Source organism: Sebastes umbrosus, chromosome 1 (assembly GCF_015220745.1).
Source record: "Sebastes umbrosus isolate fSebUmb1 chromosome 1, fSebUmb1.pri, whole genome shotgun sequence".
Classification (NCBI taxonomy): Eukaryota; Metazoa; Chordata; class Actinopteri; order Perciformes; family Sebastidae; genus Sebastes; species Sebastes umbrosus.
In genome coordinates this window covers 4,743,243-4,887,421 of record NC_051269.1, presented here as the reverse complement: position 1 = coordinate 4,887,421, position 144,179 = coordinate 4,743,243, and the positions used below count along the sequence as shown (strand labels likewise).

At 41.0% G+C, this 144,179-nt stretch overlaps 4 protein-coding genes across 9 annotated transcripts; 2 read left to right on the top strand and 2 right to left on the bottom strand.

Moving 5' to 3' along the window:
* The first annotated feature begins 33,716 nt into the window (after window positions 1-33,716).
* Window positions 33,717-103,224, top strand: plekha6 (pleckstrin homology domain containing, family A member 6). The gene is given in 30 exon segments (XM_037763973.1): window positions 33,717-33,863; window positions 42,516-42,599; window positions 44,967-45,081; window positions 45,280-45,396; window positions 47,817-47,889; window positions 58,271-58,371; window positions 73,476-73,663; window positions 75,672-76,253; window positions 77,578-78,064; window positions 79,692-79,778; window positions 81,329-81,382; window positions 81,640-81,720; window positions 83,419-83,490; window positions 85,038-85,122; window positions 86,262-86,407; window positions 86,547-86,642; window positions 88,848-88,959; window positions 89,072-89,182; window positions 89,185-89,210; window positions 91,244-91,279; window positions 91,281-91,412; window positions 94,129-94,204; window positions 94,451-94,554; window positions 95,602-95,760; window positions 96,398-96,564; window positions 97,535-97,660; window positions 97,945-98,093; window positions 99,230-99,264; window positions 99,266-99,341; window positions 100,614-103,224. Coding segments are annotated over 29 exon segments (3,699 nt in total). The 5' UTR covers window positions 33,717-33,831; the 3' UTR covers window positions 99,332-99,341; window positions 100,614-103,224.
* Window positions 103,225-107,938: 4,714 nt separating this feature from the next.
* On the top strand, window positions 107,939-112,971 carry golt1a (golgi transport 1A). Its single transcript, XM_037786216.1, is given in 6 exon segments — window positions 107,939-107,963; window positions 109,047-109,073; window positions 109,076-109,137; window positions 110,808-110,986; window positions 112,033-112,096; window positions 112,229-112,971. Coding segments are annotated over 6 exon segments (387 nt in total). The 3' UTR covers window positions 112,259-112,971.
* Window positions 112,847-129,104, bottom strand: LOC119497768. 6 transcript variants are annotated; one of them, XM_037786184.1, is made up of 7 exons: window positions 128,911-129,104; window positions 125,248-125,529; window positions 121,717-122,649; window positions 120,510-120,774; window positions 118,389-118,532; window positions 115,888-115,925; window positions 112,847-114,727 (listed from the first exon to the last, which is right to left on the bottom strand). In XM_037786184.1, exons 3-7 carry the CDS (start codon window positions 121,738-121,740, stop codon window positions 114,377-114,379), a joined length of 822 nt encoding a protein of 273 aa, XP_037642112.1. In that variant the 5' UTR covers window positions 121,741-122,649; window positions 125,248-125,529; window positions 128,911-129,104; the 3' UTR covers window positions 112,847-114,376. The 6 variants fall into 6 exon arrangements, 4 of the variants coding, with proteins under 4 accessions (XP_037642112.1, XP_037642120.1, XP_037642136.1 ...); XM_037786192.1 differs by having other exon boundaries at window positions 118,395-118,532; XR_005208981.1 differs by having other exon boundaries at window positions 120,510-122,649.
* Window positions 129,105-134,885: 5,781 nt separating this feature from the next.
* On the bottom strand, window positions 134,886-141,297 carry kiss1 (KiSS-1 metastasis suppressor). The gene is made up of 3 exons (XM_037778986.1): window positions 141,139-141,297; window positions 136,599-136,724; window positions 134,886-135,255 (listed from the first exon to the last, which is right to left on the bottom strand). Exons 2-3 carry the CDS (start codon window positions 136,690-136,692, stop codon window positions 135,020-135,022), a joined length of 330 nt encoding a protein of 109 aa, XP_037634914.1. The 5' UTR covers window positions 136,693-136,724; window positions 141,139-141,297; the 3' UTR covers window positions 134,886-135,019.
* Window positions 141,298-144,179: the final 2,882 nt, after the last annotated feature.

Below are 144,179 nucleotides of genomic sequence, written 5' to 3'. Positions count from 1 at the left end.
GATCGCTCTCTATACTGCCCCGATCACAAGTCTGTGACGTTACTGTTAATGCAAACATTTTCTGCTGCTTCACATTAAAAGTGAAGAAGTACATTTATCAATGGTTTTCCCAATTATGTTGTGGTGACAAACGTTGCTGGCTGGCTTATTGTCACAACCAGACTCCTGTCTGTGGTTAGATTGAGGCAACAAAAGCACTTTGGTTAAGGAAAGATTGATACGGCATGATACGTAAAGATACATGGTGTCTCTGTATTAAAGGAGCAATATGTAAAACCGATAAGTTGCGTTTAAAATGGGTACTGCTATCCAAATTCAAGATATTGGAGAGAGTTGTCTCCCCTATGCCCCAGAAACGAAGGTCACGCAGGTTGCCAGGTTGAGGACGCTGAACCTACACGAGCATAAGACGAGCTCAACATTAGCTTAGTCGTGTGCTAACTTACAAACGTTGTTGGGCGGATTACTTAGAAAATGTAATGTTAGGTAAAAGAGAACTTTGTTTGTTGTTCGGCGAGCAAGGATTAACGTTATCTGTAGGCTGGCTAGCTAACGTTAGCTGCGGCGTTTCACTAAAATATCTAGTGATCTACCGACCGAAAGAGCTGAGGAAAGGTAGTTCGTATAATGCTCAGAGACTTCAGCCGTTTAGGGGAGAGGACCACAAACAAACCGTCTACCGTACGGCACACACACAGAGGGATGAGGAGAGGAAGACGCTGTACGCAGACGAGGCGTGTGTGGGCCGTCCACGCAAGATATGAAACAGCTCTTGTGGACTCATCGTGACACATTTTGTTGGAAAAAAACCTGTTTGGGGGGGAGCCTCTGAGTGTGTGACAGAGGAAATGTGCAGCTTATGACATGAGTACATGACCACCGCGGGGCGTCTCTGTCACTGGCGGCGATCTCTGACCATTGTGGTCACACCAGTGACGGTGACCAGCGGAGCGCTGAGAGCGTACTGCCAGTTGAGCGATACAAAATGCCTCAGAGCATTGCTTCATTGTGTTCCATCATATTTTGAATTGTGTTCTGGATGTTATGTTTTCCTTTAGATAAACAAAAACATTTCCACCATAAATTGGTACATTAAAAAATCACCAGAATGAAAGGAAATTAAGTGTTCTAGCGCCGACACTTGAGAAAACAGCTGTGGCCTGTCGTGTTGTTAATGTTGAACTAATAAATACTTGATCTTTCTTTATATAGGCTAATCTTTAGAATCCAGTTTGTTTGCTTGCTGCCATGTCTGCAGCACACTGTTTCATGTCTGGCAACCTGGGGCGGTGGGTGGGATCACACAGGCCGAAACAAAAACAGATTTCAAATTTCAAAGGAGAACATAGTGGCTGTAGCATTATTGTCGGAGAAACCAATATTTCAACTTGGCATGTTTCCTTAATCTCTGATGACATATCATGGTCATTTTATGATTTAAAACAGTAAATATATTACATGTTGGTCCTTTAAAGGGACTATTTTTAACTTTCAGAATTTCTTGTTAACAGCGACACCTGTGGCCATTAAATCAACGAAAGTCAACGTCGGGCTCGCGCTTGCTCGCTCTACACAGACATGAACGAGCTCGCTCAAAACAGTGAGGCGACACACGTCAGCTAAAACCACAATATCACTCTATATTTCAGCTGCTTGGCAGTAATGTTAGCTGACCAGACAAAGGTCTCTCCATGAACATGATTTAGATCTGATCCTAGTGTTGGCTCTTCCTGCCTCATCCTCCTGCGTCAGCAGGGAGACGCCGGCAACCGGCGTCTCTCCTCCTCCGCTGCCTGCTTGCATTCACTTACACAGCGCGCACCAACAGAGGTTTTCCGTGTCTTGTGAACTGACGGGGCTCCGCAGAGAGAAACGTGAACCGTGACACTGGCACCTGGTGTCTCCCTGCGGGCGCAGGAGGGAGGCAATAATGTTTCTCGCTCCAGAGCCCCGTCACTTCACAAGACACGGAAAACCTCTGTTGGTCTGGAGGAGCTGCAGCATTTATTTCTGCACAAACATCCACTCTACATTCACTAGATATTCTCAGAGCTAAACTAACTCTTCTGCAGTGTGTAGTGAGCGAGCTGTCTGAGTGAAGGCAGGCAGAGGAGGAGAGACACGGACACACGCGAGTGCGCATATGCGAGTGCACATATGCGAGCGCACATATGTCCCGACCCGGTACATTTATACGCTTAAAAAGTTACAAACAGTCCCTTTAAAGGGACTGCTTGTAAGAATCAGAAATGCTTGTTAACAGCGACACCTGTGGCCGTTAAGTCAACGAAAGTCAGCGTCGAGCTCACGCTTGTGCTCGCTCTACATAGACATGAACGAGCATCGGTTAAAACAGTGAGGCGACACACGTCAACTAAAACCACAATATCACTCTATATTTCAGCTGACCAGACGAAGGTCTCTCCATGAATCACTGCTGATTCTAGTGTTGGCTTTTCCTGCCTCAGCCTCCAGAAGCAGGCACTCGGTCGTAGACGATAACGTTACTTGCTGCGGAGCCCGTCACTTCACAAGACACGGGAAACCTCTGTTGGTCTGGAGGAGCTGCAGCAGTTATTTCTGCACAAACATCCACTGTACATTCACTAGATATTCTCAGAGCTATGAAGTTTTCTGCAGTGTGTAGTGTGCGCACGCATGCACGTGAGGTGGAGCGAGCTGAGTGAAGGCAAGCAGGCAGGGAGAGGAGCAGAGTACAGAAGAGACTGCGGCCCTGGAGACCAAAGCTACGGTCTCCCCCGCGTCTTACCGCGCCAAACACTGTTTAACAGACGGGCTTCACTAGATAGAACTTTGCGGTTTTGGTGCTTCCGTGTAGTTTGTGTTGGAGTCTGAGTCTGAACAGCGTAGCCACACGTGAGTGCGCATATGCGAGGCGCATGGGACACCGACCCGGGTGATTTATACGTGTAAGAAGTTACAAACAGTCCCTTTAAATTGGAGCACGATCTTCGCCTATTTTAAAGGTCCCCTATTATGCTCATTTTCAGGTTCATACTTGTATTTTGTGTTTCTATTAGAACATGTTTACATGCTGCAATGTAAAAAAAAAATGTATTTTCCTCATACTGTCGGCTTGAATATGCCTGTATTTACCCTCTGTCTTAAACACTCCGTTTTAGCGCATTTTGACGGAATTGCGACGGAATTGCAACAGAATTGCGTTGCTAGGCAACAGCTTGGATCAATGTGTACTTCCTGTCAGCTGATGACAGTCACATACACTGCAACCAGGAAATAAACTGGGACGCATTAAGAATGTTTACGTTTAAAACTGTGTAAAGGGTCTAAATATTGTGCATTCGTGACATCACAAATGGACAGAAATCTTGACAGCTTGTTTCAAATGCAGAGTTTCTGAATACGGGCTGTGTGTATTTCCCTGTTGATTGAGCGTTTCGATACTTTCACAGTATTTATATCCGTAGAACTGAAGCCTGCTTCATAAAAAAAAACATGAAAATCTCACTTTTTATAATATGAGACCTTTAAGCAAGTGCTGCCAGTGTCTAAACGCTGCCTAATTCAACAAATCAACATTTTACGACTTACCGCATACGTTAATCAACAACATTTCCTCATTAGTTATAAGAAACGTCCACTTGGCATTACGTTTCCCCTCAGAACATATTTCCTGTTGCAAATACATTTCTAGGAGACGCCATAAGATGTAAGCAAAACAAACTGTCTGAAACTAGCTTTAGTATTCCAGCAGTGCATATCAAGCAAAACATGCCATCTTTATCTACTCTCTTTATTCTTTCTCTGCTGTAACTGTGAGAACCATTGTCTATTTAAATAGTATGGTCTTCCTACTACTCTCCTATTTTTTGTATGTTTTCAACAAACTGAACTGAGACAGTGTCAGCGTTATGCTGCAGGTTCTGGCTAAAGAAAACAATCAGAGATTCAGCAACTAAGACAAACAAGGGTTTAGGCAAGGCTGCCCTGTGTGTGTGTGTGCGTGTGTGTGTGTGTGTGTGTGTGTGCGCGCGCGCGTGCGTGCATGTGTGTATGTGTGTACAGCATGTGCCTGTTTGTTTGTGTGTCAGAGAACAAGTCAGCAACAACACAGTGAAGACAGTGTCCGCATTGGAGCAGATATGCAGTCAACTCGCTTATGCCTGTTTGCAGCTGCTCAACAAATCTGCAGTGTCATTAGGTCCCCCCCCCCCCACCCCTAGTGGTTACATAACCCTTGGTGCTGCTTCATCCTTCAGTCTGCTTAAGAATGCAGATGTTCCTCTCTCATCAGCTGGGAGAGGTCTAATCCACTGCAACAGCTATTAGTCCATCCCTGTTGTACACCGGGACATCTGCCAGAAAACAAGCCTCACAGCGATTACGCTGCTCAATCCCCGTAGCTGGATGGAAGAGGATGTTGATGCAGACAGAATTTTTTAAGTCTTTCTAAATATATTGTTTGTCTTTTTAAATTCTCGAGTAGTTCAGGCTTATTTTACCATACTGTCTCTAATATAAGTCTGTTTTAAATAATGGCCTGAGTCTCTCTGCAAGGACCATTATCTCAGAATTGATGGTAACTGATGGCAAAACTACAACAATTAAAACCCAAGTAGTTATAAACTGGTTTCTTTTCTTTGTGTTAAAGTGGCAATCTTGAAGATTTTCATTGAAATAAATGTCTGTTAAGTTACTACGGCTGAAGGAGGTAACAGAAAGGTGATTGAGCATTGAAGTGAAGTAGAAGCAACTGGAATTCATTGGTGAGGCTTTACACAATCTACGGTGATTGAATTGTCAAAGTAGCCACAGTTATGGTTAACAATGGAAACATGTAGGAATTTCCCAACAGAATTAGACTTTATTGACTGATTTTAAATCAACATCCTCTACTACTATCCAAACAAAGAAACGGTAAACAAATAAGAATAGATGAATTGATTCCATCTATTTATCTAGTTTTTCATGTCTCCATCACAGGAAGACCCTGCAGGGAGATGAGCTGCAGACTTATTTTGACAATACAAACTGACTCACAGTCACACGGTCCTCTGGACTGTTATACTCAGGCAAGGTCAAAGGTCATCTAATTTTAAATCGCAGAGCACGTACTCTGCAGCCACAGGCTTTATTTGCTGGAGATTTAATGAAAAGCGTCTAGTGTGTCCTGAGCTGACAGCTGACAGTTTGCATGCTCTTACTCCAAGTGGTCACTCAATTTATCTGGTTTTAACTTTGATGACAATATTTTTTTATCAATGTTCTAATAATATCACTTAAGCCACAAGCACTCATTTTCACACCACATAAATTAGAAGCAAATTTGATTTAATAAAATGTGAATGAGTGAATTTGATCAATTTCTTTGTAAAACATTATTATGAAAAATCTGTATTTTTTTATGCCTCTCAAATGATCCTAACTGATCATGTGTGATTGTTGTTGTTCTCTGTTGAAGTATTTATACTTTATATGATGAACACGCATTGATTCATCATACCGAAAGGGCTGAGTGGAAGCTTCTGGAGGTTTGCAGCCGGGGACTGCCGGGAGAGGCGTTGCGTAATATACAGTATGTCATGATACGATTGTGAGATGCCACTCAAAAGTACTGTGTGTAGCTCTGTGTGTCAGAGAGGTCAGACTGTTCCATAAGTCAGCGTCGGCGATATGGATAAAACCTTATATTGCCGTCACCATCTTGGTTTTTGGTCGTCGCCATGTTTTTTTTTTTTTGTAACCAGAAATGACACAAGAGAGTGGAGCTAAGTAAAACCAACATGTTACCTTTGATGAAGTGATAACACACTGTGAAAGCGTTAAAGTTGTGCCCTAGACCGGACAACGTTGTGGTGGCGTCCTTTCAATCACAGTGGTTGTACTGGGCAACTTCCAGGTGTGAATGTGTAACTGTGTGAATGTAATCAGGGCGTTCCTGAAAAAAGGAGAGCATTGACAACTGACAACTGAGAGCAATGCTCTCACTGACAACTTTTTCATAATTTTCCCGATTCAGTCGAAGCAGTACTCAGACTGCAGAACACAGAGAGGTGTTGAGAGCTGGTTGTTACTGGGTTAAACATATAAAACTTGTTCTGAGGGTGATCTAGCTAGAGAAGAGTTGATGGAACTGTGTGTGTGTGCAAGTGGAATTGTTGGCCTGGTGCGGCGCCAAAAAAAGGTCAGGAGGTCACCAAAATTATTGGCAATATTCATATTAAATTGAATGGCTACCTGGCCAGTAGTTGTCAAGATATCTTCCTCCGGATCAAAGAAGTGAACGGACGGATGACCTAACAAACACCAACACCAACATCTTTAGGCTCTGCTTCAGGACAACTAATGAAGACAAAACATGTCAAAATCATGCACAAAAACAAAAGAAGAAATCTCTTGATACGCAACATCATATTCTAAAGCTCTACTCTACTCTACATATATTTAGAGTGAGTGGTGTGTGCCCTCCAGCCTTCCGTGGACTGGAGAGAGATGAGGGAGCAGCCGGTCTCACAGCAAATTATGATGGAACACATTGATTATAGAGTGGATGTAGATGCAGGAGCTATTTCTGGTACTGCACTGCCATCAACACACGCTCTCTCTCTCTCTCTCCCTCTTTCTCTCTATCACACACACACACACACACACACGCTAACAAGTACACACAGACAGAAGATGATTACTATCATTATTTTGAAGCAACCAAAAAAAACTAAAAAACATATGGGTTGGTAACATACACGACTTTTTATTATGTTGCTGTGTTAAGTGTGTGTGTATAAGTGTGTGTGTGTGTGTGTGTGTGAGAGAGAGAGAGAGAGAGAGAGTATTTCTACTTGCTATGTTCTTTAAATCTGTACAAATCAAATCAATAGTTTTTATATTAAAGCTTAAGTAGACGAGATTGGAGCAAATATGATTAAAAAAAAGTTATTTTTATAAAACGGTCGCTACATTGTGACAGTAGTACATGAAACAGGTAACCTGAAAAAAATCATGTTCCTCTGTGTCCTCCGGTGCTTCTAACGGCATCTGCAAGATTTCACAGACTGGAGGGAAACAAGCAGTAAGAGCTGATCTGAGGTCTGCTGTTCAGCTGCCATCTATGAGAGACGGCTGTCAATCATTCTGAACTCCGACCAAACGATCAAACTAGGCAGCGCTGATCAAATATGAATCAATATTATGTCACGTTAATGCCTATTTCTCTCCTCAAATGTTTTCAGAATCATCTTGTAGAGCACGGTTTAGCTGTAAAATGAGAAAGTTTGTGACGAGGCCGCCATTGTGAAATCTGTTGAAGGAACGTCAAGTTCGGGTCACATGACCGGAGCACAGCCAATAGGAACGGTCTCTCAATGAAATGACCTGTGATTGGTCAAAGTCTCCCATCACGGGCTAGATTTTTTAAAGCTTGAAAACAGAGCCATGAGGAGGAGCAGAAGTCTAGTTTTCTCTCTGAACACTTGAATTACAATATGCTGAAAGGTTATTATGGAATTTTTGCCCAATGATGCCAAAAATATACTGCCTACTGAAGCTTTAACAATGGATAAACTGACTATGTGTAATGTTAAAAGGGGTGGTGTTGCTTGGTCTCTGAAGCTTCCCTGAGAGTCTTAACGTCTCACAGCTCATTGTTTTGGTTTTATAATCCACGGAGTTACAGGTTTAGTTCAGCCTAACACTCTCACCCTCAACCTCGTTTCTAGCAGCAGCAGCTAGCAGCTGTTTTCAGCAAAAAAAAGCTCTGATGAAGCCACTGCCCTCCACCTGCTCAGCAGCAATCAGCACACAGACAGTTAGAGACTATAGCTGTTGAACACAGTAGAGCATTTGTTGGTGAAGACCGAACCAGAGTTTAAGACTGATACTTAATCAGGTGGACACAAACACAACTCTTAATGAATGTTAATATTGCTCTGTGTTTGCATAACACGTTTGAAAGGTAAAAAAATGTCACAATCCATCCTTGTATCATTCTTATACCGTCATCCTTGCACAGTTCATCCTTAATATTCCCAGACATCCGACCATCTTACCATTACCCTCTCTCATGAACAAGCCCCAAAGACACTAGAATTCCTTCCGTTGAGGCTGCGGATCCACGTGAGGTGGTTTGGACATCAGAAGAAGATACTTCCTGAATGCCTCTCTTGTGGAGGTTTAGCGAGCATGTCTAACTGGTAGGAGATCTGGGGTAGACCCAGAACATGGGAAGGCCCTGGGATCCCCAGGAGCTGAAAGATGTGGCTGGGGAGTAGAATATATGGGCCACCTTGCACACATGACCCAGATAATTGGCAATAAACACATGGATGGATGGATGGCAGCTGCCATCAGCCAGTTGTGACTTCGCATTATGTACATTTCGATGCAGATTTAGTTCTTCAAGTAACACAATCAGATTTCGCTGCCTTGAGAAGGGTGTAGTCTCTTAGCGCTTACTAGTCATTGTTTAATTAAATGGAATAAAACATACATATAAACACAATATGGTTGTTTGAGGTTTCCTTTGAGCAGCATTAAACACTTCAGATCTCACTGACTTTGCAAAGCACCTGGTGTTTGGCTCGGCTGAAGTGTGGGTGTGTGTGCACACGTCTGTGTCCGTTGCTGTGAGCTTCTAGAGCTACCTGGATGAAATGATTAGACTCCAATGGTATGTGTGTGGTAGAGGCTTGTGTGGGCATGTGAGCGAGACAAAGTTTGAGTAGTGGAGGATGCGTTGCACAGCCTCTAAACCTCCTTCAACTTACCTCCATCTCCTCTGTTTCTTCATCCAGGGACCACTCCCTACACACCTGTGTTTTGTGACTAATGCTGAGTAACACCAACACCCGTAATCACGGTGACCTGCAGACACTCACTCAGACACAAAGGAGACGGCCAATGTGTGTTTCTTCTGCAGGGGGAAGGACAAAGTCTATGATTTGAGGATGCTATAACATTTAGGTAGCCTGTATATATACATATATTACACTCTTAGAAATAAGGGTTCCAAAAGGGTTCTTCCTGAGAGGCTAAAGTTCTACAAAGTTCACCTTTTTGGAAGAAAGGCTTCTTCAAGGGTTGTTGAAAGCATGGGTCCTCCCCTCCCTGCCCACTCCCCCAAAACAGTGAACCAAGATTGTTGTGGGTTGCCCTGCACCATATCAGCCTTGCTGGACGTGGTGCTAACGGCCCCAAGCTAACCTTTTAAAATAAAACCATTGTCAGGGTGGAGGAGAGATATATGGGTAGTGTAGTCAATTGTTATAAAAAACAGTTTAAAATTCTGAAATTATTGTTCAAGGCTTCTCTGTGGACCCTCGGCTTAGACGGCAAGGATTCACCTTCATTTTACTGTATAATATAACTGGCAGAATTGAAATCCACTGCACCACTGAAAAGGTAAAAAGTAGCTTTAGTAGCAGTAGTACTAGTAGTAGTAAAAACTGTGATCAGGAACCATGAGTGTTGTGGGTTGCGCTGGACCACATCAGCCCAGCCTTTTAAAGGTGTCTGTCAAAGCCTATGGGTGCCGTCTGTGGTTCAGAGCAGGTCGACCACCAACTGAACCAGAAAGCTGTGCCATCAGTGTATGAATGTGTGTGTGAATGCTGACATGTACTGAAAAATGCTTTGAGTGGTCTGAAGACTAGAAAGGAGCTTTATAAATGCAAGTCCATTTACCATTTACCAAGGTTTAAAGTAAAGCCAGGGTTAGGGTGGCGAAGGTTCTGTTGGTTGTCCCCTTAATCTTCACCCCAAAAACTGTGACTGTGACCTCTTGCGTGGGTTCTAGATGAAACCCTTGGAATATTTAGGGTAAGGTTGGGTTGGGTTTTTGTTAGAAGGTGAAAAGGTTCTGAATAGAACCATTACACCATAGAAGGGTTCTCCGTATAGAACCTCTCATAGGAGGTGCTGGGTGGAAACCTTCATAGATGGTTCTAGGTAGAACCCTTTATGTTGGGTTCGAGGTAGAACCCTCCGTAAGGGTTCCAAGTGAAACTTTTATAAAAGGTTCCATCAGGAACCAAAAAAGTTCTCCGATGAGGATAAGCCAAAGAACGCTATATGGTTAGTTAGCACTTTTATTTCTAAGAGTGTAGAGCTTCTGATGACAAACGTTTGGGGTTGGGGTATTAAATATTGGTTGTGGTCCTAAAATACTAAAAATATTAAAAATGAAATTGTAAAAAAAAACTTTTAGTTTAGGTGTAATTGTGTGTAACAACAAGTATGATTTATTTCCACAGCAAACACTCCTTGAGCAGCTAGTTTTGTTTTTTAAACCAGGTTTGAATAAGTTCGATCATAGCCTCTCCGTCTCAGGTTTAACCAGACAGTTTCCTCCCTTGGCACGGATTTTGTCACAGTTTTAGATGAGCTGCAGTTATTGCCTAATAAAAAAAAATTAACCTCAGATCTTTATCAATCTCAAGTATCTGCAAGGTATTTCAGTCACATAAGTGCTTCCAAATGAACTGGAAAAATACTTAGCAGTCATTTTGCTATAGGCTGCTCGAGTGTTAAAATGAACATAAAGCTAATACATGGTTTTGACCTGTGACCGAAGCCTCATAAAAGCCGAATTTTCCCATTTTACTCACACTTCAAATGTTGTAAAACGACGAAAATAATGTAAAACCTTATTCACGCTGGATATGAATACAATATAACAACATCGGGAGGTCTGCACTGCGACAAGCACGGCAAACAGAGAAGTGTGGAGTTTGAGTTTCTTTGTCTTTGTTTTGTGACAGTTTGTCTGTTTTTGCATTCATAGCTATTTGTTCATACTATGTGGTGTTCTGTGGCTATAAACACAACACTCTTCTCTGTAAGTTTCTGAATTCGTCATTGTGAACTGATGTGATTTGTGCCTGATGTCTCAGCCTTAAATAAGTCTGAGCAGTTTGGCTAAGTGTTATGGAAAAGCCTAAAGGATATGGCCGAGTGTATATTCTCCTGCTGTCCACAAATCCCAGAGCCAAACCAACAATGAATGTATCTACTAACAAGTAAAAATATTAAAAACACATCAAAATGTGGATTAATTGAGACGTTTTTCAGCAATGCGTTCTGCGCGCTGGTGCCCCAACACATGCAGCTGGTGCCCTAACGCATGCGGCTGGTGCCTTTCTTTATGCTTTTTTGCCCCTGCCGCTCAGACAGCCTGAGTTCGCCACTGTCTACAACTATAGGATGGATTGACATGACATTTTGTACAGACGTTCATGGTTCCCAGACGATGTATCCTAATCCTAATGACTGGTGATCCCTGCGCTCAGAATTTAGCAATTAGCATGAAGCATCATTGTAGTGCTGCTACTGTAGGAAGCGATTAAGTCTTATTGGACGCCTTCCCCATACTGCACTGTAAGTGTTGAGCGACGGACTAACACATTGTTGGTTTGGCTGCATTTGTTGACAAAGAGAAAATATGGAATAACTCCAGTCTCATGCTTTAAAGCTGAAGTAGGCGAGATTGGAGCAAATATGATTAAATAAAGTTATTTTTATAAAACGGTCGCTATATCGTGACAGTAGTACATGAAACAGGTAACCTGAAAAAAATCATGTGCCTCTGTGTCCTCCGGTGTTCCTAACGGCATCTGCAGGATTTCACAGACCGGAGGAAAACAAGCAGTCACAGCCGATCCGAGGTCTGCTGTCCACCTGCCGTCTATGAGAGCCGGCTGTCAATCACTCGCGAACTCCGACCAAACGGTCAAACTAGGCAGAGCTGATCAAATATGAATCAATGTTATGTTACGTTAATGCCTATTTCTCTCCTCAAATGTTTTCAGAATCATCTTGTACTGCATGGTTTAGCTGTAAAATAAGAAAGTTTGTGACGCCGCCGCTATTGTGAAATCTGGTGAAGGAACTCCAAGTTCCTGTCACGTGACCGGAGCACAGCCAATAGGAACGCTCTCTCAATGAAATTACCTGTGATTGGTCAAAGAGGTGCAGAAGTCTAGTTTTCTCTCAGAACACTTGAATTACAATATGCTGAAAGGTTATTATGGAATTTTTGCCCAATGATGCCACAAATATACTGCCTACTGCCACTTTAATCCAGGTTCAGTTTGTTAGGTTCATTTTTCTTTATAGGAGAGGTAAACATGCACATTCTCAAAATTGTTTGTGGTGCTGGGAGTAGATCCCCTCCAATATGTACTTTTTCAAATACAAAAATGACTTGCTCTCGCACACACTTATCTCTGCTTTATTAGTCAAAGTTTCTGTCATTTTTTTCTTTATAATCATAATTAATAAGCCATGATGCACCCTTTGTTCCAAAGGGTGAGTACGGAAAATATCACCTTTTCTTCGCAACACCTTTATACAGAAAATAGTAATCAGAAGAATATGGCCCATGTTTGAGTGGTATGTATTTTGCAGCCTGAGGTTGCTTCGTCACCAGCACAGCTTCAGGCTTACACTTCAGTGCTGCTGATATTTCGGTGCACCCTGAGGATGTCTGCCATGCGAACTCCATAAAAGTCTCTAAATGAACTGGACTTTTCTCCCCTTCCTCCACTCCACCCTGATGTAACCTGGACTGCATCAGAGCAGAAGGAGAGGAGAGGAGAGGAAAAGGGAGGGAAGCAGAGAGGGAGATGGAGGTAGACAGCAGTGAGGAGGAGGAAGGGAGGGGGGGGTGATTGTTACTGGAGCCTTGGAGGTTTCAAATTTCTCTTTTCTTTCGATTCTCCACTCACATGCAGATTGAATCTCTTCCTTTCTTTTTCTCTCTCTCTCTCTCTCTCTCTTATTTTCTCCAGACCAGTGAGGCTTTCTGCAGATCGGCCCATTCCAGCCAAGCCCCAGCATGTTGTAGGCGGCCGCTACAGACAGGAAGACTGGAGCGGAGGAAGCACAAAGAAGAAGAGAGGAGAAGAAGAAAAGTGAAGGAAGGGATGGTGAAAGAAGGTAAGCACTGCGGCACGTGTTCTTTATTTGAAACATTGGAGGAAGAGAAGGGGAGGGGGGGGGGGGGCAGAAAAGATGGAGGGATCTCCAGTTTCTGCTCTCTTTGTGTTCAGTTTCTGCCGAGGGAGTCCCACTTCAGTGTGTGTGTGTGTGTGTAACCTGCAGCTGAAGCCAGATTTGCTACTGATGTGAAGGACTAAATAAAGCCATGATGTCTGTGGGGTGTGACCATGGGATAGAGAACTGTGTGTGTGTGTGTGTCGCACTCAGAAAGCTCTCCACACGTTTTCATGTAAACAACACGCGTTTGTTTAAACTTACAGTTATGCGGAGAGGAAATACTTTTAGACTCCAGCGGCAAAAATGTATTAACTTCTGAAAAATGTTTAATGCTTGTGAGGTCACACAACCAGATTTGAGTACAACGGCTTGGTGAGGAAGCTCATTGACAACCTAAAACTTCAGGGATTTCAGTTAATCTATGACGCCCCCCAAAGGTCTGAAAGATGGGATTTATATAAGGGGAGTGCAAATATTGTTATAGTTAATTGTGTACTCAAGACATGTTTCTTGTGTTGTTAATTAGCAAGTTAAAGGGACTCTATGTAAGAATCAGAAATGTCTTGTTAACAGCGACACTTGTGGCCGTTAAGTCAACGAAAGTCAGCGTCCTGTTGCTCGTGCTTGTGCTCGCTCTACATAGACATGAACGAGCATCGGTAAAACAGTGAAGGTCTCTCCACGAATCACTGCTGATACTGTGTTGTCCTGCTTCACGCACATGCACGTGAGAGGTGGAGCGAGTGAGAACGAGCTCAGTGTGTGAGTGAAGGCAAGCAGGCAGAGGAGCAGAGCAGCAGGCACTCCGGCCCTGGAGACCAAAGCTACCTGTGTCTTCTGGCAGCGGTCGGGGGGCTGGAGAATGAAGAGTCAACACTGTTTGCAAGACGGGCTTCACTAGATATAACTTTGCGGTTTTGGTGCTTCCGTGTAGTTTGTTTTGGAACAGCGTAGCCACACGGGAGCGCACATGGGACACCAGCCCGATTTATACGTGTAAGAAGTTACAAACAGTCCCTTCAATAATGTGTGTTAGCAAAATATTAATTTGTATGCACATGATAATATGAAAAAAACATATACTAATGTAGGATTATATTTCGAACACTTTTGGAAGCTTCTTTTTAAGAACTAGAGTACTCTTATAACCAAATTAATGTGAATATCTGTTTGTTTTGTTTGTTTTAAAACCAATACTTTTAAATGACCAGTCTTTACTACTACATCCTGACCCTAATTTAGCTTGAATACACCTGTCAAACACACCGTGTGTGTGCGTGTGTGTGTGTGTGTGTGTGATTTTTTGACTTTTTACTTTAATTAAGAAGACAGAAAGCATCAAAGGTTGTATGAAGGTATTGCGTCGTTCTCCACACTCCTTTACTTTTGTGTTCTTTTAGTGTGTCTAGTAGTAGTAGTAGTAGTAGTAGTAGTGTGTGTTTAGTGTGTATTTCCCTTCTTGCATTGCTCAGTATTGTATCTCAGTGGTTCTCAACCTTTTTTGTGTCAAGGACCCCTAAATTGATACACATTAGGTCACAGACCCCCATTTGATAAGATTTTGATTCAGGGAACTCCATCAGAAAAGATGGTGTTTTTTATGATTTAGATCAGATTTCTCTAGTTGTGTCTCTGCTGTGTCGGTGAATCTCTGTTTCTGGGAGTTGACTGTGTAGGTAGAGGAGCAAGGCTTCGGAGGACAGATTTGAGCAGCGTATGGCACCGTGGCTCTGGTCCTCAGCCTCCCTGGTGGGTCTGGCTCTGAGCTGTGTTTCCCTGGCAGCTGGCAGGCTGCAGGCTGGCATCCATATGTTGGACAATCAGAGAGACAGAGACCCACAGGATGACAGAGGACACAACACTATGTTCTTTTTTTTCTCTTTGGAAGATTAGTGCGATACATTGGTCAGCTAACAAATGATCTTGATTATATGCTGAATGTTTTACAGACAGTATTGATACATCATAAATGTGTCACTGCAATTGCGTCGCGACCATGTAACATGCTTTAGATGATTGGGACATGATATATTGAGATATGATTAAGACATGTACTTTGAATGTAAATAATTGATGCTTTCTTGTTAGAGTGACAAGAAAGCATCAATTATAGAGCTTGTATCCCATGGGGAGGACCCCCCCGACCCCGCTACTGAGGAAAACAGATAGCGCAAATCTACTCCAGACTTAAAGGGGACATATCATGCTCATCTTCAGGTTTATACTTGTATTTTGGGTTTCTACTAGAACATGTTTAGATACTTTAATGTTCAAACAACACATTATTTTTCTCATAGTGTCTGTCTGAAAATACCTGTATTCACCCTCTATCAGAACACTCCGTTTTAGTGCCTTTTAACGTAATGGCAACGAAATTGCATTGCTAGGGTACAGCTTGGGTCCATGTTTACTTCCTGTCAGCTGATGTTATTCACATACACTGCAAAAATAAATAAACTGGGACACATTTAGAATTGTTACGTTTAAAACTGTGAAATTGTCTAAATATTGTAGATTTGTGACATCACAAATGTACAGAAATCCTGATGGCTTGTTTCAAACGCACAGTTTCTGAATACGGACCGTGTGTCTTTATCTGTGGATTGAGCATTTTGATACTTTAACAGTATGTATATATCACTTAAATCTGCCTTATACTATAAAAGACATGAAAATCTCACTTTTTACAATATGGGATCTTTAACTAAGTCACTGAAACAAGCACAAATAAACTGAAGAATATGTATGAAATACATGCCTAGGGGACAAACATCCATTTTGTAAACTATTCATTGTCTTAATTAACAGCAGAGGTGTTGGCCTGTTATATTTGTAACATCCAGGTGATTGTGATTGTGATTGTGATAGGTGCAATAAACAAGTTTCCTGCAAGGAAGATGTAAAAAGCTGCTCATTTGGCAAGGTTATCATTTGGTTGGGCCATCCCAACTCGTCACATACTGCCGGTTTGTCAGGACCTCTTGGCGTCACTTTCTAATGTACTGCGTAGCCCAGCGGTCACGGTGCTTAGATTTAGACAACAAAACCACTTAGTTAGGTTTAGGAAAGAAAAAAACATCATGGTTTGGCTTAAAATGACTGTTTGTAAAGTGAAAGTGAAACTTAAAGTTCCGTACACAAACAACAACAAACACAAGGCTTTCATCCAGGAGACCGCTGTTCGTGTCCCGTGTGTTACGTTTCACTTTCACTTTACAATTAGCTGTTTGTTTGTGTGTCGTGTTCACAACGTCAAGTCACATTTGCACTGTAGGAACAAAGTAATTTGAAGCCCAACCATGTTGTCTTTTTCTAAAGACAAGACATTCTGGTTAAAAGATTGCTTAAAAAGGCGCATGATCTAGCTCGATCTCAGTGGCGCTGATTAAACAAACTTAAAGCAATAAAAACTGATTAAGATCAGACTTAAAACTGGGGGCTAAAGCCATGAACAACGCTAAAATAATCTAGATGATCTCAGTAGAAGGACAGGGCAGCTGCCGTCTTTGTGCATGACAGGGAGAGTGTGTAGTGAGGATGTGTCAGCAGTGTGAAGTAAAGTGGCAGCCATATGCAGAAAACATAATTACAGATCACAGCTCCTGTACACACTGTGTAGACGCTCCTCCAAAATGTTAAATAACGTTTCACTCTATTCACTCTTAATTCAATATTTTGCCACACAGCTAGACTCCTAACTGGCATTTTAACAATAAACTTACATAGCTCCTTTCTGGCAAAATTACAATACAAGAGTCAACAATGAACCTGACCTGCAAGTCTTTGGACTGTGGGAGGAAGCCGGAGATCCCGGAGAAAACCCACACTAACAAGGAGGAGAACATGCAAACTCCACACAGAAGGGCCCCAAGCCGGGTTTGAACCTGCGACCCTCTTGCAGTGAGGCGACAGTGCCACCACCGTGCAGCCAACATTAAACATGTTTGGAAGAAATCCCTGCAGCTGAATAGTTGATCCAGTTATATTGCTGTAATGTGTACTCACTTATGATAGTTGTATTAATGAGTTTTGGAGGAAATGATTTTGTTTTAGTGCATATGATAAAGGGAAGCAGAGCAGATGTTGGGAAATGGCCAGGCAAAACACAGCGCACAAAGCTTTAGTGCCCCTCTGTCTGAAAAATGTAATCAAAATGCTTCTGTTATGTACTCTAAAGATATACTGAACAATAGTATATTCAGTACAAGACTATTAGAAAGAAAACTTGGTCCTATGTAAAAAAAAAAAAAAAAAGAAAAGAAAATAATTTTAAGAGCTAAATGATGTTCAACATGAACTTAAGGATGCACTTCAGTTAAAGATTACGGCCATAACATCTTCATACTCCCCAACCTTGAGACCTCAAAAATAGGGAGGATTTCAAAACAAATGCGGGTGGGGGTTTGTGGGTCCTCCACCAGAAACAAAAATTTAGTTTGAAAGACTTTGTTTCCTTCATTCATACTGTTAATTTTAATTTTAATTCTCAGGAAAGAATAAAGAATAATTTGACCCTCTGGTGTGAACTTGTGTGAATCTCTGGCATAAACTAATAGGCTATTCATCAGTTTTCATTCATTCATTCATTTTTGTACTTAGTTCTCTCAATTTCTCTTTCCGTCAATCACTCACTGAAGGTCCTCTCAGACACAACGCGACAACGGCACCACAGCGCTCTGAAACACATTACTTCTGATGGCTTTTCTCTGCATTGAGCAAAGCCCGACTTTGAACAGCACGCTGTGATGTGCACTGAACCCAATGGCGAGCGCAGCTCAATGTTGCGTCGCGAGCAGTTCTCTTCCCCCAGAAAAAAAACATTAGGTTGTAGCTGTATTGTTGTCCGAGTGGAAACAGTAGGGCTTATACACACCGTACAGTACCAGAAACAGGTTGAGATAAAAGAAAGGAAAAAAAGTGAAAAAATTGCCAAATGTGACCCCTGGAGGAAACCGGGAGAGGGTGATGAATAATGGGAGTCTCCAGGGAAAATCGGGATCTTACACATGTGGGCTCCACAATGTATAGTAACATTTAGTAGCCCAACTGATCCCTCATGTGACTACTCTGTTTACATTGTGCATGTATAGGAGTGTGTGTATGTGTGTGCGTATGTTTGAGTCTCGTAGGGAGGGACAAAGAACCGGCATTTCTGGCAAGAGAGAGAGGGAGAGACAGAAAGAAAGAAAGAGGGATGAGAGCGATAGAGTGAGAGTTTGAGCCGGCAGCTGCTCTGTGGGGATTGTAATCCATATGTATGGTCAGTGAGAACTGCCCCGGAGGAAAAGGAGCAGATCCTTCCCGTAAAGACATGATTGTTTCTACCTCTCCCCCTGTTTAAATTCCTCTCATTCTGGCCTCGCTGACCCTGGCCGCTAGTCAACTGTCTGCAGGAGAAGGAACGAGCAGGGTGTATTGGGGAGAGCAGTGGGAAAGGCGAGAGTGAAAAGTGAAAGTGATGGAGGCCAGGGAGATTTCAGATAGAGAGGGAGGGGAGTACAGGAGCTGCAGGGGGAGAATAAATTTGGAGGGAAAAGGAGGGAGGAGGGTGAACAGAGGCAGGTCCGATTGTGTCGATCTGTATTCCTACTGATTTACATGCAAGAATTACACACACAAAAAGTATTCATGGAAATGTTTTCTGATAGGCCAGTTTCATTAGTTTGTTTTTTTAAATGATTCTGCTGAACCATAATTCAAAAACAATATCTGATTTTCATTAGTTAATTTTCAGTGAATTTTTATTTATTATTACTTTTGTCAGTTTCAAGTTATTTCAGTGACCATTGTGGGTTTTTCTCTCTTTAACGGAACGTTACCAACAACTTTGCCTACGTCTGTATGTGAGAAGGTGGATCCAGGAGGATGTTAAGCAGCTTCCAGGTGTCGCCAAACAGATAGAGCCAGAGCAACGCAACCTCCTCTCGACGCCAAAAAGATAGAGCCTTAGCAACACAACACCCTCAACACCAAACAGGTAGAGCCCGAGCAACACAACCTCCTCCCCATGTCAAACGGGTAGAGCCAGAGCAACACGACAACCTCTCCACGCCAAACAGATAGAGCCAGAGTTACACAACCTCCTCTCCACGCCAAAAATATAGAGCCAGGGCAACACAACCTCCTCTCCCCACCAAACAGATAGAGCCAGAGCAACACAACCTCCTCTCCACGCCAAACAGGTAGAGCAAGAGCAACACAACCTCCTCTCCACGCCAAACAGATAGAGCCAGAGCAACACAACCTCCTCTCCACGCCAAACAGGTAGAGCCAGAGCAACATGACCTCCTCTCCACGCTAACCAGATAGAGCCCAAGCAACACAACCTTCTCTTGACGCCAAACAGGTAGAGCCAGAGCAACACGACCTCCTCTCCACACCAAACAGGTAGAGCCCAAGCAACACAACCTCCTCTCCACGCCAAACAGGTAGAGCCCGAACAACACAACCTCCTCTCCACGCCAGATAGGTAGCATATTTGGTGTTTCGTTGGCAAAGCATCAACAGAGGAGAAGGGGATTACACTGCAGGAGTGGTTTGAGTAGTTTCTATGGATGTTTTGACACTGATGGAATCTGTGATTTTGGTCTATTTGAATAAACCTGACTTGACAACACTGAAATGTGTTAGCCTAGAGGGCAGCTCAGAAGTGATGCAGTGCAGTAATGTAAAAAAGTGATGTTGACGATGTGAGGACAGCTTTGTTTGTCTTTGTTTCCTAATACAGATATTCATTATGTGTCTCGACTGTATGGTAGCGTGTGGAGCTTTGGTACAGCGTGTGACGCCAACACTTCTTTTGTTTGTGTGTTGATGTGTGGGAGAGACAGCCAGACAGAGGTGCATGTGTAAGGTGATGTAAATTTTTATCTTTGAGAGCGGAAGAGGTAGGGGGTGGATCGCTGACGCACAACCGTCAACTTGACAATAAAGACATTCTCCCACGGTAAAGTTCCACATAGAAAAACTCTCAGCAGGAATTGAAACCAATATTGTAATAAAAAACAGAATAATAAATGTCACGTCCAAAGTATAATTCTCCGTCCGACTGACTTGTGACTGACTTTTCCCTGTTACCGTATTTCAAAACTTTTTATTTAGACCAAAGTGCATTTTGAAAACACTAAAGAATAATTTTCAGTATCTTTGGCATTCAGTCTAAACGAACCTCAAAGGCCCTCTGCCATGAAGAGATTTCATCAGTCAGGACAGTTCACTGAGCAACGACAATAACAGCAATACTAACAGGCCCTAGCTGAAACACACGCACACACACACACACACACACACACACTCACACAGACACAGACTGTGACAAATTGAATGTAACAGATGAGCTTTATATCAATAATACTGATGAAGGTGTCAAAGAACTTCTGTGATGTTCAACGAGGTGTGTGTGTGTGTGTGTGTGTGTGTTTGTCATTGAGCAAGGCAACATTTAAGGTCCCATATTATAACAAGTGATATTTTCAGGTCTTTTATATTATAAAACAGGTTTCAGTGCCCTATAAATACTGTTAAACCATCAAAACGCTCAATACACGGAGGAATACACACAGCCCGTATTCTAAATGTGTCCCAGGTTATATCCTGTTGCAGTGTATGCAACGCAATTCCGTTGCAATTCCGTTGAAATGTGCTAAAACGGAACGTTTCAGACAGAGGGTAAATACAGGTATATTCAGGCAGACAGTATGAGAAAAATAAAGTTTTTTTTTTTAACATTACAGCATGTTAACATGTTCTAGTAGAAACACAACATACAAGTATGAACCTGAAAATGAGCATGATATGGGACCTTTAAACTGTTCCATTTTTAGATTGAGTTTGGCATGGCAACGCTTACAGAGAAAAGCCTGAGACTGAGGGTGTGAGGACAGGGATGGAGTTATTAGAAGTCTTCTTGGTAAGTAAGGGCTCTTGTGTGTGTGCCTGCTCTGTCCACCAGGGGACAGTATGGCTCAGGGCTTCCTGCCACCTTGTGAAAATAGAGAGTTGGTTGTTGTTGCCAACTGGGCCAGACGTCTGCCGGTCTGTGTTTGGTGCTCTGCTGCTCTGAAGTTATGAAATCAGGCTAGCAGGTGATTTATGAGAGGCATCTGTTGTGGCTGCCAGGGCTGGAGGATATTCGGATAAAAGCATCAGGCTTCAGCGCAACACTCAAACCACCTGAACTAACCCAGTTTGACATGTGACTGGCAGGTGTGGAGGATGATGACTCCCGTTGTGACACCCACGATAACTGCAGCACCTGCAGTGCTCCTCATTCTGACTTTACAGTAGCTGTGTCTATGGCAGAACAATATGTTCTTTGCACCTACAATAACCTTTGTCCAAAGTGATTTATTTATTATTATTATTATTATGAATAATTATTTAGTATTCTGTTGAAGCAGAGGCAGAAGCAGTCCATATGTAAATACAACCAAAAGCACACTATTATACACCATATTATGTTCATCCAAGTCATCCTCACAGTCTCTTCTCAACCCTGTCACCTAGAAATGACCTTAATATACATCTAATTTGTTTTGCCAAATACATTTTAGGGATACAACTAAATATTATAGGTCTCACATCTCATTATCCTGTCTCATGTTTCATGTAACTTTTGACTTTTTCAAATCATAACCATGATTTTCCCTTACCTTAAAACATGTTAATCACGCTTTATAGTTGCATGGATACTGTAGGAAATAAATGGTGTCAGTGAACATTTTTTTCAGATCTGCAGATAAAAGTCAAGAAAGTAACACCGAATACACACCAGGATGCGGAGAAGTGTGGCTTGCCGCAATAATTACATGTTTTCTGCATGTTCACGTGTTTCAGTTGGGAAGTAATTCTTTGTAACATAGGTCAACATGTCACAGGAGTCACAGGATCTGTTTACTGATTAGCTGCGGGTCCTCTCTGGCCGCACTTCGCCGCTAAAAGTTCAACTTTTCCCAACTTTTGCTTGACTGCACATCACAGCAGAATCAAACGACCGCAGCTCGCTGAGCTCGGAGGGACTGCCGCCGCGCTGGTGTGAATTTGGCGTAAAAAAACAAAAAAACTGTAAAACAAAGTTATAGCACTTTTGTCATGAGTATCCATCCATCCATTTTCTTCCGCTTATCCAGGGCTGGGTCACGGGGGCAGCAGGCTTAGCAGGGTATTCCAGACATCCCTCTCCTGGGGGACCCCGAGGCATTGAGATATAGAATCCTGGGGCCTCTTAACAGTTAAACGTGCACCGAAAGGGAGGGGAGGACTCCAGGAGGTGTCCTGATGCCTGAGATGCCCGAACCACCTCAGCTGGCCCCTTTCGACGTGAAGGAGCAGCGGCTCTACATTGAGCTCCCTCCATATGTCTGAGCTCCTCACCCTATCTCTAAGGCTGAGCCCAGCCTACCCAAAGCTCATGACCATAGGTGAGGGTTGGAACGTAGATGGACTGGTAAATCGAGAACTTTGCCTTCCGGCTCAGCTCCCTCTTCACCACAACGGTTCGGTACAGGACCCCGAGATACTTAAACTCCCTCGCTTGGGGCAGTGACTCACTCCCCAACCCGGACGGTGCAGTCCACCGTTTTCCGGCAGAGGACCATGGCCTCAGACTTAGAGGTACTGAATCTCATCCCAACCGCTTCACACTCGGCTGCAATCCGCCCCAGTGCGTGCTGAAGGTCGTGGTCTGATGAAGCCAAGAGAACCACATCGTCTGCATAGAGCAGAGACGCAATTCTGAGGTCCCCAAACCGGACACTGTCCTACCCCCGGCTGCGCCGTGAGATCCTGTCCATGAGAATCACAAACAGGATCGAGGACAAGGGACAACCCTGGCGGAGGCCAACACCTACCGGAAATGTATTTGACTTTGTGCCGAGTATACGGACACAGCTCTGACTTTGGTTCCCGCAGCACCCCCCAGGACATGTGGTAAGCCTTTTCCATGTTCACATGTAGACTGGATGGGCAAACTCCCATGACCCCTCCAACAGCCTCTCCTGGATTTGAGGTTAGCCTTCTTTCCAGCACTATAGAATAAACTTTCCCGGGGAGGCTGAGCAGTGTGACACCCTCCCCCCCCCGATAATTGGAGCACACCAACTCAGACTCAAATACTTGAGTTAATTACAAAATTCCTGAAAAAGCATATCAGGGACATTTTAACTTTGTACATCACTAATAGGGAAGGTCAAACTCAATATCAGTTGTTTGCTAGAAAGGAGTTCAATCTCCTGCATGTTATCAGTCTTTACTGCATACCAACAACTAATTAAGTTGAAGTCAGTTAATCATGTTGCTTTACTTTAAATCTCATGGCCTGAGCTTCTCCATTTGCCTCATTAGAGCAGAGAAACGGGGGATTGTTCCCATGAATGCTGCTAATCTATGCTGATAAGAGACGGGCCAAGATACAAATTATCAGTAGGTAAGTATGTGTGAAATGTGTCCAAATGAACAATAACGGTTTAAGTAAGAGATGGCATCCAATAAATGTGCCAGTAATAATGTCAATAATGCTTTAGAGTGAGAGCCTAGCCCAGCTGATGCACATCCTTTTAGATATTGAACTGGGTTGTATGTTATGAATTCTTATACCATGACATATCAGAAATGTTAATGACATACACAAGTTTACAGAGATTAGAACAAAACTACGGTATATAACGAAAATACAATTACTTGGTATATACAAGTGGTGATTTATTGAACATTTCTGTTGAACAAATTGGATAAATATAAAATAATATTCATTTAAATTACTGAAGCCCTCCAGTGAAGGTAACTAAGTACATTTATTGTATTGTATTGTACCTAAATACAGTTTTGAGGTATATTTGTACTCAATATAAGTATTTCCATTTTTGGCTGCTTTATACTTCTAATCCACTACATTTCAAAGGGAACTGTTGTACTTTTTTACTGCACTATATGTATTTGACAAATATAATCATTTACTTTTCAGATAAAACATTTACATATAAAAATAGGATAACCTTATAAAATAGATTAGTAGATAGATTAAACCAGTGGTTTCCAATAGTTTTGGTTTCCCTGTTTTGGTGTCTAAAAAACAACAACAGTTGTGTCTCCTTGATTCCTTTCCTCGTCACCTCTCCTCACGTTTTAGTCCCTCCTACGGGAGATGTGAGCAGAGGAGGCGAGGAAGAGACGTGAGGAGAGAGGAGTTGAGGCAATAGGCATTTAACAAAATGAAACGTCAATTAAATATGACGTGTGTCACAGCTGTCATCAGCTGTCCATTGTTTTGTTATACCGCTATATTTTATGATCTCTGTCTGATGAACACAACAGTGTTCATGACAACTTATATATTTACTTTTCATTTCATTCACAACACGGCATAACGTGACAAGAATGTTCAGATGTCATATACGTATATATATCTTTTTATTTAACACACACACACACACATGCACACACACCACACACACACACACACACACACACACATCATATGTGACATATATTATATACACACAAAAAAAAACTGAAAACATTTGAGGCTGGCTCCAAAAGCAACTCAATCCCCATAGACCCTCATGTTAAAATGCCCAACTTTACAGCAGAAATAAACATGTCTACAGACTGGTAAATGGGGGTGAATTTTTGTATAACTCACCACCTTAAATTATATTAAAGCTGAAGTAGGTGAGATTGGAGAAAATATGATTAAAAAAAGTTATATTATAAAATGGTCGCTTTATCGTGACAGTACATGAAACAGGTAACCTGAAAAAAATCATGTTCCTCTGTGTTCTCCGGTGTCCTCCGGTGCTCCTAACAGTATCTGCAAGACTTCACAGACTGGAGGAAAACAAGCAGTAAGAGCTGATCCGATCCATCAACGGCTGTCAATCACTCGCGAACTCCGACCAAACGGTCAAACTAGGCAGCGCTGATCAAATATGAATCAATATTATGTTACATTAATGTCTATTTCTCTCCTCAAATGTTTTCAGAATCATCTTGTAGTGCACGGTTTAGCTGTAAAATGAGAAAGTTTGTGACGCCGCCGCCATTGTGAAATCTGGTGAAGGAACGCCAAGTTCTTGTCACGTGACCGGAGCACAGACAATAGGAACGCTCTCTCAATGAAATGACATGTGATTGGTCAAAGTCTCCCGTCACGGGCTAGATGTTTTAAAGCCTGAAAACAGAGCCATGAGGAGGTGCAGAAGTCTAGTTATCTCTCAGAACACTTGAATTACAATATGCTGAAAGGTTATTAAGGTATTTTTGCCCAATGATGCCAAAAATATACTGCCTCTTGCCACTTTAAGGCTTAAAGTTAAGCATAATTGAGGGCGCTTTGAGTGACAGGTGGGTGCCGTACCAGGTCGCAGGCTGTTAGCTGTCTGCTCTGCTGCGTCACCCGGACCCACTTCAGCCCCAACAATGATCCCCCTCTTTGCTTATTTTTGTATCATAGCCTGGAATTAGGACATGTTGTCTCTTCCAAGCAATGGCCGGAGCCACCCACTTTGAGTTTTACAACCGCTCTTCAGAAACCTATGGGGGACGTCACGGAGACTATATGTCCATATCTTATATAGTCTAAGAGACCGGACTGGGCACAGGCGCGTGAGTGCACTCAACCATGACCCAGGGTTACTGGCTTCAGTTTGTCCAGAAACCCTCACAGGTACTGCATTTAGCAAAAATAATGTGCTCAAATCATAACATGGCAAACTTCAGTCACTACAGTGTCAGTGTGCTGATTTGACTATGACTTGCTCCAAACTGCATGTGATTATCATAAAGTGGGCATGTCTGTAAAGGGGAGACTCGTGGGTACCCATAGAACCCATTTTCATTCACACATCTGAAAATGGCCATGAAAGTTTTTTCTTAGACAGAATTTAGTGTAAGTTTGGATCATTATTTAGCCTGCTTTGCGACAATACCAGTATCAGTAAACTGAGACTGCTACAACGTGAAAATTGCAAGTTGCGTTAATGCGTTAAAGAAATTTGTGGCGTTAAAACAAATTTACATTAACAAAGTTGTTATTCACGTTAACTTTGGCAATCCTAGTTACAATGTAACCTACAGTCCTGTCTCGTTGTGTGGCGTTGTCCTGGACGCTCTCTGATCTTATCCAGTAAGGAGGACAAACACCAGCTGCTTCCATGCTGCAGCTAATTTGTATAAAAGCACATTCCCCCCAGTCCCCCGACCCTGAGCTATGTCTTAATCCATCTCCTGCCTCCTCCCAACTGGCTGAGAAGCTGCCTCCTTCACTGCCAGCCCACCCGAGTCTTTATTTCTGTACATTCCAGCAGGATGGATGTCCTGACCTGAACAACACACTTCATCAACAGTATAGCATCAAAGTTTTTTTAAAGGATTTTATAATGGATAAAGAGAACAGATGATACACATCACTACTTGTAGTTCATAAGTAATTCATTTTTATGAAAGGGAGCGATGGGGTTTGATGCTCCATTCTGGCATTTCTGAAATCAGTTGTCAGCTCTATACACTGCTACATTTGTCTTGACAGACACGACTGATCTGAAGAATCAGGGAACAATTCAAAACACTCAGTGAGTAAAACTGAAAAGCAAGGCCGTAGCCATGAACATGTGTCTTTTTTGGATGGTGTAGTCGGTAAAATGACAAACCAGTAAGCTATACTATTTGATCATTTCCCAACAACTTTTTGAAGGTGTTTTGAAGGCAAGTATTTATTTTCTATTTACATGCAAAAAGAAATTGAATGTATCAAAGCAAAGAAAGCAGGCCCATTGGTGGGGAATAGCATGCACTTTTTATTTCATTAATCAAACATAGCTTCTGTGGCGATTTTTTCTTTCAAACAAAACAAAAACAAAACTGCTTGTACTGCCCTTGTAATGCATTCTCTTGTGCAAAGATATAGACAGTTAACTCAAAAGTCCTCCAGTAAACACATAGCTCGACTTTTCTTGTATTTTATTGAAGTCTTGTTTCCGCTTTTGTTTTGTTTTAATTTTATTTATAAAACTGATACATTACAGAGATAAGAGATAGACAGAGATAACCTGTTTTCTGTTTAAAAAACAGAAACGTCAGAAGAGAGCGAGTACTACCTACCCATCTTTTAAGTGGTTACGTCTCTAGTCTGATCTGGAGCTCACAGCTGATGACAAGTGGTCTGTGTACATGGCGTAACAGAAAGTTCATATTTAACAGAGAGTGTCTGATGTTATAAGGCTATAAGTAAATAAAAAGACAAATCTATTTTCTTGTCTTGTCGGTTTCTTATTCTGTCAATATGAAGACACATCAAGGTCGATATTATTCATCATCATAATAAATTATTAGCTCTTCGTTATTATAAAAAATATAAGATGCATTTCTAGAGGGTTCAGTGAACCACCTGAACCAACGCAAACTGTGCCTGTGTACAGAAGGCCTGACAAATTCCCCATATTCTCATTTGAGTTTTAAACACCATCCTCGACCAATTAAAAAAAAAAAAAAATGTTTTATTACAACCTGGGATTTGCTTTTGGCTACCACCACTACTGTATTATTAGTTGTCATAATGATTGCTGAAATCTGGGGAAGCAGACAATCTGCATTGTCGGGTAAAACTATCAGACTGAGACCACTTTCTTAGTAGAACTGTGCTTTTGCTGTTGGGTTTACTGCACTCTGTTAGCATCTACCTAGAGTATGTTCATCTGGTCCGTTATATGACATACTGTATATAACAACAAGACAAGATTAATACCTAGATGTTTATAGATCCTTGACCAAGAGAGAGGCAATTTGGAAATGATGTGTCATACCAATGATTATAATTGGTAAATCATATAAGAATTTAAGTATAAGGTCTCACATGTGGTCTGTGACATCCTAGGATTGCCACGTTGCACCACCTCTCTTGTTGTGGTTCACGTCTGTGATGGACTGACTGTGCTGTGCTGTGCACTGTTCCACTGTAATTGGTTTGCTGTTTGTCGTAGAGACGGACGCACGGTCAGCCGCATGTCTGGCCCACATCTATTGATCAGACTGGTTCATCAGTCTTATCACAATACAGTGGTGTGCCAGTAGGATCAATAAGCTCACTGGCTGAATCAATGTTCATAAATATCAGTCACGCTCTTCCTCGTAGTCATACCTTTGGTCTTGTTTGGTCTGTCTGAAGTTGAGAGGAGGGTTATACTATATATAAGTTGATATAAATATTGATAGTTTTGTTAAAATCCAAGAACGTTTGGTGCTGATGTTCAGTATCTATAAGCATTTAAATGGAACTGTTTGTGTATTCAGGGAACCCAGCTGATGGAATTATTGACCTACAGTATAATGGACGTGCCAACTTAAATTGAACTGCTTTTGGTTTTTGAAGGCCATTCAGTATTTATGGATTGAAGGTCTTGATAGCAATTTTGTGTTGGTTTTTATTGCATTTTACCATAGTCATTAAAAAAATAAATCCTGATAAAATAATGAACTATCGGAAAACAATATTTAATAAGCAAAACAGAGAGCAGACTTTATTATCAGGAAATGTTATGATTATTAATACACATATGAATACATTTACATGCCTGAAACCATAACTCAATCTGATATCAAATAGCTGTCACTTTAGCTTTGTATGATATGAACAAACTGAAATTAATGGCTGCGAGAGTAGCTAATGTAGCCGAGTAGCTACTGTAGCCGAGTAGTTTATGTAGAGAAAGTAGAAGTAGAAAATTACATTTTGTTGAAAATAGCTCTGAAACCTATTTTATGCTCTCTTGGCTGTGTGCACGACAACACCTGATTGTTTGATGATAATTGACCCTTTGCTAAGTCCCGCCCCTTGACTGCAGACTGGCGCAGCATCGGCCAACTCCGACCAGGGTCCGACAACTATATGTCTCCATAGACTCTCATTTAATCGTTTCAGATTTTCTTAATTTTCAGGCTGGTTTTGTGGATTTGAAACTACTCATCGTTAACTGTTGTGTGAAAGTGATACTCGGAGAGGTTGGACGGAGATACAGGTTTCTAAAACGTTACGTACAGTGGCGGCTGGCGACTCAAACAATTAGGGAGGACGGGAGGAAAACCAACCCAGGGTGTCATGTTATGTTAAGTTATTGTCCTCTGTCGAAATTGGATTCGAATTACATTTTTGGAGGGGTAGGGTGTGGCACAATGAACAAGCCATTCGATTTTGGTGGCAATCCGGATCATGACCCTGCTGCTGTACGCCCCAGTCACTACTACTGTGATGCGCAGCGGTCTGACGTGCTGCAATCCCGGTATGGGCGACAGACTGCTACCGGGTCCTTCAGGACTGCTACAACAAGCTAACTGTTGCGTTGGCTAACACAAGGAGATAACTACAGCTCGATAGAGATTCGGACATCATCACTGGACTAACGCAATGTCAATATTGTATTCTGCTGGTTGTTGATTGGTAACAAGCCAAGGCAGGATGACCTTTTATATATATTTTTTATCTTTTTAATCTATTTTCACTGCTGGAACAGTTGGACGTCCTCCAAACGCATATGGCAGATCCTTCTGTTGGCTTCTTTCTGAGATCGTTTTATAGTTTTTCCAGAAATTAGACAATATTTCTTCAGGGAGTGCAGTTAGGGACAGTGTGGGCTCCATGGTCGCCCTGACAGCTTGACGGAGTAGCAGTGGGGGGCGGGGCTTAGCAGAGGGTCAATTGAAGAGACTCATAATGTCTGGCAGAGAGCCGTACATATACTGTATGGCCAGGCTACCTCCCCCTGCTTGAAGCCATGCAAACGCTGCCAGCTCTCAGCTCTGGGTTGTGGCCAGCTCTCTGCTGGCTCTGCACCATACTGAGCATGCCTATTAGACAATGATGCACGTACAAACAGTTGCTCACCACGTTGCAGCATCCACCTCCAACCTCTAACCTGAACAATGGGTTTTGCGAATGACGACACTTAGAAATGTTACATGTTATCTAACTATAGATCAAGGAATCTCCGTCCGTCTGTTTTTTCACATATCTCGAGAACTGTTCAGCCGATCTACTTCACACTTGACGGGTGTATTGCTGGGGATCAACAGGCTTGCGCTGTCAAATTTGGTGCAATTTGGACACGCAACATGTTCAATATTAATAAACTTTGTATAAACAAGTGACCAATGCCCTGTGCAACAGCGCTTTCAGGGCTCTACGGACTGACGGGTGCATGTCGTCCGCAGTGGGCCTTAACAAGCCGCAGCTCATTGACTGCAGTTCACCTGCACTGCTGCAGGATGCTTGATATTCTAGCATTACAACCAAAATCTTCTTCCCTGGAGTTAAGAAGCAATGAGCAGTTCTCCAGCAGCAGCTCACCTTTGGCCCCTGGAAGGGCCTGGTAATGCATAATGTAGAGTAGGTGGTGCCCTGGTCTGGTGGCCGAGGGGTTAAAGGCCCAGACACACCAAACCAACATCAAGGAACTAGTGGCCGACTGTCTCACGTCGCCTTTGTCTTCGCCAGAAAGTTGCACTCAGGCCCACAGCAAAGACACAGCTGACAGCCAACTACCACCTACGTTCTACGCCTGCATGAGAGGAAATAACTCTCCATACCAGCAGGTAGTGTTAGTCTGTATTTGTCATTCAAAAAGGGAAACCGGAAGACCTACAGTAGGACAGCGGATGTCCAGATGGCCATGTCACTATGAAAATATCCGTGTGTTGGAATGATCAGATGAGATGAAGATCAAAAATATAAAAAGAGCCTTCTGTGTGTGCCCTCTTGACTTTACTCGTTGGCTTGCTTTCCTCACTTCCGTTTCTCTTCTCATGCACTGATTCTTTAAAGCTGAGCAGCCAATCAGAGTGATTTCTCTCACTGACGGTCTCCCGCCGCTGATTCAACACGCTGAATCGGCCAAAAAACTGACACGGGCAGACTAGAGCGATACGGGACACACCGCAAAAACTCATCCACTGACCACATAGCACAGAATATGTCAATAAATGGCTGACTAGACCTGAGTTTATGAAAGACTAGCACTACTAATGAAGCTAACTAAGTGACAAACACATTAAGTTTCCTGTAACTTCTTCACCGTAAAGCGTCCCACTGGTAAGCCAATGGTAAGCTATTGATTTGAAACAGCAACAACAGGAAAGTAATTAAAGTCAGTATTTGCATCAGCATTTGCATAAATATACAAAATAATCTCCAAGGATGGATGGAAGACAGTGAGGACGGGATGACAACAAGAAAAAAGGAAGGAAAGATGCAAAACAGACAGCAGGAAAAAAGGATTTCACCCGGAGGAGTGAAAGGATGGTAAGCATTAAAAGGTGGTTATGGTTTGTAGTTTAGTGACTGATATCAATAAATAGGCCTTCCAACCCCCATGTAGACATATTATGGCCGATATATTGCGACATACATTCTCTGAGTGCCTCTACAGTGCCTATACTGCCTGTACAGTATCATAATATAACTGTCTCCATGAGGAGCCATAAAGAGCAGAGGCAGTATCCAGCTATATGTGATTAAGTGCAGCTTCTAAGGGTTAACGTTGACAGGATGACATGTTAATATGTGAGTCCTGCTGAGCTCTGGGACCTAGGGGGTACTGAAGCAGCGTTTAATGCTGACCTCAACAAATGCATGTGACTGTGGGCCCATGGGGCATCGTAATGTGTGTTGAGGAGAGTAGTTTCTTTTATCTATGAGAGAACGACGAACACAGGATGTAAATAGTTAGCAGAATATTACAGTAGTTGAAATGCGAAATCCATTTTTGTGCTCTAAGATATTATCTCTCAATAAAGACCCGTATATTATTTAAAAAAACAAAGGAGAATCTCTTTTGTTCCCAGGCTTGTGCACAAATCCAATATTCACATTTGCCATTATATCAAATAAGGATGCCCTCAATAGTTCAACTGGCAAACAGAAGCAATGCTATCCAGTGCAAATATGTTCACATATTACATTATCTACACACTGCTGGAAATAAAATCTAGCAGACTTCTACCATTTACTGTAAATTCAATCAGAACATCGAAGCTGAATGTCTGCACTATTTGTTTTTCATTTCATTCGCTTGCAACAGTTCAAAACAAGTATGACAAATTATTTTAACAGCACTATGTTGCTTTAAACTGTTATTTTTAAACAAGGAAAAGTTATGCAAAAACCTCAAACTAAATGTTCTGGAGCCAGCGACTAAAGCGTGAATAGTAGAAATGTTGTTACCACCATATTAGGCTTACTAGCCACAAAGGAACACTCTTTCTTAACACCAAACCAATGATATGTACTATTCATCTTTACAAAATATGCAACGCGTTCTCATCCCAACTTGTCACATACTGACGCTTTGTCAGACCTCTCGGCGTCACTCTTTTCGGTCGCAGTAAACACGTGCTTAATGTTGTGAGGTAAACAAAAACATGGGCTTAGGTTCAGGTAACAAAACCACTGTAGTTAGGTTTAGGAAAAAACAACATGGTTGGATTTAAAACTGCTCAATTACATAGTTTGTTCACCAGAGAAAACTCCCTTACTAAAAAGAAGTTTAGTCAAGTGTGCTATTAGTATACTTCTTTTAAACTTAGAATAAGAGAGTATACTTTAAGTTTAATTTTTATGTACTTAACAAAAGTATACTTAAGTATATTTGGCTCATACTGACAAGCATTCAGAAAAGTCAAAGTATACTTGTCTTATACTGACATAAAAGTTGAAGTATACTTGGCTTATACTGACAAGTAACAGGTCTGATCCTTCTTTCTCTTCCCGGCTGATAAAACACATCAGGTCAGATAACGTTTCATTTGTGTGCAGAACATAGCTAAATTAGCCAGCTGGCTAGTGTTGGTGACGTATATCGTCCGAGACGTGAGATGTAGTTCACTGAGCGGTTTCACACAAAACTAAATTAAACCACGACAAAACTACGACAAACTGAGAGTTTCTGGACTTGCAAAATTATGTTTTAAATTGACCAACATCATATGTGTGATTCGTGGCGCAATTCAAACAGGATCAAAAACATATTTGTCTCTCTCCGTTGACTACCGTTCATTTTTTTTAACCGTAATAAGGTACCACATGGTCCACCGGAAGGGGCGGGACTTGAGTAGGTGTGCACTGAGCTAAGCGTAGCTTGCACGTCAGTTGGTCAATTTTCTCCGCCGTTCTGCCTGTTGATATTGTGGAGTGGATGCTTGTTCCTGTGGAGCGCTGGCCAGGAGTTCTCCTATGACTGGACAGATGTGTAAACACACACACACACACACACACACACACACACACACACACATATACAATGTTACATCCATACATCCATACATACATACATACAGATGAAAAAAGGCAGTCATTCTCAGGTCTGACAGTAGCTGAGACCACATGGTGTTTATATTTAAGCACTGTCCTTTGTGAGAAGAACAACGAGAGAGAGAGAGAGAGAGAGAGAGAGAGAGAGAGAGAGAGAGAGAGAGAGAGAGAGAGAGACAGAAAGAGAGATAGGGCGTATATCAACCAGACTGAGGGGAATGAATAAGCTGAGTGTTGCAATTCTCAGCCAGAAGGCAGCGTGAGTGTGTATGAGAGAGAGAGAGAGAGAGAGAGAGAGAGAGAGAGAGAAGGGGGATAAAGAGAGAGAGAAAGGAGAGGGAGGGTGGGACAGGTGGGGGAAACAAGCAGAGAGAGAGAGAGAGAGAGAGAGAGAGAGAGAGGCATGCAGTCTGAAGGAGAGAGAAGAGGACAGCGGTGTGTATCTCCCTTCTCTCCTCTATCTGTCCAGCTACTCTCCACCTCTCTGTCCATCTCTCCATCTCTCCTCCATCTGTCCGTCCATTCGTCCCGTCTCCTGCACTGTTGGTACATGACTGATTCAGGGGAGGATGTTGAAGTTCCGTGTGGACAGGAGAGCCAGGTAGGTGGAGGGAAGAAAGGAGGAAGTGACACACAGGGCTGGAGTTTAGGACAAGACGAGGAAGAAGAGGAGAGGAGGAGGAGGAGGGGAGGTTGATGGAGGAGTGGACAGCCTAGGAGCTTGGAGGTCAGAGATGACTGCAATGCAGTGCCAGCAGGAAACACAGGGAAATCATAAGCCCTCTGCTGTGAATGTATGGTTGATGTGAGTGCTTTTTGTGTACAGTAGTGTATAGAGTACAGTGTTGTGTTGGTTAGTGTGTGTGTGTGTGTGTGTGGACCATGTGACACAGCGTGGTGGTGTGTGTCTGGCTGGGGTGTTCTACAGTGGTGCAGTGCTAAATCAGGAGCAGGGATTGTTGGTTTGGTTTTTGCCTGTATGTCGTTGGGGATAAGCATTCCGCGCTGTGGTGTTTTCTTCTTTTTGACTTCAATCAGCCATCGAATCAGCCGCTGGGACTAGTATGTCATGTTATGTTGCTGCAGTGTAGTATATGATTCTGTTATCACTTTTATCTGTTGAGTCCATCTTAACTGCAATACTCCCATGTAGCACTAAACAATCTGAGGACACATCTAATTGAGATTTGTCTGACCGATATTGCAAATAAATTACAACTGAGCATTTATTCTTTACCTCGGAAACAGTTAAAAATCAGAACTCGAGGTCTACTTCCTAACCTTTTTGAAAACTTTCAACCGCTTCGCTCAGCCATCCTGAGGAGGTGGACTTTGCTCGGGTTTTGACAGATGTGACTGAAGTTCCATACTAAACTCCATCTGCTGAGGAAAAAACATGAAATGCGTTTTTCTCACTCCGGAAAAGTGGACATCATTCAAACGTGGTGTCGCATTTGTTGTTGTACTGTACATGATACATTTAGTGATTTGACAAGGTTGGCAAAACATGCATTGAGTGCAGGCTAGAAAAGACGTAATGTAATGTATTGGGCGACTTGGCAAGGAACAAAACAAGCATTACATACTAACAGTAGTTAGGATTGAATATGAATAGAAAGTAATGTGACCAAGTAGATCTTAAGATGTGGGGTGTATATATGAGAGAAAGTGTAGTGTGTGTGTGTGTGTTTAGGTGCGAGTGCGTATGCAATAGAGGAGCAGTAGGGGATAGTGTTTACAATCATTATAAAATAAAAAACAGAATATTTTAAAGAAAGAGAGGAGAAAAAGATGATATATATATGTATATATATATCATCTTTTTGGTGTATATATATATATATACACCACAATCACCCCAAGAGGCACATACCTATCTGTCCACATTTGGCTGATAAGGAGCGAGACATCTGATTGGCTACAGATAATTCCCTGTTGAAAAAAAATTGTGTCATTTGTGGATTGGTGCATGTCAGGGGAGTCTCATAAAACCCACACAGGTGCAGTGAAGTTCACACATGACAGCAGTTTGTAAATGCAGGTTCAACAGTTTGTATATAAATGTAACGACATCCAAATATGTTTTTGATAAAACTTGCAAATACTTTTAAATACACATATTTGTGGATTTCTATTACATTTATTTAAAACAAGAAAGATTTGTGTGTGCATCAGAAATATATTTGTGAACCTTATTTTTTTTATATGTGGATTTATTTATTTGTTTACATTTATATACAACAATAACTATTTGTGTGTGTATTGAAACATATTTTTGAGGAGAGAGTCATTTATATATAAATCACAAAATGCATTTGTGAATCCTACTGTGTGTATTTGTGAATATTGAGACAAATCTGACTGTGTGTTTTGTGTGCGCGTAAACTAGATTTAGTGTTGCGGCCGGTGTGATCCCATCGCAAGATGTTTTCCAGTTAACCCTATGTGTAATGCACTTAGAATGCAGCTGTTGTATTGGACCAAATTTGAATGCAGGTACAATATGTGCTTGTGGACAAAATAACAACTTACACAACCCCACTCAAAATTGCCAACAATCATGGCCTCAAAAATCACCATAGAGCTAATTTTGACACAGTAACAGACAGACTAATGACCTAATGACCTTGCCAGACTGATGAGAGTGAAAATTAGATTCTGTTCTAACTTCAGACATGCTAATAGCTAACATTAGCTTAATGCTAGCTGGTACACATATAGGCAGCAAACACAACCGCATTACAATAGTTAATTTACTAACCATTTACGACATTAGACAACCCATAAAGACATCATGATAATGCCACTGGTTCAAATGTTTGCTATACAAAATCTACAGTAATCGAGACACAGCCAAAGAATTGAAAATGTATACATGTATGTGTAGCGTTTTTAACTGAGCAAACTAGACTAGAACTAGAGTTATGAAATCTTACAACATTTAATTTAATACACGTTATAGCAGAAAGTTGGCAGTAGGCACTTTGAGACAATATTGATTCAACGTGCTAAATACAGGATTGGGAGCATTTCTGTTATATCAACGGCTCTCAACATAGCGACTACAAGCCGGGTGGCTCGCAGGTTATGGTTCTAACAGCGCTAACACTGCAAACAACGGCAAAAGTGCTGACAGAGATAACATTTTTTACCTGAGGGGGGACCGGAGGGTGGGTGCTGCTGCACTTCCATCGGGATGGTGTTATCAGCTGTAACCTCCGTATGAGAGCAGCGGCCTCGAACTATCCAGTGGGGCACGCTCACATGCACGAACATGCACTAAAAGGCACGCATGGCCAGCCCGGCGAGGTCAACAAAGCACAAAGACAGCGCTGATTACAACACACACACACAGAGGGAGAGAGACTTCATTCTCTGCTCAGGTAGACATTATTCCTGTATTTCTTTACATAGACAATAGTTGTTAATGTTATATTAATGCTCTGGATATCGAATATAGCACCTTTAAATGTTAGTATTTCAGTGTTGAAAACAAGTCCGTTATGCAATGTTGATTCAATGGCTTTTCTTTTTTCAACATATACATTGTGACCGCTGTAGAAATATTAATTAGAAGTAGATTTTTCAACCTTCACCATATAGCAAACTTCACGTACATAACTCAGTGTTGACTGAACGATTTTGATTCGAGTTGATTTCTGCTGTTTATCCAATGCAAGGAATTCACATTAATTAACTACAAGAAAAAAAATCAATGGTCACAGACTTAAAGTGGTATCTCCTACAGCTTGAGGACATTGCTAATTAAGTCATAACTTACACGCTCTACTCTACTCGCCCTACTCACAAGCCACATGCACATTAAAAGATTAATTTGTGTCTGTAATTGTGACAGTTTTACCATGTATAACACTTTAAATTCTGCGTCAGACCTGTTATATAACAGACCTTTTTCATGGGGTTTTTGGTGTTGGCTGCTTCAAAGTCTCTCTCCATGTAAGCCTCTGTCCCACATTAGCAGGCCACACTTTATATGACAAATATCACGACTTTATCCATACATAATTTGTATCATTTTCTCTGCGGTGTGTGCTGCATATTACAGCCTAAAAAGGTGATGCTGATTTCAAGCTGGGAACTAACTGGAACTGCCTTGTTTATCTTGAAACATCTGGCAGAGTTGTGGTTAGCGACTATACTGGATGTGCTGACTGAGATGTGGGAGACTATTTCTGACAGTCCAGAGCTGTGCAGCTGTCCTGTTTGTCCTCCAGCAGATACAGTATATGTGGATCCTGCTGCCTGATGTTAGCTGTTTCTATGTAGGTTTGTAGGTTATCCCTGAGCAGGCAGGCAGGCAGCACCCTGCAAGACTGAGTCTCACACACATGCAGAAACACAGAAATGATTTAGTGCTTTAGTTGCCAGGAGCGGATACTGTAGGGAAGCTATGTTGGACTGTTTGCATGTGTCTTCTATATATTGATAATAAAAACATAAACCAAGGGGCATTATATCTCCTACAAAACATAGGATATTTGTAAATGCAAATGAGTTGGATATGGACATGATTTCAAACTGTTTATTCTGTTGTGGTTATATTTCAGTGACTCAGGGATGATTCAGTTCAAATCAGTGACTTCATTGTTATGACTGGTTATCAGAAAACATATTGCTACCAGCAGTAAAAAAGGTCTGTTTTCAAAAAACTACAGGGACTTCACACATTCAAGCATGCAACACAAACCTAATACTTATGTTGTATGTAGCTCCTGTATGTATGTCAGGGGCAGCTGGTGACTCAAAACATTGGGGAGGACAGGAGGAAAACCAACCCACGGCATTGTGCTATATTACACTAGATGGATACTTATCTCTACTTTCCTTATTTATTAAATATAAGACCATAATTCACATTCAGTATAACAATAACAAAAAACCCAGAGGTATATCGCTACTAAACAAATATATTGAAACCTACATACAGTCCTATTGAGTGTCTTAATAGTCTTATAGTCAAATTAGAAAGTGGTTTCACATATTGCTCAACATCCTTCAAGAAAACAACAAAATAAGGTATTTATTGTTAAATTTATATTTATGAATAAAAGATTAAAAGAAAACGTATTATAAGAAAATATTGTTTTGATGCTTTTGAAGAAACCAAACACCACATTTTACCATAATAATGTCTTTAAAGATATGATTAATGAGAAATCTGCAAAGGTCTTTATATCTTTTTTTTAATTTCTGCATGTAGTGATTCACTTCCTTAACCTTATTCACTATTAGGTATGTATGAGGAAGAATCCAGACCTTCTTCCAATAGCCTATACATCATTTACAAACTGATTCCAATAGGCCATGACATCTGGAATAGAGACAACACGTCTTTGAAACAGGACAGCTGTTGCTCTGTTATTATTTTGGAGATGTGGTGAGAAACATATTGTTCCTACTGGGGAGTCAGCTGGGTTGGGCTCATCTCTACTTTCTTATTAAGCAGTAAAAGAACGACTTACAAGATTTCTAATAAACAATCACTGCAGGCTCTGGACGGGGATGAACCTCGAGTTTGTGTCACTAGAAGCCTGTCAGTCCAACGAGCGGTGACGCAGCACCCAGTACGTTGCTGGTTCTCGGTCCCGGTATGGGATTCTTTGCCCATACCGTGATCCAGAATCCTGTTGTTTTAGCTAACATGCTATTGTATACATCTATTGCTTTACTGCTAGTTTGTCCCACTCACGTACACATACAGAGCATGTAGAGAATTGAAGATGAAACTTGGAAATCATCATTGGACAAATGCAATGTCAATCTTGTATTCTGCTGGTTGTTGATTCATAAGAAGCCAAGAGAGGTTATCCTCCATTGGAGCTTTATTTGACATGTTTCAGCCTTTCATTTGCTATTATTGTCTAATGAGAGATGAGGACCAAAATTCAAGGATTTTCCTTTCTATTGAAACAAAAACGCCGACAACATGTGCAACAATCACATCAAATAAATGACAGTGATATAGCCCCACAAAAACAAATTTGCTCATATGTAGGTTTATAAACCAAGTAATAAAAAAACAGACTGTAGCCTACAGTATATGCCGACATATAAAATAAAAGACCTGGCTTTGTTGATACTGTCGATCTCCTGCGCTCCGTTTCAGTACCCGGGACAGTGCCAAACACACGCTCTTGCTATCAGTCTGAGAATAACTAATAATGTTGATGCATAATGAATTTACAGTCTGCCATAATAATTTAAAAAACTAACTATAAAATGTGTTGCTCAAATCAAGCAGTCTGATAGCCCTGATATAATTACCATATACCACACTGCTATGACGCGTCTAACCTTTGCACTTTCAATATCACGCTGCGTCTGAGAAAAAAAAAACATTACACTTGTGGTTGCTTAACGACAGGTCACGGGGGGATCACATCCGCAAACACAGAACAGGTTACAGATACAAAGTAACAACAAAGTTAGCTGCTAAAATGACTAAATGACTAATGCTAAATGACATGCAGAGCTACGCTCCACAATGTGGCCCAGAATATGCAAGCAAGCAGGATCGCAACAGAAATACTGCACACTAACCACCGCCTCTGCAGCACCACCATTAAGAAACTATCTGATGCGGGTCCTGACACGAGAGAGATTATGGCAGTAAGTGGATTGGCAACCAAAACTCGGGGCCCGGAGCAACATCCTGGCCAAGCCAAGCTACATGCATCAACCTAACAAAAATAGAGCAGCCCAGTACAAGCAGTTATCAAAGTCCTCCTACTGATGCTGAACAGTTTTTCAGTGGTTTGCAGAATAAATGGCAACATACAATAATGTAAATAAAAAGACAAATAATGAAATCAATATAACGCAGCCTGCGATGAAAAAAGAAATATACTAACTGCTAGCGTACCTTAGCAACCACAGTTCTAGCAACCAGATTGGTATGGTAGGAGGGCCTATTTTATTGGGAACATTATTATTTGTGTCAGTAACTTTCATATTGCCATACTTGATGACCGTTTTATAAAAGTTCACTTCAGACTGTGATACGTTGTGATTATATCAGAGCTAAGGGCGTTGTTCTGGCCGACAACGGTGAGCTATCGCACCGCTGCATTTGAATACTGATTTGGAGATTGATCACCATGGCAACTGTTGAAGCTTCGGGTCAGTCTTAAAAGAGAGCGTGTGCATGTGCAGTCGCAGGATGTGCACACAAAGTCGTACGTACACACGCATGCCTGTGTGTTGTTGTTGTTGCGTGCACGTGCACAATCATCTACATGGCTGAGTTGTACTAATCACACACAGATGTACGTACACACACACAAGTGAGACTTTTAGTAAATAATCACACTATGTATGTATATAACAACCATTATAGCAAAATGTTATTCCTTCTCAAAACATTATTAGTTATGTAATATATGTCATCTGAAAAAAAACAAACAGATTATTATTATTTTCGGGAAGTTGCAGTTAATTTGCATATAATGTAAAATGAAAATAGACAGAGCACATGAGGAAATCTGTGTCTGCTGCTCTGTCTGTCTCCTTCACAATGACTGACGGAGTACCCCGACCCCCCCTGATAGTCTGTGATACTTTAAAGGACCCATTGCAATCATGACCTCAATAATGCGTAGGAGGAATTGGGTGCTTCTGACTGGGATCCCCCAGGATTTTTAAAAAGCACTGATTAAAACAGAAACAGAAACCATTCAAATGATGATGAGTGATCCCATTCACATTACATTATAGTTATTTGATTACTGTTAATATAAAACATATTGATTACTGCAGCTTTGAGACTGTACAGTATGTGTGTGAGGATATACAAAGATATCCATGCAGAAACTTGGCCAGATGCGCAGCCACCCACTCACTCACACACCCATCCAGAGAGCCCGAGGATCCAGAACAGCAGCATGTGAGTTTGAAGCCCTGAAGTAGCTGAAGACTCTGAATACTGGTTAAGAAGATGAAGGGAGGACTGAGCTGATGCAGGCAGACAGCTGCAGTGCTGCTGTGTCCTGATCAGCTGGTGCATCAGCTGAGTGTGTGATGTCATCAGTGACTGGGGGTGGGGGGAGGGGGGGTGGGGTATGGTCAGCTGTCAAACCTGCTGCTAATTTCTGCTGCTACTACTTGAGTATGCCATGTTTTATTGGTCACCATCGCCTCAACGATTAAAAAGAAAAGAAAAGAAAGGACATCTCTGGAATACGTTTTGGCATGTCATCATTCGACTATGACAATGTGGACTTTTTGGATGATAATGTTCGCAGAGTTCTGTATTGGATGAAATGTGAAAATGAACTGTAACATTTATTGTAATCATATCGCAAAAAAGAAGAACTTGGATCGCTGTTGCCACTATAAACAAACGTATCTCAGGTTTCTGCTTGAGGTTTCCTAAATCAATAATGTTGCCATGTACCCAACAAACACTCACACAAAATCGGACAGGAGTTACAGTCAGATGCGACATTCAAATAAATGAGTTCATCAGTATAGTATTCACATCCTGACATCCAGGGCAACAACATCATTCCTACTGTATCATAACTGATAGAAATTATGGTCCAAACTGTGAACTTAACCCTAAGAGACCCAGCAGTTTTTGTCTTTTTTAGGGTCTTTAGGGGGAGATAGCAGGTCAACAGTACATGCCACAAAAAGGTGTACACATCAATTGAAAGCTGGGAACTTGAAGATCAATTTGAGATGCACCACATGAATCAGAAATAAACTTGAATGAGGAGAATGAATGAATTAATTTATATAAATTGTAAATGTGTATGAGGGCTTAGACCATTATGATAGAAGCATATGATGGCCGTTCCCATCTCACTTATGTCTCATAAGTTGTTGCAGCAATTTTAGGGTTGATAACATCTGTCAACATTTGCTAAATTTAACCATTTTATACGACATTAAGACACCAAGACCCTGAGGAACACCATAGAAAAACAAGGTCAAGGGACCGCTGTGAAAATGGCCATACCAGTTTTTCCCCTCTACCCAAAATGTAGCTTAACTCTGGAGCGTTATTTTGCATCCTTCCCGCAAGCTAACATGACGCAGTTGGTACCGATGGATTCCTTAGGTTGTCTCGTTTCATATCGGTTGGATCTCAGACCCGAGTTTTGATAAACTGTAATTATCTTCATCCTTCTTGGTAATCCCACTCAAACAATGACGAGATTTGATTGACATTCTGGGATTTCATCTTCAACATCTTATGTTGACCTGTGTCCTTTCTTCTGTCTGTTTCCAGTCAACATGACCCCAGTGGACCAGCTGGACCAGCAGTGAGCCCCATCCAGCTGGAAGAGTCAACAACAATACACTCCTATCTGCAGTAAGTATAAATGTAATTTACCAGCAGTAATATCTGTGTTTAGCTACATTTTATTCATGCCCACCTGCACACACAAACATCTCCATATCCTTTATTATTCCACAAACAGACACTATTCTGTAATTAAGATATATGTGCTGTTTGTTATCTATCTGTTTTCAGTTTTGTCTTGTCCAGACAGATTAGTATCCATCTCTATTCTATTATCAATAGCTGTCAGCATTCACAAGTGGATTCCACTTCATACACACAGCATTAAATAACCAATAAACCTGAGGCAATAACATTTTGTCTTTTCTGCTAAGCAGCCTCCAGACTTACCGCTGCACATAAATATGCATTTTAAAACCCATTTGCTTCAGGCTAGGTCAATACTACAACGTCATAACAGTTATTTTGTCAGCCACAAGCAATTTGAATCAGTGGAGAGAACTGTGAGAAAGGGAAGGAATTATCCAGTGCAGCAGCAGCAGCAGCAGTGCATGAATCATTTCCACCCGGTGATTCATTCGACGCAATTGCGCCGGATGCAGAATGAACGTGCACCATGAACAGCAGCAGCAGACACTGACAGCTCATCGGCTTGTCTGTAAAGGATGCCAGAAAGCATTTCAGACGCTACGTTTCAGCAAAGACCGTGGAAATATGAGTCTCAGACAGATGTTTGATGCAAGCAGAAACATGTACTTCACTTTTTATTGTTTCATGAATCGCAAAGCAAGTTCAGTAGTTAGTGCTGTTGATTGGTAATGCACTTTCAATGCAGCAGTAGAAGTAGCACAACATGGAAATACAGTACATGAGTCACATTTCACCACTGTATAATACTAGTCAAGACCACCAGAGTGTAAACTATGTTAGGGATGCACTAGATTAGGACTGTCCTCCAGACTGGGCTAGACTAGACTGCAATGACTTAGACAGGACTGGGCAGTGGGCATACTATAATTAAACTGTTCTGGGTTAGGCCACAGTAAGAAAGACACAACAAATCCTCCAAACTAGATGACAGAATAGAGGCCTGTACTACGAAGCGATTTCAATATACCCAGGGTATCTTCTCCTTATCTGGCTTAACTAACCCTAACAAACGAGATCCCGCTAAGCGGTCCTACGACGGTGGTTATCAACTTAGTAAATCAACCCAGGGTTTCTCATCTGGTTACGAGCGCGTTCACATGAATGGGGAGGTGTTTGCAGCATCTGACCAATCACAGATATGGACCTAAGTCTACTGTCAGCAGAGCGGCACATTTTACAAAGGAAGAGCAAACTATAACATCAGACAAATACGAAGAAGTTAAACACATAATCCAGACTAAAAGCAACACAGTTGAAGCTGCCAAATGCAGGAAGGACAGCTGGCAAAAGAAAAAAACTCCCGATGTGTGAATGCATAAATTAACAGATTTATTTATTTAACAGAACACTCAACAGTCAGATATAGTCGTCTAGATGGGGCAGTGATATATAAATAGTTTTTCAGAAGTGTATTGGATGAATTAATTACACTTCATTATGCCCTTTGCTATCAGTGTGGCGTGTGTAACCTTTTGTCAGCTGCGTCCCCGTCTCCGGCGGTGTGAAACGGACTTGAGAGCAAGTTAAAAGAGATAAATATAAAAACATAATTTCAAGCGGTAAGCACCCACAGCATCCAGCCAGCTGTCCTTCCTGCATTTGTCGGTTTAAACTGTGTTGTTTTCAGCCTGGATTATGACGGTTACTCCTTCGTATTTGTGTGATATTACCACACGATCTGCGCACCGAAGTCTGATTGGTCAGCAGGCGGTGCTTTCATAACCTGTATCGGAGCAGGTCAGCTGCTCAGCATAAGTTACCATGGTGATCTACCCCCGGTAAGAAGTGAACCACCGTCGTAGGACTGAAAACCCTGAAGGGTTAACCCTGAAGTTACCTCGCTAACCACAAATCCTGCTTCCTAGTACAGGCTTTGGGTTATTTGTCGATGGTTGGACCGACTCCGACTGTTGTGGCGAGATGTGAACAGCTGTCTCTGGTGTCAAAGTCACGCTGTAACAACATCCTTTCACCTTTACATCTGACAGCCAAGAGTCATTATTCACACAACCACTAGAGGTCCTTGTCAGGCAAATGTAAACATTGGTGTTTTTCTCCTGAGAAGACAGTCTCCATAGACGAGTCTGCGACGTGGTACATCAGACCGGAGCAGATCAGACCTCAACTAATCAGCTCAGATCATATTTGTACTTATTTGTCATTTTGCAGAGTAATCATTCTGGCAATCACACACTTCTCTTGGCAGGCTACAAGACAATAAAGGGTAGAAGCACAAATGTGCACTGATGCACTAACAGGAGCTCATGACTTTGCTCTTTTATCCAGGCACTGTGATTTGGATATGAATGGAAAGGTGAATACTACTGCTGAGAAGATCGCCCACTCCAAAAGTGCCAATATGGTGTCAGACCTGTCCCCAGAAGCCCAGCCTTACACCCGGGTGAGCACACACACACACACACACACGCACACACACACGCACAAATGAACGTGCTACAGAATGCATGAAAACAAACACTTGACTGTCTGCTGATCCTAATACCTCATTGCTTGGTATTTGATAAATGTTATTTAATAAATACATAACCACTATATAAACCCTCTTCCTCCTCTTCTATCTGTCTCTTCTGACCTGCAGGCGTCTCGTACTCCCAGAGGGACTCCTCGAATGGCAGCTACGTTTGGGAAGCGCTCCAACTCGATGCGCAGGAATCCCAAAGCAGCGATCGCCAAGCAGGGATGGCTGTGCAAGCAGGTCAAACATGTTCTCTCTACTCTCATATTAACACTAGAACCGCCAACATCCCATTACCCACTAGAACCACAGGCCGGGGGGTCATTTTTTTCCTTCCTTGGACCACTTTTGGTACAGTAGGTCCTGACCACTGCAGACCGGGAACATCCCACAAGAGCTGCAGTTGTGGAGATGCTCTGACCCAGTTGTCTAGCCAGCACTATTTGGTCCTCGTCAAAGTCACTCACATCCTTACGCTGGCCCCATTTTTCAAAATGTTCACTTGCTGTCTAATATATCCCCCCCACTGCCAGGTGCCATGGTAACGAGATAATCAATGTTATTCACTTCACCTGTCAGTGGTCTTAATGTCATGGCTGATCGGTGTATTTCTTTAAATAATAAGGAAGACTTGACAAAATAACTATTAAAAATTCAGTTTAAGGTATTTATTCATTTTACATTTAGACAATAAAAAACATACAAAATAATTAATACGTTTAAACAATTTAATTATTGTAGAAGAACATTAAGTAAAAGTTCAAAACAAATTGTAGATAATGTTGTTTTAGTTACACTACTGGGAATAAAGAAACTGAGCGCTCTCTCTCTCTCTTTCTCTCTCTCTCTGTCTCTCTCTCCGTCTCTCACACACACAGTGCTTTGGCAGCACTCTTCATTTATTCACTAGGGCCTTTTTTCCGTCCTCAGATGAAGACGGCTGGGATATCTCGGCCTCTGTTGCTTTGATTTTGACCAATATTTTTTAACCCTCTGAGAACCGGCAGACATTACTGTCTTTATGAGGCTGTATCAGGCTTAGTTTTCAAACTAGAGTGAAGATATCAGTCACGCTAGCTTGGTCGGGAAGGGGTTAAATAACGCTACAAATTTTGGTGACGGAAAAACTGGCATGGCCATATTCACAGGGGTCCCTTGACCTCTGACCTCAAGATAGGTGAACGAATGGGTTCTACGGGTACCCACTAGTCTCGTCTTTTACACACATGCCCACTTTATGATAATCACATGCAGTTTTTTGCAGGCAGAATAAATGTGTTATTTTTGGACACTTTTATGTGGCACGTACTATTGACCTGTTATCATCCCCCAACGCACAGGATTTGTCATCTTGTATTATAGTTTCATTTCATTTCAAAATTGATTTCGAACATGTAAAATAAAAAAAAACAAAAAAAAAAAACAGAATGATCATACCAACAAGAGGACAGCCAGAAAAAAAGTAGTATTTAAATACAATGAAATGCATAAGTAAAATAAATTGTCAAACACTTGATGCCTTGGTTTAAATATTCCAAAAGGAGTGAGAAGAAGTACAAACTCATTTAATCCCACCCCTTTTTCCATAAATCATTCATTAATAATTAACCAGCTTTCTTATTGAGCCATACATATACTCTAATTAATTTTCCTAAACTTGTCTAACTATTATTATTACCTTTTATCTCTGTCATACAGAAATATAAATTAATTACTAATATAATTATCCTTATCAAAATATAAATTCATTATCAATCCAGAATACCAATTCATTACTTATTTATTTATCTTAATCATATTGACAAGTTGTTATTTTTTTTATATTATTATTTATGAAATACAATACGCACATGTAATACAATATATATACACATATATATACAATACACAGCATCCTACCATGCATATAAAATACCATATAAAATATGAAGATTATACATTATTTTATACCCAAAATCATAAATCTACAAATTTACATTATTCTTTACAGAAAAAATAGGATGATTAAGAGAGAATACATATTAAATAACCAAATAAATAAATAAACAGTAACCCCTGTAAACACCTTGCGACCCTGTATCTTGAGAAAATCCATAGTAGAATCAGACTGGAACATAAAAGTGGCGTGCTTCTTCAGAAACGTTCATCACATGTTGGTTCAGGCCCGGTGTTCTCTGTCTGTGGGGGTTGTGTCTGACAGTGAGCCAACATCAGATCAACGTAACATTTGGCTCTCAGCAACAAGTACGCCAACATTCAGCGCTGAAACAGGAAGTAGGGTGACCTTCATATTTCATGGCATAAAACTAAAAGTGTGGAGGCTGGAGTCCGCTGTCGGCCCGAATTTGCATCCCGCATCTTGCCAGCAGTTCTGGCCTTTTGTTATTTAAAGGTTAAATAAGAAATCCCCCGAAGAGACCGACAACCAACAATGAATTCATCCTGCTTCACTGGCCGTGCTCATATGAATGCAGCAATAAGGGGCATTTATGTGTTTTATAGATTTTAGACAAGCTCTATTGCTTGAAGGCAGAAGCTGAATCCGGCCGTGGGTACAGATAGATTCATCGTTGCTCTTTAGCTGTGAAGTGTTGATAACAATAATGATGATAAAGATAACGATGATGATGAGTGTGTGTGTGACGTGTGTTCCTATACAGGCCAGCAGTGGAGTGAAGCAGTGGAACAAGAGGTGGTTCGTCCTCACCGACAGATGTCTCTTCTACTACAAAGGTTTGTGCTGCGTTCTGTTCTCCAGCTCGGATATCTGCTTCTATCATTTTCACTTTATATGATGAGAGGCTGTCTTGTATTTAGATGCCGTGTTGCCAGCAGGAGGGTTACTAACTTGCTAATCAGTTTGATTAAAGGTGCTGTTTGTAACTTCTTACACGTATAAAATGGGTCGGTGTTGGCTACGCCGCTCCAACACAAACTACACGGAAGCACCAAAACTGCAGTGAAGCCAGTCTTGCAAAACAGTGTCGACTCTTCCTGCTTCAGCACCTTTAACATGGCACCACTGTAACAACACAAACATACAGCATACTGTTGATGTGTGAAGGCATTTGCAAATTGGTAAATACAGTAGAAATGTATAATTTGCATAGTTTTCTGCATGATGGCAGTTCACTCACTGGGGTCATGTTGCTGACTTTACAGTCAGGTGACAGAATAACAGCTGCACTGCCATGCTTGTGCCAAACTTTACATGTCTTAAATATTTGATGGCAGTGGTGGTGGTGTCCATAAATGAAGTGAAACTAATGATAAAATCAAGAACAGACATCAGTCAGCCATGTCGGTTGCTTTGAGTAGGTTACTTTAAAGGGACTCTATGTAAGAATCAGAAATTGCTTTTTAACAGCGACACCTGTGGCTGTTAAGTCAACGAAAGTCAGCGTCCTGTTGCTTGTGCTCGCTCTACATAGACATGAACGAGCATCGGTCAAAACAGTGAGGCGACACACGTCAGCTAAAAGCACAATATCACTCTATATTTCAGCTGCATGGCAGTAATGTTAGCTGACCAGACAAAGGTCTCTCCATGAATCACTGCTGATCCTAGTGTTGGCTTTTCCTGCCTCAGCCTCCCGACCGCGGTCGGAGGGAACTTGGGAGACACCGGAGTTTTGGTCGGGCTTCACTAGATAGAACTTTACGTTTTTGGTGCTTCCGTGTAGTTTGTGTTGGAGTCTGAGTCTGAACAGCGTAGCCACACGCGAGCGCGCATGGGACACCGACCCGCAATGATTTATACGTGTAAGAAGTTACAAACAGTCCCTTTAATTCTTTGTAATGCTGTAAAAAATGTGTTTAATCAGACTTTTATCATCTCGTTGAGACTATGCGTATTTCTCCTGGTGGTGTCAAACATGATGTCAAAGGCTTAAATCACAATTGAAACACACATTTAGGTCAACTATTTCCCCATGTCCACCCCACACAGCTCAGCTCCAGTAACATCCCCTTCCAGTTTGGTGGGCCTTTTGTGTTTATTATTGATGTTGAAAGTTATTTAGCACTTAGTACACTTCAGCTGCCAGTCACAGTTTGGCAGTTTTAGAGTCATTCTTCCTGTGAAGACTGAAAGTTTGTAGTACTGCTACATGTTATCAGTGTGGGTTATATTTGTGAATGAAATCACTACTTTACAGTCTAGACTCTGCTCCATATGAAAAGTGTCTTGTATCTAAGTTTGTGTATCTAACTTCATATTGTGCTGCAATCTCTCCAATATGTAAATGGCCAGAGCTTAAACCATATTGGAAATGTAAATCTTTCAACCATATGCAGTATTTGTACAGAGAGTGAAGTGTTTCTGTGTGTGTGTGAAGATGTGTGACTGTGCATCCACTCATCAGAGGCATTTCTCACATGCAGATTACTGGGTCACTGAGCTAACTTTGGCTCTGCTCTCATGACAGTAGCTCTCTTTTCAGCCGAGTACATCACCATGGTAATGCTGGCTGCGGTCTCGGAACATTAAAACGCTTTAACGGAGCCTTAATTAATAACCTGTTCTGTCAAAATGCCACTTCCATAACCAAAGATTAGACAAGCAGTAGCAAAGCGGCAAGGCAGAGAGAAAGCGATGAATTAACAGACAGGAGAAATAAATGTTGAGTGCTCTTTGCACTGGCTTCCAGACAAATTTAAAACGGATCTTTATGTCATATATAGCTGTTAATGGCTCTTCTCCAACATACATTTCAGGTCTCAACCAAGAAATAGATCTACAATAATCTTCTCCTTCAGTTCCCAAAAAGAGATTAAACCTTTGCTGTCTGAGCCCCTAAACTTCTGAGCGGTCTGCCTGCATGTGGTAAAATTACCACACAATGTCCCTTTAAAACTTTTTACAGATTTTACGCTTACAGATTCCTTTAATTTACATTGAATTCAATTGTTTGTACATGTTTAATATTAATATTTTGTGTTGGCAGTCCATGTAATTTTGTTATAAAAAACTATTTTGAGCCATTTTTTTTGTTATTAGGTTAATTAAAAATAACCTGGCTGGAACACAATTTCCTCCAAAAATTAGTATATAAATGTAATTGAACTGAATAATTTGCTATTCAATTTAAAAAAAAAATGAAGCAGATGAGTAATTATTTGTTGTGATTAAGTACAGAAGTGGATTGCATTCACTAAAGAAATAAAATTGGGGACCCCATGTTATAATTATGACGCCTGTATCTCATAAGTACCAGCTCCATAACTTGTGTTTAAGAGATCCTTATCTTGTAATGTGAAATACTAAATCTAGATATATATCGTGATGACAAAGATCCATCTATCATTTGGAAATATTGCAAAATCAGAGCCACGTAATTATGAAATCTGTATCTTGTACATTAATAGTAGATCTTGTAATTATGAGATCCTGTTAAAAAAAAAAAATCATAATGGTATACAGATTTTGTATTCTTAATAACCAAAAAAAAATATTTTGAGATTCCATTTTATAAATGATAAAATAACCTTATCTCATAACTAAAAACAAATACAAGATAAATATCTCATAATTCTAAGATTTTTTTCCCCTGTAATTACGAGATACGGATCTAATTATGGTAAAACATGTTTATGAAATAATATTTCATCATTTATTACAACTCTGGTCAATTATAATAGTGAGATAACATTATTATTATTTTTAATTTATTATTCAATTTATTTATTTATTTTTAATTTTTAATTTTTTTTGGTGAATGAAATGCATTTCCATAACTAGCTCATTATACGTAATAAAAAAAAAAAAAAAAATGGTTATAAGAAATGCCGAATACGATTTTTTAAAATCAAATCTTTAAGTTAAATCACTTAGCTTTATCAAAAACATTACAATTTAAGAGCAAATGTAGGAATTCTAATATTTTCATCAACTCTGTATCTAAATCCATGTATTTCCCTGCCTGTGAAAATGTAGTGGTATTCCAGCCTTATAATGACTACATACTGTCCAGTATTGTGGGGGTTCATGTCTCAGTGAGTGTTTGTCCTCCATACCTCAGAGCTGATTGCAGCCTTGAATAACCTTGTGCAGGATTCCAGCAATAAAGCCAGTGTAGTCCCAGAAGATGTACACAGAAAACACACTGTGATAAGAGTAGAACAGGCAAAATAGTCTCTTCTGGATTAACTGCTGCACTGTTTATTTGTTCTTTGTTGCTTATTTAATACACAGTTCTTTGTCCCTCTTGTCTCCCCCTTCTCTGTAACCATTTAACTAAATAATCCAGGTCAAGGTCGTGATCATGTTACAAACTTTTACTTACAAACATGGCTTTTCTTTTCTTTCTTATTTTGACGTTAATTCCTTCTGCGCTGGGGGCGTCTCTCTCTTTATTCTGACCACGTCTGTTTTGTCCCGGCCTCCCCTCCGTCTCTGCCTGGCCCAGCTGTGTTTTGGAAAAGAAGGCTTAGAGAGAGAGGGAGCGATGGAGGGAGGAATTTGTGACAGTGCAATTTACCACTGGGATTGCTATGCCAGCCAGGACCAAGGGCCAAAAAATGGGCACAGGGGGAGGAGAAAAAGCACAGGACTTTTGTTGTTTAGGGTTGTGTTTTACAGGGCTGTCTCGGAGTCCTCCGAGGCACAGCCTGTGCTTATAGTGTGTCTGTTAAGACAAGCGTGTATTGAAGTTTTATTAAAAATGTGATATTTCAGATATTTCTTCACTTTGACTTGACATAGACTAGACGTTATGTGTAAGCTCAACAAATAACAGCCTCTCCGTTGCTTACCCAGCTTTAGAAAGTTCATAAACGTATCAACCAAAGCCTTGTTTATATGTGTGGAATACACTGTGGAGCAGGCATCCACAGAGCTATGGGCACCCACAAACGCCCCGTGCAGTACTCTCTGAAACGCCAGGGTGTGTACAAACAAAATATCCAGTGAAGTAAGAAGTAAGAAGTAGAAGTCAATGAGTGTTACCGGCAAAAAGCCATTGACCAAAGATGCAACTCCTCAATGCCAGGGAGGGATTGTAATTAATTGTAAACTCATATCTCATATCAAATATCCATCCAACCATCCTTTCCGGCAGCAGGCTTAGCAGGGTATTCCAGACATCCCTCTCCAATGGATGTATTAAGAGAACTGGATACAGCGTTGGAGGCGGGGCCCCGTTCATTCCTATGGAAGTTGCTCAGTGGGGCATGAGGCCAAAATGGCTCGACTTTCATCTGGAAATGTACCCGGATCTTCCGGCGATCTTCCTGCATCCATTGGGCCCACCGGACATGCACGGTAGCGTCCGCTCGGTCACATGGTCCCAACGTCACGCCGTTGTCACGGCTTGCGCTGATGTCGCGGTCTGAGTCTCATTCACATGAACAGAGGAAGGGTAATAACTCTGGTTTCAGCTATTAGTGCATTTTACAACTTTTAGGACCTAATGATTTAAATTAGGGCTATTAGCGTGTTTTTACTGGGAAGTTGATTTACCTAAAAAAAAAAAATTATCCGCTGAGTTAGAGACTTCTCTTTCCCAATGTCAGTCTGTGGGACGTTATTTGTATAGCCAGAGGGTTTGGTTGGAATAGAAGAGTTAAGTAGAGGTATTAGGGAAGATGAGACACACCTTAATGTCATGCTCCTAATATGTGGAGCGCGAATGCGAAAGAGAACTCTCTGCATCAGTGGTTGTATTGAGATCAAATTCAATCTGCAAATCAACATGACATTTGAGTAAACTGGGAGAGGGGCAAGTAGCAAGTTGTTGGTCCAATTTACTAATGTTAATAGAGAGCTCTTGCAGTTTGGTTTTTGGTTTTGTTCACATGAGCAGAGTAAGAAATAATTTCACCCCTGTTCTGTGTAGTTAACGTGTTCTGTGGTAATAACTCAGATATAATTACGTACTTTCTAGAAAACTGGGCAACCAATTCTTCAAAACAGCTCCTCTATTACCCCTCAATTCAAGTTACAATTGTAATTATGTAAGGTTTATGTTGGTGACAGCCCAAGTTCGATGATGTACTTTCTAGAAAATAAGATACTTTCCAAGAAACTGCTTTTTCTTATAGTTTGTATATTGTTGATGGCTCCACCCAATTATAATGGGTTTATTAGATTTACCTTAGAAACTATATAATTGTTTTTATTTAAGTTGAAAGACTCCATCATATATCTTGCTGTGTGGAGTAGAGAATTAGTCAATGTCCATACTTACAGTGGTAAAGTTACATCTTCAGCATTACATATCTTTTCTCAGTTCTCTTACTTGCCACAGTGTTAAAATGAATGCCCTGGCATCTTCTGGTGATTCAAACTCCTTATCGGCACTGTTATGCGTAACACAGAGGCGCGCCAGTTATAGCAGGCCAAATCGTATCCCCGGTATCTCCTGGAGCTGGCGCCAGATGTCATTGAAGGTGGCTCGGGCACGGGCTATCTTCGCAGTGTGATAGGGAAAGACAGAGATAACCATGTATCTGATGTTGATCCGTTGTTAGGCTCTGGCTTGCTGCAGAATATCAACACAGTCCATATGTTAATGTAGCCGAGTGATTATGGGGCAGGGGTTGAGTCCTTGGGAATAGCCACTATCCTTGTATAGTTGGTCTGTGATCTCGCCATAAGATCCTCACATTTATGTTCTACTCTTACCAATTCAGCTGACAGATGCTTCACTTTAAACTGGAGAGTGGCATTGTCATCGATGCAGGTGGAGAGCGAGGTCTCCATTTCACCTAATGTATTCTTCAGAGCATCCACGTCCTTGTTACCATAGACTGGATCACAACAAACACCACAGCAGACAAACCAAGAGGCATCCAGTGGACCCTGTTCGCCCAGCTGGAAGATCTTGACTTTGAAGACGATATCGCTCTCCTTTCAACCAACCACTCGAACATGCAGGCCAAAACTGACAGGCTCAACAACTTTGCCAGACAGGTTGGACTCAACATCAACATCTCCAAAACTCAAGTGATGTGAGTAAACTCACCCCCACAGCACCCATTCTTGTAAATGGGGCACCACTTGAGTTTGTGGAAGAGTTCACCTACCTGGGCAGCCTCATCAGTAAAGACAGTGCAGTGCATAAAGACATCAAAACAAGGCTGGGAAAGGCTCAGGGTGCCTTCTCCCAACTCCGTTCCATCTGGAGGTCCAAGCAATACAGCCTTAACAAAAGATGCTCTTGTACAACAGCAATGTCAAGTCCGTTCTGCTATATGGCTCAGAGAGTTGACGAGTGATCAAAACTGATATGAGGAGAGTGGAAGTTTTTCACAATGGCTGCCTCAGACGAATATGCCAGATCTTTTGGCCAAACAAAATCTCCAACCACCAACTGTACAAAAAAAAACGGTAGCCGGAGTATTACCAAGGAAATTACACACAGACGTCTGATATCGCTAAGGCCATGTTCTGAGAATGGAGCAGGACCGGATCCCGAGAGTCGCCTTAAGATGGACACCACCAAGCAAAAGAAAACCCGGGAGGCCCAAATCCACCTGGCGCAGAACTGTGATACAGGAGCTGGACAAGATGAACCTGTCATGGGGAGAGGCCCAACATGCTGCCAAGGACCGAATACAATGGAGAGAGCTCATTGAAGCCTTATGTCCCATAGTGGATGAAGAGGAGTGAGCTGTGAGCTGATTCTTCAGAGCACTCACATCGAACTGGATGTTGTGACAGCTCTGTCCATGGGGGAAGAGGAGTTATTACGAGTCGGGGATGCGGCGTGCGGAGCAGGGCGCTGTGCTTGTGCAGATGAAGTTCTCCAAGTTTTGGCTTTTGCAGGCATTTTGGTCAGCAAGAAGTCAAAGATAAAGTATTGGGTAAAACATACACCAAAAAACATACAAAATGTGCCTAGAGTTGGATTCTTTATAGATTTTTGCAGGAGCCCCGAAAGTCGTGTCCTTTTCCATTCATCGCTACGCAGGAAGTTCTCTTCTCCACTGCTTGGTTTGCTCGTCGTAGTCCATAGTTTGGGATGGGCAGATGCTGTACACGTGGACATGATTAGGGTAATTCACTACATCGTTGTCACAATAGTTGTGTCTGTACCACAGGAAACGTAGTACATCCTTGTTTTCTTTGTAAAGAAAGAAACAATAAAACATTTTCTATCATCAGCAGGTTCCTTCCTGAAGTTGAAAATTGTAGAGACTGGACCCCGGAGCAGGACATTGTTCAAGGACACACTGAACTGAGCTCTTGAATCAAAAACCACGAGGATCAGTCCAAGTTTTTTGCGGGTGGCACACACCAAAACGAGGGAGGTACTTTCCTTCCTTCTTCTAGTGACAGTGCCAGCTCAGCATGATAATTATCGAAGATCCCTTGTATAAACTCCAAGACGTTATCTTTCATGGTATGTTTCCTTTCAATATTACGCCGCAGGTGCATAAGTTGGAATGCTCCTGGTTCAGACGCTCCACCTGGTCATTGGACTGAGGCTGGTAGCCAGAGAAGAGGCTGTGACCATCGCTGCCAGGAGGCTACAAAACTCAAGCCAGAAACAAGAGGTGATTTAGTGCCCCAGAGACGGTCAGAGACGACATCTCTGGGAAGGCCATGCAGTCCACTTGGTAGATGTGTGAATATGCGTCTGGCTTGGTGTTCTTGGAGCCTGGGTGATAAGAAACAGAAATTAAAAGTTAAGGAACAGGACCCACCTGGCTTGTTATGTGTTTGCCCCCTTCAACCAATGTCTCCACTTCTTTCATCTTGACCACCAACAGCTCTCGGTTCCCAATGTCATTGTCTTGTTCTGCTGGAGAGAGCTTGCAGGAGAAAAAGGCACATGGATAAAGTATGTGGTCAGACACAAAGGTCTGGGAGATGTTGGCCCCAACACCGGAGTTCGACACTTGACCATGAACTGGCGGGAACAATCATGATGGGTTTGGGTAGGTGCTGAGGTAAAAAAGTCTCTTAAGCTCACTAAGCGCTTTATCTGCAGCCGCGGACCAGAGGAAGGGCAAACTTAGGGGAGATGAGGATCGTGAGAGGACTTGCCACTGAGCGGTAATTCTGGATGAATCTCCTGTATAAATTGGCAAAGCCCAGGAGCCGCTGCAGCTCCGTCTTGGATGTGGGGAACCAGCCAGTCGCTTTGACTTTGGCGGGGTCCGTCTGGATGCTGCCGGCGGCCACCACCACGAAGCCCAAGAAAGAGACCTTGGAGATGTGAAACTCACACTTTTTCGGCTTTCACAAAGACTTTATTCTCCAGGTGTTGACTCCAGAAGTCTCTGGAGGACACACTTCACTTGCTCAACATGCTCCTGTTGAGATGTGGAGAAGATCAATATGTCATCCAGGTAACCAGACAATGTCATTTACCAGGGCCTGCAAGACTGTGGGGGGGGGGGGGGCATTTGTGAGGCGAAACAGCATCACCAGGTATTCGTAATGGCTGCTGGGATTGTTGAAGGTGGTTTTCCACTCTGAGTCTGAGGGTCTTCTTCTCCATGAAGAAGAAGCATCTGGCTCCCACTGGAGAAGAAGGGCGGATGATCCCAGCAGCCAGCAACTCATTGATGCACTTTTCCATTGTTCTCAGGAGCAGACAGGGAGACGGGTCAGCCCTTGGTTGTCAGGGCTCTCTCAGTCCTTCGCTGGGTCTGAAATGACAAGAGAGTTAGTATCTCGAAAAACTAGGCAGAATGAATGAATGACTGAATGACATCAGGAAGGATTTGTGACAATAACAGATACTCTAATAAATATTTTATATTGTCGTCATTCATCATCTTTTCATGGAGCAGTTACGAATGCTTCACAGTTATAGTTGTTGACATTTTATCAATAAACAAATATAGCTTATAAAGGCATAATGCAGCCGTTAAATCAAGTGTTGCTGTCCTGTCTTTACTGTGAGCACCACAAATGACATTACAATCACATCCATTGGGGAGGAGACAGACATCTCAGAGCTGGACCAATACAACCAAAAGCATCTGCATGGATAGATAATCACTCTTGAAGTAAAAAAAAAAAAAAATGATTAATGTAATTTTCCTCTGTGACAATATCCCAAACTTTTACATAATTGTCAAGTTTTTTTTTTCTTTTCCCCTCACTACGCGTCATCATTACTTTGTGTACCTTCCTGTATGTTTGCAACGTGTGTTTCCAGATAGTCTGGGATGCATGTTCATGCTTTTTAGCCTATAAATACAGACATCAATAAATCATTCAAATGTGTGTGGGAGACCCGAACGGGAGGGAGGCAGAAGTGTTTCTATTTACCTGCTGTCCCTTTATGCATGCGTGTGTGGGAGCGTGTGTGTGTGTGTGGGTGTGTGTCATTGGTGCAGACTAGCAGCAGGTACAGTTGGCTGGGGGCCATGAGTCACATGGGCTGATCATTATCTCACGCAAACACACACACACACACACACACACGTACACACACATGCACGCATGCACGCACATACACACACATACACGCACACACACTCAGAGCAGGGAGCAGGGTATTGTATGATTGCACAAGCCCTTCCCCCTCCCCCAGATCTCTCTCTCTCCCTCTCTCTCTCTCTCTCTCTCTCTCTCTCTTTCTCCCTCTCTCTCTCTCTCCGTCACACACCCACACACAAACACTCACACAGCCGAGAGTGTCGGTGCAGAGCTACGTTCAGGAAACAAGAGGTAGGAGGTCACAGAGAGAGAGAGAGAGGAGTGTGTATCCCTTTTCAAACTGCTGAAATTTTCATGCCTCCTTCCATTATTTAGTCAGCACCGGTGCTCCCCTTCTATCTACAGTGCTCCTATTTATCGCCGCTGGATCATGGTGTGTGTGTGAGTGTGTGTGTGTGTGTGAGCCATCGCCGCTGCTTATCAGAGGGACCCTCGGACCATAATGGATATCTATTCTAGGAAGCTGTCACCGTGGGAGCAGAGAGTGTGCTGGGAGGAGAGCGGCTTGGATTGTGCTCTTGTGTTTGGACTCTGAACACTCCTCCTCTGTTGTTGCTGTCTTTTTTATCCTGCAGGTTGAATGAGCTGGCTCAGGCTTGTAATTGTTATGTCTCTCACACAGTAGTTGTAGTCATGCCCCCCGGATCGTTATTTTTCTGTTTTCTCTTTGATTCTTTCTGGGATGTTTTCACACTTTTCATTTTGTCTAATTCACAGATGAGAAGGAGGACACGGTGTTAGGGAGTCTGCCGCTGCTCAGCTTCCGAATTGGAGGAGTGGATTCTTCGGATAACATCACCCGCAAGTTTGCCTTTAAGGTCAGTAACATCCTGGTTGGGGAGGCAGAGGGTGCTGGGAGGTCTATGTGTAATTGCATTTCATGCAAAGGACATGCAACGGGCACTGGGGAGCAGAATGAGAGACTTCTAATGTGCATACATTAGTGGAAAACAAATGGGTTCTAGTAGGAACATATTGGTTCATTTCAGAGTGTAAATGTTGGCTGTGTTGGGTTCCCTTACTAGAACCATTTGCTCCAACCCTTGAAGACTCCTCCTTGTGCAATTGTGACTGCTTATTGCGAAAAGCAGGATTTACTGATGTTTGAACTTGTTCCATTGGTTGCATTGCTGTGGCTTATAGCGAAGGGTGTTGGTTTGGTTCTGGTTGATTGATAGAAGCTGACTGGCTTCATGGCCGAGTCACATGATGTTATTTATGACTGTTAAAGGGCCCTGTGGGGACTGGAGTCTCTCAGGCTCATCAGAGTGGATTGATTGATGCTTTTATTTTCAGCGACCTTGAATTAGGACTTCAACTAGTGTCGGTTTTATTGTTTGATCAGATTCTTAGTCCTGTTTCTTATTTCTGATCAGATATTGTGTCATATTGGTGTGGAAACCCAATATTATCCAATGTATTGACTAGTAGAGTGGATCAAACGTTCAGTCACATCATGGACATTCTTTGCTTGTTCTTGAACTCTAATGAAGTTATTTCGGAAAAGAGCTGCTTCAGTAAACTATCATCAACAGCAGTTTGACTGATGAGGGTGATTGCATAATGAGTACATTTTTTTTATCCTGGCATGGCTCTAAAAGGCCTTCTGTAGACAACCAATTTAGTATCATCTCATCTGCGATGTCCAAGGACAGCGCTGACATGTCCCAGTTTAAAGACATCCTTTATAGTCTGAAGACACAGCGGTGGGACTTCTCTGCCAGGTTTCTGTACTATTGGTGGGAGGTAACGACAATCAGAGACCAAAAATGTATAAATTGCTGTTCCTGACAAAACAGATCAAGGCTGCGTTTCCTCAGATCCTGATGAATCATATCAGCAGCACTGACAGTTGGGGATAAACAGAGCTCCAGAGGCAGCGGCAGCAGCAGCAGCAGCAGCAGCAGCAACGCACTGCCTGACAGAGCTGTTTGTCAGAGCTGAATAAAGATGAGACGACGAGGATGTAATGTAGGTTAGCTAGCTGAATCTGAATCTGCTGAGTAAAGGTTTATATAAGTTGGAAAGTTAGCCCTGTTCCCCCTTCAGCATCAGCATGAAACACACACATACACAGTGACAGCTCACTCTCTCTCCAGCTATCTCTCTCTCTCTCTCTCTCTCTTCTATCCCCCCCTCTCTCTCTGACTGCAGTCACTGTTTGTCATTATCACTTTTCTTCACTTTTCAGAACATTTAGTCCTTTTCAGTTGTTCTCTTTCTTTCCATGCCAAGTGCAAAGTCCAGTGCATGTACCCAGTGTGTGTACACACACACACACACACACACACACACACACGCACACATATAGGTTCTCCACACACACACACACACCTGCAGTGGAGACAGACTGAGCAAATATACTCAGTGTGGCTTGGACAGTTTGCCAAGGGTTAGGGTGCTGCTTGTTAGCTAATGTTCTGACTGGACACTCAGTACTCGCAAATTCATGTCGCAAATACGGCAGAGTTAAAAGACTAACGCATCATAAAGAGTAAAGCTATAAATATATTGGCGAAAAATAAAAATAGAGATAGCAAGATAAACTTAAAAGACTATGACAAGGCCTTTGAATCAAAGTTGTTCTGAAGATTTGAAAGTGTGATGGATACAGCCTGGTCACAGTGAAAATCATCTCCTGTCCTTACAAAATAAGGTGTTATTTCTAGGGATACTGGGTTTATTTTTGAACTTTTGACAGCTTCCAGTCAATTTTTAATAGTTTGGAAATTGTAATATTTGGTGACACTATTTTTTGTGTAAAAAACACCACGCCAATTTGTTTTGAGTCATTCACTATTCTGTAAATCTATTTATTATGGAACTCTGACCAACATTGAGATGTTCCTCAGACAGACCTGCACTTGTAAATTCATATGATATCTGTCATCAGCTCATATTGCAACAGTTTCTGTGCTTATGTTCAGGTTGGTGTTGAACTTGGCCCTCTCCCTCAGATCATGCTGGTCTGGGTGCAGTGCAACACGACTGTTTGTTTTAAAGTGTTGACTCTGACTTTGTCTGCGAGGCTGATGGCATCGTCAGCTTTTGCCATGCTGTGTTGACGTGCTTGATTTTATAGAGGCAAATAGTCATTGTATTGTATTTATACTATGCTTCTCTAATGCTGAAAAAGGGAGTGTTATCCCAGCCTCAGATCCTTTTTTTCCACCTTCCTCTGCCTTCTATTATATATATTATTGCTGCTCTTGTTGACTTACCGCCAGTGCTCTCTCTCTCTTTATTTGGGTCTTTGAGCTTGATATAAACCGTCGTCCCCTGACAGCCACAGTCCAAAAATATCACTACTGGCCCTCAAAACCCACATTGGTTAACCCTACTTCAACTTGTGAGAGCATTGCGAGGCCATCAGGGTAATTTAACTGGTACCAGAGGAGATACAAATAAATCATGGGAAATAACCACTATGCCCTCCCTAAAATGAAGAAGTGTGTCTTTTTGAACACCTTGTGTTGTGTGTTGTGATGGATGAGCTCACAGACAGCCAGAGAGCATGCAGGTCACCAGAGTACACGGTTCAACAGCTCTGGTTCCGCTGACTGAGCAAAGACTTACATCATCCATCTGACATTTGGGTCAAAATCGTATTACAGTATTCTTATTAGAGTGGCTCCAGAGACGTTTACATAGAGAAAAAAAATGCAAAGGTATTGTGAATAAAATACTGATTTCAAGTTCCACATATCCTAATATGATAATGATATTTAATGGCATGAAAATGTAAGAATAGGGTATAAATTTGGAATGAAACCACTCATACCCGATGATGGCACCACACCGGCACAATGCTGTAATGTCAGCCTACCACAGGTCACAGGTAGCTACAGCTATTGATCAAGTGAATCTGGTGCAACAATGTAACGCTTTGTCTTTGTCTGTTTGGCCCAAAATAATTTTATAATAATTATAATAATAATAATTGATTCAGTATTTTTAGACTTTGATTTCAAATTTTCAGGCAATAGGCAGTATATTTTTGGCATCATTTGGCAAAAATTCCATAATAACCTTTCAGCATGTTGTAATTCAAGTGTTCTGAGAGATAACTAGACTTCTGCTCCTCCTCATGGCTCTGTTTTCAGACTTTAAAAATCTAGCCCGTGACGGGAGACTTTGACCAATCACAGGTCATTTCATTGAGAGAGAGCGTTCCTATTGGCTGTGCTCCAGTCACAATGGCGGTGGCGTCAAAAACATTCTCATTTTACAGCTAAACCGTGCACTACAAGATGATTCTGAAAACATCGGAGGAGAGAAATAGGCATTAACGTAACAGAATATTGGTTCATATTTGATCAGCTCTGCCTAGTTTGACCGTTTGGTTGAGTTCGAGAGTGATTGACAGCCGGCTCTCATAGACGGCAGTTGGACGGCAGACCTCAGATCAGCTCTTACTGCTTGTTTTCCTCCAGTCTGTGAAATCTTGCAGATGCCGTTAGGAGCACCAGAGGACACAGAGGCACATGATTTTTTTCAGGTTACCTGTTTCATGTACTACTGTCACGATATAGCGACCGTTTTATAAAAATAACTGTTTTTAGTCATATTTGCTCCACTCTCGCCTACTTCAGCTTTAAACAACACAAGGGGGCTGTGTTGCTGAGGGTGTTGTTCATTCAATTCAATCAAGACCAATTTGATTAACACATCTGTTTGAAGACCTCTCAGATGACTAACACTATACACTGTTTTGACAGGATTTTACAACTCTGGAAACAGCAGCAAATATCTTTCGTTGTGACAGTAGCGAGGTCAAATTTAAAAATATGCCGTTCATGTGCTGGAAGCTGCGTTGCAATGTGACAAACCTTTTTTTTTGCCAGAGCCCTCTGTGTTATTTTCTATACAGCATACCATAATGTACAGCATAGCTCTATATACAGACTACTACAACGGTAGCAAACTCTTTGATGGCTTAACCCTTCACTACGTGTCAACATGTCAGGTGGAGTAGTGAGCTTCTTTGAAGATGTTGAAGAGGTTGTTAAAGACGAGGTAACTGTCAGAAGCGGGGAGCATGTCAGCTTGACAGGGAGCGGAGGGAACACACATGAATGAATTCATGAGGGCTGTTTTGTTGCCTGCTGAGAGTTCATGCTGTGGGTATTTACAGTACAGATAGTGAAGGTTTATGACAGAGCATTCGCGTGTTATACTGTATATGCTGTTGTTTGAGTTCCTCGAGTTTGTCTTATTGGACGAGCTCCCTCAGGGCGTCGTAGAGGCGGGGCTCAGACTCCCTCTGGTCTTGTCCCAGCGTGCCTCCTTCAAAGTTGTCTGGGGATTCCTGTCCAACCACTTCTGTTGACGACAAATGTTAGTTCTGAATGACCCCCAGGTGACACAGAGACAAGCAGGTCCACAGCCTCTGATCCCGCTGCTGTCTGTCCAATATACAGTATGAACTGGGATTGCTTATTTGTAGATACATTTCTTTCTTTTAAGCAGAAATGTTTTCTTAAAACCCGGTTGATGAAGTAAATTGCTGAGTTTTGGGAATCATGGCAACATTGGTAAAAAGAAGTGAGATTATCAGAGAGGTTGTAAATAATTCCTGGAAGAGAAAACAGGTCGAACTAGAATTGCAGTTGGAGAGCACAGACCTCCGCCAAGGTGCGTGACTTCAAAAACAAATCACAGCTCACAGCTGGCGGGTTACAATACACTACGTTGTCTTTCATCCCGTCAGCTACCGCTTTTCTCTTTCTCACCGCGGACGGCCAGCAGCTCCCACACAAACATCCACACACACCTCTCTGCTCTCAGAAGGAGGCGGGGTCACACCTCATCAACGCTTCACCAGCTACACTGCGCATGTGTGTGGTTTTAATGCTCAGGCTGATCGGAATTCTTAAAAAAATTCCTGAATCCGGATCGCCACCAAATCTAATGGATTGTTCATTGTGCAACACCCCAACTCTCCAAAAAATTTCATTCAAATCCATTGTGAACTTTTGGAGTAATCCTGCTAACGGACAAACAAACAAACAAGCTGACAAACCAACGCCGGTGAAAACATAACCTCCTTCCTAGGCCTTCAGCCTTGGCGATGGTAATGGTTACCCAAACTCTTCAACTCAGACCTACCAAACAGTTTTTCTGTGTAATGGGGGATCATTGCTGACATTTATAGACTACAGGGTTTAGATTATATCTGGCTAAACTCGTGGCTTGTTTACAACCTGTCAAGTTCTAATAAACCAAAATGATCCTTCCAGCAAGGCACTAAGCCTCCTCATGATAAAGTGAATGTCATTAGAATACAAGTGAGAATAATCAGATGGCAGCTATTTGGCTATTTACACCCGGTAATAGTAGTAGTAATATACAGAGCAAGAGAAAGTACATGGATGGAGCAGGTTGTGGTGGATGAATGAATCAAACTCAGGACTATCACTGTGGAGACTAGGGTTTGAGTTCTGTGAGAAGCCTGCTTTTGACTCAGTTGACTTTCAGTTTTCTGTTTTCAGTCGCAATTTAGTTCATCAGCCTTCGTATTAAAAGCATTGAAACAGAGAGCAGCTTTTCTTTGCTTGAGCACGAGGGAAAAAGGAAATAAATGAATGCAACAAAAGACAAATGAATTAAATTCACACATTGGGTATGTAATTTATCTATATTCTGCATTGTATCTCCCATCCTAAGACATGTAGCACAGGTACATATATAGATGATTACAGCTCATTAAGGCTTTCTATCGCGTGCCAGCCACTTGATATGTTTGTGTGTGTGAAGCTCGGGTTGGGAAGTCACAGTGCATCTATTGTGAATCCTCTGCAGACCGCCTCACTGAGGGAAGAGGGTGCAGGTTTGGCCTTCAGCAGGCCAAAGGACCACATCATTTAAAGATTCTTCCCCTCAGATCTGACAGCATTAATGTGTACATAGATATGTTTGTCTGTCTGTGTGTTAGCCTGATTCCATGCATTATGTACTACTATGGTTTTCCATGTCTTTGGCCCAATGCATAATCCTTATTAGGAATAACCTGGATGCATAGATTATTTGTCATTTTAAAGAAAAATTTGATAACTAATTTAAAGTTGCGTAACATAAAAGTAAGTTGATTGACTAAATCTAAGTTTATGAAACTTGTGCTCATGATACTGATCATGCTGATCACTAGATTTTTTTAAATTTGAAACTAAATTATTGTCTAGAACAATGACTTTTGCTATGAGGGAAGAGAGGAAACATTTGATCACACAACATATTATAACTATTATTAATCCTCTATTGTAAATCCTGTCTAAATGGAACTAAAGTGATGTTTTGTGGTTCCAGGGGGTCTCAGCAGAGCCTCGCAGATCCAGGCACTTTTGTCCAAACTGAAACTGTTTTTGAATATTGAATCGAACTCTCTTCCTTTTGGAAATTATTTGACTAAACCTCTACCTTTCAATAGAACTAAGAGTCTCCAGCCACACTAGTGGCTGCGAGGCTGTGCCTTGCTGAGGCTAAATACTAATGTCAGAATGTTAACATGCTCGCAATGAAGTTGATGTTTAGCAGGTAATGTTCACCATGTTCACCATTTTAGTTTAGTGCACTAGCAGGTTAATATTTACTAATTAGCACTAAATACAAACTGATGGTAATGTTTTGGAGGCATTTGGTCATAAACCAAAGTATTGAACATATTTTAATTTGGTCCTGATGATGGTGCTATAGATTAAAGGTCAAAGATGCCCTATAGTTGGCATGGATGTGTGTACCAGATTGCATGTTAGCACTAGAGGGAAAAGTCAGGGGATCACAAACATGAATGGCTGAATACAATTTAGTGCCGACCCCATCTCGTAGATGTTTGAAACTTTGACCTGCTGGTGAACAAAGTCAGTGGGATTCATCTTCTGAGAGCCATGGATTTCTGGCGATGGCCATCCATAGAGCTATGTCGCTGGAATGGCTAAGAAACAAAGAATCCTACAAGACAACATCATACGAAACAAAAAAAAAACATTGTCACAGAAAGGTGCAGTCAGTTCTGAAAATAAATACATAATCAGATTATTTTTATCTCTTCTCTTTCATCCAGCTCCAGTCTGACTGGGTCTTTGAAGGATTAGTGGCTCTGACAAGAATCTAGACTTCATTTTAATCAAAAAGTCTCAGCCGAGTTGTTCACCTACATCAGAGATCTCTGCTCTTTTTGGAGCGTTGCTTTCAATCGGCGGCTCAGTCAGAGAGCTGTTGAAACCTGTTGTACCTGCAGCTTTACCACACGACTCTGTATAGAGGTGTGGCCGTATAAGGAAGGAGACATTCAGTAAGAGGAGTAATCTCCGTCCAACCGAAGGCTTTTGTTATGTCTCAGTCTTCAAATCAAACCCAAACATCCGGTCTGTAGTTGTACCCTAAGTTCTGAATGTTATCACTACAAATCTTAATCCATGCCCTTTGGGTGTTTCAGTTCTCCAAGAAAAGTATTATTATATAAAAGTAGTATTCCTGTAGAGCGTTGGACCCAAGAACCTTTTTTTATAACTCGTAAAAGCCTTAAATACTTTGTTCTCATTACCCCCTCATAGTGTAAATTATTAAGCTTTAGGTGTATGTGTGTGTGTGACTCAACAGCCAGAGTCATAGGGTTACACCTATGGGTGTGTATGTGTGATGTGTGCGTGTGTGTGTGTGTGTGGGTGTGTGTGTGCTATGGAGCATAGCCTCACCCTTCCTGACAGCAAACAGTTCCACAGAACTATCAGGTGGTTGTGAAAAGATGTTGCCGTTCATTCCTTGGGGGCTTTTGTGTGGCTTTTCTCTCTCCGTTTTTGTGTTCATGTCACTGACTGAGGCGACATTCATCAGCGTCCGCTGCCAGCTGATCCTCTTCCAAACACAGGACTGGGGAATACTGAGGTGCAAAGAGAGTTTAGTAATACACTGAACCAGGCTAAAAGTCTCCTGATAGTTGTCCTGAGAGCCTTTCATGTTCATAGTCTTTCTAAGAGTGACCTCCTAGTCTCTCCTAAGTATGGTGCTAGAATTAAGGTCATGGGGTTGTCCATTTTCTATATCCACTTATCCCATTGTGTGCGAGGCAGAACACGCTCAAGACTGATCACCAGCCTGTCAGAGGAGAAACACACACACAGATAAACACATTTACACCATCTGCATGTTTTTGGACGGCGGGAGGAAACACATGCAGACACTTTGGAGAACGTTCAACTCCACGCAGAGAGACCCAGTCAGTGGGTTTGGAATGGAGAATGTTCTTGCTGAGAGTAAACCACTGAACCACCATGTAGTCATGAATATCTTCAAGGATTCCTCCTTTTGTTTGAGCATTTGAGTGTGCTGAGCTAATTTGGTGATTGTCTGCCTATTTGATTAGGAAATCTCTTTGGTTTGTAGTTAATGGAAGTGTCATGATGGCTATCTGGTTTAAAGTTTGATATTATTTGTACTTTGAAGAAAAAGAAGAAGAATCATGCTCTGGAGACTATGAATAATAAGCACGGCAAAAATCAGGGAAAGTTGTCCAGCATCTGTAGATGTGTCAGTGTTACACAGATGACCATTACACCACCATTTGTTCTCAGCAGTACAGGGGCAAGAATACGATCCACTCATTATTATTTATTTATTATTATTATTATTATTTTATTATTATTTATTACTTTTTTTGTTTTATTATTATTTTTTTTATTATTGTTTAATCAGATTTAATCAACCTGTTAATCATGAAATAAAGCCTCTATACATGTACTGAATGACAGTGTACGGCGTAGTGTACGGCGTAGTGTACGGAGTAGCGTACGGAGTAGCGTACGGCGTAGTGTACGGCGTAGTGTCCGGTGTAGTGTGCGGCGTAATATATGATGTCGTATATGGTGTAGTGTACGTACTGTACAGCATAGTGTACGACGTAGTGTACGATGTAGTGTACAAAGTATTGTACGGCATAGTGTATGACGTAGTCAACGGTGTAGTGTCCGGCGTAGTATATGATGTAATATATGGTGTAGTGTAGGTAGTGTACAGCATAGTGTACGGCCTAGTGTACGTTGAGTGAATTTTTAAAAACTGTGAGGATTCTCTCTGACCTGTCAGTGGTCTGCAGTGTTGTAACTCCACCTTCTAGTATCAGCTCTTGCTTGGGAGGTGGTACCAAAAAGAGTACCAGGTACTAGGTACTACTCACAAATTTCAACTATAAAGATCAAATCGAGTAGAGTCATGCCGTAATATGCTGTAGAAATGTGGCATTTGCGCATATTAAATAACATTTTTATTGACTTTATTATTATTAAAGTAAATACCTTAGCACGTTCTTCTATACATAAGAAGCGTTTCTTATGCCTCAGCAAACGTTAGTGCCTGATATCTGTAGTGCAGGTGAGCATTGCTTCCGTCTCAGGCTGAGGGTTAACACCAAGCTGTGAGTGAATTGTTCTCACAGCTCTGTCAGTTTTTGACAGTCTGGTATGTCTGTGAGAGGGAGAGACAGCTGACCTGCTTTACATCTAGGCCAGATTATAGGCTACTTTACTGTCTAACAGCAACTGCTTTAAGTAAACAGGAGTCATGGGAGGAATACATATCTCACTCAGATTTGTGATTTGCTGCTGCATATAAATTCATCCACACACTCTTCGTCACAGAGTAGGAAAACACATTGCTATCTCCAGTTGAGTGACAACTTTGTTTGGCACATTTTTTTGACTTCTGCCCCACTGACGTGTGTTCCCATTTCCTTTTGTACTAGTGAAATGACCAAAAACAGTCCAATCTCCATTCTACTCCTGTTCTATTTCTATGGCAACAGCACACGGTATGGAGAGGATGATTCATAATAAGTTTAGTGGACCCCTGACCATTTCTAGTGAATCACTTGCCACTTGAACACATGTTAATGAAAATGTTATCTCTTCAGGTGGCTTTGTGGTAGAGATGTGAATCTTCATCGGCCTCACGATTCGATTACGATCTACCCGTCAACGATTCTCAAATGCATCTCAATGTATCGCATCCTCAATATCCTGTAGTGCACGTGGCTACTTGTTGGTAGCCGTGAAACTTAACTCTCAGTTCAGGGACATCATGGAGAAAGATGACACGCAATGCTGTGCGTGTGTGTGTGTGTGTGTTTGTGTCGGTCGACATGGACTGATGACCAGAGGGCATGTTTGATTAGTCAGGTACATCATGTACTGAAAGTGTACACATACAAACACACACACTCTTACACACATTTCTGCTGGATAAAGTACTCACTCTTCCCATAAAATAGCTTTGACATTTGAATGCATCATGAACACACACGTGGCACACAGCCAGCAGATAATAAACCACAGAATAATTAACAAGCATGTTTTCAAGTCACTGTTCGTGGCAGTTTGTGAACATTGTTAAGTGTAATCAATCCATATTTTTCCCTCGCTTCCTCCCTCCTTCATTACTTTCTTTATTTTCTCCCTGTTTATATTTATCTGATCATCTTTCTTTTGCTTGTTTTCCTTCCTTCTGTCCTCCTTTTCTTCCTCCCTCTTTTTCATTCTTTCTTTTCTTACTGTATTTATATGTTCTTTCTTTCCTGCATTCCCCCTGTTCTTCCTTCAATTCCTCCTTATGTTCATCTCTTCCATCCTTAGTGTCTACCTCCCCTTCTTCCTCCCTCGCTCCGTTGCTCTCTCCCTCGTTTTCATATTTTCTTTTCTCATTATATTTCTTATCTGATCATCTCTTTCTATTACTTCCTGTTTTGTGCTTTTTCTTTTCCTTCATTCCTTCTTTCAGCTTCCTTCTCACTGGCCTTCTGTCTTTTGTTTTCCTTTTTTGTTCCCAACAATATTAATTAATAATAAATGAGCACAGTCATTCTATTTGTTTGATTCTAAAGAAGAGAATTGTGAGAGGTAATGTTGATATGTGTCACCTCCTCTCTCCTGCATCCATCCTTCTCCCTCTAACTACCTGAATGAATGAACAAAGGACAAAGGAGGGAGGCTGCACGCACACACACACACACACACACACACACACACTCTCTTCCCATAGCCCCACCTCTGTTGCTAGGTAACTGCTGCCCCTTACTATACAGCCATTTCAGCCAATTGCATCGCCTCGTGTCACCTCCAGAGGCGGAGCCTCAGAGTGCTCCACCGTGGAAGGAAGTGACTTCTGTTTATCAGTGACATCATTTCCTCTTGCTGTCTTAAAGCAGTACCGCTCGTCCTCCTCTTACACGCACACACGCACACACACACACACTCAGGTCTTCAGTCACTATGATGTACTCAGCAGTCAAGGTCGAATATACAACCAAACTGTCGACACACCGGCAGCATCGTTGGTACACACACACAAACACACACCAAATGTATCATTCTTGTTTTGATAAAAATGAGGGTTTATGGTCGAAAATACGGATTAAAATGACGTGTCTATACATCTTTTACACACATCTGCATGCACCGTATCAGGAGAGGAGATTGTGTTGTTGGTGAGGGAGCAGGAGTACGACTCAATCACATGAGATTAAAATGAGATTAGATCAAATTGAATTAGATGTCACCAGCAGAAAGCAGTGAAGTGATGAAATATTTGTGTAGACCAACATGGATGTTTGCTTTTCTCGGGGTCCCGACGGCAGTTTTGCAATTGAAGTTCTGCATTGGGTGAAGACAATAAGTAGCAAAAGAGTACTGACCACACAAACAAACAGACGTTATTTTCTATGTAAACTGAACATCCTGTGAGTGAAAGGCAATCGAACTTTAAGGATGAACCCATGTACGTCCTGGTTTTAGGACTACAAACTGCCTGGAAGAGATGAAATGTTAGTGGCCCATAATGTGGAAATCAGGTCAGCAGGACACTTAGAGGAAGCACCACTTAATGAAAAGACTGTATGTAAGAAGTGGATGAAGTCACTGTGACGCCACCCACTGGTTTGTGTTTTTTTGAAGCCTTGAGTTTGGCATTTTGGTCGTCACCATCTTGGTTTTTGGCCGTTGCCGTCTTGTTTTTTTTGCAACCAGAAGTGGCACGAGAGGGTGGAGCTAAGCACGACCGAACACGAATAAGACACTTTCGGACGACAGAAAAATGCTCTAATTAACTTTGACGCCGTGGTAGCGACCTGTCAATGAATGTATTATTGATATGAGTGGTTATTATGATTGATGCCATACTCGACATGGACATTCTGCAGGAGTTAAAATGTGTAAATAAAGCAAGTATTTAGATCATAGTGGATGTGAGCACCATCGTTATTTATGATAAACAGCAAAAAAGAAGGTCATTATGTACATTTTTACTCAAGTACCCGAGTACTGTTTATAGTAGTTTTGTGAAAAGTATTTTCTTGTTTGTTTTCCTCCACTACATGTATGTGATGTCTGGAGTTGCAGACATCAGATACAACATGAGACCATAACAAGTCTTACTGCAGTTTGAAGCGCATACAGTCAATATTGCAGATTTTTGCTTTTTGAACTTGATCATTTTAATCTCAGGTTGTTTGTAGAGGCTTTTCATCACTTGGTGAATCAGTCAGAGAAAGCCACAGCTTTGTCCAACTTCTTTGTTTGTGCTGCCCTCTTGTGGTATATTTCTCATATTGTTTTGTCTTCCATATTACATAATAACAATATGGAATCATTGCTGCATTTATTCCTGTCCAACTGTGATTATTGTTAGTATGTTTCATTTCATGTTATTTTTAAGTAATAAGAAGGTGAAGCATTGTTCTAGACATGACTGACTACCCATACAAGGCTTTCCCCTTCAGGAGTGACTTATGTACAATTAGTATCCATAGCAACATGTTTTGCAAACTTTTGCAAACAGACAGATTTGTATTTAAAAACCTGTGTATCACAGGTTCAATTCACATTGAATATGGCGCTGAAAACATCAGAAAGTGAACTGTTCTCAGTGTTTTAGTTCAAAAGCTTCTTCATTAGGGGTGTAACGATACGTTTTTACAACGATACGATACGATACGATACGATAGGATTTCCATGGCTCCGATATGATTCAAGGACGATATTTGGCTCATCTAGAGCGATACGATATGATTAAATGGTTTGAAATCGACTAACGTTATTTGAATTTCTGTTTCGTTTTTTTACTTTACTCCCTTTATAATCTGCTCTTCTCGTCTGGATACGTGAGGCTGATGCTGCATGCACATAGATATCATGACGGGGAAATGAGTCATGAAGTTTTTTTTCTCTGAATGAAAAACCGACAGCGCACGGGGAAAGCACCGTTGAGTGAAGCCGCCCTCGTCAAGTGGATTGATAGCGCCTGCTCACGTAATGCCCCCAAAATTAAACTCTGCAGACCGGCTCCTCTACATTTGCAACAGCGGCAGCTAATGCAGAACGGTGCCGGGCTCCCTCCACGCCGCTACCGGGTGTGAGGGCGAGGAGCCTAGTGCGCCGTTCGTCTAAATGCACACCACGGATGCGTGCTCGCGCTGCAGAGGGCAGAGCTGGCAAGCTGGCATATGTCTGGAGAGTGAACCGGAGTAACGTTTAGCATTTCTTTACCAATAAAAGTGCCAAAAAAAACCTTTCATACAACATTTGTCGTCCTTAAATACAAGGTGCAAATCCTTAGTATCCATACAATCGATTTTTGCATTTCAAATCGATTTTATATCGATATACGTCTCCCGTGAAGGACAACTTGCCAAGTAGCTATCGATGTAGTTGGATCGTAGGAATATAAATCGATACATCGATGTAGTAGATGAATCAGCCATACAGATGACATATTCAGACCCAAACATCAGGCTAACCAGCAGTGACCTGTGTTCTTATAGACACCATGTCCATAACCTCTCCCCACCTCTCATTGTCTCCTTTCCGTCCCACCTGTGTCCACCCCTGTGAGGTCAGCTGGCCTCTCGCAGTCTCCTGTTGTGGTAGAAAGTGCAGTAGGTTGGTACACTGTTGATATTTCTTTCCTTCTTCTCATTAATTGTCCTGTCTGTAAAGAATGCACGATGACGTCTCTTGTACTGCATGTCTGCATTAACAGTTGGATAACTACAGTAAGGATTCATGCATTAACAGTCTTATCTTGTTCTGTTTGGGTTGTTTAGTTATTGACTGCATGTCAAATCTGCCGTTTAAAGGTACACCCTGTGATTTTGTTATTGCACCCGATACCACCTCTACAACCACCTCTGAACATAAGAAGTGAGGTTGGAGGAACTGTTTGGAACTGTAACAGATTCAGAGGGTGTAGCTTAAAACAGCTGACCAGAGGATTGTGCATGGATATCATTAAAGGAGGATTCTGGTTTATCACAACTTGGGTTTTATTTTCGGATATTTATGTTGTTCCCCTCCATTGTATTCACCAAGTTTGTCGTTGAGATCTTGGGAACACAGCTGCATCACTAAAAATAAGTCAGGATAGTCAGACCGTGAGAGCGGTTGGAAACAAACCCCTAATTTAGACAAACTTATTCAGAAGAGAGAAAGGAAGCAAACTGTAAAATTATTACCCGAACTCAAGTGTAGTCAAGTCAATTATATTTATACAGCCCAATATCATAAATATATCATATCATATGACACCCTCTGTCCTCAGACCTTCAAACTGTCTGTTGCAAACATCCACCACAGTTAAGAGACGCACTTCCTGTTTGGACTTTGATTTACTCTAATTACTTTTCAGTAGTTGTGCAGTCAGGTTGTTTTAGTATATTAGCGACAATGTTAGACGTTAGACCTCCAAATAAAGCAGGTTACTAATAATGATAAACCAGAATCACCTTTTTGCCTGGACGTCTTTAACATCGTGCTTCTTCGTTGCATGAGGAGATGAAGTTCCTGCTGATGAAGCTGATGTTGGGGGAATGTTGAGTGTGATCATAATAAACAGTGATGTTACTCATGCGCTGCCTCTCTCTGTGTTTTGTCTCCCTCCTCAGGTGTGGCTAGAGAAGGAGTTGGAGGTTGAGGACGGGGAGTTGAACGGTCCTGTTGTCTTCTGCATGCAGGCGCAGCACGCCGGGACCAGGACGTACTACTTCGGCGCAGACAGCCATGAGGAACAGGAAGAGTGGATTAAAGCCATGAGCCAGGCTGCAGAGGTCTACATTCAGCATTCAACACAGAGGTGCTGTTCACACACACTCACTCACACACACACACACACACACACACACACACACACACACACACACACACACACATACACATAGGCAATCATATTCTCCTGAGTCTATTTGATTGTACCTGTCCAATATGTCCCACCATGGCAATATTGTATGGGATAGTATGTGGTATTCATATGTTGGAGGTACTATGCATTAGATTTTTAGATTTAGTTACTTTGGTGCCACCTGGTGGTGCTATCAGGAATTACATTGTAATCGACAACAATGTACTCACTATATGAGACAAGTTGTTTGATGGTATTTACACCTGTATAATTCCTTCTTCCATTCGTCATACATCAACATCTAAAATATTTTCAACAAGCAACTGAGTTCTTCCCATGAGGTGACAAAGCTGAACACCTGCAGTGGATTACTTTAATAAGAAACACGTTCCACTTCGGTCGCCATTTCTTGGATTTCATGCTCCAATAATAATAATAAAATGGGTGTTACTGGGTGTTACAACCCTGTAGATGTCTAGGGATAAGGGAAGCAACAAGACTGCAGATGTAGTCAGAGGCAAACACTGCCGTTTATTGTTTAGTGTACGGAGTTAACACAAAAGTACAGAACAATGAGCTTCTGATGCTCCAAGAAAAACAACAGAGAAAGGAGTTCCGAGAGAGGCATGGAAAAATGGAAGGACTACTGGTGCCGCCAAACTATACAACAAACAAATTCAAAAACGCTTCCTAACCCAGCAAAGAAACCTCCTACTTACCTGCAGCCAACAACGGCTGAAAAGAAACGAAAACAAAAGCCTACCTGACATCACTATATCTCACCTGTACGAAACAAAAATACATTTAGGCAGCCACCATAACTATTGTGGGAATAGACATTTAAAACACTACATGTGGTGCACACTTATTGTAAGGAATGTATTTCTAAATAAATTATGCCACTGCCCAAATACTGCCCATATTCCTGAAACACTTAAAGGGACTGTTTGTAAGAATCAGAAATTGCTGGTTAACAGCAACACCTGTGGCTCGCGCTCGCTCTACATAGACATGAACAAGCATCGGTCAAAACAGTGAGGCGACACACGTCAACTAAAAGCACAATATCACTCTATATTTCAGCTGCTTGGCAGTAATGTTATCTGACCAGACGAAGGTCTCTCCATGAATCAATGCTGATCCTAGTGTTGGCTTTTCCTGCCTCAATTATTTCTGCACAAACGTCCACTGTACATTCACTAGATATTCTCAGAGCTAAACTAACTCTTCTGCAGTGTGTACCAAAGCTACGGTCTCCCCCGCGTCCTCCGACTGCGGCCAACACTGTTTAACAGACGGGCTTCACTAGATAGAACTTTGCGGTTTTTCGTGCTTCCGTGTAGTTTGTGTTGGAGTTTTGTCTGAACAGCGTAGCCACACGCGAGCGCGCATGGGACACCGACCCAAAATGATTTATACGTGTAAGAAGTTACAAACAGTCCCTTTAATTGACATAATGAATGAAATACTGCACCACAGTTAAACAGACCAATACACAGTAACCGTAACACCGGGGAACAGCATGCCACTAACTTCAGAATCAATGTATCTAGGCATTTGGCTCTGTAGCAGGGAGCACATGTTGCCAACAGTAATGAAGCCATTGTACAGCACCAACAAAATAGCTTAGGCATACTCTGAGTACTGGCCCAATTCAAGCACTGCGTAAAGTGCAGATTAGGACAGCGTGAGCTGCTGTCAGTCAGTGGAAGTGGCCTCTTGGCTCTGTGTTGTGCTGATGATGGAGGAACTGGGTATTACTGTGATAAAAGGAGAGATATACACAACTCTTCATTCCTAACAACACAAAATGAGCATTTGGACGATCAGTACATGCGATGATCACTGACTCAGCTACTTGGCCCGGTGTTGAGATTTGATATCTGCTTCTGTGATCATTTATGAAACAAAACAAAGCTGCCTATCTATCCTCATGCTTTCTTTTTCCTTTCAAATGTCACAGAATAACCTCCGACACCACGGCGGATCTCAACCACACCATGGTGACCAAGGCACCCAACCCACAAACACAGCAGCATCCACACACACAAACACACGGCGAGACTGACGGTGACCTCCCCCCCCAACCTAAGATCAACGGGGTAAACAGCCTCGACACGCCCCTGCCCTCCACCCCCCGCTCTGATCAGGAAGGGAAAAAAATCGACGGGAGACGAGGAGAAAGCGGAGGAGAAGGTGAAGACGAAGGGGGAGGATCCGGTCCCGACCACACCTCTCGCCCGAGTCACCATCCAAACGGTTGGGGCAACTACGGCCCTCGCAACACTGCGCCTCACAACAGCAACGGCAAACCCCCTCCATCCAGGACTCACAGTGGACATCATCGTGCCCCTCAGGGACACCCAGAGGGGAGTGTTACCCCATCACATGACCCCAGGGAGCAGCAGGATAACGTGGTGCTGATGAGGGGCTTTGTGCCCAGGACGGTTCCGGAGAGGGTTGCCCAGAGGAAGAGCTCCATGGCCCAGCTGCAGCAGTGGGTCAACCAGCGGCGGGGCATGGCCTCCCAGGAAGACATCAACAGGTAGATCAGTGACACCCGTCTCTCTCTCTCTTCACGTCCTCTTCAGTTCTTTGCACTTAGCTTCAGATGATGCTTCAGTGGTCATGGGGATACAGTAATGACACTGATGGTGCTGCTGTATTGTTGGAACGGTGATCATTTAACTATGCGTGCAGGTGTCCCCTCGTTATTGTTCATTATTTCATGGCATGCAGTAACATTGACAAATGTTGTTGTCAAAGCACTTTCATCTCCACTGCCTCAGACTTTGAGGTTGGTTTTCAAAACCCCATTTGTTGGATCACATCTGATTTTAGTGACTCGTAGTGGTACCTTTAAAATGAAGAAGCACTAATTTTCACATTTTTCTCAAGACAATTTGATTTGATGTACAGTATTTAGTTAGTAGAGTAGCTTATTGAAAGCTGAAGTAGGCGAGATGGGAGCAAATATGATTAAAAGAAAGTTATTTTATAAAACGTTCGCTGTATTGTGATGGTAGTACATGAAACAGGTAACCTAGAAAAAATCATGTCCCTCTGTGTCCTCCGGTGCTCCTAGCGACATCTGCAAAATTTCACAGAACAGAGGAAAACAAGCAGTAAGAGCTGATCTGAGGTCTGCCGTCCATCTGCCGTCTATGAGAGCCGGCTGTCAATCACTCGCAAACTCCGACCAAACTAGGCAGCGCTGATCAAATATGAATCAATATTCTGTTACGTTAATGCCTATTTCTCTCCTCAAATGTTCTCAGAATCATCTTGTAGTGCATGGTTTAGCTGTAAAACGAGAAAGTCTGTGACGCCGCCGCCATTGTGAAATCTGGTGAAGGAACACCAAGTTACGGTCACATGACTGGAGCACAGCCAATAGGAACGCTCTCTCTCTCTCTCTCTCTCTCAATGAAATGATCTGTGATTGGTCAAAGTCTCCCGTCACAGGCTAGATGTTCTAAAGCCTGAAAACAGAGCCATGAGGAGGAGCAGAAGTCTAGTTTTCTCTCAGAACACTTGAATTACAATATGCTGAAAGGTTATTATGGGATTTTTGCCCAATGATGCCAAAAAATATACTGACTACTGAAGTTTTAATGAGTTAATGTGCTTAGTTAATAAAGTTGAAATGTGTTATAGATTATAATAAAAAGGTCTTATCATGGTGAGATGTGTGGCAACCATGTCATTACAGTATTTATTTTACCCTTGCATTTATTTAACAAAATTAAGACTTTAAAACTAAAACTTCAAAAATGTTAAACACCTCAGTTGAGTGTCTACATCTTATTTGCATGACTTGACATGACTTTGGATAAGACAATAACCTCCATCTTTCCCTGTCCTTCCAGCCCATCTCATTACTACCCAGTGAACCAGGGCGTCTCAGGTGACTACTATGGCTACCCCGGTGGCCCTCAGTATGTGGAGGAGTACCCTCTGTACCCGCCGGGGGTCCGACCTGACAGCATCTGCTCCGTCTCTGCCGTGGGGGGATACGACCGACGCTGGACCGTCGAGGAGAAGCGCCACTCGCTGAGGGACGGACCCCATCAGATGTACGGACCCCCGATGCCCAGGGAGCATTGGGGGCCACAGTACTACGGTGGAATGGAAACAACCATGAGACGTCTGTCCATCCAGCCACGTTCCAGGTCTGTCCCCAGGTCACCGTCCTCGTCATCGGGGGGGCCCTACTCGCCGGTGCCGCCCAACTTCGCCTCGCCAGCCCGATCGCCGTCTGCCCGCTTTGACCGGTTTCCGGGAAGGACGAGGGACGAAGTGATCTACGCCGACCCCTCTGTCTACAGCCTGAGGAGGTCCATCAGCTCACCCAAGGTAAAACAATGAGTGTGTTTGTAGATTCATACAGCGGGTATAAAACGTAACCGCCACCTCAACTTGACAATATCTGTGGCCACAACTCACTTATTTCAACTTTTTTGTTCTAAAATGCCACTTACTTAGGGGATCTGAAATCATAATGTAATGGGAACAAGCTTGTATCTCATGTTTTCCCTGATAATTATACTGAATGTTTTGATTTTAGGAAAGTAAAATGAAATGAAAAGTATCGTCGAGGCTTAGAAATAATAGAATTAACGCTTACTATGAAAACAGATTCAAAAAGCTTTAGCAGTACAAAAAGAGTCTCAAAAAGTCGCCGGGAGTGAAAGAAAGAATGAGAGATTAATGTTTTGTTTTCATATTCAAACCTTTATTTAAACTGGAGTATTTCACTAAGGTTGCCCTCGGTTACAGTGACGTCGACTGATAGACGAGATAAAAGCAGTTACACAACAAGATAAAAACAGTTCCAGGTAGATATAGAGTGGTTTGTGATCATGGTTGGAAGAGTATATTGATTATTAAAGTGGGTTGAAGGTCGTTCCGTGAATCAGGAGCACTAAAGGAAGTTCAGAGCATGCTCTGGGACCTTGAAGGCAGGGTTGACGATGTTATCCAGTAGACACTGTTTGTTATATTGGTTGAAATGGTCTTTACACCCCGACAACGGACCATTACTTAAAGCTGAAGTAGCGAGATTGGAGCAAATATGATTAAAAAAAAGTTATTTTTATAAAACGTTCGCTATATGGTGACAGTAGAACATGAAACAGGTAACCTGAAAAAAATCATGTCCCTCTGTGTCCTCCGGTGCTCCTAACGGCATCTGCAAGATTTTACAAACCTGAGGAAAACAAGCAGTAAGAGCTGATTTGAGGTCTGCTGTCCAGCTGCTGTCTTTGAGAGCCAGCTGTCAATCACTCGCGAACTCCGACCAAACGGTCAAACTAGGCAGCGCTGATCAAATATGAATCAATATTCTGTTACGTTAATGCCTTTTTCTCTCCTCAGATGTTTTCAGAATCATCTTGTAGTGCACGGTTTAGCTGTAAAATGAGAAAGTTTGTGACGCTGCCGCCATTGTGAAATCTGGTGAAGGAACGACAAGTTCCGGTCACATGACCGGAGCACAGCCAATAGAAACGCTCTCTCAATAAAATGACCTGTGATTTGTCAAAGTAGATTTTCTAAAGTCTGAAAACAGAGACATGAGGAGGTGCAGAAGTCTAGTTTTCTCTCAGAACACTTGAAATTACAATATGCTGAAAGGTTATTATGGGATTTTAGACGGAGCTCCTGAGGCGATGCTACTTTCAAATTATGCTAGCTTTCCAACATCGTCGACCTTACCTTTAAGTATAATATAAGCCAATCATTTGAGCGAGTTTGATAGGGACCAAAGTTCCACTTCAGCATTATTGTGATGTAAGGTGTTGCTTAGCAATAAACAATGTTCATTACGCCTCTCTGTAAGAGAAGGCTAAACCTAATAAACAATGGTGAGTATCGTATATGTGATATTACCATATTCATCGTACTCCACTCTAACAACTTTCATTCATTCCTGCCTCCATTCTTCCCTTCCTTCTTTCCTTATTGCCTTCCCTCCCTCCTTCAGTATGACTACCCTGGTGATAGGAGGTCCTTAAGCCAAGGAATATACCACTACAACTACCCTGTATCCCCTTCCATCCACAATAAAATGGTATGTTCCCGCTAATGTGCTGTAATACATATCCATCGTCTGGATTTACATACATAGTCAACACACATTCCTGTGGAGGTAGGCACAGTCTACAGTAGTTATGGCACTTAATGCAGTGGTATGTGTAGCTTTGCTATGGCTAAGGGGTTTCTTCTTCTGCACAGCTGTCCTCTGTTTCTGTGTCCTAACCCTGTACACATCACCTTTTCTGTCTTCTACTCCTCTCTGCTGTCCTTGTCCCCAACACGGTGCTGGAGCTGCTCTTGTGTGCATAATGCGTATGAGTCTGTGTGTGTGAGTTTTACTAAAGAGAAACTAAATGACAGAGAGAACAAAACTGCATGAATTCCGCCAGTTTCACTCATGATCCAATGGACTAGAAGGCTTCCAAGCAGTCCCATGAAGTTCTGTATGCATCAAGCCACTCGATTAAAGAGGGAATGTGACAGCATATTATAATGTAACATGATCAGTTTTGCCAGTAAAAACGACAACATGCTCAGGCATTCTTCCCAGCTGATGGCAGTAATATGCCCGTGAAACAATTGAGCGAAAAGTTTGATGTGGTAGGAAATGCTTTCACCACATCAAGTTAAGCATCAAGGATACACACAATGCATTTTGATGAGTAAGTAGCTGTGTTTGAGCACGAGAGTGACCTTGACCTGACATTCATTGACCTCAGAAATAGTACTTTGACACTAGCCTATAATCTTAAATCAAGATGCTTTCACCCATATTGTATGGTCTTCATCAGTGCTGGTGTTTGCTCAGTTGTTATCACATGAACTAACTCTCCACCTTGGTGGTAAAGTAGTAAAGCCTGCGTCTTGCTTGATTTGATTCGCTGCCTGCCTGTGCCAAGTTTGACATTGACAAGCAGTGAAAAGTTTAGAATATTTTAACTTTTATGCGTGTCTTAAAACGGTAGAAAAACGCGACACGCTGCGCCAGAGAGGAGCACATTGCAGGCGCGCCTTCCATAGGACAACAATGGTTTTCCAGGCGAGGTATCGGCTACTTTATGCGAATCAGGGGCGTCTGGTACGACTCGTCGCCTCTGGAAACTCCCGAGAAACTTTTAAACTAACCGTTGTCAATCTGAAATAAAGACAGATTCATCAACTGCGTGGTTTATTTCTCACGTAAAATATTTTCGCAAACACATTTTCGGTGAACTATATTCACGAGGGAAAGCGTTCGTCCAATCAGGTCTCTAGTGCCTTGTGTCTAGTGGCAGTGCTGGGAAGTGAGGCGATCCCTCCCCATAAAAAACGCCCCTGTGGACACGTCCCTTGAGACCGATGAAGCCCCAGAACAAACACCCGAGAACAGGAAAATGAACAGCTTCAGTCAGACTTTAACATCTATTGAATTGTGTTTGCAGTGTTACAGTTAATCATTGCCTTCAGTGGTGTGGTTGGCAGATTGGTTGTGGTGCTTTGCTTTGCTGCTGTGTCACCCTGAAAGCCTTCTATCTGTACAGTATGTGTCTGTGTGATTTCCATGTGTGTCGCTGCTGCTGCTGCTGCTGCTGCTGCTTGGCTCAGGAGGACATATTAGACCTTCAGCTCCAGCGCAACCTGGATTACTTAGACCAGCAGGTAAGATGATGAACACACTGTATTGTCTGCCATTACATATTTCACACACTCTGTTTTCCCAGTCAGTGTTGACATTGTCAGTGTCTCCTTAATTCCCTATTACAGTCTCCTTTTCCTATGTTTCTTCTCTCCTTCCAAAGGATGCTTGCCTGTAAAGTAGCTTAAAAACATGTATTGGCTTTACCCAAACACAGTTTCAGTATTGTTCCAGTCGTCCTGTTGTTGTCAGGTCTCTGTAATCTGAGCTGAATCTTCAGGTGCTGGAGGGAAGCCGCCTAATTGGCACGGTTACCCGAATGGTGGAGCGCTCATCCTCAACAGCAAAGCTCTGTGTACAAGTAAGAGAGGAGAGAGCACCACAGGGAGGCAGGCTTCAGCTTCAACCAGCAGCACTACAATCAGAGCCAAAGCCTGAACTAGTCATTCCATTTTCCAGCTGGAACTAACTTCTGAATTGCCTTTTTGACTTCAGAACTAATTAGGGGAAGTTCTAAGCCGGTGATGGCTAGTCCAGTCTAGTCCAGTTCAGTCCTGGACAAAGGCATGTATAGACTATTAGACCAGATATAACATACCGACCCAAGCCTGCCTCTCTTTTCTTCAGTCCTTGTCTCGTCTGCATGCTGTCCATACTGTCACAACATATTCATACTCACGTAGCTCACGTCATATTTTCTGCTCACCCACTTGGCTGTAAGAGTCTGTGACCGTGTGTGTGACATAAATTTCCTCGCCTCGTCGAGTCTGCGAGGGTCCATATGGACATTTTATGGACATTGCAGAGACTTCTGCAGCCAGACACTGTTCTGGGCAAAAAAAAGACTTTCATCTGTAACAAAAAAAGAAAGAAAAGGACCTCCATATGCTTCAAACTAACTAGGTCATACAAGGTGTATTCCAAAGGGAGGGTGAACAGCATGCATCATAGCCTCTCCCTGGCTGCATCCCACTGTTGTTTGCGTAATCTATATAGTCTTGACATGTCGAATAATACACAGGGAGAAACGGCGCACACTTTTGGACAGTCCTCTCCTCATAGGCAGTCTCCCACCGCTAAAACCAAAGCCTCAGCTCGTCACGTACAGACTTGTTGACCTCTTCGGACATTAAGCTCATTTGTCACGTCTATAAAAGTGTGCACAGTCATTTTTTTCCCATTCATCACATACTCCCATGGTGCTGCTGTAGTGATCGGTTTTCAAGCTAAACAACATTATGTTCCCCTTCATCACATTCCCATTCAATCACAGATCTTAGGAGGACACATTGTTTTAACAACTGTGTTCAAGGTGTGGTGGACGGGGTGCTGGGGTGGCTTGCTGGGGAGGAAACAACTTTCCCCCTGAACTCCTTTCACTTTATTTACACTCCCAAGACGTGTCATGACATAATGTCGACTCGGTTCTTCATTCTGGGACATGAACCAAAGAGCTTCTGTGACGTTAACAAATGAGGCCGAGGTGCAGGGGTGCATCATATGAGCGCCAGAAATCCGGTTCATATCGTCTGAAGGGATGGCACCATGGAGTTCTCCTGGCTCCATTTAACTGATGGCAGATGTTACATGCTGTATGTTTGTGCGGAAACCTATCAATTGCAATCTGCTGGCAAAAAAAATAAAAACCCAGCCAGGAAAATAATCATTCATAGACAAGGCAAGATAACAATTGAGAATGATACTTCTCTTGGCAGGTAAATAGTAATTTCTCTGCCAACAAAGACTTCCTGAATAAATGAAGCTTGACATTCCTCAGAATAAAGAACACCACGTGAGCATTAAACTTTTGCTTTCCTCTCATTGGGGTAGTAAGTGTCTATACCGTTTGATTGATGTCGATCCTCTGGATGACCAATCGTTATTTCTCTGCCAACAAAGAAATGTGGATCTTTCTGACTAAACGAAGCTTTACATTCCTCAGAATAAAGAACATCATGATTGTCATTGCTTTCCTCTCATTGGGGTACTTATTGTCTACAGTATACCGTTTGATTGATGGTGATTACCTGGATGATTTATTCAGTGTTTGTTTTCACAGGTGCCTCCTTTCCATGATGTCTACAGCAGAGAGTTACATCCTACACTGAAGCTCAATGAGATAGAAACCAGTGTAAGAGAAACTGCATGTACATAGTAAACATACAAACATACACTTACCCAGATGATTCACACTTTGTTCCAAATAAAACTACATGGCCAAAAGTATATTATTGTATATTATTAGTATTGCCAAAAGTATCTGGAGAATCGGAGCAGCGAGGGGGACGGTATTGCTTTCGCTTTACCGCACCGTTGTGACGAAAAGAGAGCTGAGCCGGAAGGCAAAGCTCTCGATCTACCGGTCAATCTTGTTCCTAACCTCACCTATGGTTGTGAGGGCTGGGTCATGACCGAAAGAACTAGATCGCGAGTACAAGCGGCCGAAATGGGTTTCCTCAGGAGGGTGGCTGGCGTCTCCCTTAGAGATAGGGTGAGAAGCTCAGTCATCCGTGAGGGACTCGGATTTGAACCGCTACTCCCTTGCGTTGAAAGGAGCCAGCTGAGGTGGTTCGGGCATCTGGTAAGGATGCCCCCTTCCTGGACGCCTCCCTTGGGGAGGTGTTTCCAGGCACGACCAGCTGGGAGGAGGCCACGGGGAAGACCCAGGACTAGTTGGAGAGATTATATCTCCACACTGGCCTTGGATCGCCTCGGGATCCCCCAGTCAGAGCTGGTTAATGTGGCCAAGGAAAGAGAAGTTTTGTGGTCCCTGCTGGATCTGTTGCCCCCGAGACCCGACCCCGGATAAACGGTTGAAGATGGATGGATGGATGGCCAAAAGTATATGAATGTCCCTGTCTACATTTTTGAGCTACAGTCTGGGCCCCTAATCTGAATGCGAAAGAAGGCCAAATACCTTGAGCTGCTAGAAGCCTGCAGAGGGAGTGGGTGGAAAGCCCGCTGTGAGCCTATATCGAGGTTGTGGATCAAGAGGTGTGATCCATGGCATAGCGTGCCGCTTGGACACAAGCAGGGGATCTGATCATCACCCAGGTTAGGGTGTCTGATGATCAAAGACCCAAACACCCGATGACCCTGGGTTCATCACTGATGATGTGTCCCAGCCGCACCATCTACATGTAGATGGTGTTTCTTCAAACTGAATGCTACAGTGTACAATAATATTGACAATAGTGTTCTTCCAACTTTATGGCAAGACTTTGTGTTCCGCTCTTTCCTGTTTGAACATGACAACCGCCCCCGTGCACGAAGCCAGCTCCATAAAGAAATACTTCTCCCAGTTTGATGTTGAGGAACTTGATTGGTCTGCAGAGAGCTCTGGCCTTAACCAACCATCATCACCTTTGGGATGAACTGGAAAGCTGACTATGAGCCAGGCCCTTTATTGCCCAACATTAGTGTTGGACTTCACTGATGTTTGTGTGGCTGAAACCAGATAAGAAGAGTGGAGGCTTTACAACAGCATATTAAGAATAGCATAGTTTCCAGCTATCATATATGGCTTTAATGTCCTAGTGTCCCATATACCTTTGGCCCTATACTGTATGCATGTACCACACAGATACATTCTTGTGCTCTTTATCTTTGTTTTATTTTTTTCTCCCTGGTTTTCTACAATAATATATGCACTAACCGCCCGTGTCCTGTCTGACACAGAAACTCTTGGGTCGACTGTGTGAGCAGAACCGAATTTTGAAAGACCACGAGGCTGTCGTCCACAGACTGAGAATGGACAAGGTACGTTGTCTTTCACAGTAATATACCGTGTGTTTAAGAAACATTTTGTATTGTGAACCCTAACCCTAAACCTAAAAACTATGAACTTATCTGCGCTTCTAAAACTTCTTACCAGGTGTGAGAATGTGTTATAGTAAAGGAAAACCAATCTTATCTTATCTTCCCCATTTGTAAACACCTGCATTCTATTCAATTCAATACATCAGCCCTGCAATGAACATCACCTTATCCAAAATGTTCATTTTCTGTCAGGACTTAAGTTTGTGTGTTGATTCCATTCTACAGTCATTTTGGAGGCGCTGCGGTGCTTTTGTATGGGACCAACCCCACTATCTACAGCATCTTAAATTACCACACGGTGGACTGTTGTATTGCATTCCTGCACACTTAAGGCATTACGATAATCACAGGCAATTTTGGGCAAGTCATAGTCAAGTCAGCACACTGACACACTGACAGCTGTTGCTGCCTGTTGGGCTGCAGTTTGCCATGTTATGATTTTGAGCATATTTTTTTATGCTAAAGGCAGTACCTGTGAGGGTTTCTGGACATTTGTTTTGTGTTGTTATTAATCTCCAATGATAAATGTATACATACATTTGCATAAAGCAGCATATTGCCCACTCCCATGTTGATAAGAGTGTTAAATACTTGACCTTTAAGGTACATTTTGAAAGATAAAAAAATTTATGATTGATTTGTGATTAATCGAGATTAAATATTTTATTCAATTTACAAGCCCTGTTTTATAGTCATTAAAATGCAATATGTGCTTTTACTCACTTCCGTAACACTGGAAAACATCCTGAAGCATTTTAATGACTGTAAAAACCTTTTCAAACCAATCATTCAAAACATTATTGATCATCATTTAACCCTAACCTGCCAGTGGGCAAGTGAATTTTTCAGAGGTTAAGAAAAACTGTTATACGTCCTAAACATCACATATTATGATAATAAAACCATGATCAGCTCTTTTCCAATCACAACTTGTATAATAAACGGAAGTATGTCTTTAAGACTCAAAGTGGTGAGCTAATAAATACTGCACTTGTTATTTTTACGTTTAGGAATAATATAAGGGAAAGCTCATTTCCAATAAACTTCTGTTCTTGCTCGCCATGCTTGCTGTTCCCAGGACAGCTTAGAGGAAAGCACTGGTGTCAACTCATCAGGAGATGGAGCTGTACCATAACCAGCCTTTGGCCATGGAAAAGCTGCGGTTCAAGAAGGAAAACCCTGCAGAACCAGCTCATCAACATCAGAGGGAGCTCTCCCAGGCCTCCAGCGTAAGACACTGCAGGACATATTCTGGACCCACAGCTGCAATTTTTAAAGATGTACTCCGTGTCATCAGACATGATTTATTAGCCAAATGTGTTAGAAACATTCTCCGAGAATGACTGCATTTGTTTGTTCCTCTCTTAGGCTTTAACCACCACTCGTATGGAGTTTGAAGCATTAGAGGATGAGGCCAATGCCATTCATGGAGATCTATGGGAGCAGCTTAATGCAGGAGGGCAGGTAAAGGGTCACACTGCAACCCTGTCTCCTACAAAATTACATTCCCATACCCACTAATCTGCATTTTCAATTACGTTTTGAGGGAAACTTATTTTCTTTCTTATACGGTCACATTTTAAAATAGTTTTAAACACAGTTAAATGTTTTAAATTGAAAGAAAAAACAAAACTACTTGGTTAGGTTTAGTAAAAACATCATGGTTTGACTTAAAATGACTATGTTAGAAATGTTATTAAGCTACAGATGTAAATTTAAATAAGAGAACTTGACTTTTGGCTTCACATTGAATACGAACAGCCGTGTCCTGGGTGAAAGTTCAGGGTTTGTTGACCTATCTACCCCGACTCTGTCCCTACGCGGAGTTCCGCAGACTGTTATCACAAACACATTCGTGATACGTCAAAAGAAACGTAAACCGTGTTATTCACATCAATTTTCTATTCATAATAGTAACACATTTATTAATTTAAAGTTAGAATATGTTACATTTTGTTGGTTGCTGTTTGTAAACACACGGCATTTACAGTTGTCCCCTCCTCCTCAGCTCAATGAGCAGCGAGTGTGCTATAGGTTTGAATGAAGAGAGGGAGCGTCGTTAGTTTAAGCAGTGAATCGCAGAAATAATACGTTATTTTTTTTCACGATGGTTTCGTACTAAAACACAAATGAACACATCCACACCTCTGCACAGCCCTATTAATTATATTTATTGATCACTTCACTGTAAGATTTATCAAGGCATGCCTCAATGATAGTTAATGTATTTTTTTTTTACTACTTATTCAATGAAAATAGACAAGGTTAATTGAAGGGACAACCTGTTTTTAATCCTGTGTTTTATCTAGCCTTTATTGTTTTTAAATGAGATTATTTATAAAATAAACCTATGCCAAAAAATAACTCTTAAATGATAAAACATGTGAATCACTTGACTCAATTCCATGTGAATCTAATGAATCAACACAACTTCTAAATTGCAATGTAAAGATAATTAGTTAATTTGTTCATTCATTGAGCCCATAAATGTCTGTGTGGTGTATATAAAAAAAGGAAACGCAGTCAGTGGCCTTTATAATTCAATCGTCATGTTGCTGCCACCGATGTTTTACTGTGTTTTCCGAAGTAGAGGACGCCTCCTGTCTGCAAAAATTCAATTCTTAATGTAATGTTTTGTCATCAGTTATTTTGCTAATATTTGTCAAACACTGAAGACAAATCTGCTCTTTACACGGCAGGACACAACCTTTCAGCTGAGGTCGTAAAATGTGCACGCATAGCGAATCCCAACTGGTTAATCAAAAATATTTCATAGTAGTCGGTTGTTTGGCTGGCAGCCACTCGCCGCTCAGAAAGATTGACCTGACATTGAGTAGAATTTTTGTGCTCAATGCACTCATTCACTCATATGCGCGTGATAGAATTACACCAAAGGAATCGTTTAAAGAGATTCGTCCGTCACTCATCAACCATTATTTGTTCCAAGGACTTACTGAACTGAACTGTGTACCGAAACGACCTTCCTGTACCAATGTTTAGGACAAATACATGTACTGTTACACCCAGTAAAAAATTACAAACCTGATTTCACGGAAGGCGTATAAACAGCACAATACAAGGACGTGTCATGATGACGCATTTTTGGCTTTTCGCATTTGTACACCAAGCAACAACTCTACGGGTAACGTCCGCAGTTATGTTTAGGCAACCAAAATCACTTAGTTAGGTTCAGGAAAAACATCATGGTTGGGCTAAAAATAAGTACAGAAACTAAATAAAATACGTATGGAAACAACGTAACGTAAGTACAGATAACATGTGACAAATGTCCCTTAAAAACATGTCACAAACGTCACTATCTTAACTTACAAAACAAAACACCGGTCTCCTGGTAGAAAGTCCTGTGTTTGTTGGACCCATCCACCTCCCCTTCCATCCATTACGGTCAGTACAGATGACATGGCGTACAAATAACCAGCCAAAAGCAAGAAAGGCGTTCTCATTGCACACTAAATGCCTCGCACATTATTGAGTCATTATTATGCCTTTTCGTGTGAAAGGGCTGAAATTATGCACCTAGAATATTGATATTTGTATATACTGTTCCTCGGGTTTGAATATTTCCAGTCCATGTTAGGGACTTTTTCTCCAATAGAAAATAGTTTACCTTCCCTCTCTCATATAACTTTGTCTCTCCGGGCTTTGCAGAGTGAACTGGTTCGTCGGCACATCCAGAAAGAGTTTTGGAGAGTCCAGGATGTATTAGAGGGACTGCACAAGAATAACTCATCCAGAGGCACTGACACAGCCAAGCACAGAGGTAACGCACTGGTGCTGGAAAACAATCAATGGCAATACCAGTGTCTCTATCATGTATATTCTAACAACTCTGTCCCTGCCACCCCCTACCTCCCTCTCTTTCTCTCACACAGTGGCCAGCGGTGCATCAGGCTCCTTTAGCACCAATAGTCCAGCCAGTCCCCTGAGCTCAGTAAGCTTCACCAGCCCGCTCAGCCCCTTCTCCCCAGTGCCCGGCTCCCAGGCTTCCCCACCAAACACCTGGGCCCGGAGGTAAGCACCGGACACACCCAGCCGGGGACCAACCCCAATCCAAAACCTGGCACAAGCCCATGCTCCGACTCTAGAATCAACCCTGAAGTGCGTACAAAATCAAGCCCTAAACCCCGTCCCAAGTCATGTGTAGTGCCTCATTTCAAAACTGACCCTAAGCCTAGTTGTAGACCTAAAAGTTACAGGGAACCTGACACAGCCCTGCATGCAGAAAACATAAATTACTATGGTTGTGAAACCCATGAACACACCCTTTCCTCAGCTTTCCCTAGCTTTCCAAAACCCTGGGGAGTCCTTGGGTAGATTAGACCCTGTGATAGAGGAAACAGACCAAAACTTCAACTGCAGAACCAACTCAAACTTTGACCATCCTATAAATCCAGCCAAAGCCAGAGTAGGAGAACAGATTAGTTTTCTCAAAATAAAATGTCAGGACTCCAAATACACCAATCAGCATTCAGACACGATCCAAACCCACACTGACCTTCAGGAAGTTAGATGGTTAACCTCAACTGTTTGCAGCCAAGAAGTCAAGATTGGCCTTAGAAAAGATGTCTATCCAGACTCCCACCCAAATCACGTCTCAGCAGGATACCACGGTGACCCCAGAAACCTGACCTCCAACAGACGCTTTTCTATACCTGAATCCAGATCCTGCTTCTCCAGGACTCCTATCATACTGATGATTTAATATTACGCTACAGTCCAGATCTTCATACGCCTTCAGTCCCTTGTTTAGAGGTGCTAGCCATGAAACTCTACTCCATCATCAGCTAGCCTTCTCGGGCACCGTGTCGTGCTGGCGCAGGTGCTAGGCCACTTACTTACCCCAACAATCAAGGGGGAATTTGGGGAAGCACTGACACAACCGTAACACAGTCTGATTCACCCAGTAATCACTCAGGTAAAGTGTTCTTGCAGACCAATCTTTAAAGAAAAGTATGTCCATCACGTCACAGTTGATTACGATAATTCCAACATTCAATCTGTTCAGATTTGTAATATTGTAAATATAGAGACAATATTTCCCACCAAATAATAAACATTTGACGTTGCCTTTGCTAAAGGTCGTCATGACATACGATACGATACGATACGATACGATACGATACGATACAAAACGATACGATACGATACGATACGATATGATACGATACAAAACAATACGATATGAAACGATACGACACCATCAGCTGCCTCCAAAGCAGCAACATAATTTCTGTCCGCTTTAGTAAAGCCATTGTTGCTGTTAATTGCCATTGCAGACAAAACTTTAACAGACCTTTCACTTGTCAGAGCGCATTCTTTAACTGCTCTGAGAATATGCACGCATACCTGAGGTATTTGCTTAGATAACGGTCTGAGTCACATACATATTGGGGGGGGGATTTAATGTCATATGTCAGAACATTTGGCTAAGGTTACAGTAATTTAAGGGGTAACGTGCTGTTACATAAAACCATAGAAGAGGCATGTTCTCTCATTGATGTCAATCTTTCATAAAATCCTCCATCGTATGAAGAATGAAGGTTACCAACATTCATGTTCAGAGTTTCCTGTCAACCAAATAAAATGTATTAAATATATGAGTTGAACTTTTAAATTAGTTATTTGACTTTGGTTTGGTTTACCCTTTCAATTCCAATTCCAAAGATGGACCTAATCTATTTCTTAGCAATTTAATGCTATTAAAATGTTCCATATTGGCCTCCTTCACAAGTCTATTCTAGGCGACAAATGACTTTCACAGTGATGGTTGAAATGTCATGGCTGTTTTCACAGACTGTTTATGATATACAAATCCACATAAGCTGTCAGGTCAGGTGTCGGCCACCTGGGGATTTTTCACGTCTAACTCCTTAATACAGGATAAAGAGCCCCATTCCACAGAATCATTCCCATGAGCCCTTTCTGCTCTGCACTTTGCCTGGCTTATTATCACTCCTCCTGATGTGCAGCACTCTCTTCCACCTATCCTTTCTTTCCTTCCTTCCTCCCTCCCTCCCTCCCTTCCTGCCCTCATGGTCATCTAGGAGAGTGTTCCACCGAGACCTCCCCTCCCCAAGTCCCTATTACCCTTTGGAGCCCTCCCCTACCTTCCCTCCCTCCATCCCTCCCCTGCCCTTTGACAGCACCGCCTGGCTACGCAGCTTGGGCATCGATGATGGTTACCTTGATGGTGAAGATTCTCACATCAGAAAGGTATTTGGGTGTTTCTGCCCCTGTCCTGCCCCTCGCTTCACCCGGTCCTAATTGTCGTCCAATGTCATCTTTTAAAAACATCATTCTTAACAAGTTCTTCCTCTTCTAAACCTCCATTTGTTCAAGCACTCTCCCATTGCTTCTGATTATTCCTCTGTGTCTTCATATCAGCCTGTATTTGACCTCCCAAAGCACATAAGTGGGTTGCTCTTCCTTTGCTCTTTTAAATGCCTCTGCCACTAAAAAGCCATTTCAGCAGCATGCTGTAACAGGACGTGCACTTTTTTTATTTTTTAGTAAACGCTGTACATTTCTGTTCAAAATGCACTGCAGGCACTTTGGTACAGAGACCCGCTTTTGCCAAGGATGAGCAGCACTTGTGGAGTTCTCTATAGCCACAAATCATCTGTCAAACTCTCCATGTGCTTAGTTTGTAGTGTCTGGTGAGGGATGTAGTCATTCTAGTTAGTACATGGTCACACCAGGAAGCAGCACAGTGAAAGTCATTCACGCATTCTCACGATATAGGTATAGGAAGCATCGTAGTGACCACTTTCCCTCTTGGTATCTAACTGAACAATGAGTGAACACAGTTAATTCATGGCAAACGCATTTGTACCATCCAGTCCTGTCCCATGACTGGCTACACACCATGTGTGAGGGCCAGCACCTATAGGCAGGGAGCACCGCCCCTTTTAGGTGTCGTTGAGTGGAGCTTCCTGCCTTCATAAGGCCAGGTGTGGGTGATTACAGTCTCTTTTAGTCTGACTCCTAGTAGATGTGTGGCAGGTCAACACTGTTTGTGCAGATTTGTAGTGCAAGCATGTGTCCTGAGCCATCCAGATTGATGCTATGTAACCCCATATTGAATTAAAGGGAAAAAATGATGGAAATGGATAACCTAAAAAAAGGAGAGGGCAATCATAAATTACCCACTACGTGCTGAGCACACTATGAACTCTTTCACTACACCGCAACCAGCACTGCAAATAGATAATGTATGGAACTGTAAAAAGTGACTATCATCCTTTTGGGCCAACCACACTGCATGCAAAGAAGAGGGGAAATACCACGACTAGCCTACTCCCCGCAGGTCTCTCCCACTGCCTGGAAGAACAGAAACAAAAATACAATATAATGTGAATCAGTTGGTTCTGGTTTACAAAGAGTTATTTTAAGTTACAAACCACCACAATGCAACAGTCAGACTTGGATGAATCCAAATTAACAAATGCGCAGCTGGACACAGTCTGAGTTTAAGCCCATGTAAAACAATCAGTGGTCACATTTATCAGGCTTCGGTGTTAAATACGTCTAGGCAAAGCAGCAGTCTAGCTTCAATCTTAAGCTTCAGACACACAAGGAACGTCAGGAGCGCGAGGCGGCTGCGTTACTTGTTGTTTTTATTTTGGAGTCCGTGTTAACAGTTTAGAGCATCCACACTGCTGCGCGTCTCACGCGCATCTCAGCTGAGTCTCTTCTAGAGAATAGAGGTCTCGCCTATTTTTAACGCGTGCCGCGCGCGTCTCACAGCAACAACAGACAGTGAAAGTGATATATTGACTGTATATTAACATCATACCCGCTACATTACTACAGTTTTGTTGTCTATCTGTAGAATATGTTACGGAGATGAAAAAAAGTAAATACTTATTTTTAAATTAACACTTCCTGGTTTCATTTCAAAATAAAAGCCCTCAAGCATTTTTTCTATGGACAGAATTCCTTAATTTGTTAACACAAGGCTTTTATTCTGAAATATGAGCATTCAGTGTTGTAGAACTTGCATTGACTTAAAGAGCTCCATGAATGAATGTAGTACGGAGTTTTAATTGTGGATTATTACTATTATTTACAAATTACCACACGTTCTTAACTTTCTCTGTCTAAAATAAATATAAATGATATTTATAATGAAATGAAATGGCCATTAAAAGACAAACTCTATGTAGAAAGAAAGGGCTGGCAGCTGAAATGCAGCTGGTGGGAACGCCCGACACGTGAATCACGAAACCACCACGCCACGCAGATACTGTGCGCTCCTGACATTCCTGGTGTGTCTGGGGCTTTGCTCCTCAGGGCCCTACTTCAGTGCAATCACTGGCTCTGCTGTTGCTCAACCGGGGGGAGAGGCAAAAGGCTGAATCTTTCCCTTTTCAGTATGGGGGTTTACAGAGCATCAATCTGGACGGCTCAGGACACAGCTGCACTACAGATCTGCACAAACAGTGTTGACCTGCCACACATCTACCAGGAGTCAGACAAAGAGACTCTAATCGCCCACACATGGCCTTATGAAGCTCCACACAACCAGACCTACAAGGGGCGGTTCTCCCTGCCTATAGGTGCTGGCCCTCACACGTTTTTCTCTTTTGTGGAGTAGTTTACAGTCTAGGAGAAATAAGAGTCGATTTTGGACTCTCAGACACTCTTTGTTCCCTCAAGGTCAGCACTGTTAAGACGGTTTTACAACTGGCCAACAGATACTTTTGGTGTGAAATTTCACTGTCGTACATGCTGGTGTGATCAAGCCCTTGCCATGACTGCGAGTGATGTATTGCTTCTGTCATGACAGGTATAACAGGCGTGTTAGCATAATGCCCTCATCACTATACTGTACAAAGTAATGCATTACCTAATGCATTCTGACTTTTTTTACTACCTTCAGGTTTAACGTTGATACATGACAAATAATACCAGTTTTTCCGCCTTGCAGCCCAAGTTTGGAGAACAGAATAATATCAGTGACGTGCAGGACCAGGGCCAGGACAGACAATCCGCCATGAATAAAGGTACAATAACCTATAAGCTCATGTTTCCATGTAATAATGCTCCTAAACTGATCAGCTGATCTAGCAATTAACTCTCAGGTTGGTAGACAGAACCTCCTGGAGCACTGGATTACGCTGAGGTGTGACTGTATCATTAAATTAAGTGAGACAGGATGTGAATACATTACCTAATTGTGTTAGCTTTGAGCATTCAGCTACCTCTTCTTTCCCATGGGTTTTGAACTTATCTGTTGTGTCTCTCGCCAGTCGGCATCGTCCCTCCTAGAACGAAGTCCCCCACCGACGAATCACACATCAGCTCTGCTGGAGTTTCCCGCCATAACGGCAGAGTGCCTAATGGAATCTCTAGGGTATGTCAACCTAAACTACATGTACATAATGTCCAAATGTCTATCTAAAGTACAGCATGCACAGATGTGATATAGATAGTGGTTTGAAAACTTAGATAAGTGTCCCCTTGTGTTACTATTAGCGGGGTTTTGCCAACACAATAACACTTGATCGCTTGTGCTCAGATACTCCACAGTATTTTCACATGAGAGAAACAACCATACTACATTCTGATTACCACCAACTTAGCACCTTAATCAGAAGCATACCATGACAACACATCTTCAAATAACTGAGTGGGCTGAGAAGTTGTTATTTCATTCAACAAATCAAAGAATGACATGGAGGAGGTCCTGCCTAAATATGTGCTGTTTTTGAATATGACTATTTATTCATAATTAATGCTTGCTTTCCAGTCTTAATGGCCTCATAAGTGTAAGCCATGCTTCTAACTCTCATAATTAAAGTTATTTGATATCTCAAGATAACAATTTGATTCTCCTTTTATGGTCTTAATATACAGTTCAATTCATTTTTACATAGCAACAAAACATAACAGAAGTTATCTCAAGACGCTTTTCATATAGAGCAGGTCTAGACCGTGCTCTATAATTTAGAGACCCAACAAGAGATCCCCCATGAGCATGCACACAGTGGCGAGAAAAAAAACTCCCTTTTAGCGGGCAGAACCCGGCTCTGGGTGGGCGGCCATCTGCCTCGACATGTCGGGTTGATGCACAGTAACCACAATAATAACACAACAGCTATAATAGTAAGACAAATAGGACTAATAACAATAATCAATAGTGGGGGATATAAAAATATAGAACAGCGTAATTCTAAACATAACTGTTAACTCAAAAAGGTTAAACATTTTATTGTTTTATATAATTTGGCCTCATGGAAGCACAGAGGATTGAACCTTTTGGAACTCCACACGTCATGTTGGTTTGCCAAGTGAGACAACCTAGCGTCTGTCTTTGACATACTGTAGGACTTGAACCTCTTTCTCTCACAGTCCAATTCAGTTGTTGCTGTCTATTTAGTAGTACACATCTCTGTCACAGGAGCGTCCAAAGAGCGCTGTGTTTCCTGCAGAGCTGAAGTCAAAGATGAGTGTGGAGGAGCAGAACGAGCGAATCCGACGCAACCAGAGCAGCTCTGTGAGGGAGAAGAGGCGGAGTCTAAACCTCTCAGGTGGCCAGTCTCCAGCCAACTACAGAGTGGTATGAGCAACCATGTGATGATCCTTGTCAAACAATACAAAGGTGCCAGTAGTGGCAGTAGAGTAAAAAACCAAACCAGTACTTCCAGGTAGGTAGTGTAGTCCAACAATTTGTCAGTGTTTGGAAGTGGAAAGCCAGTGAGCAATAACAACGGTGTGTCAGGGCACTATAGCTGGTGAAGGTATAGTGCAAACTAGGCTGTGTACCAGACATATAATTCACTTTTAACAGATGTCAACAGCATTTAGATGTCTGCATTTGTTTTGTTACTTTTCCAGTAACTTGACCTGTCATCTAAATGACAACATTTGCCTCAAAACTTGCATCTCAGAGTCAGAGTTGTTAATCAAATTATAAAACACAGAAAATATACACACCCTGATGGAATTAGTGCAACTTACTCTTTCCATTTCTGTCAGTATTCAGTGTCCATAAATCCACTTAGAAATCATACAAAAAGGCACTCCTTATAACCGCATGTCTTGTCTAGACATGTTCCTCAAAGTATCAAAGTAATACAGGTGATTGTTGTCTGTACATTCATAGTTAGAGTGCATCATTTGATCTTATATATATATATATATATAGTTTTAGTTTTCTGAACAGGTTATTCATCAGTCTGTGTGTGTGTGGACAGATTCGTAGGCGGCTGACAGCTCATGAGATTGACATTAAAGACTTGGAGGCGGCGGTTCGAGGCCCGGGACTGGAGTCACCGCGGGAGGAAATCGCTCGCCTGAGAGGGTTTAGGTCTGAAGGAGAACCCTTCGACCTGGACATCAGCAAAAGAGGTGAGCTCAGTCTGCTGATGCATCGCTCCCTTTTAGTCACTCTTTCTCTCATTCTGTTAATGGTTGTGAGACATGTTCTCACATTGTGCATTAGGGCTGCACGATATGAGGAAAATATGCAATGACGTCGTTGAATATTGCGATAATGATATTACTTGTGATGACTAAACAGATGTATAAGTGTACTCAGTCCTGCCTTTCTGTTGTTTTTAGTACACAGCTATATTTTAGCAGAACAAATTGCCTGTTGAATAAAAAAAAAAAAAAATGTAAGGAAATTATTTCCAACATTTTCTTATTGAACAAATTGAACATTAAACTGAACACAAAAGGCACCGAGAACAGGGTTACTGCAGCATGACAGGTGGGAGTGTTAGCGGCAGAGTAAGGAACAACAGGAATGGTATTAATTATCAGATACTGTGTCAACCTATTTTCTATAAAGAAAATGAGATGATAACTAAATAATGGAGCCAATACCCAAATATGGAGGAGCTGAAGACCAGAGGTATAGTGGTGTCTTTGTATGCTGTTGCTACCGACAACGCAACCCCCCTCCCCACCCCCCCCACCCCTCCTTCCACCACCCCCACCCCCCGACACCTCGTCACCGACCACCCTTAACTCCAGGAGTTTTGTGTTTAATCTGAAAGTAATATAATATAATATGGAATGTAACTGAGTACATTTACTCAAGTACTATACTTTGTACTATTTTCTGTATAGAGCAAGTTGTACATACAAACAAAATGAAAGCTGATCAAATATGATGCACTCTTAAGTATATTTTGCTGACATTTTTGATGAAAGACTTTTACTTGTAATGGAATTTCTTTTTATATTGCGTTATTGCTACTTTCAGGGATGTGATACTAGACTGTGAGCTATGAAGCTTGCGTGTAATGGAACGACAAGTGAAGGGACATTTGTTTGCTATAGTGTGGATCCATGTTTATTTAGATGCCTTTGTTCTAGCTGTTGGCTCCTGACAAGGTCGTGATCCCGGAGCGCTACCTGGATGTGGAGGACACCACTCCTCTCAGCCCCGAGGAACAGAAGGAGAAGCAGAAGAAACTGGAGCGGATCAAGACCCTCATTGCCAAATCAAAGTGGGTTTTGATTCACACATACTGTATATTTTCAGTCACTTGTCTATGCTCCTCACATCTTTCCAGACATTATAAACCCATAAAGCATGCCTTTCTTGCTCCTTCCTGTGCTGTCCAAAAGCTCAATAAATGCTTCCAATCACTTTTAAATTGCAGAGGAACCAAGAAGTGCTGTCCATTTTCTTTATCACTGTTCATTTTAGCAAAATAAGATCAGATACAACTGTTAAGGTATAAATAATAACCACCATCCTCTGCGTCTCCTGTCATCTACCCACCGTCAGTTTGCAGAACATGGTTCCTCTCCTGGACGGCCCGGTGGAGGGCGGAGCTCCGACCAGCTCCCAGCAGCAGCTGCAGGAGCAAGAGAAGCGTATCGAGATCTCCTGCGCTCTGGCCGCCGAGGCCTCTCGTCGCAGCCGTCTTCTCTCCGGTGAGGACTCTCTCCACACGGCTGCCTCAGACACCGTCGCCACGTCACTAACCCTCTCCCACTAACTGCCCCCCCTGATCACACAGCCCAGGACCGAGCCACAGTACTTACTCCCAACACTACCTCATGCACATTTCTGCACATATACCTCCATGATTCACCCAACTCCCACTGAGAACTACTGCTGGTCTTCATGTGTCGTTTATCCAGATTTTACCATGGTCTGGTATACTAAAAATGTGATCAGCCAGGATATTTAGTATGCAATAACTGCTTAATTTACATATATGATAATGTATCTGCATCAGAGCAGTTACAGGTACTCCACATTATATCCATTTCCGTCATGATGTCATCAGGCATCACACGTTAATGCATGAGCCCATATTCAGCTCAACAACTGTATTTGCGTTAAGATAATTAGTTAAGATAGAAGTAGTTTTTATTTAGAACTGTTTACTGTGTATTTCATAATCAGTCGTGTTTAGGAAAAGATAACGAGAGGCAGACAGTGTGACCATGAAAAGTGTCAAACTTGTGGACTCAGCAAAAAAAACAAAATTTCCCCCAAACAGTCTTCAATAGCTCAGCACTGGTGAGGTAGACAGCCAAAGGTTCAGCATGCAAACAAATCACACAAAACGACTGACACAGACTGTAATAGCTGGGAAAATTTGGAAATAAAATACCATGGCTTTCTATACAGACATTCAGTGTTCCCAGAGGATGAATCCTTTTGGTGATCTTCTGACTATTTCATGTAGCACCGTGATCAGATCTAAAAAAAAAAAATGTCTGATATGTTGGCTTATGACCAAACACCTGCAAAACTATTCACAATTCCCATCAGCCTCAGACTGACTGGCTGCATGCTCTCACACTGAACTGAGACACATGCATAGCTGAGCCTAATCTGAACACGCATTTTAAGGATACGTGGTGATCCAGGGAAACCAGAATTAACAGTTTTCGTCCAGAGCTGTGTGTATTTTCACGGTCACACGTCTGATTGTACAGGAGTCCCTTCTCTTCACCTACTTACCTCACCGTACTTCTTCCTTTGATTGGTTCACTTCTTGTTTTTTCTGCCTTTTTTCCAGTGTTCACTCCTCACACCTCCCTCCATCTCATTCCAGCCCAGTGCGCCCCCACCAGTCCCCCCACCTCCCCGGACCAGCCTGGCCCCTCCCCCTTCTTCCGCTGACTTCCCCAACTCCGCCCGCATCATGAAGGCGTGAGTCACGCGAGGTGAGTCTCCGTTCACCACACCACGTCCACCTGTCCCCTTTCTTCTCCCATCCTGTGTAGACCCTGTGCTTGCTTCCTCCTGATTTCATCTCCTGGAGTTTATGACAGGACACGTTGTGTTTGACCAGTTTAGGTTTTGAATAGCGGTGTTCATATTTATATGTTCAAGCTGCTGATGACCCATTTTTGGTCCAAGTGCTCCATATCACCCTCAAACTTGTAACGTAACCTCAATTTTTGTTTGTCTTTGGTTTGCAAGAAGCAATAACATCTAAAAAAATTCTCAACACAAGGTTTAATTTGTTGTTCTGAATATTTCAACCACATCTCACATCGCAACTCTATCCACAAGTAAGTTGGACCTTGTGTTGAGAATTCTTTGTCACTCTCGAGCACATGCCATCCGCTGTAGTGTAGAATGTGTTGTGTTAGATATGCTAGTGCAGGGGTCAGCAACCTTTACTATCAAAAGAGCCATTTTAGGCACAAAAAAAATAATAATTCTGTCTGGAGCCACAAAACATTTGAGCATTGTGATGAAGGTAACACAGTTTATAGTCTAAGTATATAGTATATAAGTCTAATGCGGTGAGGGCCAAAGTGCAAATGTATTACGGAGTATTAGGGCCACATTGAAGGAAAAAAATCTGAGATTTCCAGAATAAAGTCATAATATTACGATAATAAAGTCATAACTTTACGAGAAAAAAAGTCGCAATATTATGAGAATAAAGTCATAGCTTTACGAAAAAAAAGAAAATAGCACGTAAATTTACTACTACTAATATTATGACTTTATTCTCATAATATTACGACTTTTTTTCTCGTCAACTTCTGACTTTATTCTCATATTACAACTTTTTCCTCTCATTAACTTCTGACTTTATCCTCGCAATATGACTTTATTCTCGAAATCTCATATTTATTTTTTTTCCTTAATGTGGCCCTAATACTCCGTCGTACCATAGACCTAGAACAATGATAAATAAAAATGAAAATGGAAACAAAAAACAGTTATTCATTTCCATTTTTAAAAATCCACAGGGAGCCACTGGAGAGGAGCTAAAGAGACACATGTGGCTCCAGAACCGCAGATTGCAGACACATGTGCTAGTAGAACAGATTCCTGTATAAAGACATGCTGTAGCAGTGATTACATATACATCTGTCCTAAAATGGCTTTCAAAGTGAGAATTCTCAGTACCTGTGATACAGGTAATCTGAAATGATCTCTCTTACTCCGTCTGTCTTTGCCTCTTTTTTTTCCTGTAGCTCAAGCTCTGGCTGCTGTCAAGTTCGATGGAGCGTCTTTCTGAGGATTCACTGGAAAAACTGATGGAAATGGCTCCAGATAAATGACTATTATTTTTTTTTTTTTTAGCACCTAAACTGAACTACAACAAAAGCACGGAAAGTTGTCGAAGGAGGTTCCTGGGAGGCAAGAGCAAATTTTAAAACCTGAATGGAAGCTATAAAGACTTATAAGCTCCCCCCGCCCTGCCCAACTCCAGTTCATCAACTCCTGCTATGTGTGCCCCCCAAGGCCCCACATCTCTTACCAGCTTCCAGGTGTGAAATATTTCTATATAATTTCGCTCAGGACATAATCTACAAAGTAGAGATTACTGATGAACTATGCTGATGATGAGACATTTTACACTCATAATAATGACAAAATGTCAGCGACCTGAGGTTCAGTGTCGATCAGTTCGCCAGGGAACGCTGCATATGAGAGGCCCACACTGAAGAGGAACAAGGAAAAGAGAAAGAGTTGGGGATGAGGCCAGATGAACGTCACTAACAAAAGACTCGCTGCAGTAAAACCTACAGAGAGGCTCTGAACATGCTTTAGGACACTAAAAGCCAGAAGGATGTTCGTTATCATCTAATCTCCATATCAACCTTGAAAACCCACCACGGCTTGCGGCCCAGTGAGGAGCGGCGCTCTGTGACAGACCGAGGGGATTCGCTCACGCCGACATATTCTGACACTTTGACAACTGATCGAAATACGAGTGAAGAGCCTCTGATCCTTTTGTGAAAAGCTGAGGACTCTCCTGAGCTCACTGTGATGCCTGTTTCACCAAGTCCTCCACCCCCCCGTATAACACTACTATCAACCTCACCTGCTGTCAGTTCCACTCATATACAAACTCAATGTCGCCTGGATTACATTTAGCATCAATTACCCGCCTTTCACACCAAACACACAAGCACAGAGTTTGTTGCGAGACAGAGCCGAAGATGAAACGCAAAAAAATGAAGCTGCTTATGAAGACACTGTGTCCTCCGTCAGCTTCAGAGTATAGCATAAACACAATATCTATTTTCTAACCTGGTATCTTCACCCTCTTCAATATCTGCTGTCATGCTTGAGTTTTTTTTTTTTTTACTCAAGTACATGTAGGATCGTACAGTGAGGTCCCTGATGTACTCCAAAATGAGTAGCTCTGTAAATACTACATCGGGTGTACACGGATTTGATCCATCCGGCATGCTTGTGGCACATATAGTCTTCGTAGTCATCAGCATATCAGCATATTTGGGGGTCAAATTTCAATTTATTTGAACTTTTGCCACAAAAACCTGGAGGAAAATCAAGGCAGCGTGCACAGCTAGGACTTGCTCAGCTGCCTGCTCTGTGCCGTGTTGACTTTAATCTCCGGTGTGAAAGCCAGTCAGATTGTAAAATTGAAATCCTTAACTTGTTTTAGTTGGTCGTTTTCTCTCATCTGCACGGTGGAGTATTGTTAGACACTGAGACAGACACATTTACTGTGGTTAATGTGGTCACTGTCTGTATGGTTCTGTTCAGTCTGAGGTGTGAGACAGGAAGTGACATGCCTTTCCCCAAATGTTGGGGGTCAAGCATTATAATAAAGAGCATATAACACCAGCAGTGGATTACATACTTAGGTATACCATGTGTATTTCAACTTTTACAACAGCTGATTCAGAGTAAACAGCAGGCTGTGACACAATCTTCTGCCCTAGATGTAAAGAAGCATCTGTCTGAGCCTAAAAGGAGAGACAGAACTTGCTCAAAGTTGAAGGTGAAGACGAGTCCAGAAGCCTTTTTCCTGATAGAACGATTTTCAATTCAGTATTCCTTCGACACATGTGCTCATGGGTTAAATTTTGGCAAAGACTTTTTCTAACCTCTCTCACCTTCAGACAAAGATGGTGGTTGGACAAGGAAAACGTTAGCGCAGACTACAAGTAGGAAATGGGATGAGTAGCAGGGACCGCCATCCACCAGCCTGACCATTACACCATCACTGCTCTATATAAACCTCACATTTCTGAACTGGTTTGTCACAGGACGTCGGCATTGAATAGAATCCCTAATCCGGTGTAATTCATCCTGTATCCTGAAGGGGGGAACGATCACCCAGCCTGTTCTCATTCAAATTCAGTGGACTTCATCACAGTGTTCAAGAAATTCTCCCAGTGGTCGTCTACAGATATGTATAGGTAAAGTATGTTGAATAGAAATGGTACAGTGTATGTGGAAAGTGAAAATAGAAGTGACCTTAGAAGAGTAACTGTGCTAGAGAAGCACTTGTCTGTGTGAAGAGGAGTTAGCAGTGATGCAGTCATTTGAGAGGAAGTATATGTACTGGAACACACTGTCATGTAACATATCCCGACAACATTTCATCCAGTCATGCAGTGCCATAAGTCTGAAACATGTCTGTGTTTATATGTTGTGATGAATGACTTACAGAGGAGTTTGAATCTGGAGGGAAATGCAATGATTGATGGTACCAAAGTCAGAAATGTCTACACGTAGTGGCTTTAAATGGAACTCCGGTATGGCCAATATTAAAGGTCCCATATTGTAAGAAGTGAGATTTTCATATTTTATATCATAAAGCAGGTTGAAGTGCTATATAAATTCTCTTAAAGTATAACGCTCAATCCACGGAGAAATACACACAGCCCGTATTCAGAAACGGTGCTTTTGAAACAAACTGTCAGGATTTCTGTCCATCCGTGATGTCACAAATCTACAATATTTAGACCATTACTCAGTTTTAAACGTAAACATTCTAAATGTGTCACAGTTTGTTTCCGGTTGAAGTCTATCCGAATATCATCAGCTGACAGGAAGTAAACATGAACCCAAATGGTTGCCTAGCAACACAATTATGTTGCAATTCCGTTGAAATGCACTAAAACGGAGCGTTTCAAACAGAAAGTAAATACAGGTATATTCAGGCTGACAGTATGAGGAAAATATATTTGTTTTAACATTTAAGTATGTAAACATGTTCTAGTAGAACCATAAAATACAAGTATGAACCTGCAAATTAGCTTAATATGGGACCTTTAAGTGATGAAATAATACATTTAATGCTTTATTTAACTATGATTCATTTATCATGAATTATTACACGGCTGTGTTGAATACTTGATTCTGAATGGTCAATCACGGCGTTCTGCGGTCTGTAATTTCTGTATAACAGACCGTTGCTATGGGCGCAGTTCTGATGTCGGACTCTGGCGGACCATTTTTGCGTCAAAATATAGATTTCTTCAGTAAGTAGCCGTGTACTAAGCGGGATAATATACAGCTAGCGGTTTCACAACAATGAGTGGCTCGCTGTACATTATCCCTTAATAATACATTGATTTCATTATTTCATTTGGAATACACCAAAATGCATAAATTAACCAAATATTGTGAAATAACTGAAAGAATTATTACTCATGATATGTCGTGTAATCATTCTTATTTTCATAGTAACACTATTTTATTGCAGTTCATTTTGATTAAAGTATAGAACATTTTATTTATTTTACTTTTTGTTTCATAGAAGTCTGTTTTTAGTCCATAATTGCATTTGCCAATAACTCTTTTATTACATATCATTTGTCTATATTTTTTAAGCCACTGATTAAACATATTAATTATGTGGCCGGTTGGGGAGAGGTGACTCCATCTGCTGGTACTTTAGAACACACAATGGACTTCATTAGCGTGTGTCGCACAGAAAGGTCCAAAACACTTTACTTTCTGGCCATGCCTCTTCATTGCAACTTCCTCCAGATTTGAATGCTGTGACAACACACACACACACACACACACAAACACCTCCCGTTGTTATGTGTACGCTATCTATGCTTTTTTCCCCCTTACTGTACACACTTCAGTGTTCAAGTGACCTGCCATTCTATGTCCATACTCAGTCAGAGACAATACGGCACAGAATTTGACTCTGAAACGTCATTAACGGCTCTCACTACGCAAAAAACGAAACAAGGATTAAAAATGAATACGTCTATTTTTTCTTGTTTTAAGTTTTTTTTCTAGAAAGGGAATATGTTCAAAAGAGACAGTTCATATTTTTTTAGATGCATGGATATTCAATGACAAGTTGAAAGGTTAAATTTCTACACTCAATTATGTTTTGCATTTTTCACAAAAAAAGATACTTTTTTATTTTATTGCTCTCGAGGATTGTTTGAAGGAGCAGAACATAGATATTTTTGGATCAATTGGAATCTGATTGTGTTAGAAATAACAGCCGAAATATTTGATACTAGATGTAGCATTTGTGAATGATAAAAAAAAAAGAATATATACGTTATATACATTGGTCAATGTATATAATATTTTGGATTTCAGTTACAATATATCCTACTATCACATGTAACCATTACTATTTTGGGGGAAAATAGACAAACTGCTTGAACTATGCAAAATGATAAAAATAGACAAATAATACGCTTGCTTTCAGAAGACCTTGCAATAAAGTGAATGTATACAAATAATGAGTTTCTCTAGATGCTTCTGAATTCATCACAGTATTTTGTATGATAAAACATGTCTCGCTGCCTGGAATGATGATCTATTTACTGCTCTAAGTTTAATCCACTTGTTGATGATGAAGTTCACTGCCAAAAAGACTACTGAGGTTAACTGTCAGCCCGCTCGTTACCAATAGGCTCCCCTGATGTTATTCTACAGTCTTTGTTATATCAAACTGTATGTCTGAATGAATAAAGTGCAAAAACAAAGACAGACTGGATTCTTTCACATCAAAGCTTAGACGAGGAAATGGACGGTCAGTTATTTATTGAAGACATGGTTGAAAACATACTTACTAATATTGTAATCCATTTCTGTCAATTGATCCCCTAACTGTCACACACTGATCATTTAAGGTTTGGTTGGATTTAAGCCCCCAAAAAAAACCTCTATTAAAGGTCCCATACTGTAAAAAGTGAAATTTTCAAGTCTTTTATATTATAAAACAGGTTTAAGTGCTTTATAAATAATGTTAGACTATCAAAACGCTCAATATACGGAGAAATACAAACAGCCCGTATTCAGAAATTGTCTATTTGAAACAAGCCGTAAGGATTTCTGTCCATTTGTGATGTCACAAATCTACAGTATTTACACCATTTCCCAATTTTAAACGTAACATTCTAAATGGGGCACAGTTTATTTCCGGTTGCAGTGTATGTAAATAACATCAGCTGACAGGAAGTAAACATGGACCAAAGCTGTTGCCTAGCAATGCAATTCTGTAGCAATTCCATTGAAATGTACTAAAAAGGAGCGCTTTAGACAGAGGGTAAATACAGGTATATTCAAGCAGACAGTATGAGAAAAATAAAGTTTTTTTTAAAACATTAAAGCATGTAAACATGTTGTAGTAGAAACCCAAAATACAAGTATGAACCTGAAAATGCGCCTGATATGGGGCCCTTAAGGTTAGGGCCAGCGAAGGCCCTATTGAAACTGTAGTGTTTCTTCTTTTTCTTTTTCTCTCAATGAATCGCCTTTTTGACAACCTTAGCCATCTCAAAAAGTTGCTAAACTTGGCACACTTATCAGATGTGGTGAAAAATGTTATATTTTAAGGGTCTCGAGCTTGGCTGTTGCAAAATGACTCGTTAGCGCCCCCTAGAAAATTGGAAAAATTGATATCCGTGCTCCGGTTTCACCTACAAGTATGAATTTTGGCAGACAGATGTAACATGTGGAGACGCACAAAAAAGTCTATTGGAGTTATGGCCAAAACTCAACAGGAAGTCTGCCATCTTGAATTTAATATGCGATTTCCGCCCATTTTTAGCGTTTTATAGGCCGTGTACTTTAACGAACTCCTCCTACAGATTTAATCAGATCGACTTGAAATTTGGTCAGGACCATCTTAAGACCTTGAGAATGAAAAGTTATCAAATTGGTGAGTTTTCACTGAACGACCTAACCGTGGCGTGGCGGCCATTTTGAGCCATTCGCCATGAAACAGGAAGTTGATGTAACTCAACTGTACATAGTCCGATCTGCCCCAGATTTCTCAGGCATGATAATGGTCCAGTCCTGAGGACATGTACATGCAAAAATATACTCATAGCCCCACCCCAAGACTCTAGCCACGCCCTTCTTAACTCATGAACCGTTTGTCGTAGAGTCTTGTGGGAGGTGTCATATCACTCAGCAGATAGTTCCTGTTTCATTGGTGAAGGTTATCCCCGCCCCCTGCACATAAGCCACGCCCTTTTCATAACTAATGAACCGTTTGTGGTAGAGTCTTGTGGGAGGTGTCATTTCACTCAGCAGAGAGTTCCTGTTTCATTGGTTAAGCATAGCCCCACCCCCTAAATTTAGCCATGCCTCCTTTTTATAGCTCATGAACCGTTTGTGCTAGACTCTTGTGGGAGGTGTCATATCACTCAGCAGAGAGTGCCTGTTAAGTTGGTTAAGGTTATCCCCGCCCCCTACATATTAGCCACGCCCCCTTCCATAACTCGTTAACAGTTTGTCGTAGAGTCTTGTGGCAGGCGTCATGGCGCTCGTCAGAGTTTGGGTTTCACCGTGCCCGGCCGTGTCGGTCAACATCCCGCTAGCACCCCCGACGCGCGAGGAGGGGTGAGGGCCCGTTCATCGCTGCTCGCAGCTTTAATTTACTTTTATGTCCTAATGTGATCACTGTATTTCAGTTGGTGGTTCTTGCTGTTTTTGTTTTTGTCTATTGACTATGTTGAAATGGCAATTAAGTATTTAATCTTGAATCTTGAAATTGCTAAAAAATAATTTTTCTGATTCAAATAATTTAATTCAATTAAGTCCAAAGATTCATACAGCACTGAACGAAAGAGAGGGGCATGGAGATAAGGAACATTTTTATTAAGAGAAAATAGTTGCATATTGTTTGTAAGAACTTTCTAATCAACATTGATGGCTAACTAAACGACAACTAAACAACCTTAGTGGACACAATGATATTTTCCACTCCGTATTACTGTTAATCAAACTGTCACTCATCCTTGGTTCTAGATAGCTACTGTGTACTTTCCTTGTATTCAGGATCCCAACACACAAGATAAGGAGTAAATCCATGGAATGCCTTTGAATGGCTGATGACATCACTCAGGTAGTTGACCTTCTACCTAAGAATCCCCAGTGTTCACGACAGGGGCTCAGAGTGCGCCTGCTCTGGTTAATGTTCACCTCACACACTGACAACGTCAACGCGCAAAGGTCACCGGAAAAGACCGGAAAAGACTTATTTGTTCCTGAAAGTCACAGAGAAACAAAGCAGTGAGTAGAAGAGGCAGGAGGACAAAAAGGGATTACCATGGTGGCCATCACAGAGTTCCAGAGTAAGTGTTTCTTCTAAAGCTGCTCTCTTCTGAAGTGTTATCATCGAGGTGAATTCACTTTCAGTTTAGTCAGTTCAGGCCTGATCTATGAGCATCACAGAATCACTTCGAGGAGCTGTGTTGAATGAATGAGCAGTGCTGGTATTTTTTAAAAACGTCTAAGAAATGATCTAGAATGTTCCTGATCTTTGCCTAACACCTCAAAAAATCAGTGTGACTGAGGAGCTTTGTATAAAGAAGCTAAAAGGGACTCTTGAGTGCTTACTGCAGTGTAATGGTATGTGTCCACAGGATCCATCATTTCCAACGCTTCCCATTGACTTTCAAAAAACTGCATGTGATTTCTATAAAGTGGGCATGTCTGTAAAGTGGAGAATTTGTGGGTACCCGTAGAACCCATTTCCATTCACATATTTTGAGGTCTGAGGTCAAGGAACCCCTTTGAAAATAGCTATTTCAGTTTTTCCTTGCTAAAATTTAGCATAACTTCGTAGCGCTATTTAGCAATCTTCCCGACAAGCTAGTATGACATGGTTTGTACCAATGGATTCCTTAGGTTTTCTAGTTTCATATGATACCAGGATCTTCACTCTAGCTTGAAAACTACGGCGACCTGTAACAATTATGTCACGACCGTGTGCCCCCATTTTGCAACCAAATAGATTTGTCCCGCCCCAGTTGTTAGCGACCCTGGTGCGTGCCTTTCATATTGAGATTGAACCCGGTCTGACCCTGGTCTGACCGTGGTCTGACCCTGGTCGAGAGGTGGGTCCTGGGTCAGGTTAGGACAGCTCTACAGCCTCTTAAATCCTGGAGAGAACAGGATGACTTTTGTATATTAAGTAAGTTGGGAATTTTTAATATGCTTTAACCTCTAGGGCTAAAATTATAATTGTTTTGCCCATCGAGGACTGGCTTCAACCTCTGTCTATTAACATATCTATCCCCAAATGAAATATCTGCAAATCATTACACTGATATTATTATATAGGCATCTTCTTTTAACTTTTTCTATTGACCAAATGAGCAGAGAGCAGTCTTGCTTTAATTTTTTCTCATCCCCTGTGTATACTTGTCTTCCAGAGATTGGCATTGGTCTGATGGGATTCGCTTTATTTTCATGCTCTTTGGTGTGCTGCTGTATTTTGACTCTGTCCTGCTGGCCTTTGGGAATGTGAGTAATCTTTCATGTCACACACACATCTGCTCAATGCAACATCACACCATCTCCATCACCATCACTGGCTCATATCAACATTCAAAGACAAGACCACCAGTTTACAACCTTACAGTTTATCACATATAGCCATTTAATCTATTATATTATACAAAAAAAGAGTATTGATTATGGCAAGTTTACTCTGCAAAGTAACTACAACTGTCAAATAAATGTAGTACAGTTAAACGTGGAATACTGTATTTCCTTTTGAAATGTAGTGGAGTAACATAAAAATTATATACTGATTTACTGTACTAAAGTTCCTCAAAACTCTACTTAAGAACAGTACTTGAGTAATTACATTTCGCAAATTGATTTAGCTCACAATTAGACAACAGCACTCCAATGAGTGGCTTTTGTGTTTGTATTTGATTGGACTTCAAACTTTTTACCCTTTTATCTTTTTTCAACTGTTTTAACCTATGAGAGTTGATGACCAACCTCTTAACCCTTTAAAAATGGTAGACTCTATGTAGAAAGAAAGGGCTGACAGCAGCAGCTGCAGCAGCAGAAACGCAGCTGGTGTGAACACCCGACGTGTGAATCACGCAGCCACGCGCTCCTGACGTCCCCAGTGTGGATGAGGCATGACAGCATTTCTGCTGCTGCCAGCTCTTTCCTTCTACATAGAGTTTGCCTTTCATAATGGCCATTTCATTTCCTTATTAAGGTAATTTATATTTATTTTAGGCAGAAAAAGGCAAAGAAGTGTGTGCTCATTTGTAAATAATAGTAATAATCCACAATTAAAACCCCGTACTATATACATTCATGGAGCCATGCAAATCACTGCATTTCTTACAACACTGCGGTAAAAATAGGCGAGACCTCGAATCTCTAGAAGAGACACGCTACTCGCGTTGTCAGTGTGGCTGCTCTAACCTGTTAACATGGATGCCTAAATAAAAAACAACCGGTTCTGCAGCCGCCACGCGCTGTTGACATTCCCAGTGTTGCTCGGGGTTTAGTCTTACAAAGAACCGCTGAAGAAGCCTTTCTTCAAAAAAGGGTTCTTTAGAAGCACTAAGGGTAAAACCTTAGCCCTTCAGGAAAAACCCTTTTGGAACTCTTACTACTTTCTACTTTTAGCGTAGGCTGTCGAAATTTATAGGCGACCTTATGCGTCAAAGTACTGAAGCCTTAGGCTGCCTTTTGCATCAGAACAGTGATGCTGATACTGCTACCCAACCGGCAATATATGACGCCTTAGGACAGAGACCAGGCTGGGACAGGACAAATGCATGTTGGATGACAATACAACATTAAAAGGTTGATAATACAGTCACTACCGAAGACAAACCAAAAATTAAAGGTCTCGAAGGTGAATCCCTCAGAGACAGAAGGTATTTCATCCATTCAAAGACACTTGAAAAACATGTTATCTCAAAGACGTCTTCCTACAGTTCAGCAAGAAAGTTAACAGGTTAATAATGAATGCATCACTAACATACATCAACTAACAAAATGCAGAGTTTTGTACAGTTAGGCACTGAAGGCCTTTTGATTAAGTAGGAGGTATTAGTTCAATTGTAGGTTTGGAGAAAGAAGACAAACAGCAAAATAAAACATTATTTATAATGTGATAATGTGTTCAATATCTCCTTTGTTTGCTTGCCTCCGTATAGATTCTGTTTCTGACTGGTTTGACGTTCATCATCGGCTTCAAGAGGACAGCCTACTTCTTCTTCCAAAGACAAAAGTTCCGGGGTTCTCTCTTCTTCCTGGGAGGTGTGTCTCTGGTGCTGTGCCGTTGGCCATTCATTGGAATGCTGGTGGAAAGTTATGGCTTTGTGCTTTTATTCAGGTAAGTGTAGTTAGTGTCGAATGAATCTTTGTCCCAATTTTTTTAAATTTTTTGGACGGTTGATCATGTCAGCTATTTGGTTTCTTGTTGGATGATGCACAGTGGCAGGAAAGAAGTGAATACAACAATAGCGGATTTTACAGTTAACTTTATGTTTGTGGAGATACTAAATGTCTGACTGTGTTATTCCACCAATGTTGCTGGTTTGATTTGGGAACATCATGACCTGAAACATAATTTTGTACAATAACCACCATATGCAGTTACTGAATTATAAGACAATAAAACAATAAAATTAGTACAATAGTTGATAGTTTGTTGAAGCTGTTAATCTCAGAGGTGTTTTGATAGACAAAGTCAGCATACTCAATAATAGGTAGTATCAACTGAGAAATTATTCTTTTTCTGACTTGAAATGTAAAACAATTAATTGAGTGATAAAGTGAACTCAGACAACCATATGTTCTTTTTATAATAAATCAATGTGGGGCTTGAAGGAGAATTTGTGGTCCAAGATAAGTCCAAGATATTTGAACGAATCAACTTTCTCAAGGGATGACCCATCATCAAAATGAATATGCAAATCCAAGTAATATGAACGATTATGTCGCGTACCAAACACCATACTGCAGGACTTCTTTTTATTTAATGCAAGTTTGTTGTTATGAAACCAGTTTTGGACCAAATTAAAATCGAACTGTAAAGAATTCTGGATTTGTAATATATCAGAGTTAGAAATTTAAATAACAGTGTCATCAGCATAAAGATGCAAGACAATTTGAGCATATTCGAGGTAGGTCGTTAATAAAAGATAGAATAAATAAGTGGTCCCAAGATGGAACCTTATGGAACACCATTTATAACAATTAAATAGTCCCACTGAGAACCTTGAATTTTATGTGGTAAATGATCACATTAGATCGTAATTGATGTTTTGCATTTCAAAAAAAAAAAAAAAAAATGAAATGCCATATAAAAAATTGTCAGAAAGGAAGCTATGTTGCAAAAAGAGTTTTCCCATCACACTTTTTTGTTTCCCTCTGTAGGTCCTTCTTCCCCATGGCGTTGGGATTTGTGCTGTCGACCGTGAATATCCCTTTCCTCAGTGCAGTATGTTAATTCTTGGCTCAGTACATTAACACTTCATAGGCTTTTGCATTTGTTTTTATTTGCAATACCTCAGGGATGTCACTACGGGGATTTGACGGATTACTGCTTTTAATGGAATCTGTTTTCTGTTAGTTTCTCCCCAGCAGCTCCTCCATGGTCTGAGCAGAAGAACATGTTGCAGCAGGGAAGAAATGATGGATGCCCTTTGACTGACTGTGACTCACATACTGGGTGTGCAGAGGGGGAGAACTGATGACTACCTGCATGATAACTGAACTGTTGCTCTCATTTATCTTTAGATGACCAGCAAGAATAATTTATTTTTTTTACAATGTACTGTATTTTGTACCATATAAGGTTACAATTAATCACAGTCAAATAAGCTGCTTAAAAGCTACACTAACATAAAGGAGCAATGTGTAGCATTTAGGGGGATCTATTGGCAAAAAAGTATGTTTTCTTTAGTGTATAATAGATGTCCCTAGATGTTACACACTGTAGCCTACCTTTAAAACCTTACAGAATTTAAAAACAATCTTGCAGTTGTACAGGATGTTTTCCATCTAACTTTACAATAACTCACTGTTTTATTTAACCTTGTTAATATCTTGTTGTAGAAAAATAAATGTTCCTATATTGTCTGACAGTTTTACATACTGTATAATATTCCTAGTGGGTGTGTTCATGGGACCATCATTCCACATGTTCCTAAAGCAGATGATTTAATGATAACCAGTAAAAACAATGTTGCATGTTGCATACTCGTTTAGTTTAATACATGTTAATGTTATAATATTCTAAGTAATATTTTTGACAATAATATTCACAAACTCTTACAAAGTTCCTTCACACTCAAGCAGGATCCACAAAAAAAACCTCCCAAGGTTTGTGAAGTGACATCCTATGATACATTTGTGGAACACACATGAAAATGTTTTTTTGACAGTATAATTGACATCATAACAGCAACATTACAACAGTCTCAATGTCTATATCTGTAAAATATGTCACAAACATGAAAAAAATGGAATATTTATTTTTAACTCAACACTTCCTGTTTCAAAGTAAAAGCCTTCTAGCGGTTTTCTGTGGACATAATCTCTTCATTTGTTAACACAAGGCTTTTATTCTGAATTATTATATGGCTGTGTTGAATACTCAATTCTGATTGGTCAATCACAGCGTTCTGCGGTCTGTAATTTCTGTACAACAGACTGTTGCTATGTATAGCAGACCGATGTAGAACCGACTGATGTCAGACGCTGACGGACCGTTATTGTGTCAAAATGTTGATTTCTTCAGTAAGTAGCCATGTAATAAGCGGGATAATGTACAGCTGTCGGGGATTCTTTCACAACAATGACTGGCTCGTTGTACATTATCCCTTACATATTTGCCAGAAAGTATGTGGAAAATGATGTGTGTTGCACGGTTCTATAAATGAATAGGGTACCAGCTTCTAATTGTGGATTATTATTATTATTTACAAATAGGAACACACTTCTTACCTTTTTTTTCTGCCTAAAATAAATTTAAATGGCATTTATAATTAAATAAAATGGCCATTATGAAAGGCAAACTATAAAGATAGGGTTTGGCAGTAGCAGCGCAGCAACAGCAGCAGATGTGTGGACACCACACGCGTGAGAGACGCAGCAGTTCAGCAGCCGTCATGTGGCAGGCAGCGTGGCCCGGGGGTAATTATTTAACTATAGCCTACCGACAGGTGCTATAATTAAAATATGGCTGTTTAGTATCATCAAGTGTTAATCGTGGGAAACAAGAGCAAGACTTCCTTCACAATCCTGTTTTTAAATGTCTGTTGAGATTTTGCTTGTGAAGTTCAAACTCTTCAAGCAAGCTGATGTTTGCTTCGTTGCATAAATACAAATATTAACTTCATGCTGCTGTACATGCTGTTAGCTAGTAAGGTGGCTTAGCTTACTAACTTAAAAAAAAAACTTAAACTTTAACAAATGCAATACCGATGCATGTCAAGTGTCTGAAGCTCTTTCTAACTTCCAAATGCTGCAAAGATGTTCACTCAAAATTTTCGGGAACACAACTTTGTGCACAGCACATGTTGGCTGGTTGAAGGTCCCTGGTAGAAAAACAGAGCCAGGCCTGCTCTACCCGTTTAGAGAGCTTTAAATCTCAATCCAAAAATAATTTCACTCATCATCATCATCATCATCATCATCATCATCATCATCATCATCATCATCATGTTGTTGTTGTCTTCCGCACTAACAACACCCCACAGCTCATTTCTTGATGTAACTACTTAAGTCCATGTTTGGGTTTGATGGTCACGTGAGTGTAGGTGACGTCATCGTCATCGTCATCCTCGCTGCACCCTGAGCTACTCTGAGCAGCGTCCTCACCCTGTTTTTTCACCACTTTGTCTGTGTTTTTCTTGCTCGTGTGTCCCACCTCACTTTTTCTACCCGAACCTGACGCATGGTCACGGGTACGAAGTGGACGCCCACCTTGGCCAAACTGTTCACTGTCCCTTAGCAAAGCATCGACATTCTGAGACCAAACCCCTCCTCCGAGTCGAACCCTGACGTAATCCGTTTCTTCTTGCTTGTCGCTGGAGGACGTCTTCGGGCAAACGGGCAACTCCTCAAACTGGGGAACAAAGTGAAAAAATAGCGATAACAAGGAATCACTGAGCAGAAGTAACACAAACAATGAATACAACTGCTAGGTTAATATGACAAGTGCATATTAAAAGAGTTATAATGAACATGTATACTGATCAAAGGACTGTGTTCTGTATTCTGGCCAGAACTATGAAAATGAAACCCACATGGTAATAAACCATAGTTTCCTTTAAGGCAGCAGTGGGTAGAAATGGAGCAAATATGACTAAAACAAGTTATTTTTATAAAACGGTCGTGAAGTGCATGAGACAGGTGATTTGAAAAAAAATGATCTTCCTCTGTGTCCTCCGGTGCTCCTAATGGCATCTGCAAGACTTCACAGGCCGGAGGAAAACCAGCAGTAAGAGCCGAGCTGGAGGCTGCCGTCTCTGAGCAGCGGTCAATCACTCGCGAACTCCGACCAAACGGTCAAACTAGGCAGCGCTGATCAAATATGAATCAATATTCTGTTACTGTAATGCCTATTTCTCTCCTCAGATGTTTTCAGAAACATCTTGTAGTGCACAGAGCAAACTTTCTCATTTTACAGCTAAACCGTGCACTACAAGATGATTCTGACAACATTTTACGCGAGAAATAGGCATTACAGTAACAGAATATTAATTCATATTTGATCAATGCTGCCTAGTTTCACCATTTGATTGGAGTTTGCGAGTGATTTGCAGCTGCTACCGTTGAATGAAGAGCCAATAGGAACGCTCTCTCTCTGAAATGACCTGTGATTGGTCAAAGTCTTCCGTCACAGGCTAGATTTAAAGCCTGAAAACAGCCATGAGGAGGAGCAGAGGTCTAGTTTTCTCTCAGAACACTTGAATTACAATATGCTGAAAGGTTATTATGGAATTTTTGCCAAATGATGCCAAAAACATTCTGCCTACTGCAGGTTTAAATTCTCTGTCGAACACTTCTGCGCGCAGGGATTAACACCGCCCAAAAAGGAAAAACTGGCAAAATGAATTGTAATTGTCGTCAATAGGAAAATACTGTACATTAATAATTGACAAAACCACCAAGAGTCACAGTACTTACAATTATGTTGCTTTGTATGTGTTAGTAAGAGAATGAATATTGCAAGAAAAATGAAAATAATGTAATGCATTACATTATTTTTGTTTTATAACTCACGTCATCATCCAAGCTACTCGTGGTGTCCTTGTCGTCCCCTATAAAGATAGACAGCAACATTTAACATCATTGGCTCAACTGAGTTATTGTTAAACTGTGTTTCATCCACAACAAAAGTACATCTGTTCATAGTTTGAAATTTGGTCTCAGGAAGAAAGCTCAGCATAAGAGCTCCCATCCTGCCGGTGGCTGAAACTGGAAGGTACTGTATATCCTTACAACTTGTATTTGTCTTTTGGTCAATGTTGACACTAAAGACACTTGAGGACAGTACAAAAAGCTGAAAACACAACATTGACACATTTTTTTGTAGGTGTGGGGTGTGGCAGAATGAACAATCCATTAGATTTTGGTGGCAAGTATATTTTTAAGGATTCCGATCAGCGAGAACATTAAGACCTCTGGGTATAACATTAAGACCTCTGGGTATAACATTAAGACCTCTGGGTGTAACTGATGACGCGTTGATGACGCATGACCCCGCCTCTTTCCTTCAGAGAGAGAGCGGGGGGTTGGGGGAAACAACTTAACACATTAAACTCTGTTAAAATTACAGTCCAGTTCGACCAAAGCACACTTGGTGATTGTTGGAAAGAGTAACGACAACGGTTTAGGTGAGTTTTATTTTGTTTCTGTCCGGTTTGAATGAAGTGTTTTACGATGCTCCGCGACGTACAGCTGATCTCAACATAAACAAAAATACACGTGGATGATGGCGCAAGCTGAACGGAGAGTGGGGGGCGCAGGTCTGCACTCTCCGAGTGCCATTCTAGTTTTACACTGACAACGCACACCTCACATTAGCCACTTCATGCACTCTCATACGCTATTGATCTTGACTTTCATACCTCTAACTAAGCACTGTTCCTATGGTGGCAAGTTTACATAGTAACACTTTACAATAAGGGACACACAATTCTGAAAATGAGGAACAAATGATTAAACGTTAGTGAACCTTTAGTTAATGAGTAACTCAAATTGTATAGAGTAGCTAATGATTAGTTAATGATTAGTTAATTGGGAAACGAGTGAGGAACGAATCAGAAACGACTTAATAATTCATGAATCTTTAAAAAGTGCTTCCCTAATAATTCCCAATGGAGGTCTATATAATATATAAAGATGAGTTAATCAAGAACAGACTGGGAGATCCTATATTAATGAATCATTGGGTAATGATCAGTTCATGAATATCTATGAATTGATCACACTGACCAATTTCGTGATGAGTCGTTCCTGATTAACTCTGAACCTGCTGCTGAGTGCCGACTCATTAATAACTGATTACTTAAACATTAGTTAAATATATATATATATATATTATATATACATGCAAAGACTAGCTAGACCTGCCACAGTTTCATAATGAACCGAAAATATTTTTACACTTCTCAATGGATGGGGTCTGCGCAGTCCGCCTGGGGGATTCAACGCGGTGGGTCAGGGAGGACGATCCCCCTCGTTGGACCTCTTCCCGGTGCTGGCTCGCCCTCGCTGGGCTCATTTCCCCCGGTGCGCATCGACTGGCTCTTTAGGTGGGCTTTGAAAGGCCCGGGGTGAAGGTACGTGTCCACAGGGGCGTTCTTGGATGTGAGGGGTTGAGGCGCTCGCCAGTATTAGACATTTGATAGACTGCTGCTTGGCACATGATATGATGAACAATTTCACTCATGGGTTGTCTGCTCGTGGTCCAACATGGCATTTTAAGCCATGCAGTTGCATCAGTCTTCATTTTAGATCGACAACGGCTAGTTTACAAGTTCTTCGGGATTGGCGTAAAGTAGCCTCGACCTCAACTTTATGCAAATGAGGAGCCAACGTGATAGTATGTCTCTCGAAATGTAACGCTGCGCTACCAGAATGCATTGCACGGCTGCTTACATAGACTACGAATGGGAAGCTTGGAAAGGACAGATCCTGTGGATCCATGAAGGTGGCTCGCAGCTCTGACCGTGAGCTTTACAGGACCCCTCGACCCGGACCTCGCCGAGGACCTCAGTACTTGCTGTGTCCTCCCTCCGGGGACTGTCAACCGGGGCGGACTGTCCTGCATCAGGATCTGCGGCAATGTTGGCAACCCACCCAACCCGTCTTGAAGCCCGGAGCCCGTCTCATTTACCACGCTTTGTGGGTGTGACTTTTCGCCGTGTCATCACCATTCATATCTATGCAATGTGTTTATGATCAAATTGGTTTCCGAGGGAACAAACTCGTTAACAAGAGCACAAAGTTCTTCCTAGATCCAGCCTGTTCATTTTGCTCTCAAAGTGCACCTGATTTATGCATTTAACTTTATAATGTACAACATTTTTTTTCTGTTTTTCCTTTCTTCACTGAAAGCATGCTGCTCCTTAGGGAACAGCAGAGTTGTTGACAATTCTCTGTGGGTTCATCACTACAATACAAACAGTCATCTCATCCACTGTTAATAAACATTATATTGAATAGTATGGCTTTAATAGTTTGCTACATTGTGGTCAGAGGTGAGAAATCATCCATACCTTTACCTTGTTTATCGGGTGGGGGCACTTGCTGTCGATTATTACTGTAGTAGTTGGCCACTGAGTTGGCGTACATGTTTGCATGAATGTCAACTGCTGACAACGGCGTTCTCCTCGCAAACAACCTCTCCCTGAGTTTTTGACCTAAAACGTAAGACTGTAGTTAGTTCTTATTTATTTGTAGCAAATATGACATAAACAAAGTAAGAAATATGTAATGTGCAATAGAGCAACAAACTGTTATCAGTAATATTTTTGTCTTTTTGTCAAAAATAATAATAATCATAATACATCAGGGGCTTGTAGGTGTTTTGCTGATTAATGCCATTCTGTTAGCTCAGTGGCTGCTGAGGCACAACAGATCAGACTCAGATGTGTTTGCTGAGAATAATGAGTGGAGAGCTGTACACTCCAAATCTTAATCATTTAAATTACATTACATTTAACATATTCAAGAGCAACATCTCTTTACAGAAACAGTGTCCTTGTTACTCTGGTGATATGTTCTCATTATTAGAATAAGTTCAACATTATCGTCATTGCACAGTACAAATACGGAGACAATGAAATGCAGTTTACTGCTTTTTGCACTTCTGGTTAGATGTTAAACTGCATTTTGCTGTACTTGTGCTTAATAATGTATAAAATAAATATAATATATAAAACAACGAGTAAGGGTAGATGTGAATAAGCTAAGCTATATACAATCTATATACAATATGAACAGTAGTAACTATGAAGTGTATGAACAGTGAGATATGAATACGATATATACGTACAAGCTGTCATGGGGACTTTTTTCAGTAGAACGTAGTTAGTACCTATGAAAACTGTTTCTGGAGACATGGTTTTTGGTAATTTGGGTGGATTAACCCTTTAAACAGTGATGTGATCTGTGAAGTTGCAAAGTGTTTGCAGATGTTGTAGGCTCCTACCGCTGATGTGTATTCTCGTTTTTCTGATAACTTCATAAAAGATCAAAAGGGAAGTTGTTTTTCAAAGTATGATTAAATCATAATCGTGTAATGATTGATCATTTAAAACGTATACCAGTGTGTAGTCAACAGATCGGTTAAACATCAGCACCAGAAAACAACATTAGCTTGATCTTTCAATGTAGATATGATCTAAAAAAATAACATTGTTTGTGTTAGTTTTGTGGAAATACTAAACTATATGATGTGTCAAACATAGCTCAATGCAGAGCAACCTGCTACCTGCTGGATCTATGTATGGATGTATGTAACCCTAACCCTAACCCTAACCCTAACTCTAAACCTTAACCCTTAACCCTAACCCCTAACCCTAAACCCTAACCCGAACTCTAAACCTTAACCCTAAACCCTAACCCTAACCCCTAACCCTAACCGTTAACCCTAACCCCTAACCCTAACCATAACCTTAACCCCTAACCCTTAACCCTAACCCCTAACCCTAACCCTAACCTTAACCCCTAACCCTAACTCTAACCCCTAACCCTTAACCCCAACCCCTAACCCTTAACCCTAACCCCTAACCCTAACTCTAACCCCTAACCCCTAACCCTTACCCTAACCTTAACCACGAACCCCTAACCCTTACCCTAACCTTAACCCCTAACCCCTAACCCTTAACCCTAACCCCTAACCCTAACCCTAACCCTAACTCTAACCCCTAACCCTTACCCTAACCTTAACCCCTAACCCTTAACCCCTAACCCTTACCCTAATCTTAACCTTAACCCCTAACCCCTAACCCTTACCCTAACCTTAACCTTAACCCCTAACCCCTAACCCCTAACCCTAACCTCTAACCCTTAACCCTAACCCCTAACCCTAACCCCTTAACCCTAACCCCTAACCCTAACCATAACTCTAACCCCCACCCCTTAACCCTAACCCCTAACCCTAACCCTTACTCTAACCCTAACACTGGCCCTTTTTAAAGCCAAATCCAACAAACTCAACACAAAGATCATTACTACACCACCGTGCCTCCCCTTTATATCAGGTTGTCTTAATATAATTAAAAGGATGATGCATTGTGGGAAATCCATCATGTAAGAATGTTAATATCAATTAATTCTTATTATTTATTATACATAATAGTGTCTGAATTCTAAATGTATTGACTGGAACATACCCTTGTATCTGGTGACAGTAACACACAACAGGACGATTAAAAGGCACATGAGGGTCACTATTATTATGATGCCTACAGGGTTCTGTGGTTCACTGTTGGATATAGAAGACAGGAATGTTACTGTACCGTCAGAAAGCCTCAAAGTGTATATACAGTATGTAACTTCATGTATAACGTTATATATGTTCAAATAACAAGTAATACAGCCTTGGCGGTGTAGTCCTGGCTGGAGTGGTTGTTCGAGGAGCAGAAGGAGGAGGAGGTACTGTAAAATGGAGAGTGAAACGTGATGTCACTGTACATAGAATGCGTCTTTGTTTGCCATGTTCCTTTAGTGGGGTAGCAAGGGGAGATGAAGCAGTGGGTAAGTTCCACTATATTTCGGCAATGATGTGTCATGTACACGTCGAGGCGGGGGTGTGGAAGGGTGTGTAGCATGTCTGACTTTCATTTCAAGAGTCCACAGTTTATATCCTGTCACAGACTTGTAATAAAATTTGTCAGTTTATTAACTGTAACCAAGATCTGTCCGTTACTTTAACCATGCTGTAATTGCCTTTCAAAAAACAACCATATGAACATTTCCAAAACAATTTGTGCGATGCTATGATAAGGTTTGGATAAGGCACTTGGTTAAGGTCAGGGAGAGATGGTGGTTGTCAGTTTTAAAGTCAGACACACTTCATCCATTACACACAGACATCCTCTCTATGAAATTTCACACTACTTCATCGCTTCCTCCTGAACATTTAATAGCCACATGATCCATAAGAAGCATGTCAGGAAACAATAAGCACAGGTCATCTCAAGTGTTTGGACGAACGACCAATGCTTTTGTTTTGTTTTTTCTGGTGAGGACAATCTTATCTTATTGACTTTTAAAATTCAAAATTTTGATTTTGTTCTTTTTCAATTGAACCCTGACATACATCTTTTGGACAAATGTTTAATTGTTTAATTATTCCATCATGTACTCATTAGAAAATAAAAATATGAATATTGGATATTTATATTGTTACTTCAACGCCTATTGACTCATAGAGTCACAGTTGTTTTCCGAGACAATTATTAATGAAATTATAATGTTTTCAACTTGAATTTTGTCAGCTATCAAAATCTTAACAACAATGTAACAAAAATAACACATCTGCTATTCGTTTAAAAAAAATAAATAAACATAAAATCTGCATGTAAATATTGTACATACCGATGACATCGATTTCAACATCATAGAAATATCCCCTGCCGGACAGGCAGCGATATTTTGTTCCAGCGTCGCTTGGCGTGACACATATTTGTAATGTGGCTGAGTTTGTTGTTTCTTTTACATTATCTGTCACAGGCACACACTGAGGGTAACTCACTTTACACCACTTTGGTGGAGGTTGGTAAAAATAGTCATCGTGCCTCTCTCTGCCCCAATTGTGCCTGTCATATTCATACCTGTCAGGATTATAACAAATGAGATTAAGCTGACTGTAAATGTTTACCCGCACTTTCTTGTTGTTTCGATTATAAGACAACAGCACCTCTACAGTAGGATTTTTGTAGGGAGGTTTCAAATAAACGTTGGATGGTACAGAGCTGCCTACCGTCTTTGCCACACACTCGAAAGATTTAATTTTTGAGCAAGCCACATAGTCAAGAGTCAATACTAGGGCAGACTGGAATCTATCATCTACACTCCTCACTGTCTCATCACACTCTTTACCGTCACATAGCCAAGATTTCGAGAATTCTCGCAAGTCCTGGGAATACTGGCATTTGATCTGAAAGGGCTTATCTGGCCTCGACTCGACCTGAACGGGACTGATCTGCAAAAAATGTGGCTCGTCTTTAACCTGGAGCTCCACTACACAGGCCTTTGTCTGATTTATAGTAAAATGTGTGAATCTGTAGAATCCCGTATCGTTGAGCGTTAGCTGACGTTTCTCCAGGGAGAATGAGCCGGTACTGTCCATGTTGAAATCCCCTCTGGTTTTATTGTCAGGACCCATGACCGTGTCTGGCTGACAGAGGTTTGCACTGGATAAGCGGCACCAGTGTTTCTCTGAGGCAGCCATGATGTCCAGTTCGCTGCCACATGACATGACCATGGTTTGATTCACAGTGCCAATCACAACAGTCGGGTCTTGATGATCTGATGAAATCAAAAGAAAAACAATTAGCGGGCTCTGAGCACAGTTTGACTGATGAAATCCATTTCATAACTTTTACTTCTCTCTCACCAATGTGTGCGAACGTCAATGATAAGTGCAGTTTTCTGTACATGTGATCAGTATAAGAGCGGGTGTGACAGGCAAGAATAATGCAAGAATAATTAATCTTTCAGGCATAATTCATTTATTTAGAGAAAAGCTAATTTCTTTGTTGTCTCAGTTATTAATGTATCATTTTCAGGACATGTCATTTAATTGGATGTAAATATGCATAAAAACTGGTCACTGTACAGACTATGCAGCACATATGCAGTGAACCAGAAAGAGGAATAATGCAGATAGGTGATGCAGATCCTTGTGTGTGTGGGTTGATTTTGCGTTGATCTGTTGGTAATGCCTTGGGGTTCCAGTAGGGGGATCGCGCTCCTCTTCCTCACTCAATACAGAGACGAGTGAAGGGAAGAGCTGCGTGTGTGATTCATTCATCCTTCTCTCTCACTATTTCCCCTGTTTAAGGTAAAGTACGTCCACAAAGCACTATAACGTTGTAAACACATGTTGTTAAGAATTCGTTATACGTTGTTGTTGTTCATTATAGAGGAAAAGTGCACATTTTGTACTCTGTATGGTGTTTGAAAGTTTCTAGCTAACGCTGTTGCTATGTAAGCTAGCTGTCGGATGCATCGTGGTCCCGTCGTAGATTCCGTCTGTTTACTTTGTCGTCGGCATTTAAGCTAGGTTGTTACATTCATATATGTGTATGCAGTTGTTGATTTTATAACAGTTAAAGGTAAATTCATGTGTCCAGTGAGCTAAAAAGTTTAAATACATTTCATAAGAGAGACTTCATGCTGTATTTGAATTAAGAACATTTAGAAACAGTTAAAAAGATCATTTAAATGGTTTAGAGAAAGTTAAAAATGGAATTAAGCCATGATTACTGTGGTCCAGAAACTGAGTTCAGATGTTTAAATGTATGAGTTTTGTTTACATTGCATTACATTTCAAATGTAACTCAATACAGAGACAAATGAAGGGAAGAGCTGCGTGTGTGATTCATTCATCCTTCTCTCACTATTTCCCCTGTTTAAGGGGCACAACACGGGCGAGTATGGGAAAAAGTGATTTCCACAGGCTAATTCATGAATACAACAGCAGTATTCTGTATGAGAATCAATGTAGTTGAGGGCTTGAATTCACAAAAATTACAGCATTTTACATTAGTGGTAGAAAGAAAGAAGATCTGTAATTTATTTTGAGGCATTTGATTGTTTTCAAGTTTTTACGAGTTTATTCACATTACAAATTTTGAAAATATAGATGAGAGTGAAGCAACGATTCTTGCAAAAAGATTGAGCGCTCTAGGACCTAATAATAGTTTTTGACACATTTTTAAGGTTTTAAAGTGGCAGTAGGCAGTATATTTTTGGCATCATTGGGCAAAAATTATATAATAACCTTTTTAGCATATTGTAATTCAAGTGTTCTGAGAGAAAACTAGATTTCTGCTCCTCCTCATGGCTCTGTTTTCAGGCTTTAAAAAATCTAGCCCGTGACGGAAGACTTTGACCAATCTCAGGTCATTTCAGAGAGAGAGCGTTCCTATTGGCTGTGCTCCGGTCATGTGACCTTTAAGCCATCTCAACCTGATCTCAACATGGCTTCCGGGTCACAAACTTTCTCATTTTCCAGCTAAACCGTGCACTACAAGATGATTCTGAAAACATTTGAGGAGAGAAATAGGCATTAACGTAACATGATATTGATTCATATTTGATCAGCACTGCCTACTTTGACCATTTGGTCGGAGTTCGCGAGTGATTGACAGCTCACGTGGAGTGGATTATTATGTGAATGTACAATGTATAATTGAGTGGGGAAAGATTGTTGTTGCTCAAACATATACTGCTCAGAACATATTGACCGAAATGTTGAAGTTGCTGTTAAAGTGCAACAATGTGATCAATAGACATGTTTTGTGTAGCCTGAAGAGCGGATGACAATATGTAAAAATGTTGACATACTCTGGTGTGCAGATGATCAAAAATTTGAATTGCTATTTAATTTTGATGTCTTTAACAATTAATTACTTTAATACTCCTTGCCGGTTACAATTACATATGATTTATTCATTTATGAATTTAGTTGTAGACATGAATGTCTGACAAATCATTTTACTCGAATTATGTGAATCAGTATTCTTCATTTCAGGGCTTTTTTAAGATTTTAATAGAACTAAGTAATCAATAATGAGGATCACAGCTGCTTGGTGGTTATAGTCACTTTACTACCCTCAAACCAGACACCCGAATGGTAAAAGTTACCAGTATGATTCTGTCAATTCTTTTCTTTTTACTGTTTAGACCAACAACCGCAGTTTGTTAAAGAAGCGCAAGAGGGCGTGTTGCTTCAGGAAGCCTACCATTGAGACAATCCGGGAGGGCCCTTTGAGTTACAGATCTATCAGTTCGAAGGCTCTGAGTGATCAACAACTTCAGTCTTGCAAACTCAATTATCACAAAATACAATCTGTGCTGACAGTGCAAACATACCATTTAACATCGTGATGTAGGACTTACCTTCAAGCACATTTAATCTGTACCTTCTCCCAAGTCTGTTGTAATACTTGTTGGAGCACACATACAGTCCTGAGTTATTGTATTCGAGTCCAGACAACATAAAATAGTTCTCTGAACTGTAGTATTTAAAAAGAATGTACAGTCTTGTCGTATCTATACACCTGTGGCAAATCTGAGGGTATGAAGGGCAGTAGCACTTCTTTAAGTCCTCATTGCTGGAACATACAAGTGTTACAGAAGCATCCTTCGTCACATTGATGGTCAGCTCGGATCCCCGAGTACCTGGAATGACAAGTGACACAGATATTACCGTTGTAGCAACAGATGATGGCCTGAGTTTAAAATTCACCTCCTCTAATGTCCTGCATAGCCTATACAGTATTCCTGCTCTTGTCTTTCATGCCCAACCAACTTTCAACTCTCTATCAACGGCTCAGATAGCGACCGTCTCTCTCCACCGTCTGCTGAGTGCACTGGCTTGTAGCTGATACGCAAAGCATGATGTCTCACATAAAAGCAGCACTTGGAACATTTCCACTCTATACCAGATGCAGGAGGATGACAAGATTACTAACTCTATGTTTACAGGCCGGCGCTTAACAAGATTATTACATCTTTAGCATGCAATAGAGATATTGGTACGATGGGGAATTCAAATTAGTAGGTATGTAGTAGTGGAGTGAGTATCAACAAGTGACAGGAGCCTCACCACCAACAACCAACATCTCCAGCAAATCTTGCGTCCCGTCCCATGTCTTCAAGTGAGCGCTGTCTTTTTGATGGCCAGATTAACCCGTTGCCCCCCACCCCAACTCCCACCCCACCATGTGCATTCTGTATGTACCCTGTTGCCTGCAAGTTCCATTAGGTCTAGTACACACAGCAGACTACACTATACATGGCAGCCTCATGCCCAGAGACAAACTAACACTTGATGGATCATGTTTACTGTGTGTCAACGAGGTTGGGGTAATTTGATGAAACACGTTTCTATTCGGGCAACCCGGTTTCCTGGGAAGGCGTATACATAGTACATCACGTTACACGGACATTCATGTCATGAGAATGCATTTTAGCCTTTTTTGCATGTCATTTGTACGCCACACAAATGTCTGCAGTTAGGTTTAGGCAAGATGCCTGGTTCAGACTACACAATATCAGCCCGATTATAGCCCGACACGGTCGTCGTAGGGTGTCGACTCGGATTGGGAACGATAAATGAGTGTTGTGTGCGATAATCGATCGTTTTATCTCGTGTAGTGTGTCATCGTACCCAACAACCGATGCCGCGACAGAAAGTAGCATGTTTGAACTTTTCTTTTTGTGCTTTCTACGACGTGTTCCGTAACGGCCGTAAATTTGACCGGCTGAGCACAGACACACAGCACACAGCTGTAAACAGAAGCACATGGCTACTAATTATAGAGAATGATGTCATCGGACCTTCCCAGCGCAACTGCTGCCGGACCTCGCGGTATGATATTCAATCTAGGTTGTGTCGGAGTAAAAAAACATCACTGCCATTGCGTCTTTGCGCATGGAGCATCCCTTTGCGCTTTCGCGGCGGTGCCAAGAGAGTGTGTATTGTCGGAACAGGGGACCGACGTGTAGTCCGTCATGTGTTGCGGCCAAGTCACGACAAGAATTTATGACAAGAATTTATGACAAGAATTTATGACTTTCAATTGTTCAATCTGACATAGTGACCATCGTAACCGTCAAAAATATTGTGTAGTCTGATCCAGGCATTAGTTAGGTTTAGGAAAAATATCATGGTTGGACTTAAAATAAGTACACAAACTAAGTAAAATATGTTTAGAAATTAACGTAAAACAACTACAGAAAACATGTCACAAACATCACAAAAAAATATGTGACAATTGTTACGTGACTAACACCACTAACGTAATTTACAATAAAAAGCATCGGTCCGGAACACCGGTTAAAAGTCCGGTGTTTTTGGGCCCATCCACCTCCCCACTTGCCCACAATAAGCAGTCTTTCTTGCTTTTTATACTACGTCATTAACTCTTGCTGTAGTATTTATGCACGGCTGCGTTTACACTGCAGTCAATGCAGGATACGTGGCGTACAAATGACACGCAGAAATCAAGAAGGGAGTTTGAATTATTGCACACTAAATGCCTTGCGTATTATCGTGGCATTCACACACCTTTTTCGTGCGAACGGGCTGATTTAGGAATACAGGTCATGTAATCACCATATCAATAAAGTGGTAAGACTTTATTTTGACACAGGGCCCCTCTATAAGACTTAGTTTAGTGTTTCATGGAAAGGCATGTCCAAGAAATAATAAAAAAAAAATAAAAAAATTGTGACTTGACAGGCCTACACGTTAACTTGACGTTAACCTAACAAAATGTCACAGGTTCATGATCGAGATGAACGACCCCGAGCATATGATTCATGACAATACGATAACGGTCCAAGCATCAGAAAATATCTTGGAGTCCAAACAGAGAGATAATCAAAGACGTGACTGACTGAGCCAATCTCCAAGGCCACATTGAAATGTTCTCACAAGCTAGAAATGTGAAGTTCCCATGTATTACCAATCATCATTTATGTCACTGATCAGCTAGTGTGGTATTGGAGGAGTGTGACAGACTTGCCAAGACAGAGGAATGGGGGGATCAAACTGGCAGTACATGTTCATGGCGTTATATAAGTCCAAAAATATTGCATGAAAGTAATTGGTAACACTTAATTTTACAGGTCCACAAATGTCATGGTAATTAGGTGATAATTAGCAAGTAATCTATTTGAAATTTGTTTGGAATTACTGTAAACTTACCCCCATATTTACCTCAAAATCTATCAAAAATTCCGTTATTATGAAAATTATTTAATAATTATATGCTAAAATAGCATATAATGGTTAAAATAGGGCCCTTTAGGCTTGAGAAGCGGCCGCTCTTCATCGGAGGTGGAAAAAAACAAAACTAATAGAAGACACTTCTGATCAGGCACAAATCTCACCATTGTGTGACTTATTGTCTACACAAATGTAACCTGGTAGCTGATATCATGATTCAGGGAGTTTTTTTAAGACATTTCAAATGAGTTATTTGCAAATTATTATCTATTTATCAGCAGACATGGAAATAAAGCAGATCAATTCAACTAACGTCAGTTAACGTTGTATTCTTTGCCTGGAAATGTATTGAATAAATTATCAGCTATTGGGGAAATAGCGGAATATAAGTATTAAATAATGTTTATAATAAAGTCATTTTAGATATATTTTGAGGTAAATATTGGTGTAATTTGCCAGTAATTGCAAAGACATTTTAAATAGGTTACTTTCTAATCATCACCTAATTACCATGAAATTTGCCGACCTGTAAAATGAAGTGTTACCAAGTAATTTCTTAAAAAGCAACCCCTTACCTCACAAGTGTGGAAACTTGTTCAAGGAGAGAAAATAATGAACACATTAGATTTTTCAATGTACATCAAGCAAATTCTGTGTTTTCAAGATTGAAGATTTCAAAGATTTCAAGATTGCTTTGGCCTTTTTCCCTGTCCTAGGTCGTTTATGCACAGTCATGCATAGAATTAGACGTTTCTTTAAAAACAACAAAAATAACAGCTACCTGTTTATTTTAAATGAAAAACTCAAGCAAAATCAGAATCACTTACCCTCTACAGTAAGAGACAGAAATATGCAGAGTTTCACAAGACAGCCGTTCATTTTCTTATTTTGCAGACCCAGACTCCGTAATGATTAATATTTGTATTAAATTTTTTGTTTGAGTGCGTTTAGTCAAGTATATCTGAGTCTTGAGCTTCTTAAGTCTGATTATTATCTACAGCAACTCAAAAGTGAATGCTTCGTGCTGCTGAGCTAATGGCAAACCGACAGGAAACCAGTCAAACTTGTTGCATGAGTGGAAAGTTGTGGTTTACCAAACAGGATGAAACATGACATTTTAGAGATTAAATACACATGAAGAGATGTTATTTTATCAGGTCTAAAAATATCTCATCAGTACAAATCCTCCAAACTGAACTTGTCATCCGCCTACGTAAATAACACATTAAGGTTTTTTTGATGTGATAACCTTGTCAACAGAATGACATTAATTGTCGATGCCTTCCAAAACTCTTATGAATCAGGGTGCTGTAATTTATCGATACAATGTTCATGTCCTTTTTGTAAAATATTTTGTGAACTATTCAGCATAACTTTTTTTTTTATTTGTGAAGAAATATAATTAATGAAACATTATTTAAAATTTTCTGATATACACGTGATTTTACAGGGCAAATATTTCCATAAGATTTAAATGTTCAGATGAAAACTGTGATACATGTAAATAATCTAATAATTATTCAACCATAGCAAGTTTTGTCTTTAAGCTTTTTGGAGTTAACAAGGTAACACTTTATAATAACGATGATTAATAAATGGTAAAATGAGTAACGAATTACACTTCAGTTAATAGTTATTTTACTGTTAACTAACATTAAAATGATAATTAATCATGTTAATTATTAGTCGAGCTAGAATCTGTTATTTCATCATTAGTTTGTGTAATATGAAATAATTAGTTTATAAATGATATATTGTATCATAGCTGATAGGAGATATTAACAGTTACATTCTGATTACATTAGTAAACTTTTAAAAGTTTATTGTTGCACACATGCACACATTATATATATATATATATATACTATAATAAGTATTTGTTAATTATTACTAAATGATTTGTAGATCTTTAAGAAAGCATTTGTAAAACATCTATAAACATTACACAGACAGGTGGACCAGAAACCAATTATTAACTATTAACAAAGTATTGACTCTGTATCTAAATAATGTTCATAGATGCTTTACAAAGTATTTATTAACCCTTTAACAAGGTATTATAATCACCAGTTGCAATTCTATAATAACCATCCAAATATTGTTTATAGACAGTTTATTAACCAGTTATAAACCATTAACAAAGTGTTACAAATGTCTTGATCATCAATTTAATGTTTAAAGTTGTTTTACAAATCATTTGATAATCATTAGCAAATACTTCATATAGTATATAAAATGTTATATAATGCCTGTAGTATTAAAAGGTTGAAATAACAAAAAATATAGCATTATTAGTAATTAGTAAACATTTAAAATTATCATTTAATTGTTTGTTAACCTTCTGAAACCCAAGCATTGATTTTATTGATGTAAAATTTGTTACTCCATATCAAGATGTCTTTAGCGAGCTTTGGATCAAGAAAATAATGTTGTTGTTTTTTTTAATTTTTGCTTTTTGGAGGATTTTGTGGAATCGTTACAAATTTGCAACAGCAGGTCTCGGTGGTTAAACATTTTAATTTATCACTTTAATTTATTAATTATCCAAGTGTTCACTAAACATCTTTAGAATGAAGGAAAAAAATACTACAGGTCAAATACTGACTTGTTGAAATTGGTTCAAAAGAGAGCGCTGGGGTGAGTCAGTGGGAGACAGTCATGTTGTTTGAACTTGGAAAGTGGTATGTCTTACAGTATTAATATTTTCCTGTCCAAAATATTGCTATGATACAGTTTAAGAGGGTGTTGGGATATGTAGCGTTCGTCGACATTCAGTCAGGGATAGATACTCCTGTACAGTTTCAGACAACCAAAGTATGTTTTGAGGGAAACCCTTTTAAACTGTTTTAAACACGTGATTATGGCGTTATTTTAAACAAAACCAAATGAACATGCAAAAAAACTACTGGGTTTGGTTTAGTAAAAAAAATAACATAATTGTTTGGCTTAAAATGACTTAAAAACAAAATCAATAGTGGACTTTCTCATTTGTTATATACGTTATTATTCAATAATGTTTTTTTTCAGTGTAACTTTCATTCATACGCTTAATATATTACATCGCCTGCTCGGCGCGTCGCTCGTTGTACTACATCACTCGCTGCGGCCTTACAAATATATTTATGATATGTAAAAGACAAATGACAAAATACCTTTCCTTCCAAACATAATTGAGAATGTAATTTAGTTGTATCTGAACATAATTTTCAGGGGACACGGCTGGCTTCAGACGGTTAGCAGTAAAATAACTATTAACTGAAGTTTAATTAACTACCAATTTTACCATTTATTAATGATGGTTATTATAAAGTGTTTTCCCCCAAACCCAATACATATCTCCAAGTACATTTTGTACACTGACGAAATACAGAATGTAGTGATTGCTGATATCGGCCGACACGCACGTCAACATGTGAATTAAGGGGCGTTCTGGCACTTTGTTTTTCCACTTCAAGCACTGAGTGAGATAACATCCAAGGCCACATTGAAACTTTCTCAGAAGCTAGAAATTTGAAGTTCCGATGTATTACCAATCGTGATTTACGTGGCTGATCAGCTAGTGTGGTATCGGAGGAGTGTGACAGAGATATCCATTTTATCCAGTTGTGAAGACAGAGGCATGGAGGGGTGATCAAACTGGCAGTACATGTTCATGGGGTTACATAACTCCAAAAAAAAAGTGCATGAAAGTCATTTCTTTAAGGAGAGAAAGCAGGTTCAGACACAGAACTGTAAAGCTGAACCTGAGTGACAGACATCTTAATGAGACATCACAGAGGTACGGAGAGGTTTGTCAAATTGGTGTTCACTCAAATCCCAAAGCATCAGCGTAGACATGTTCAAGAATGATCAGTCAAAACTGATAACGGTCTTAATGTTACGAACCGACAAAGTCATTGTTAAGCGAGACTAGAGACGGACAGAAACAGTCCTAGCGGTGTCGTCTGTGCAAGAAAAATTAAGTCGGACTGTGATAAATTAGATATATTGAAGACTGAGGATCAATACAAGGGGTGAGAAGTAAAGAGAGAATGGTAAATGGTCTTGCATTTACATAGCGCCTTTACACTACATGTCAGCATTCACATTCATACACTGATGGCAGAGGCTGCCAACTTTGCCCATCAGGATCTAATCTAAATACTCATTCACACACCGATGGCTCAGCCTTCGGGAGCAATGTGGGGTTCAGTATCTTGCTCAAGACATGAGACTTCGACATGTGGACTGGAGGAGCCGGGGATCGAACCGCCAACTATCCGAGTTTAGTTTTTCTACCTCGCAGCCACAGCCGCCCCAGAGAGAAGAGAGAAATGTGATGCAATGGAGTTATATGATCTTGCAGGCTTGATATAAAAAGAGACAGAGTGATCCTGACACGATGGATACTTCAGATTTGTGAGGCAACATATGAATTCATGGGTCTAGGGGGAATTAGCATCTCCTCTCAATGTAAACCATTTTCCTTTTCTGCTATCGAAGAAGCCTCATGAGCAGTTCACCAAATGGACTAGGAAGGTGCACCTGGTCCTGATAGCTTAAAGGTCCCATATTGTAAAAAGTGACATTGTCATGTCTGTTATATTATAAAGCAGGTTTAAGTGCTTTATGAATACTGTGAAAGTATTGAAACGTTCAATATACAGAGAAATACACACAGCCCGTATTCTAAAATGATGCGTATGAAACAAGCCATCAGGATTTCTGTCCATTTGTGATGTCACAAATATACAATATTTAGACCATTACATGGTTTTAAGCGTAAACATTCTTAATGTGTCCCAGTTTATTTTCGGTTGCAGTGTATGTAAATGACATCAGCTGACAGGAAGTAAACATGGACCCAAACTGTTGCCTAGCAACGCAATTCCGTTGCCATTCCGTTCAAATGAGCATAAACAGAGCGTTTCAGACAGAAGGTGAATACAGGAATATTCAAGCAGACAGTATGAGGAAAATAAAGGGTTCTTTTTAACATTACAGCATGTTAACATGTTCTAGTAAAAACACAAAATAAAAGTATGAACCTGATAATGAGCACGATATGGGACCTTTAAAGACAAATGATCTATTTATCACGGCTGTCAGAGTTGGTGTATAAACATAATGGACTAAATAGAATAAGGTAGCATTTATTTTTAATGCTTATTAACATTCCCAGATGAAAATAATGAATTTGGTATGCAACGTTCACTGATCAAATTGTTTATATATTCTTAAGAACAATGCACTTGTAAAATAGAATGTATATGGAGTCCATCCATATTGATTATGGATTGCAATGTTGGATGTATTTTTGGAAAATTACAAATTAGATTTTTCAATTAAATCAAATCAATCAGTGAATACGAGGTTTAGAATTTTTTGGGGGGCGTTGGCCTTTTTTTTCCCGTCAAGCATAAATACACAGATAGCTTCATAGAAATAACAGTTATCTGTCTATTTTAATGAAAAAGTCAAGTAAAATCCAAGTCACTTACCCTCTACTGTAAGAGACAGAAATATGCAGAGTTTCACAAGACAGCTGTTCATTTTCTTATTTTGCAGATCCAGACTCCGTAATGATTAATATTTGTATTCAATTATTTGTTTGAGTGTGTTAAGTCAAGTATATCTGATTCTTGAGCTTCTTAAGTCTAATTATTATCTACATCAACTCAAAAGTAAATGCTTCGTGCTGCTGAGCTAAGGGCAAACCGACAGGAAACCAGTCAAACTTTTTGCCTGAGTGGAAAGTTGTGGTTTACCACACAGGATGAAAGAGGACATTTTAGAGATTAAATACACATGACGAAGATGCATTTTTATCGGGTCTAAAAGTGTCTCATCTGCTCCCCCAAAATCAAGAGTGTCAATCATTTCAAGAAATGCCCCAAAAACCATATATGTTTTATATTCAATTGACAAGCATTATCGTAGTAATTATGACTCTCAGGAGCAGAAAAGGAAGTCTGGAGATATCACATTTTGGCAGTTTGGGCGGGTGAACGGGTCAACAGGACATTAGACTTTAACACAAGAGACCACTGTTCATTTTCTGTTTTCTATATGACAGTCATCATTTGTTTCTTTTAACCATTCATTCTCTAATCATAACCCAGTGGTTATTTTTGTAACCATGACGATGAAGGTCCTCTCATGTTAATGAAGTGGTCATTTTATCCCCAACCATGCTCCTTCCGTCACCCTAACAGTGTTGTTTTTGTTGCTAAATCTAACAAAACAACCCGGTCTCACTCCCAACTAAGTAATTTTGTTGCCTAATCCTAACCAAGTCGATCTTTTCATAAACCTAACTAAGTAGTTTTGTTGCCTAAACCTAACCACGTTGATCTTTTCCTAAACCTAACTAAGTAGTTTTGTTGCCTAATCCTAACCAAGTCGACCTTTTCCAAAACCTAACTAAGTAGTTTTGTTGCCTAATCCTAACCACGTTGATCTTTTCCTAAACCTAACCAAGTCATTTTTGTTGCCTTATCCTAACCAAGTCGATCTTTTCCTAAACCTAACTAAGTAGTTTTGTTGCCTAAACTGAAGGAAGCTATTTTCTGTGAAGACGGAAGTTTATTTTGAAAAGACTGTATGCATGTAACAGGTGGAAATTGACATGTGTTGCTGGACATTCATAGGAGAACGAACTAAAAAGAAGGAAATAACTGTTTTGTTAGATGTCATAAGAAATGTTATAAAATGGTACTTTTGTAAACCATATGTCCCAGTTGCTTGAATCTAGTTCTGAAGTGTCCACTCTAGTTCCCGCTTTGTTCTGTATAGGGTCACACAAAGGAAACAGATCCTTTAATAATCTTTAATTGTTTTTTTTTATTGTCTCTTTCACAGTTACATGTTTATTTGATTTCCCCACTCTGAATGTACAAATTAATTTCAAATACAATCAATGCAAATATCAGATCTAACAGAGAATAACAACAGACATCAGGTTTCCTGTCGTTTTCCGTAACGTAGACCAAAGGAGTTGAGGTTGTATGAGGACACATCTTGACGCTTCTTGATAGTCTGGGGGAGAACCACCTTTGAGATCCACCATCCTGCTCTGGGAAACTTTCCATCAGCTGAATGGACCTCGTCAGCAGGTAAATTCCCAGAACTCTTTACTGATGGTGGTAGTGATGCATGGCTTAAATCTCTCAGGGCTTTGAGTATTTCCTGATCTGAACAACAAACAAGATAAAGATCTCTGACTTGCGCCTTTTTTGACATACTCAACTTATTCATAAATGCTTTTATGACTAAGATTGTAAAGATGATAAGACACAGTATAACTGAAGGCAGGAAAGAGTTAACACAGCCAGAAAAATAATTCAAATAAGTTGTAAAAGCACAGTCAATAACTTGTCAATTGAAACAAAATTTAATTGAAAAATTAATTTTACCAAAGTGGTAAATTAAACATCTTTCAGTTGTACAATGTCTGTGGCTCTGGAGGAGCTTTTTTACAAGTCTGTGTTGCAAACTGGAGGCGTGGAGTTTGAAAGAGGAGGGTATTTACCAGGCGGGAAGAGTCTCACAAAAGACTGTATCAAGTTGCATTATGGGAAGTGCAGGAACCAGCGTTTTGGGAGACCATATTCTGACTTCATCAAATGACAACTGACTCATTCACTATTGTTTTTATGTAAGAATTACTTAAAAATGTGTGAATTTAAATAAAACTAAACATGTAGCAAAACAACTGAATTGAATTCAAACATGAAATGTGCTAATTAAGCAAACTAAAAAGAACATTTTCTACAATTTTATGTAGCTTTGCAACTTGATCTCATCTAAAATGATCACATCCTTACACTAAGATTTATGCAATTATTTTCTCCAAAAATGTTGAACTGTGTGGAGTAACACCTTAAGCAAAATAATTTAAGATAACATTAAAAGTACTTTCAATTTTGTTATGCCTTCCAAATGCAATCTACAAATCATAAAATTGTCATCCAGCTCATTGTTGATATTTTAAAGTACACAAAAAAAGCTAATTAAACTGTTTATGATAAAACAGGTATGCTTCTTCAAAAGTGCTCGTCGGATGGTGGAGTCTGTTCCCCACACCTTTCCAACGGCACATTACGGGGCGCTGTTCCAAACCATTTTTTTCTTTCCTAAAACCGACAATCTGACATCACACACCCACTTCATAGCAGTGAATTGATCAGTGATTGGTCAGCTGTATCTCTTTTTTCATTGTTTATCACAAGTATTTGTGTTACATTTCACATGTACAGTAGAACCCATTTGTGTCGTTATGCCCACATATAAACTATATTACGTCTCCCCACTTTTGATTTAGTTGATTTAGTTTACTTCACCTAGTTCTGATCAAGTATAACCTGACCCATGTACTTCCATTTTACGCTGGTTGCGGCACTGGCAGCAGCTGAACATGTTCAGTGTAGACACTGACGACTGCAACTGCTATTGTTGCGCTGACATGAGGACAGAGTCTAACCCAAGGTTCTGTATCTGCAGGAAGCCTTTAAAGCCTCCTGAACTCTGACTGTACCTTCACTGTAGTAGGTGGATGTCAAACCGCTGGTGATGTAGACCTCCGTTGACAAAGCCGCCATCATCAGAGCAACGATGAGTCGTGGCATCATGACGTCTGTATGTTAGAGCTGCTGAATTTCCTCTGCAAGCAGACAGAAAATAAAGATTAAAATGTGATTAATATCAGTGGTCCAAAGACAAGCAGGTTAGGTTAATTGTTGACTCTAAATTGCCAGTAGGTGTGAATGTGAGTGTGAATGGTTGTCTGTCTCTATGTGTCAGCCCTGTGATGGACTGGCGACCTGTCCAGGGTGTACCCCGCCTTCGCCCAATGTCGGCTGGTATCGGCTCCAGCCCCCCCGCGACCCCTAACGGGATAAGCGGTTGCAGATGGATGGATGGATAATACCAGTGGTGGTTAGTCTGTAGGGTAGCAAACGTTGTTATTGGTGTTGATGAGGTTCGACAGCAGTTAAAGGGTACATATCATACTCATTTTCAGGTTCATACTTGTATTTAAGGTTTCTACTAGAACATGTTTACATGCTTTAATGTTTAAAAAAAAACTTTATTTTCCTCATACCGTCTGCTTGGATATAGCTGGATTTACCCTCTGTCTGAAACACTCCATTTTAGTACATTTCAATGGAATTGCGTTGCTAGGCAACAGCTTGGGTCCATGTTTACTTCCTGTCAGCTGATGTCATTCACATACACTGCAACCGGAAATAAATTGGGACCCATTTAAAATATTTATGTTTAAAACTGTGAAATGGTCTAAATATTGTAGATTTGTGACATCACAAATGGACAGAAATCCTGACGGCTTGTTTCAAAAGCTCAGTTTCTGTATAAGGGCTATGTGTATTTCTCTGTGGATACTTTCACAGTATTTATATAGAACTTAAACCTGCTTTATAATATAAAAGCCCCGAAAATGTCACTTTTTACAATATGGGACCTTTATGGCACCTGAATTCTAACAAGGCAGCAGGCCCTGATGGTGTCCATCCAGGCACTCTAAAAGTCTGTGCTGAACAGTTGTGCTCAGTCCTTCATTTGTTGTTTTCTTTGTCTCTTTCTTCATCAATAATGCCAGTAATGTGGAAAACATCTTGAATTGTTCCGATCCCTAAAAAAACCCAATGTGAGTAGTCTTAATGATCTCACATGATCACACATAATTAAATGTTTTTAAAAGGGTTATTCTGGGTCACGAGTAGACAGGTCACAGCCTTTCAAGAACCCTTACAATTTGCGTACAGGAAGGGTGTGGGTGTAGATGATGCACTACTTTTTATGCTTCACAGTATTTACAGTCACCTTGAAACAACTGCCAGCTCTGTTAGGATTATGTTTTTTGATTTTTCCAGTGCTTTTAATACTATTCAACCACACATTTTAGCTAACAAGTTGATTTTAAACTGCACAACACAACCATCGCTTGGGTTTTAAATGATCTTTTATCTAGACCTCAGTATGTTAGGCATGATAAAACAAAAAACGATCTGACAGCATTTTAACTAAAACAGGAGCCCCACAAGACACAGTTTTATCTCCTTTTTTATTTACACTCTACACCGCTGACTACAGGCAGAGTCAGGCGTCTTGTCAAATCCAAACATTTTCAGACGACACTGCTCTAGTGGGTCTACTTAACCAAGGCAGTGACCTGGCCTACAAAAGAGAGGTTGAATTATTTGTCAGCTGGTGTGATAAAAACGTTTTAAAACTGAATGTTAAGACCAAAGAGCTGATTATTGGAGGTCTCCCCAGTCGTAATCAAGGGTCAGCCGATTGAAATTGTCCAGTCCTATAAATACCTAGGTCTCCACCTGGACAGTACATCAAACCATAAAAAGAACACTGAGGTTGTCTCAGTGATTGGTCTTGCACCAGACTCAATGGAGGTCACAAATGTCAGCATTTAGAAGAAAAAAAGAAGCTCTGTTTTATCTTTTGTGGCAAGAGCGCCGCCATGTTGCAGTACTCTAGCCTGTGACATCACCAGGTTGGTTGGCTCGGCTGAGTTACGCAGATACAACGGTAGAGACCGTGAAAGACGGAGACTGAGGAGACATAGGAACAGTAGAAAACAAAACAGGGGACACTATTGTATTGCTCCTGGATGTAAAGATGAGTTTTACAATGTTAAAACCAAAGAACAAAACAGTCCATTACATGGGGACCCCCAATAGCGCATTGTTCTCTACCAAGGGGCGAATGGTAGCCGAGCACTGTTTGTGCCTCTTGGCATCCAAGCAGAGGCTGGCGAACCACCTCTGCAGGCGCCGCGTGTGCAGCGGATAGGCAGCAACCAAGAACTCCAGCGCCTGCATGACGGTCAACGCCATCACCATCACACCCCACCACATGAATGGATACAGCGCTTTGCCACCGGCCTTGACCGGTTATACTAGCATGATTGACCCGGCCCACTGCCTCCTTTACTGGAAGTGTTGCGGAGATGGTCGGCGTGTGTGAGTGTGGTTTGACACTGGACAGACAGGCAGCCCGAGAAGAGGAGGCGTCCGGAGATATGGGTACTCTATCCCACCAACGCTCTCTCCTCCTCACATTGTTATACAAAACCTTTAAATATTTAAAAACAACAGTTGTTTTTCTGTGGATGACAGTTTCAATTTAAGAAAAGCAGAGCTGTATTTGTCATAATCAAATAATAAAGAACTAAATGGAGCTCATTGACTGAGTATTTGTATAATCTATATACTATCCCTGCTCTGTAACATGGACCAGTAGAGTCCTCACACACAGGCTGACTGAGTTCAGCTGGTTGCCGGGGAGTGCGTCACTCTGACCTCAGCACCAACACATCCCGTAGAGATGAAAAACATACAATGTTTTGATCAATAATTCATCAGGGCCTGTTTTTAAGTCCATGGTCATGTTTGGAATGTGCAGCTATGTGTGTGTGTGTGTGCACCTCTGAGACCTCTAAAGCTCCTCAAGAAAAGGTCCAGTATAACTGTTTTAATATCTTTATATGATACTACATACTCAGCTTATTAATGTCTCAATACTCATTTAAATGATTACCACAAATCCAAATGCAATCTGTACTCTTGGGTGACTAATACCAACAAATCATACTGTCCACGTAGGAGCCTATGAGTCCCCTCGAGGTTGCTAAACAACAACAACAATAACAGAAAAATACAGAGAACGGGATCTCAGTGTTCTCTTAACTATGGTCATGATGGTGGTGAAGCACAGTGTTGCTGTACCTTAACTACTTTCAATGAGGAGTAGTTGTAACTTTGCTAAAGCTACAGTTTCAAAGTAGCTTCCCCAACACTGCTTGATCCTGGAGCACATGACCTTTCATCTATGTTTAGCCAAACCACTCAGTCCGTCCACCGCTTTGGTCCAGACTAAAATATCTTAACAACTATTGGATGGATTACCATGCAATTTGGGGCAGGCATTGCACATGCACTGTGCAGTATAAACAGTCAACAGCTTTCAGCGGGCTGCCTTCTATAATTTACGTTAGCTGGTGGAAGTTTCAGAAAGGAAACTTTGAGAGATTTATCTGATGCTGGAGGCAGACATCGTACTCTCAAACTCACATTAAACCCTAAAATGAAGCAGTAGCGGTTCTCATACTCTACTGTGAATGTCATTCTCTAATCATTTCTGTATTGGACCTGCTGTATTTTAGCATGTGACAAACCACATACTGTATGTACCACACATAAAAATAAAAGAGAAGATTCGGAGGCTAAAAATATCCCACCAGGAGAGTGGAATATATGTATATATATAAACTGTCAGATCAATTGTTAAATTAATTCTATATCAAATCTTAACAAACAAACATCAGTGTTCATAAAAATAAAATGTTAAAATAAAAATAAATGAGGTAGTTTTTGGTTCCTCCTGCAAGTTTTAGAGCTTCTTAAGACACTCTTTGTGTAGGAGGCACTCTTGCTTTGAAACAAAGCCCAGTACTATATATATATATACTATAAATATTCCCAGGCTAAATGTTCAGAAAACATAAGTCTATACTTCTTATATCTCTCTAGCTCATCTGTCTACACCCATCACACACAACCTAATGTTATATCATTAAATCTCACACTGAACACGTTGACCTTTCTGCTGGCGAGATCCTTGCACAGATAAACTCTGTGACGCTTCCGCTCGCATCGCTGCACACTTTCATGCTCACAACACGACACAACCTGTCTGACATATACAGTCGGTTGCAATATTATTCTGACTCCACCCACTGGCCAATTATTGCATTTACTTTAGCACAGTTGCAAAGGATGAAACACAAATTTTACCCCTCAACTCAACAATTTGGTTGCCTTTACATTGCAGCCACATAGAGCTGCTTCCGTAGATGCACTGTTGCTTTTCTGTCATTCACTGAGTGCTGACAGCTTCCTGACTCGTTCCTCTGGACACACACACACACACATTGATGTTGAGAACTTTTACTACAGTGACCGCATTCATGAAACAACGACATCCTGGAGATACAAACAGAACATGTGTGGACATGAAATGCGATGCTGTGATCTTACCTGTGTGCTGAAGGCGAGTGCTGACCGAGACCCCCTACACTCCCCCTCATGGGCCAGAGGCCTCTTTTATAGGGTGACACCTCCTGCGTCATCATCACTGATCACTGGTTGGTAGTGTGTGTGTGTGTGTGTGTGTATGTGTGTGGTGCCCACATATGCCCCCACATACACACTACACCAGTACTCCTCATTGCCTTCCTGTTCACCCACGTCTTCTTTTGAAATTTGAGAATTCTTACAAAGATTAGTAAAATTCCAAAAATGTTGATTCCCATGTGTACACTCTGGTTCATTTGGTCTGGTTACTACTTTGGTCTTTTCATAATAGACCTCGAATGAGGTTCGCGGTCAAGACAAAGACCTGGAGGTCATGACAATAAGCACACAGTGGGCTTTATAATAGAAACTAAAAATAGACACTGGAGGGACATGTGCATTTTCTGTAACTGAAGAATTAGAGATTTTTTTTCTTCTGTTTATGTCCTCAGGTTCTTGCGAAATGACATAGCATTGACACACTTTATGTATGAAAAAATAGACTCATGAAATACGGTCCAATTGTCCAAATATAAGCATGAAAGGATTATTTAGGGATCTTCTCGAGCCTCAGCTGCCAATTTCAATTTTTTTTAGTGACCTTGTGCAAGTACATCTTTGAGCCAGAAATGGCCCAAACTCTGGTGTCTCCCCTGTTCCCTCTGACCGGGGTCGGGAGGCTGAAGTCGGAAATACAGCATCAGCATCGATTCATGGAGATACCTTCGTCTAATCAGCTAACATTACTGCCAAGCAGCTGAAATATAGAGTGATATTGTGGTTTTAGTTGACGTGTGTCGCCACACTGTTTCGAGCGATGCTCGTTCATGTCTATGTAGAGCGAGCACAAGCGCGAGCAACAGGACGCTGACTTTCGTTGACTTAACGGCCACAGGTGTTGCTGTTTACAAGCAATTTCTGATTCTTACATAGAGTCGTTTTAAAAAATAATAATAATTAATAATCCTAAATAGTTATTATATTAGAAATCTATTTAGGCAGCCACATTTTGTTACAATAATAAAGAGTTTCATATTTTCCAATTTTAAAAGACATCACCAGTTTATCACAATTTGGGTAATATTTTCTTAGCTTTGGACATTGTTCATCGAAAACATATTTAGGAATTCCTCAAGAGATGTTTAGGAATAAATTCAATACTTGGACAGAGTGCACTGGACTAAAGGCCTTATTGAAACAAAATAACTCTATTTTAACCCACACTCATATCCTTGGTCGTCCTGAATCCTACGAGTCACATCTTTTAATTTCTCCTTAGAAGTGTAAATGGGGATAAGGAATTATATGATAGTGACAAATACACTTTACTTTTGATATTTTCAATACATTATGTACATTTTGGCTTTTTTGTTTAAGTGCAAGGAGAGTATACAACCAATGCAAAAGTCAGTACCACTTTGAAAAAAAAGGGGGAAATAATTTGCCAAGTGTTGTAGTCACTTTCAAATTATTCTCCCTTTTTTCCTTGTTTATTGATGGAAAAAGGACATGTCAAAGGAGATGTAGTGAGAGCGTAGTGAGAGTGTAGTGAGAGCTATTCACTGATGAACTGAGAGGCAAAGACACATAAGAGACAGTGTACACAACAACTACTATATTATCTTCCAGATGTACTACCGGAGACAATGCAAGAGGTGACTGGATTTTGTTAAGAGCGTCAATGAGACTAAGAGGCAGGGCAATAGTTGCGTTGTTAATATCAGCGCGGTTGTAGAAGACGAGGGAATGTCAGATGAGAGCTGCCCTAACTTAAAGGTCCCGTATCTTGCTCATTTTCAGGTTCATACTTGTATTTTGTGTTTCTACTAGAACATGTTTACATGCTGTAATGTTAAAAAAAACTTTATTTTCCTCATACTGTCTGCCTGAATAAACCTGTATTTACCCTCTGTCTGAAACGCTCCGTTTTAGTGCATTTCAATGGAATTGCAACAGAATTACGTTGCCTGGCAACAGTTTGGGTCCATGTTTACTTCCTGTCAGCTGATGTCATTAACATACACTGCAACCAGGAATAAACTGGGACACATTTAAAATGTTTACATTTAAAACCATGTACAAATCTATATATTGTATATTTGTGACATCACAAATGGACAGAAATCCGGAAAACGGCTTGTTTCAAACGCACAATTTCTTAATACGGACTGTGTGTATTTCTCTGTATACTGAGCGCTTCGATACTTTCACAGTATTTATATAGCAATTAAACCTGCTTTACAATATAAAAGACATGAAAATCTCACTTTTTACAATATGGGACCTTTAAGAATGACTTCATCTAACTCTCCCCCAACAAAAAAAAACCCTACCCATTTTTCCACATGGCTATGGTTTGAGATCTTGATCTTTGAGACTTCTGACAGAACTCCAATACAACTGAGGCCAATTAAATGGCCTTTTTGCTGCTCAAACAAAATTAAAATCAAGTATATTTGCACAAACAGCTAAAAACTAGGACAACAAAGCAGGTAAAGCATAAACATTTCACTACTACGTTAAATGTGCTACATCTCTTTCCAGAGACAATAGACCTCATACAAGAACCACTCAATCAAATAAATACAATTTGTTCATATAACAGAATTTGTGGCATTCACCAATTTTCTTGTACCTAGAATTTTCTCGTGTGGTTCAGCTCTGTATATGACAGTCTGCCTCTTTCTACAGGCTTTTTGGCATAGTATGGCACAGTTCATTACTTGTTGAAAAATGATCATGCTCCAACAGCTGTCTTTTTAGGGTCTTTACTACATAAAGACTGTAAAGCAGCTGTTGGAGCCTCTGTCAACTGTTGTCCACTGTTGTGCCTGACAGTGTAACATCACCTGCTGGAGGCTATAATATTCTCTCATCTAATATCTCAGACCCGAAAATTTGCGGTTTAAATCCTTCCCTCAAACAGAGCTGAACAGGTCACCTTGTGTGGCGATTTTAGAGGTGTCGATTATGTTAATGATCAAACGTCACAAACATGCTCGTGG

Excerpts from the sequence above, each read along its gene's own strand:
- kiss1 (XM_037778986.1), bottom strand. The coding sequence starts at position 136,692 with ATGATGCCACGACTCATCGTTGCTCTGATGATGGCGGCTTTGTCAACG. Across the intron at positions 135,256-136,598 it reads ATCCACCTACTACAGTGAAG|ATCAGGAAATACTCAAAGCC; the intron begins GTACAGTCAGAG and ends TTTGTTGTTCAG.
- LOC119497768 (XM_037786184.1), bottom strand. The coding sequence starts at position 121,740 with ATGATGTTGAAATCGATGTCATCG. Across the intron at positions 120,775-121,716 it reads TGTTGAAATCGATGTCATCG|TACCTCCTCCTCCTTCTGCT; the intron begins GTATGTACAATA and ends TCCATTTTACAG. Across the intron at positions 115,926-118,388 it reads ACCCGATAAACAAGGTAAAG|GGGACGACAAGGACACCACG; the intron begins GTATGGATGATT and ends CTATCTTTATAG.